The sequence below is a fragment of the Oncorhynchus mykiss genome, chromosome 21, assembly GCF_057628025.1.
Source record: "Oncorhynchus mykiss isolate SJ-2025 chromosome 21, ASM5762802v1, whole genome shotgun sequence".
NCBI classification, from domain to species: Eukaryota; Metazoa; Chordata; class Actinopteri; order Salmoniformes; family Salmonidae; genus Oncorhynchus; species Oncorhynchus mykiss.
This window is the reverse complement of record NC_143042.1, coordinates 9,623,810-9,755,000: the sequence shown is the minus strand read 5'-3', so window position 1 is coordinate 9,755,000 and position 131,191 is coordinate 9,623,810. Positions and strand designations below refer to the sequence as shown.

The 131,191-nt window shown below is 44.2% G+C and overlaps 6 protein-coding genes across 13 annotated transcripts; 1 reads left to right on the top strand and 5 right to left on the bottom strand.

The window, feature by feature from the left end:
• Positions 1-12,551: 12,551 nt before the first annotated feature.
• On the bottom strand, positions 12,552-75,126 carry LOC110499902 (apoptotic protease-activating factor 1). Of its 5 annotated transcripts, XM_090213680.1 has the most exons (28): positions 74,900-75,126; positions 73,520-73,741; positions 73,014-73,203; positions 69,627-69,824; positions 69,049-69,250; positions 68,745-68,857; positions 66,883-67,014; positions 60,695-60,933; positions 60,153-60,320; positions 59,299-59,430; positions 58,560-58,673; positions 57,897-58,081; positions 57,403-57,529; positions 57,165-57,290; positions 56,842-56,982; positions 56,576-56,701; positions 56,237-56,389; positions 54,124-54,252; positions 53,874-53,999; positions 53,594-53,713; positions 53,384-53,509; positions 51,005-51,121; positions 48,281-48,406; positions 47,335-47,469; positions 47,050-47,175; positions 38,834-38,959; positions 36,262-36,408; positions 12,552-14,438 (listed from the first exon to the last, which is right to left on the bottom strand). In XM_090213680.1, exons 2-28 carry the CDS (start codon positions 73,664-73,666, stop codon positions 14,292-14,294), a joined length of 3,918 nt encoding a protein of 1,305 aa, XP_090069806.1. In that variant the 5' UTR covers positions 73,667-73,741; positions 74,900-75,126; the 3' UTR covers positions 12,552-14,291. The 5 variants fall into 5 exon arrangements, with proteins under 5 accessions (XP_090069806.1, XP_036813053.2, XP_036813054.2 ...); XM_036957158.2 differs by lacking the exon at positions 51,005-51,121; XM_036957159.2 differs by lacking the exon at positions 51,005-51,121 and having other exon boundaries at positions 73,520-73,708; positions 74,900-75,082.
• Positions 61,407-65,611, top strand: LOC149972970 (putative C-type lectin domain family 20 member A). 2 transcript variants are annotated; one of them, XM_090213682.1, is made up of 5 exons: positions 61,407-61,495; positions 62,146-62,526; positions 62,796-63,125; positions 64,878-64,987; positions 65,381-65,611. In XM_090213682.1, the coding sequence occupies exons 1-5, from the start codon at positions 61,465-61,467 to the stop codon at positions 65,528-65,530; spliced, it is 1,002 nt and encodes a 333-aa protein (XP_090069808.1). In that variant the 5' UTR covers positions 61,407-61,464; the 3' UTR covers positions 65,531-65,611. The 2 variants fall into 2 exon arrangements, with proteins under 2 accessions (XP_090069808.1, XP_090069809.1); XM_090213683.1 differs by lacking the exon at positions 61,407-61,495 and having other exon boundaries at positions 62,017-62,526.
• A 383-nt stretch (positions 75,127-75,509) lies between the features above and the next one.
• ccdc87 (coiled-coil domain containing 87) lies at positions 75,510-89,891 on the bottom strand. The gene is given in 21 exon segments (XM_090213681.1): positions 75,510-75,613; positions 75,616-75,819; positions 76,514-76,656; positions 77,207-77,321; positions 78,285-78,470; positions 81,517-81,560; positions 81,786-81,901; positions 82,030-82,139; positions 84,519-84,648; positions 84,853-84,968; positions 85,115-85,231; positions 85,398-85,616; positions 85,763-85,889; positions 86,039-86,196; positions 86,337-86,419; positions 87,083-87,164; positions 87,498-87,735; positions 88,013-88,263; positions 88,417-88,571; positions 88,925-89,200; positions 89,793-89,891. Coding segments are annotated over 20 exon segments (2,925 nt in total). The 5' UTR covers positions 89,169-89,200; positions 89,793-89,891; the 3' UTR covers positions 75,510-75,526.
• A 469-nt stretch (positions 89,892-90,360) lies between these two features.
• LOC110499901 (T-complex protein 11-like protein 2) lies at positions 90,361-104,191 on the bottom strand. Of its 3 annotated transcripts, XM_090213677.1 has the most exons (11): positions 103,583-103,672; positions 97,849-98,044; positions 97,287-97,476; positions 96,876-97,008; positions 96,655-96,775; positions 96,110-96,333; positions 95,460-95,596; positions 94,949-95,136; positions 94,186-94,367; positions 93,826-93,998; positions 90,361-92,126 (listed from the first exon to the last, which is right to left on the bottom strand). In XM_090213677.1, exons 3-11 carry the CDS (start codon positions 97,462-97,464, stop codon positions 91,855-91,857), a joined length of 1,608 nt encoding a protein of 535 aa, XP_090069803.1. In that variant the 5' UTR covers positions 97,465-97,476; positions 97,849-98,044; positions 103,583-103,672; the 3' UTR covers positions 90,361-91,854. The 3 variants fall into 3 exon arrangements, with proteins under 3 accessions (XP_090069803.1, XP_090069802.1, XP_021432635.2); XM_090213676.1 differs by lacking the exons at positions 97,849-98,044; positions 103,583-103,672 and adding an exon at positions 103,940-104,191; XM_021576960.3 differs by lacking the exon at positions 97,849-98,044.
• Positions 104,192-111,121: 6,930 nt separating this feature from the next.
• Positions 111,122-113,390, bottom strand: LOC110499900 (4-galactosyl-N-acetylglucosaminide 3-alpha-L-fucosyltransferase 9). The gene has a single exon (XM_021576958.3). It carries the CDS (start codon positions 113,347-113,349, stop codon positions 112,201-112,203), a length of 1,149 nt encoding a protein of 382 aa, XP_021432633.3. The 5' UTR covers positions 113,350-113,390; the 3' UTR covers positions 111,122-112,200.
• Positions 113,391-123,492: 10,102 nt separating this feature from the next.
• fut9 (fucosyltransferase 9) lies at positions 123,493-124,768 on the bottom strand. Its single transcript, NM_001124400.1, is given in 4 exon segments — positions 123,493-123,583; positions 123,586-124,367; positions 124,369-124,577; positions 124,714-124,768. Coding segments are annotated over 4 exon segments (1,056 nt in total). The 5' UTR covers positions 124,720-124,768; the 3' UTR covers positions 123,493-123,524.
• Positions 124,769-131,191: the final 6,423 nt, after the last annotated feature.

The window sequence follows — 131,191 nt, the reverse complement described above, 5'->3', positions numbered from 1 at the left end:
GAGGAGGTTATATACAGTACCAGTACTCAGTACCAGCACAGAGTCAATGTGAGGAGGTTATATACAGTACCAGTACTCAGTACCAGTACAGAGTCAATGTGAGAAGGTTATATACAGTACCAGTACTCAGTACCAGTACAGAGTCAATGTGAGGAGGTTATATACAGTACCAGTACTCAGTACCAGCACAGAGTCAATGTGAGGAGGTTATATACAGTACCAGTACTCAGTACCAGCACAGAGTCAATGTGAGGAGGTTATATACAGTACCAGTACTCAGTACCAGCACAGAGTCAATGTGAGGAGGTTATATACAGGGGGTACCAGTACAGAGTCAATGTGAGGAGGCTATATACAGTACCAGTACTCAGTACCAGTACAGAGTCAATGTGAGGAGGTTATATACAGGGGGTACCAGTACAGAGTCAATGTGAGGAGGCTATATACAGTACCAGTACTCAGTACCAGTACAGAGTCAATGTGAGGAGGTTATATACAGTACCAGTACTCAGTACCAGCACAGAGTCAATGTGAGGAGGTTATATACAGTACCAGTACTCAGTACCAGCACAGAGTCAATGTGAGGAGGTTATATACAGGGGGTACCAGTACAGAGTCAATGTGAGGAGGCTATATACAGTACCAGTACTCAGTACCAGCACAGAGTCAATGTGAGGAGGCTATATACAGTACCAGTACTCAGTACCAGCACAGAGTCAATGTGAGGAGGCTATATACAGTACCAGTACTCAGTACCAGTACAGAGTCAATGTGAGGAGGCTATATACAGTACCAGTACTCAGTACCAGCACAGAGTCAATGTGAGGAGGCTATATACAGTACCAGTACTCAGTACCAGTACAGAGTCAATGTGAGGAGGTTATATACAGTACCAGTACTCAGTACCAGCACAGAGTCAATGTGAGGAGGCTATATACAGGGGGTACCAGTACAGAGTCAATGTGAGGAGGTTATATACAGGGGGTACCAGTACAGAGTCAATGTGAGGAGGTTATATACAGGGGGTACCAGTACAGAGTCAATGTGAGGAGGCCATATACAGGGGGTACCAGTACAGAGTCAGTGTGAGGAGGTTATATACAGTACCAGTACTCAGTACCAGCACAGAGTCAATGTGAGGAGGTTATATACAGTACCAGTACTCAGTACCAGTACCGAGTCAATGTGAGAAGGTTATATACAGTACCAGTACTCAGTACCAGTACAGAGTCAATGTGAGGAGGTTATATACAGTACCAGTACAGAGTCAATGTGAGGAGGTTATATACAGTACCAGTACTCAGTACCAGCACAGAGTCAATGTGAGGAGGTTATATACAGTACCAGTACTCAGTACCAGCACAGAGTCAATGTGAGGAGGTTATATACAGGGGGTACCAGTACAGAGTCAATGTGAGGAGGCTATATACAGTACCAGTACTCAGTACCAGTACAGAGTCAATGTGAGGAGGTTATATACAGGGGGTACCAGTACAGAGTCAATGTGAGGAGGCTATATACAGTACCAGTACTCAGTACCAGTACAGAGTCAATGTGAGGAGGTTATATACAGTACCAGTACTCAGTACCAGCACAGAGTCAATGTGAGGAGGTTATATACAGTACCAGTACTCAGTACCAGCACAGAGTCAATGTGAGGAGGTTATATACAGGGGGTACCAGTACAGAGTCAATGTGAGGAGGCTATATACAGTACCAGTACTCAGTACCAGCACAGAGTCAATGTGAGGAGGCTATATACAGTACCAGTACTCAGTACCAGCACAGAGTCAATGTGAGGAGGCTATATACAGTACCAGTACTCAGTACCAGTACAGAGTCAATGTGAGGAGGCTATATACAGTACCAGTACTCAGTACCAGCACAGAGTCAATGTGAGGAGGCTATATACAGTACCAGTACTCAGTACCAGTACAGAGTCAATGTGAGGAGGCTATATACAGTACCAGTACTCAGTACCAGCACAGAGTCAATGTGAGGAGGCTATATACAGTACCAGTACTCAGTACCAGCACAGAGTCAATGTGAGGAGGCTATATACAGTACCAGTACTCAGTACCAGTACAGAGTCAATGTGAGGAGGCTATATACAGGGGGTACCAGTACAGAGTCAATGTGAGGAGGCTATATACAGTACCAGTACTCAGTACCAGTACAGAGTCAATGTGAGGAGGTTATATACAGGGGGTACCAGTACAGAGTCAATGTGAGGAGGCTATATACAGTACCAGTACTCAGTACCAGTACAGAGTCAATGTGAGGAGGCTATATACAGGGGGTACCAGTACAGAGTCAATGTGAGGAGGCTATATACAGTACCAGTACTCAGTACCAGTACAGAGTCAATGTGAGGAGGCTATATACAGGGGGTACCAGTACAGAGTCAATGTGAGGAGGTTATATACAGGGGGTACCAGTACAGAGTCAATGTGAGGAGGTTATATACAGGGGGTACCAGTACAGAGTCAATGTGAGGAGGTTATATACAGGGGGTACCAGTACAGAGTCAATGTGAGGAGGTTATATACAGGGGGTACCAGCACAGAGTCAATATGAGGAGGTTATATACAGGGGGTACCAGTACAGAGTCAATGTGAGGAGGCTATATACAGTACCAGTACTCAGTACCAGCACAGAGTCAATGTGAGGAGGTTATATACAGGGGGTACCAGTACAGAGTCAATGTGAGGAGGCTATATACAGTACCAGTACTCAGTACCAGCACAGAGTCAATGTGAGGAGGTTATATACAGGGGGTACCAGTACAGAGTCAATGTGAGGAGGCTATATACAGTACCAGTACTCAGTACCAGTACAGAGTCAATGTGAGGAGGTTATATACAGGGGGTACCAGTACAGAGTCAATGTGAGGAGGCTATATACAGTACCAGTACTCAGTACCAGTACAGAGTCAATGTGAGGAGGTTATATACAGTACCAGTACTCAGTACCAGCACAGAGTCAATGTGAGGAGGCTATATACAGTACCAGTACTCAGTACCAGCACAGAGTCAATGTGAGGAGGTTATATACAGGGGGTACCAGTACAGAGTCAATGTGAGGAGGTTATATAAAGGGGGTACCAGTACAGAGTCAATGTGAGGAGGCTATATACAGTACCAGTACTCAGTACCAGCACAGAGTCAATGTGAGGAGGCTATATACAGTACCAGTACTCAGTACCAGTACAGAGTCAATGTGAGGAGGCTATATACAGTACCAGTACTCAGTACCAGTACAGAGTCAATGTGAGGAGGTTATATACAGTACCAGTACTCAGTACCAGTACAGAGTCAATGTGAGGAGGTTATATACAGTACCAGTACTCAGTACCAGCACAGAGTCAATGTGAGGAGGCTATATACAGTACCAGTACTCAGTACCAGCACAGAGTCAATGTGAGGAGGTTATATACAGGGGGTACCAGTACAGAGTCAAGGTGAGGAGGTTATATAAAGGGGGTACCAGTACAGAGTCAATGTGAGGAGGCTATATACAGTACCAGTACTCAGTACCAGCACAGAGTCAATGTGAGGAGGCTATATACAGTACCAGTACTCAGTACCAGTACAGAGTCAATGTGAGGAGGCTATATACAGGGGGTACCAGTACAGAGTCAATGTGAGGAGGCTATATACAGGGGGTACCAGTACAGAGTCAATGTGAGGAGGCTATATACAGTACCAGTACTCAGTACCAGTACAGAGTCAATGTGAGGAGGTTATATACAGGGGGTACCAGTACAGAGTCAATGTGAGGAGGCTATATACAGTACCAGTACTCAGTACCAGCACAGAGTCAATGTGAGGAGGTTATATACAGGGGGTACCAGTACAGAGTCAATGTGAGGAGGCTATATACAGTACCAGTACTCAGTACCAGCACAGAGTCAATGTGAGGAGGTTATATACAGGGGGTACCAGTACAGAGTCAATGTGAGGAGGTTATATAAAGGGGGTACCAGTACAGAGTCAATGTGAGGAGGCTATATAAAGGGGGTACCAGTACAGAGTCAATGTGAGGAGGTTATATACAGGGGGTACCAGTACAGAGTCAGTGTGAGGAGGCTATATACAGGGGGTACCAGTACAGAGTCAGTGTGAGGAGGTTATATACAGGGGGTACCAGTACAGAGTCAGTGTGAGGAGGTTATATACAGGGGGTACCAGTACAGAGTCAGTGTGAGGAGGTTATATACAGGGGGTACCAGTACAGAGTCAATGTGAGGAGGTTATATACAGGGGGTACCTGTACAGAGTCAATGTGAGGAGGTTATATACAGGGGGTACCAGTACAGAGTCAGTGTGAGGAGGCTATATACAGGGGGTACCAGTACAGAGTCAGTGTGAGGAGGCTATATACAGGGGGTACCAGTACAGAGTCAGTGTGAGGAGGCTATATACAGGGGGTACCAGTACAGAGTCAATGTGAGGAGGTTATGTACAGGGGGTACCAGTACAGAGTCAATGTGAGGAGGCTATATACAGGGGGTACCAGTACAGAGTCAATGTGAGAAGGCTATATACAGGGGGTACCAGTACAGAGTCAATGTGAGGAGGCTATATACAGGGGGTACCAGTATAGAGTCAATGTGAGGAGGTTATATACAGGGGGTACCAGTATAGAGTCAATGTGAGGAGGCTATATACAGGGGGTACCAGTATAGAGTCAATGTGAGGAGGCTATATACAGGGGGTACCAGTACAGAGTCAATGTGAGGAGGTTATATACAGGGGGTACCAGTACAGAGTCAATGTGAGGAGGTTATATACAGGGGGTACCAGTACAGAGTCAATGTGAGAAGGCTATATACAGGGGGTACCAGTATAGAGTCAATGTGAGGAGGCTATATACAGGGGGTACCAGTACAGAGTCAATGTGAGGAGGTTATATACAGGGGGTACCAGTACAGAGTCAATGTGAGAAGGCTATATACAGGGGGTACCAGTATAGAGTCAATGTGAGGAGGCTATATACAGGGGGTACCAGTACAGAGTCAATGTGAGGAGGTTATATACAGGGGGTACCAGTACAGAGTCAATGTGAGAAGGCTATATACAGGGGGTACCAGTATAGAGTCAATGTGAGGAGGCTATATACAGGGGGTACCAGTACAGAGTCAATGTGAGGAGGTTATATACAGGGGGTACCAGTACAGAGTCAATGTGAGGAGGTTATATACAGGGGGTACCAGTACAGAGTCAATGTGAGGAGGTTATATACAGGGGGTACCAGTACAGAGTCAATGTGAGGAGGCTATATACAGGGGGTACCAGTACAGAGTCAATATGAGGAGGTTATATACAGGGGGTACCAGTACAGAGTCAATGTGAGGAGGCTATATACAGGGGGTACCAGTACAGAGTCCATGTGAGGAGGCTATATACAGGGGGTACCAGTACAGAGTCAATGTGAGGAGGCTATATACAGGGGGTACCAGTACAAAGTCAATGTGAGGAGGCCATATACAGGGGGTACCAGTACAGAGTCAATGTGAGGAGGCTATATACAGGGGGTACCAGTACAGAGTCAATATGAGGAGGCTATATACAGGGGGTACCAGTACAGAGTCAGTGTGAGGAGGCTATATAAAGGGGGTACCAGTACAGAGTCAATGTGAGGAGGCTATATACAGGGGGTACCAGTACAGAGTCAATGTGAGGAGGCTATATACAGGGGGTACCAGTACAGAGTCAGTGTGAGGAGGCTATATACAGGGGGTACCAGTACAGAGTCAGTGTGAGGAGGCTATATACAGGGGGTACCAGTACAGAGTCAATGTGAGGAGGCTTTATACAGGGGGTACCAGTACAGAGTCAATGTGAGGAGGCTATATACAGGGGGTACCAGTACAGAGTCAATGTGAGGAGGCTATATACAGGGGGGTACTGCTACAGAGTCAATGTGAGGAGGCTATATACAGGGGGTACCAGTACATAGTCAATGTGAGGAGGCTATATACAGGGGATACCAGTACAGAGTCAATGTGAAGAGGCTATATACAGGGGGGTACTGCTACAGAGTCAATGTGAGGAGGCTATATACAGGGGGTACCAGTACAGAGTCAATGTGAGGAGGCTATATACAGGGGGTACCAGTACAGAGTCAATGTGAAGAGGCTATATACAGGGGGTACCAGTACAGAGTCAGTGTGAGGAGGCTATATACAGGGGGTACCAGTACAGAGTCAGTGTGAGGAGACTATATGCAGGGGGTACCAGTACAGAGTCAATGTTAGGAGGCTATATACAGGGGGTACCAGTACAGAGTCAATGTGAGGAGGTTATATACAGGGGGTACCAGTACAGAGTCAGTGTGAGGAGACTATATGCAGGGGGTACCAGTACAGAGTCAATGTTAGGAGGCTATATACAGGGGGTACCAGTACAGAGTCAATGTGAGGAGGTTATATACAGGGGGTACCAGTACAGAGTCAATGTGAGGAGGCTATATACAGGGGGTACCAGTACAGAGTCAGTGTGAGGAGGCTATATACAGGGGGTACCAGTACAGAGTCAATGCGAGGAGGTTATATACAGGGGGTACCAGTACAGAGTCAATGTGAGGAGGCTATATACAGGGGGTACCAGTACAGAGTCAGTGTGAGGAGGCTATATACAGGGGGTACCAGTACAGAATCAGTCAAGGTAATTGAGGTAATATGTACATGTAGGTAGAGTTATTAAGGTGACGATGCATAGATAATAGCAGAGAGTAGCAGCAACATAAAAGGGGGGGCAGGGGTAGCCATTTGATTAGATGTTCAGGAGTGTTATGTTTTGGGGGTAGAAGCTGTTTAGAAGCCTCTTGGACCTAGACTTGGCACTCCGGTACCGTTTGCCGTGCGGTAGCAGAGAGGACAGTCTATAACTGGGGTTTCTGTGGTGTCCTTTCACCCATATGAAAGCTGCAAGATAAGTGATCAATCACCAATTGATTGAGACCTGGACTGGCAGGTGTGTGCACTGGCCAATCAGTGGCATGGTGTCCAAATATTTAGGGGGTAAAGGCTGGGGGCTAGGGGTCCCTTTCCTCCACAGCCAGTTAGAACCCACTAGACTACAACCAGATTGGTGGAGGGGACAGACATATCAGCTTACCCCACCCCCTCTATAACCCTGATCTGTAGGTCCACTGTGTGTTATTGGCTCTGACATCATGCTGGGTTAGCTGTAACCAGGTGAGGCACGAGTGACTGGAGCATCTGCTCTCCCTGGGACCTTCCCATTTCAGTCTATACCCCCTTCGAAGTGTACAGATCTGAATGGACTGTGTAGGATGTGATAGCAAGATCTACTTAACTATATTGAGGCTATAATATCCCTGTTTTATATACACCTATCTGGTTACTTCAGATCGGCACAGAGTGAATGGTTAGGTGGCTAAGGGAAGGGGGTAGGGAGTGGAATGGAACTTGACCCATGCGATCGCGGTCTGGAGCCCGATCCCTCGCTCGACATGGGGGAGAAATAAAGGCGGAGGGCAGCAGCGTGGACAGCTGACAGGAACCAATGTTCGGCCAAGGTCAGGGGAGGGAGAAAGGGGACGCGCAGGGACTCAGAGGTCTGACAGGAAGCAGTGGTCAGCAGGTGGGAGAGGGTTAATGTGGCGACTGTGCTCCGATGTGGCAGGAACCACTTTCCTGGCAGGGTCAGTGGAGGGGGGAGTGTAAGTCAGGTAACACAGCCACAGTGCCAGACAGTGAGATCTACAACCCCTGGGCCATATACACATCACTGTTACACACACAAACTGACGCCATCATTGTTTTTCACCACACATACAGTATATAGATGCACTCACTGACACTTCCTATGCATGATAATTATGATTGAGACAGCTGCCCTGCTTGACCAGAGGTCTCAATGGTGGAGGAACCAATCAATATTACATAACCTACAGTTCACCGCCTGCCCGCCTGCCTGAAAGCCCGCCCGCCAGCCCGCCCGCCCGCCCGCCCGCCCGCCCGCCCGCCCGCCTGCCCGCCTGCCTGCCAATGAAAAGTGAAGAAAACAGAAAACACAATAAAAGTATTGAGCAGACAGACAGCAGACAGTAGAGGAGACAGCAGGCAGCAGGCAACAGAGAGGAGACAGCAGACAGCAGACAGCAGAGAGGAGACAGCAGACAGCAGAGAGGACACAGCAGACAACAGGCAACAGAGAGGAGACAGCAGACAGCAGAGAGGAGGCAGCAGACAGCAGAGAGGAGACAGCAGACAGCAGAGAGCAGACAGCAGAGAGGACACAGCAGGCAACAGGCAACAGAGAGGAGACAGCAGACAGCAGAGAGGAGACAGCAGACAGCAGAGAGGACACAGCAGACAGCAGAGAGGAGACAGCAGACAGCAGGCAACAGAGAGGAGACAGCAGGCAGCAGGGAGGACACAGCAGACAGCAGGCAACAGAGAGGAGACAGCAGGCAGCAGAGAGGACACAGCAGGCAGCAGAGAGGACACAGCAGGCAGCAGAGAGGAGACAGGAGACAGCGGGCAGCAGAGAGGACACAGCAGGCAGCAGAGAGGACACAGCAGGCAGCAGAGAGAAGACAGGAGACAGCGGGCAGCAGAGAGGAGACAGCAGGCAGCAGAGAGGAGACAGCAGGCAGCAGAGAGGAGACAGCAAAGAGGAGACAGAAGACTGAAATCTTCCAGCCCAGCTGGAAAAACAACTAGGGAGGTCTAAAAATGTGCCTGATGCATTAGCCAAGACCTAGATCCATCATAATTAAAGTATTGCACAGACAGAACCCAGGAGGTTTACATGTCTTGAATGAAATCTTCTAGCCCAGCCCTCCCAAAGGCTTCTGGGAAAACAAGTCTCCAGTTGGGGCCTTCCACTTTTACACTGGAACTAGGGAGGTCTAGAAATGTGCCTGACGCATTAGCCAAGACCTAGATCCATCATTGTGAATGCTAACTAAGCTAACTAGGCCAGTAAACAAGAAAAATAAATGACCTGTGTATGAGATGGGACGTATAGCTCTGGATCACATTCATTATAGCACATCGTAGCAAAACATTTTGTAACGGAAAAGGAAAATGAGCATTTCTATTGAAGTTCAGATAGTCCCTCCCTGTTTCAGTATGGCTTCTTGCTTGGGTGCCTAATGAGTAAGACCTTTGTCAAGTCTCTTAGCCCTTAAAGACCCAGCGTCAGTTTCCCTCTGTGAGCGAACGCAAAGCCTTTCAGCTGGTTTTAATTAACTCAACCAGAGACAATGATTAATTACAATGAGTGCAAAGACTTTTTACTGAGGATACTGACAAAGACTGGAGAACTTCACACTGGTCCCAGGACGAAGGGATTTTAATACAGACACAGAAGTAGGTCTAACACACACACACACACACACACACACACAGTGGTACAAACTCTCTCTCATGAGACCCTCTCTATTTTAACAATGTCCAAACAAACCAATTGAAAGTGGGCTTTGGATGTTCAATCCAGACGAAATATGTGTTCAGCACAGAGGTTTCAACCATCAGTATCCATCAACTTAGCACCGTGGTCCTGGAATTCTCTCCTGAACATTTTAAAACGTGATAATCTAGTTTCGTTGGTGGAGTTTAAACACTTGATCGATGTATATATCATAGAAGAGTGTAATTGTTTTTAGTCCAGCTGTTTTTAGTCAAGATGTTTGTGTTTTTAATGTAAAATGTTTGTTGTATTGTGTGTTTATAGTTTTGTTTAATGATGTGTTAGTGTATGCAAGTTGTTTTGTCTGAAACGTTGTTCCCTCTGCTGCTATTGGACCAGGTCTCTCTTGGAAAAGAGCTGTTATCTCAATGAGAAAAACCTGGATAAATAAAGGTCAAATAAAATAAAAAAATCAATCAACCATCATAATCATTCCCAGATCCACATCCTTTACCGGTTGGGCTTTGACACACAGAGGGATGCAGAGAGAGAGGAAACATGGTGACAGGCAGCGTGGTATAAGGAGACAGGCAGCGTGGTATAAGGAGACAGGCAGCGTGGGATAAGGAGACAGGCAGCGTGGGATAAGGAGGCAGGCAGCGTGGGATAAGGAGACAGGCAGCGTGGTATAAGGAGACAGGCAGCGTGGTATAAGGAGACAGGCAGCGTGGTATAAGGAGACAGGCAGCGTGGTATAAGGAGACACGCAGCGTGGTATAAGGAGACACGCAGCGTGGTATAAGGAGACAGGCAGCGTGGTATAAGGAGACAGGCAGCGTGGTATAAGGAGACAGGCAGCGTGGTATAAGGAGACAGGCAGCGTGGGATAAGGAGACAGGCAGCGTGGTATAAGGAGACAGGCAGCGTGGTATAAGGAGAGAGGCAGCGTGGTATAAGGAGACAGGCAGCGTGGTATAAGGAGACAGGCAGCGTGGTATAAGGAGAGAGGCAGCGTGGTATAAGGAGAGAGGCAGCGTGGTATAAGGAGACAGGCAGCGTGGTATAAGGAGACAGGCAGCGTGGTATAATGAGACAGGCAGCGTGGGATAAGGAGACAGGCAGCGTGGGATAAGGAGACAGGCAGCGTGGGATAAGGAGAAGGCAGCGTGGTATAAGGAGACAGGCAGCGTGGTATAATGAGACAGGCAGCGTGGGATAAGGAGAAGGCAGCGTGGGATAAGGAGGCAGGCAGCGTGGTATACGGAGGCAGGCAGCGTGGGATAAGGAGACAGGCAGCGTGGGATAAGGAGACAGGCAGCGTGGTATAAGGAGAGAGGCAGCGTGGTATAAGGAGAGAGGCAGCGTGGTATAAGGAGACAGGCAGCGTGGTATAAGGAGACAGGCAGCGTGGTATAATGAGACAGGCAGCGTGGGATAAGGAGACAGGCAGCGTGGTATAAGGAGACAGGCAGCGTGGTATAATGAGACAGGCAGCGTGGGATAAGGAGACAGGCAGCGTGGTATAAGGAGACAGGTATGTTGGGCTTGTCGACCCATCAGCGGTCTGTCAGAAGGATGTGTCAGGAGCAGACGGAGCGTGACCAACATTGTGTCAGCAGCTAGCTAACCCAGTACTCCCTCCCTGGAGGAGCTAACACTGACAGCCATGCAGCCTCTACAGTCAGCAGCATCTCCTCTCTGACATACACACACACACACACACACACACACAATATGGCTAGTCTACACATCATCATCGTAGTTGAACATCTTTTGCATTTTTCTTTCAAACTGCTTCAGATCTAACTTCTCTTATCCATTAAACACAAACATCAACGCAACATGCAACAATGCAACAACAAGATTTTACTGAGTTACAGTTTATGTAAGGAAATCAGTCAATTGAAATAAATTAATTAGACCCTATTCTATAGATTTCACATGACTGGGAATACAGATATGCATCTGTTGGTCATAGATCCCTTAAAAAAAACAGTAGTGGCGTGGATCAGAACACCAGTCAGAATCTGGTGTGTCCACCATTTGCCTCATGCAGCATGACACATCTCCTTCGCATAGAGTTGATCAGGGTGTTAATTGTGGCCTGTGGAATGTTGTCCCACTCCTCTTAATAGCTGTGCGAAGTTGCTGGATATTGGCGGGAACTGGAACATGCTGAGCCAGAGCATTCTAAAAATGCATCATGGGTGACAAGTCTGGTGAGTATGGAAGAACTGGGACATTTTCAGCTTCCAGTTATTGTGTACAGATCCTTGCGATGTGGGGCCGTGCATTATCATGCTGAAACATGAGGTGATGACGGGGGATGAATGGCACGACAATGGTCCTCAGGATCTCGTCACGGTATCTCTGTGTATTCAAATTTCCATTGATAAAATGCAATTGTGTTCATTATCCGTAGTTTATGCCTGCCCATACCATAACCCCACCACTACCATGGGGCACTCTGTTCACAATGTCAGCAAACCGCTCGGCCACACAACGCTATACACGCTGCCATCTGTCCGGTACAGTGGAAACTGGGATTCATCCATGAAGAGCACACTGGCCAGTGGCCATCGAAGGTGAGCATTTGCCCACTGAAGTCGGTTACGACGCTGAACTGCAGTCAGGTCAAGACCCTGGTGAGGACGACGAGCACGCAGATGAGCTTCTCTAAGACATTTGACAGTGCAGAAATTATTTGATTGTGCAAACCCACAGATTCATCATCTGTCCAGGTGGCTGATCTCAGATGATCCCGCAGGTGAAGAAGTCAGATGTGGAGGTCCTGGGTTGGTGTGGTTACACATGGTCTGCGGTTGTGATTCCGGTTGGACGTACTTCCAAATTCTCTAAAACAAGGTTGGAGGCGGCTTATGGTTGAGAAATGAACATCCAATTCTCTGGCAACAGCTCTGATGGACATTCCTGTAGTCAGTACGCCAATGGCACGCTCCCTCAAAACTTGAGACATCTGTGGCATTGTGTTGTGTGTCAAAACAGCACATTTTAGAATGGCCTTATATGTAATGATTATGTTGTTTAATCAGCTTCTTGATATGCCACAGCTGTCAGGTGGATGGATCATCTCGGCAAAGGAGAAATGCTCACTAAAAAGGATGTAAACAAATTTGTTAAAGAAATAAGCTTTTTGTGCATATGGAAAATTTCAGGAATGTTTTATTTCAGCTCATGAAACCAACACTTGACATGTGTTTTTTTTGTTCAGTGCAGATCAAATACTACCCTATGCTCTGGACAGTGAACATCAAATGATTTAATGACAAATTTAGAGGAGTATGTAAGCCACCTTCTGTCTTATAATACCTTAGAGAATTAAACATTATACATTACAGACCACACAAGCACTTTACCATAACAGTATTCATGTCCTGAGATCACCTTGTGACTTCACAGATTTGATTGACAGGGAGAGACCTCCTCTGATGATTTACTTGCACTGAGTTTAAAGCACCAATAGGTAAGAGCACATGTTCTGACATAAAAAAACAAGGCCCAGATTGAATAATTTGAAAACGCATCCTTTCCTTTCAAAAATTCACAGATTTGAAATGACTCTGGATTGTCAACCATGAAGTGGAAGCAATCGGTCAGCTATTCAATAGCGTCAGATCAGAGATGACGACAAGCAACGATGGAAGGAAGGAAGCAAGGAAGGAAGGACGCATTGTCAAAGTATTGGAACAAGGCCATGTTCTTGATACAGACCACAAGAGATAAATCATAGTGCCTTCCTACAAAGCTCACTAGAGCGAGGATCAGTAGTAATAAGAAAACAAAATGTATGAAAGCAAGATATATACAATAAAAAAGGACTTGTACAAACAAACAAAAAACAGGCTCTATTGATATAATTAGTGTATAAAATGTCCTAAACAGTATTGAACTTGATAGTAAACATAGTCGACAGATGCTATTCTGACAAATGCCTTAGGTCAAGGTTTGATTTTTTTTTTTAAGTGGTGGGTAGGCTTCCCCATACTGCGGAATCCATCTTTAAGGCTTTAGTTAGTCCAAATACACAGGTTTAGACCTTTAGATTTTAGTCAACAGACACTCTTATCCAGAGCGACTTACAAGAGCAAATTAGGGTTAAGTGTGTTGCTGAAGGGCATAGAGAGATTTTTCATCCAGTCGGCTCAGATTGACACAGCAGCCTTTAGGTTACTGGCACAACGCTCTTAATCGCTAGGCTCCCTGCCACCCAAACTTCACAGGGAAAAATACATGCACTTTGTTTAAGACGACGGAACACAATCATGACCATTTGCAGAGTGCCACGACATCAGCAAAGCCAAAGACTAATTGGGCACTTAGAAATACAAAACCAATTCACTGTGTTTGACAACATCCCTGTAGAATCACAACAGATAATGCTGGTGCATTTCATTATAGCATAGATTTTCCTAGTTAAAAAGAGCATAGAAAAATCTCTCCATATTGCATGCAATTTACCCCAGTGCAGTAAGAATCAAATGCTTTTTGTCTATGGTCCCCTGATACAATAAGAAAAGCAGAATAGTTCATTTTGGCAGGATATCAATTTTGCGGTGATTGTTTTGACTGTTATGGCATGCAGAAGGCAGAGCAGGAGAAATGATGTATTTTGTTGTGATTGTTTGACTGTTGTGGCATGCAGAAGGCAGAGCAGGAGAAATGATTGTCCTTTAGCAGATCTCCTGTTCTTCACCTACTCTGATCTGAGAACGCAGGCTAAAGCAACATGGCAGATGACTAACATACATTGGCTCTCACCTGTCTGGCTCTTTCAGATCAATGCAAGGAGAGGAGACGAGAACTATTTCCATTATTGAGCTACGCCCCCTTTAGACTAATGAGCTATAAGGAAACCACTTTAGACTAATGAGCTATGCCTCCCTCTCATTCCACCTTCTTAAGGATGTAGAGGATTCCGATATTGTCGATGGTGACGAAGGTGGAGAAGTCAGGTGACACGTGGATCCTTTTCAGATTGGCTCCTGTCGGGTAGAAGGTCTGGAGGGCCTCTCCTTTCTCCACGTTCCACCACTATGAGGGAGAGCAAGAGAGAGAGCAGGGGCAAGAGAGACAGAGTGAGAGAATTATCAGTTTAAGTGTGTCTCTAAGCTCCTACCACTGCTGTACAGTACCCTGTAAGAGCCCGTCTGATAATAGATCAGTGATGCAGTTTGGTCTTGTCACACACACACACACACACACACACACACACACATACGTTTGCTAACCGATTCTGTTTAATGCGACCTGCTAAGCTGTCATTTTTTCATTGAAGTTCCACCTCTCAGGAATCCACTATCAAAATGCACCAAGTCAATCATATCAAGTGTGCGCGCAGGAGGTGTCTCAAACGAAGACATGCCAATCTTCCACATTTCCCAGAATAATATTCATATTCACTCTTTTATCAAGCCAATGAAAACAGACAGCATCATCACACCACTTATCTCCCTGCAGAACATATTTCCACTTCCTCAACTCCATTGTGGGTCTGATGAAAAACCAAGCCAAGTCTGACTGTAAGACTCAGCTGTTATTGTGGGTCGGAGGAAAAACCAGGACAGGTCTGACTGTAAGACCGAGCTGTTATTGTGGGTCAGAGGAAAAACCTGTTCAAGTCTGACTAAGACCCAGCTGTTATTGTGGGTCTGAGGAAAAACCAGTTCAAGTCTGACTGTAAGACCCAGCTGTTATTGTGGGTCTGAGGAAAAACCAGGACAAGTCTGACTGTAAGACCCAGCTGTTATTGTGGGTCTGAGGAAAAACCAGGACAAGTCTGACTGTAAGACCCAGCTGTTATTGTGGGTCTGAGGAAAAACCAGGACAAGTCTGACTGTAAGACCCAGCTGTTATTGTGGGTCTGAGGAAAAACCAGGACAAGTCTGACTGTAAGACCCAGCTGTTATTGTGGGTCTGAGGAAAAACCAGGACAAGTCTGACTGTAAGACCCAGCTGTTATTGTGGGTCTGAGGAAAAACCAGGACAAGTCTGACTGTAAGACCCAGCTGTTATTGTGGGTCTGAGGAAAAACCAGGACAAGTCTGACTGTAAGACCCAGCTGTTATTGTGGGTCTGAGGAAAAACCAGGACAAGTCTGACTGTAAGACCCAGCTGTTATTGTGGGTCTGAGGAAAAACCAGGACAAGTCTGACTGTAAGACCCAGCTGTTATTGTGGGTCTGAGGAAAAACCAGGACAAGTCTGACTGTAAGACCCAGCTGTTATTGTGGGTCTGAGGAAAAACCAGGACAAGTCTGACTGTAAGACCCAGCTGTTATTGTGGGTCTGAGGAAAAACCAGGACAAGTCTGACTGTAAGACCCAGCTGTTATTGTGGGTCTGAGGAAAAACCAGGACAAGTCTGACTGTAAGACCCAGCTGTTATTGTGGGTCTGAGGAAAAACCAGGACAAGTCTGACTGTAAGACCCAGCTGTTATTGTGGGTCTGAGGAAAAACCAGGACAAGTCTGACTGTAAGACCCAGCTGTTATTGTGGGTCTGAGGAAAAACCAGGACAAGTCTGACTGTAAGACCCAGCTGTTATTGTGGGTCTGAGGAAAAACCAGGACAAGTCTGACTGTAAGACCCAGCTGTTATTGTGGGTCTGAGGAAAAACCAGGACAAGTCTGACTGTAAGACCCAGCTGTTATTGTGGGTCTGAGGAAAAACCAGGACAAGTCTGACTGTAAGACCCAGCTGTTATTGTGGGTCTGAGGAAAAACCAGGACAAGTCTGACTGTAAGACCCAGCTGTTATTGTGGGTCTGAGGAAAAACCAGGACAAGTCTGACTGTAAGACCCAGCTGTTATTGTGGGTCTGAGGAAAAACCAGGACAAGTCTGACTGTAAGACCCAGCTGTTATTGTGGGTCTGAGGAAAAACCAGGACAAGTCTGACTGTAAGACCCAGCTGTTATTGTGGGTTAGAGGAAAAAGTCTGTCTCCGAGAATGTGTGTGCAGCGTCAACTGTTGCAGTATTAGTAGTAGTACCCTTGTACCATTGTACTCAAGTACACACATACGCAAATGAGACTCCTTTTGTGTGTTTGAGGAGTTTGTATGATTCATTAATATTTCTGTGTATTTTTGTGTGTGGTGTGCCTGACTGTCTGCCACTCTGTACCCCCCTATCTCTAGTCTATGAGTGTGAGGCCCACGCTGTGTAATGGCTCGGTCTGTACACTACAAACCTCTGCAGGGGTTTCGGCCACGGTCTGTGGAATACCAACACCACTGTGTGAGCAGCGTATGGAGCAGGCTGCAGTGAAGTGGGGTGACTGAGCTCCATAAGGCCTCAAGCTGACTATTCTAGATCTATGAAGACTGAGGAATGGAGAGTCTCATTAAAACAAATAGGAGGAACAACAGGATGTCTGTTTTGAATTAATGAGGTATGCTTCTGTGGAGAAGAGAAGGAGAGATGGAGGGAAGGAGAGATGGAGGGAAGGAGAGAAGGAGAGATGGAGAAGGTCCGGTAGGTGATTCCCTTTCAGATCACTTACATAACCATGCAACACAACAAGACAAAAGTCTTCAATATTTAACACCACTAAGATGTCTCTAAATTCATCTCTTTCTCTCCATCTCTCATTTTATTCTCTCCCCCTCCTTTTCCATATAAATATTTGGAGAGAGAGGAGAGCTAGACAGTGAGGCGAGTTAATAATAAATAAACCCTGTACTGTAGCTGTAAGACTGCTGATTCTAATCCCAGACTGGGCAACACAGATATGGACCCATGGATATAGATAGTTACTGCTTTCAGCAATGCTTTTAACCCTAGATAACTCTAGGTAGTGCTGCACTTGGAGTGTTGTGTGTGTATCTATGTGCGTGTGTGCCTGTGGCCTGCCTGTTGACAACAGAGGAGAAGGTTTTTGTAGTAACGGATGGATATAAAACTAGTACTGTTCTTCCTATTTGACAGCTTCTCGTGATGGAGGAGGTGGTACCCCATACTGAGAGGAGAGGGGGAGCGAAGTGTGATTAAGTCTCAGAGGAAAGAAAAACAGCTCCCTCCACACACACACACTCATGTGCGCACAAAAACTCCTAGTCTCTCAAACACTCATCAATCTCTCTTCTAAATATCCTTTGATCAAAAGACAACCAGCAAGGGATGAGAATAAAGACAAGACAACCAGCAAGGGATGAGAATAAAGACAACCAGCAAGGGATGAGAATAAAGACAAGACAACCAGCAAGGGGTCAGAATAAAGACAGACAACCAGCAAGGGGTCAGAATAAAGACAAGACAACCAGCAAGGGATGAGAATAAAGACAAGACAACCAGCAAGGGATGAGAATAAAGACAACCAGCAAGGGATGAGAATAAAGACAAGACAACCAGCAAGGGGTCAGAATAAAGACAAGACAACCAGCAAGGGGTCAGAATAAAGACAAGACAACCAGCAAGGGGTCAGAATAAAGACAAGACAACCAGCAAGGGATGAGAATAAAGACAGACAACCAGCAAGGGATGAGAATAAAGACAACCAGCAAGGGATGAGAATAAAGACAACCAGCAAGGGATGAGAATAAAGACAAGACAACCAGCAAGGGATGAGAATAAAGACAAGACAACCAGCAAGGGGTCAGAATAAAGACAAGACAACCAGCAAGGGGTCAGAATAAAGACAAGACAACCAGCAAGGGATGAGAATAAAGACAGACAACCAGCAAGGGGTCAGAATAAAGACAAGACAACCAGCAAGGGATGATAATAAAGACAAGACAACCAGCAAGGGATGATAATAAAGACAAGACAACCAGCAAGGGATGAGAATAAAGACAAGACAACCAGCAAGGGATGAGAATAAAGACAAGACAACCAGCAAGGGATGAGAATAAAGACAACCAGCAAGGGGTCGGAATAAAGACAAGACAACCAGCAAGGGATGAGAATAAAGACAGACAACCAGCAAGGGATGAGAATAAAGACAAGACAACCAGCAAGGGATGAGAATAAAGACAACCAGCAAGGGATGAGAATAAAGACAACCAGCAAGGGATGAGAATAAAGACAACCAGCAAGGGATAAGAATAAAGACAACCAGCAAGGGATGAGAATAAAGACAAGACAACCAGCAAGGGGTCAGAATAAAGACAAGACAACCAGCAAGGGATGAAAATAAAGACAAGACAACCAGCAAGGGGTCGGAATAAAGACAAGACAACCAGCAAGAGATGAGAATAAAGACAGACAACCAGCAAGGGATGAGAATAAAGACAGACAACCAGCAAAAAAAAAGCAGAAATTGTACTTTGTCCATTTTGACATGCCGTAGCCAGGATATACTTCCTCAAAATAGTCTGAATTATTCCAAGAAATCTGTCACTAATTTTGACATTTTGCCGAAGAGATCTTAGTTGTGCAATTTTACATCTAAGATGTTTGGTGCAGTATCAATTGTACATCTAACTAAGCTGTTTGGTGCAGTATTTTTCAATGAAACAACGTGCTGGGGACAGTGTGTACATGTGGGGTACATGACACGGGGGAAGACAGGGGCAAGGGAGGGAACGAACATGACAGGGACATAGTCACTGTACTATAGGTACACACAGACACACACTACAAGAGGAGCCTTATTTGACAACGGTCTAATGACCACCAAGAGAATACTGCAGTATAAGTCATGATGGAATGTGTGTGTGTCCTCTATAGAACAGATGGTGCTGCTGATATGAACACTATTACTGTGCTGCCATTGATTTATGATGGTGTTAGCGAAGCAGAAAGATGCAATGTCCTGGTGTGTGTGTGTGTGCGCGCATACGTGTACTGTAAGCTCTGTTTTTCTTCATGTGTGTGTGTTTGTAACTTGTGTGTGTGTGTGCCATCTTGAGTTCTCATAAGTTAGAAAACTTTCCAATCCAACAGCACAGCTTGCTGCCCCCTCCTGCCAAGTCTTCTAAAATTAACACTGATGATGATATCTACGTGGATATACTAATATAGAATAACAACCCGTCTAACACACACACACACACTGACTAAATGTATTTGTATATGTACTGTGTGTGTCTATGTACTGTGTGTGTCTATATGTACTGTGTGTGCCTAGCTTATTAGCTTATGCTAGAGTGAATACAGTACACTAGAATGAGCCTGTGTGTGTCTGTATGTGAATATGCAGGCATGTACACTGAGCGTATGTGTGTGTGTCAGTATGTGAATATGCAGGCTTGTATACTGAGAGTATGTGTGTGTGTGTGTGTGTGTGTGTGTGTGTGTGAGTATGTGAATATGCAGGCTTGTATACGGAGTGTTTGTGTGTGTCAGTATGTGAATATGCAGGCTTGTATACTGAGAGTATGTGTGTGTGTGTGTGTGTGTGTGTGTGTGTGTGTGTGTGTGTGTGTGTGTATGTGAATATGCAGGCTTGTATACTGAGAGTATGTGTGTGTGTGTCAGTATGTTAATATGCAGGCTTGTATACTGAGAGTATGTGTGTGTGTGTGTGTGTGAGTATGTGAATATGCAGGCTTGTATACTGAGAGTATGTGTGTGTGTGTCAGTATGTTAATATGCAGGCTTGTATACTGAGCGTATGTGTGTGTGTGTCAGTATGTTAATATGCAGGCTTGTATACTGAGCGTATGTGTGTGTGTGAGTATGTTAATATGCAGGCTTGTACACTGAGAGTATGTGTGTCAGTATGTAGGCTTGTATACTGAGCGTATGTGTGTGTGTGAGTATGTTAATATGCAGGCTTGTATACTGAGAGTATGTGTGTCAGTATGTAGGCTTGTATACTGAGCGTATGTGTGTGTGTCAGTATGTTAATATGCAGGATTGTATACTGAGCGTATGTGTGTGTGTCAGTATGTGTAGAAACAACCATAACCCAGCCCACTGGAATAAACTGGCTGTGACAGGTGCTTCCAGCTTTTGCAGAGCTGAGCAGGTCTGTCTATTGAAGCTGCCCAGGGAAAAACTCAGACTTACATGATAGAAACACAGCCTGCCTGGCCCAGTCACAACACAACAGTGTGTGTGTGTGTGTGTGTGTGTGTGTGTGTGTGTGTGTGTGTGTGTGTGAGTGAGTGAGTGAGAGAGAGAGATAGTTGGATGGGAGGAGAGAGAGAAATAGGAAAGGAGAGAGAGAGATGGAGAGGCAGGTGTTTATATGTGGGTGAGCAATCTCTCTTAAGAGAGCACACTCAGACGAAGTGCCCAGGGATAATGCGTACAGTTCCCTTGCTCTTGTTCAACTCCTACAGGCTCTGGGACAAGGTAGCCACAGGAAAGGAGATGGAGGGAGAGAGATGATCAAATAAAAGGTGAGAGAACTGTGGGTGAACTAGGTGAATACCAGTACACTGTAGGCCTATATTACAACTGTACACTGATGTACCAAATATGAACACCACCTCCCTCAATGTTGTCCTCAGAACAGCCTCAATTCATCAGGACATGGACTCTACAAGGTGCTGAAAGAGTTCCACAGGGATGCTGGCCCATGTTGACTCCAATGCTTCCCACAGTTGTGTCAAGTTGGCTGGATGTTCTTTCTGTGGTGGACCATTCTTGACACACACGGGAAACTGTGGAGCGTGAAAAACCCAGCAGCGTTGCAGTTCTTGACTCAAACTGGTACGCCTGGCACCTACTACCATAACCCGTTTAAGGGCACTTAAATATCCACCCTCTGAATGGAACACACACACAATCCATGTCTCAATTGTTTCAAGGCTTGAAAATCCTTCTTTAACCTGCCTCCTCCCCTTCACCTACATTGATTGAAGTGGATTTAACAAGAGACATCAATACGCTTTTACCTGGAATCACCTGGTCAGTCTATGTCATGGAAAGAGCATGTTCTTAATGTTTTGTACACTCAGTGTATGTATGTCAATGCCCGTGTGTGTGTGTGTGTGTGTGTGTGTGTGTGTGTGTGTGTGTGTGTGTGTGTGTGTGTGTGTGTGTGTGTGTGAGGAGAAAGGGAAACACTGTCTGACGCAACGGCTGCATTATTCAACAAAGGCTCCCACTGAAATATTGATGCACAGTTAATCCTTTAACTCCTCCATCTCTCTCTCCCCTCCCTCTATTATTCTCTCAGTCTTCCTCGATCTTCCCATCTCATTCTTTCTTGCCCTCTGTCAGTCCTTTTTTTTACCTCCCTTTCTCCATCCCTTCCTCTCTCCACCTCTTTCTCAGAAAGGATGGCATTGTCTCAATTTCTATATGAATATGTACTCTGTCCTGGCAAGACCGTGTGTGTTTCTCTCCTGTCTCCACCTACCTTTCCCACTCTTCCCTAACCCTCTACCTTTCCCACTCTTCCCTAACCCTCTACCTTTCCCACTCTTCCCTAACCCTCTACCTTTCCCACTCTTCCCTAACCCTCTACCTTTCCCACTCTTCCCTAACCCTCTACCTTTCCCACTCTTCCCTAACCCTCTACCTTTCCCACTCTTCCCTAACCCTCTACCTTTGTGTCTGTCTGTCTTCGTGTCTGTCTGTCTTCGTGTCTGTCTGTCTTCGTGTCTGTCTGTCTTCGTGTCTGTCTGTCTTCGTGTCTGTCTGTCTTCGTGTCTGTCTGTGTCTGCCGGTCCGCGTGTCTGCCGGTCCGCGTGTCTGCCGGTCCGCGTGTCTGCCGGTGCGCGTGTCTGCCGGTGCGCGTGTCTGCCGGTGCGCGTGTCTGCCGGTGCGCGTGTCTGCCGGTGCGCGTGTCTGCAGGTGCGCGTGTCTGCAGGTGCGCGTGTCTGCAGGTGCGCGTGTCTGCCGGTGCGCGTGTCTGCCGGTCTGTCTGCGTGTGTGTTTCTCTCCTGTCTCCACCTACCTTTCCCTCAATTCCCTAACCCTTTCCCGCTCTTCCCCAACCCCTTCCCTCTCTTCCCTAACTCTCTCCCACATCTTGCCTCTCTTTCTCTCCATCTCGTCCCGGGATGTAAGGTATAAGGTATAACCCCTCTCTCTCCCACAGCCAAAGACAATTAACCCAGAGTTAACGAGAGGAGCATGGTAACAACAGGCTTTGGGGGGATAAATATGTCACTACATCATGTTGTGTTTACGCCATGAGCCTGAGAAGACATATACTGTAGCTAGGCCAAACTCAGGGCTGCCAACCAAATGGCACTCTATTCCCTTTATAGTGCACTGCTTAGATAGGGCTCTGGTCAAAAGTAGTGTACTCTCAACGGAATAGGGTACCTTCTGGGACATAGCAAAGGCTGAACAAGGCTAGATCACGGCTCTAGCTGAAGAAGAAGAAGAATACTTTATTAGTTCAACCGAGACAGAAATTAGTCTTCTGCTTTTACCAAACCCCACGAGATCTGTCTGTCTGTTAGAGACCGGCTGTCTGCACTCCTAAACTACGTCATTTTGTACCTAACATATTATGCTTTATACATTAGAATGTGTGTGTACACGCAAACACACATTAAGTTGGAGAAGCTGGAGCAGAGAGCAGTCAATGAGCAGTTTGGGTGGTCCTTACTCAAGGGAACGGTGACAATAGCTGGCTTTTTCAAAGACCGAGATGTAGCTTTTGATCTTGGAATCAGAAAAATATGAACACACAAATATAATAACTGTACTGTGTCTGATCGTAATTCTATCCGAAATACACATTTAATTTATACAAAAACACAAGCCTAAAAACAAAACCTCAAACAAAATCAAAAAACACCCACCCCAAACCCACATACACACAAAGCCACCACATAGCACAGAACTGTGATTTAAAGTATGTGATGTGACAGGTAGTGTGTGTGTATTTTTAGAGGCATGTCTCTGCTCTGCGTGGAGTGTGGCATGGCTCTCATGCAGCTTCTCTGTTGGGAACTATCAGTACGTGGTGTTATGGCTGGGGAGGAACAACAGATCTACACTGACAAGGTTCTCTCCTACTGACTCCCTCCACCATGTCTTATCAGATGACTTCATCCAATCTATTTACCGACATAGATTGTGGTGTAAGAATGCTGTATCTACAAGCATTAGAAAATGCACCGTTGTCATGGGAAGGCAACTGAGAGCCTTTTTATTACTAAACTAGGTGTTTGTGACGTTACATCAGGAGACTTGAACGGACCAATCAATATAATATACATTTCTCGTCCAATATTGTTAGCCGACTGACTATTAAACATTATTAACAGGGTTTCAGCAACTGAACAAGATATTTACAGATGGATTATTTAGCTTTATGGGGGACACCAATCACACAACTTACCTATCTCTCGCTAACTCCCACCCTTCCTCCTCTATGATTCTCTCACTCACGAATGTACTCTTTCTTTTCTCCCTTTCCAGGGGAAGGTCATATTAACCTCGGCTCCTCTCTCCCTCCCCCTCACTGGCCACCTGGGTCTTGTTAGCATACACTTAACGACCATAACACAGAGCGAGAGAGCGAGAGAGAGAGAGCGAGAGAGAGCGACAGAGAGAGAGAAGCAGAAAGCTCACATGTTTTACCCAATTCTTACCCCTGATACACAGCTTATGATGGAATGAGAGAGAGATTGAGAGAGGGGTTTCAATGGGGAGATGAAAAGTGAAAGAAAGAGAATGAACACCTGAGAGAAAGGGAGAGGGAGAAACAGACAGAGAGAGAGAGAGAGACACAAAGTGAGCGAGTAAAAGAGTGAGCGAAAGAGACAGAGGCAGAGAGTGAGAGAGGAGAGATGCCATTAGTAGGCATGGGGAACAGAGAGATGGAGAGCAACAACAGCAAGTGTGAAAAGGTGAGATAAGGTTGGATGTCTTCTCTTGGTCTTCAATCACCTAGAGAAGAGAAGTGAGGTCTGACAACACTACCGACAGGCAACTGCCTTTATCTAAACTCCTCACATCCATCTACAGTACTGTGTGTGTGTGTCTACGTATGTGTGTGTTTGAAGGTGTGTGTGGTGTGTGTGTGTTTGAAAGTGTGTGTGTGTGTGTCTGTATTTCGAGACGTATGTGTGCGTGTGTGTGTGTATACATGACTGTACACGTGTGTGTCGGTGCATGATTAATGTGAGAGTACCTAGGGAAATGAATGAAGGTTAAATGAGGATGGTATGAGATCTGGGGATATGTTTGATAAATGTGGGTATATTGAGAAAACAGAACATAGTGTCTTCAGAAAGTAGTCATACCTGTTAACTTATTCCACATTTTGTTGTGTTACAGCCGGAATTCAAAATTGATCAAAAATAATCATTCTCACCCATGTACACACAATTATCCATAATGACAAAGTGAAAACATGTTTTAAGAAATGTTAGCAAATTTATTGAAAATGAAATACAGACATTTCTAATTTACATAAGTATTCACACCCCTGAGTCAATACTTTGTAGAAGCACCTTAGTCAGCGATTACAGCTGTGTGTCTTTTTGGGTAAGTCTCTAAGAGCTTTCCACACCTGGATTGTGCAACATTTGCCCATTATTCTTTAAAAGATTATTCAAGCTCTGTCAAATTGGTTGTTGATCAATGCTAGACAACCATTTTTCAGGGCTTGCTATAGATTTAAGTCAAAGCTGTAACTCGCCATTCAGGAACATTCCCTGTCTTCTTGGGAAGCAACTCCAGTGTATATTTGGCCTTGTGTTTTATTGTCCTGCTGAAAGGTGAATTAAATCTCTGGTGGAAAGCAGACTGAACCAGGTTTTCCTCTAGGATTTTGCTTAAGCAGTCATCGACCATGAACCACATCGACAATCTACTGGAAAATCATTTTCCATCCTTGCAATATGAAGATAAATTATAGATAAAACGGTATCGGTGTCCATCGGCCATAAACATTACACAACAAGTCAGAAATCGCAAATTCAACAATGAGTGGTTTGGAAGGAATCAGTAGCTAACTGCAAGCGTTGCAAAGCAATCACCATTTTGCTTCGCCTGCCTGCTATTTGGTGGAGAGGATGTGTGGTCCAAGTCTGGGTTTAAGGATTTAAATAATCTGTCTGAAATGGTCTCTTTTCCAAGCTTAAAAAGATAAACATTCACTTGCAACACCATGGACCAGAAAAGGTTGAATACATTAGCCATGCTGTCCATCCAGAATGACTTCTTCCGTGTTTAAGACAACTGGTACCTCTGGGGGAAAATACTAGCTCCAACTTGGAAATGACATTTTGAACGGTCATCCAACATAGAATTCCACACCGGGAACTCGGGCCTCTTTCTAGCGCTCCGACCTGAAGATCACGGACATCATGATTCAACCTGTTTTTTTAATATATTTTTTAAGAGTTCCCAGTTATCTTGAAAGCACCTTTGATGACAAAATTTGCCCACAAGAAGGACCGCCACGCCACATTCCTGTTCAAGTAAGCACAACAACGGTCCAAAAATGTATGCTGCTGCATAAATTAGCTCATGTGCTTTTATCCATGAGGAGGGGATACTATATAATGTTGTTGGGTCTGTAACCATGAGGAGGGGATACTATATAATGTTGTTGGGTCTGTAACCATGAGGAGGGGATACTATATAATGTTGTTGGGTCTGTAACCATGAGGAAGGGATACTATATAATATTGCTGGGTCTGTAACCATGAGGAGGGGATACTATATAATGTTGTTGGGTCTGTAACCATGAGGAAGGGATACTATATAATGTTGTTGGGTCTGTAACCATGAGGAGGGGATACTATATAATGTTGTTGGGTCTGTAACCATGAGGAGGGGATACTATATAATGTTGTTGGGTCTGTAACCATGAGGAGGGGATACTATATAATATTGCTGGGTCTGTAACCATGAGGAGGGGATACTATATAATGTTGTTGGGTCTGTAACCATGAGGAGGGGATACTATATAATGTTGTTGGGTCTGTAACCATGAGGAAGGGATACTATATAATATTGCTGGGTCTGTAACCATGAGGAGGGGATACTATATAATGTTGTTGGGTCTGTAACCATGAGGAAGGGATACTATATAATGTTGTTGGGTCTGTAACCATTTTCTCAAAACAACACTATGTATTCAGGAATAAAAGTGAATGAATTGCTTTGCCACATTTTTTACAGTTTTACTTAAGTTTGATGCACGTTTTTGAATATGTTTTATTCTGCACAGGCGTCCTTTTTACACTGTAATTTATGTTAGTATTGTGGAGTAACTACAATGTTGTTGATCCATCCTCAGTTTTCTTCTATCACAACCATTAAACTCTGTAACGGTTTTAAAGTCACAATTGGCCTCATGGTGAAATCACTGAGCGGTTTCCTTCCTCTCCAGCAACTGAGTTAGGAAGGACGCCTGTATCTTTGTAGTGACTGGGTGTGCTGATACATCATCCAAAGCATAATTAATCACTTCACCATGCTGAAAGAGATATTCAATGCTATTTTCTTTTCACCCATCTACCAATAGGTGCCCTTCAAAAATCTCCCTGGTCTTTGTGGTTGAATCTGTATTTGAAATTCACTGCTCAACCTTACAGATAATTGTGTGTGGGGTACAGAGATGAGGTAGTCGTTAAAACAATATATGTTAAACACTATTATTGCAGACAGAGTGAGTCCATGCAACTTATTATGTGACTTGTTTAGCAGATTTTTAATCCTGAATTTATTTAGGTTTAACAAAAAGAGGTCATAAGTAAAAGAGGTTGAATACTTTGTCTCACTAGATTTCTGCGTTTCATTTTGAATAAATCTGTAAAAAAAAACACATACATACATACATACATACATACATATATATGTATATTTCCACTGACATTATGGGGTTTTGTGTGTAGGCCACTGACAAAACATCTACATGTAATCTATTTTTTATTCAGGCTGTAACACAGCAAAATGTGGAAAAAGTCGAGGGGTTTGAATACTTTATGAAGGCACACTATATGTGGGTCTGTTGAGAGAACGAACATATACACTGAGTGTACAACACATTACAAACACCTGGTCTTTCCATGATAGACTCACCAGGTGAAAGTTATGATCCCTTATTGATGCCACTTGTTAAATCCACTTCAAATCAGTGTAGGTGAAGGGGAGGAGACAGGTTCAAGTAGGATTTTTAAGCCTTGAGACATATATTGTGTGTGCCATTTAGATGGTGAATGGGCAAGACAAAAGATTTACAGTGGGGCAAAAAAGTATTTAGTCAACCACCAATTGTGCAAGTTCTCCCACTTAAAAAGATGAGAGAGGCCTGTAATTTTCATCATAGGTACACTTCAACTATGACAGACAAAATGAGAAAAAAATATCCAGTAAAATCACATTGTAGGATTTTTTATGAATTTATTTGCAAATTATGGTGGAAAATAAGTATTTGGTCACCTACAAACAAGCAAGATTTCTGGCTCTCACAGACCTGTAACTTCTTCTTTATGAGGCTCCTCTGTCCTTCACTCGTTACCTGTATTAATGGCACCTGTTTGAACTTGTTATCAGTATAAAAAGACACCTGTCCACAACCTCAAACAGTCACACTCCAAACTCCACTATGGCCAAGACCAAAGAGCTGTCAAAGGACACCAGAAACAAATTTGTAGACCTGCACCAGGCTGGGAAGACTGAATCTGCAATAGGTAAGCAGCTTGGTTTGAAGAAATCAACTGTGGGAGCAATTATTAGGAAATGGAAGACATACAAGACCACTGATAATCTCCCTTGATCTGGGGCTCCACGCAAGATCTCACCCCGTGGGGTCAAAATGATCACAAGAACGGTGAGCAAAAATCCCAGAACCACACAGGGAGACCTAGTGAATGACCTGCAGAGAGCTGGGACCAAAGTAACAAAGCCTACCATCAGTAACACACTACGCCGCCAGGGACTCAAATCCTGCAGTGCCAGACGTGTCCCCCTGCTTAAGCCAGTACATGTCCAGGCCCGTCTGAAGTTTGCTAGAGAGCATTTGGATGATCCAGAAGAAGATTGGGAGAATGTCATATGGTCAGAAGAAACCAAAATATAACTTTTTGGTAAAACTCAACTCGTCGTGTTTGGAGGACAAAGAATGCTGAGTTGCATCCAAAGAACGCCATACCTACTGTGAAGCATGGGGGTGGAAACATCATGCTTTGGGGCTGTTTTTCTGCAAAGGGACCAGGACGACTGATCCGTGTAAAGGAAAGAATGAATGGGGCCATGTATCGTGAGATTTTGAGTGAAAACCTCCTTCCATCAGCAAGGGCATGAAACGTGGCTGGGTCTTTCAGCATGACAATGATCCCAAACACTCCGCCCGGGCAACAAAGGAGTGGCTTCGCAAGAAGCATTTCAAGGTCCTGGAGTGGCCTAGCCAGTCTCCAGATCTCAACCCCATAGAAAATCTTTGGAGGGAGTTGAAAGTCTGTGTTGCCCAGCAACAGCCCCAAAACATCACTGCTCTAGAGGAGATCTGCATGGAGGAATGGGCCAAAATACCAGCAACAATGTGTGAAAACCTTGTGAAGACTTATATAAAACATTTGACCTCTGTCATTGCCAAAAAAGGGTATATAACAAAGTCTTGAGATAAACTTTTGTTATTGACCAAATACTTATTTTCCTCCATAATTTGCAAATAAATTCATAAAAAATCCTGATTTTCTGGATTTTTTTTCTCATTTTGTCTGTCATAGTTGAAGTGTACCTATGATGAAAATTACAGGCCTCTCGCATCTTTTTAAGTGGGAGAACTTGCACAATTGGTGGCTGACTAAAATACTTTTTTGCCCCAATGTAAGTGCCTTTGATCGGGGTATGGTAGTAGGTGCCAGGCACACTGGTTTGTGTCAAAAACTACAACGCTGCTGGGTTTATCACAGTTTTATCAAGAATGGTCCTCCAGCCAACTTGACATAACTGTGGGAAGCATTGGAGTCAACATGGACCAGCATCCCTGTGGAATGCTTGACACTTTCTAGAGTCCATGCACTGACGAAATGAGGCTGGTCTAAAGGTGCTCCTAATGTGTTGTATACTCAGTGTATGTAGGTATATTGAGAGAACAGAACATACAGTGTATACCCACATACATGTTCTGTTGACATAGAAACACCTAACATGCATGGAATCAGGAAGCTGAATACTTATGCAACTAATATTTTATTTATTTTTTATTAATCTTTAAAAAAGTATTCCACTTTGAAAGAGTGTTTTGCTTAGATTGTTGACAAGGTTTAAACAAAATTCCATCCATTTCAATCCTACTTTGCAACACAATAAAATGGGAAGAAATCCAAGGGGTCTGAATACTTTTGCAAAGCACTGTATTTTGGAATATTGAGAAAACTCAACATTCTATTCCTTGCACAAGTCTTTTATAGAAGAGTAATGTACTAATATAGAGCACTATGTTGAGTCATATAGTACTGTATAATATTGTATTGGAAAGCATCAAAAAGTAATATAATGATAAATTAAATACTGTGTGGTTATCAAGATTGGTGATTGCACCAGTCAAAAGACACACCTACTCAGTCTAGAGTTTCTTTATTTGTACTACATTCTACAATGATGAATAATAGTAAATAAATCAAAACAATTAAATAACACATATGGAATCATGTAGTAGCCCCCCCCCCCCAAAAAAGTGTTAAACAAATCCAAATATATTTTATATTTGAGATTCTTCAAAGCAGCCACCCTTTGCCTTGATGACAGCTTTGCACACTCTTGGCATCCTCTCAACCAGTTTCATGAGGTAGTCACCTGGATTACATTTCAATTAACAGGTGTTCCTTGTTAAAAGCTTGTGGAATGTCTTTCGTTCTTAATGCATTTGAGCCAATCAATTGTATTGTGACAAGGTAGGGGTGGTATACAGAAGAAAGACCAACAGATGAAGTCGGAGGTTTACATACACCTTAGCCAAATAAATGTAAACTCATTTTCACAATTCCTGACATTTAATCCTAGTAGAAATTCAGTCTTAGGTCAGTTAGGATCACCATTTTATTTTAAGAAAGTGAAATGTCCGAATAATAGTAGAGAGAATGATTTATTTCAGCTTTTATTTTTTTCATCACATTCCCAGTGGGTCAGAAGTTTACATACACTCAATGAGTATTTGGTACCTTTGCCTTTCAATTGTTTAACTTGGGTCAAACGTTTCAGGTAGCCTTCCACAAGCTTCCCACAGTAAGTTGGGTGAATTTTGGCCCATTCCTCTTGAGAGAGCTGGTGTAACTGATTCAGGTTTGTAGGCCTCCTTGCTCACATGCACTTTTTCAGCTCTACCCACAGGGTAGGGGCTTTGTGATGGGCCACTCCAATACCTTGAATTTGTTGTCCTTAAGCCATAACTTTGGAAGTATGCTTGGGGTCATTGTCCATTCGGAAGACTCATTTACGACCAAGATTTAACTTCCTGACTGATGTGAGATGTTGAGATGTTGCTTCAATATATCCATGGTCCCATGGTGTATATACTTGCGTACTTGCGTACTATTGTTTGTACAGATGAACGTGGTACCTTCAGCCGTTTGGAAATTGCTCCAACGGACGGACCAGACTTGGAGGTCTACAATTTATCATCTGAGGTCTTGGCTGATTTCTTTTGATTTACCTATGATGTCAAGCAAAGCGTCACTGAGTTTGAAGGTAGGCCTTGAAATACATCCACAGGTACACTTCCAATTGGCTCAAATGATGTCAATTAGCCTATCAGAAGCTTCTAAAGCCATGACATGATTTTCTGGAATTTTACAAGCTGTTTAAAGGCACAGTCAACTTAGTGTATGTAAACTTCTTACCCACTGGAATTGTGATAGTGAATTAAGTGAAATAAATCTGTATAAACAATTGTTGGAAAAATTACTTGTGTATGCACAAAGTAGATGTCCTAACCGACTTGCCAAAACTATAGTTTGTTAACAAGAAACGTGTGAAGTGGTTGAAAAACAAGTTTTAATGACTCCAACATAAGTGTATGTAAACTTCTGACTTCAACTGTATTTGGTAAAATAACAAGTCCATATAATGGCAAGAACAGCTCAAATAAGCAAAGAGAAAAGACAGTCCATGATTGCTTTAAGACAAGATCAGTCAATGCGGAAAATGTCAAGAACTTTGAAAGTTCCCTCAAGTGCAGTCGCAAAAACCATCAAGCGCTATTATGAAACTGGGACCATCACAGGAAAGGAAGACCCAGAGTTCTCTCTGCTGCAGACGATTAGTTCATTAGAGTTACCAGCCTCAAATTGCAGTCCAAATAAATGCTTCACAGACTTCAAGTAACAGAGACATCTCAACATCAACTGTTCAGAGGAGACCTCAGAGGAGGCCTTCATGGTTGAATTGCTACAAAGAAACCACTACTAAAGGACAACAATAAGAAGAGACTTGCTTGGGCCAAGAAAACGAGCAATGTACATTAGACCGGTGGAAATCTGTAATTTAGTCCAAATTTGCGATTTTTGGTACCAATCGCCGTGTCTTTGTGAGACGCAGAGCAGGTTAACGGATGATTTCCGCATGTGTGGTTCCCACCGTGAAGCATGGAGGAGGTGGTGTGATGGTGCTTTGCTGGTGACACAGTCAGTGATTTATTTAGAATTCAAGACACACTTAACCAGCATGGCTACCACAACATTCTGCAGCGATATGCCATCCCATCTGGTTTGTGCTTAGTGGGACTATCATTTGTTTTTCAACAGGACAATGACCCAACACACCTCGAGGCTTTGTAAGGGCTATTTGACCACGAAGGAGAGTGATTCTTGGAGAGTGATGGAGTGCTGCATCAGATGACCAGGCTTCTACCATCACCTGCCCACAACCCAAATGAGATGGTTGGGGATGAGTTGGACCACAGAGTGAAGGAAAAGCCTCGAGGCTTTCCAGGTGAAGCTGGTTGAGAGAATTCCAAGAGTGTGCAAAGCTGTCAATCAAAGCAAAGGGTGGCTATAAAATATATTTTGATTTGTTTAACATTTACATGATTCCATGTGTGTTATTTAATTGTTTTGATGTATTCACAATTATTCTACAAAGTAGAAAATAGTCAAAATAAAGAAAAACTCTGGAATGAGTAGGTGTGTTCTAACTTTTGACTGGTACTGTATTGACTGGTATTGGTCCGTGGTCGCATATCAAATGGTGCACTTTCCCCTATACAGTTGACCAGAGCGAGTTGGGCCCTGATCAAAAGTAGTGCACTAAATAGGGGAATAGGGTGCCATTTGGGATGTATACTATGGCTCCTCAATCCTAAGGACTAGTGTTGACTTAGCAACAGTGGAGGTGTAGGGGAGAGGAGGAAGATATGAAGCTTCTGTAAGTATGAGTGCTCTGTGTGAATTACTCGGGTTCTCCTGCTGTGTGTGTGTGTGTGTGTGCGTCAGGATGAGCCTCTTCACACATCCCACCTCTACTTGGATCATGGCACTATGACAGATTGTCTCACAGCAACTCATCCTGAATCTGTGAGGTCCCGCTGATTCGCTGAGTGTACCTATGTGCATACCTGTGTCTGCGCGTGTCTGCATGTTTGTGTATCTGTGTGTGTCAGACTGTGTGATGCATAGCTGTGCGTCGGGGGCTGTCTCCCAGGTGTAAGACAAGCTGTGTGAGGTATTATCAGGCAGAGAACAGAGGAGTGATGGGGGTCAGTGTGATATTACACCCTCACTCAGAGAGCTGCCCCAAAACACCTGATCACTCCCTGACACACACACACACACGATGTCCTATCCTGGTGTCTCAGAGGCTTTAAGGAAGCATTGGAACAGCTCCCAGAGGGTCACACACCATGCTGCTTTTAATTACACTACCTGATAATACCTGTTGTATGGACCAGACAGAGATAGACAGAGACAGAGACAGATAAAAGGAGAGTGCATGAAGAGAGAGAGAGAGACACAGAGAGAGCAAGACACAGAGAGCGAGAGAGAGAGCAAGACACAGAGAGCGAGAGAGAGAGCAAGACACAGAGAGCGAGAGAGAGAGCAAGACACAGAGAGCGAGAGAGAGAGCAAGACACAGAGAGCGAGAGAGAGAGCAAGACACAGAGAGCGAGAGAGAGAGCAAGACACAGAGAGAGCAAGACACAGAGAGCGCAAGACACAGAGAGCGCAAGACACAGAGAGCGCAAGACACAGAGAGCGCAAGACACAGAGAGCGCAAGACACAGAGAGCGCAAGACACAGAGAGAGCAAGACACAGAGAGCGCAAGACACAGAGAGCGCAAGACACAGAGAGCGCAAGACACAGAGAGCGCAAGACACAGAGAGCGCAAGACACAGAGAGCGCAAGACACAGAGAGCGCAAGACACAGAGAGAGCAAGACACAGAGAGAGCAAGACACAGAGAGAGCAAGACACAGAGAGAGCAAGACACAGAGAGAGCAAGACACAGAGAGAGCAAGACACAGAGAGCGAGACAGAGACAGAGAGAAACACAGAGAGAGAGAGAGAGAGAGACAGAGAGACAGAGAATCTCCTTTAAATATAGCAAGACAGAGATAGTGTGAGTGTTGTGGTGGGAAGTTACTCCAGGAAGCCATAAGGAGGAGACAGATAGGGGTTGACAGACATCAGGGAGACTAGCTTTATTGAATCAACATCACAGCACTACTGATCCCATCAGCACCACTTCTACTGAACACACATGTCTGTAATGATAAGTTCTGCTCACTGTTGGCTGCTTCCTCAAGTTAGTTTTCATACAGCGTGATACAAAATCAACATTTGGAAAGACATGGTCTTCTTCAGGCAGACAAGGCTACAGTACAAACTAGGCCTTAAATCAATCAAAACCCCAAATTGTCAGAGCAGAAGGAAGCAAGTTTTGTATGTGGCTTGATTCATGCATCCTCCACAAAGACAAATTTCACAGTGGGTGCAAGACACTGTGGCTTGTAGGCCTCACCAGGTCTCGCACCCACTGTGAAATTTGGTGGAGGATCGGTGATGATCTAGGGGTGCTTCAGCAAGGCTGGAATCGGGAAGATTTGTCTTTGTGAAGGACGCATGAATGTGGTTGTCCAGGAAGAAAACTTGCTTCCTTCTGCTCTGACAATGTTCCCCAACTCTGAGGATTGGTTTCTCCAGCAGGACAATGCTCCATGCCACACAGCCAGGTCAATCATGGTGTAGATGGAGGACCACCAGATCAAGACCCTGTCATGGCCAGCCCAATCTCCAGACCTGAACCGCATTGAAAACCTCTGGAACGTGATCAAGAGGAAGATGGATGGTCACAAGCCATCATATAAAGCCGAACTGCTTGAATTTGTGCGCCAGGAGTGACATAAAGTCACCCAACATCAATGTGAAAGACTGGTAGAGATCATGCCAAGACGCATGAAAGCAGGGATGGAAAAAATCTGGGTTATTCCACCAAATATTGATTTGTGAACTCTTCCTAAGTTAAAACATTAGTATTGTGTTGTTTAAACATGAATATGGACTTGTTTTCTTTGCATTATTCGAGGTTTGACACTGCATGTTTTTTTGTTATTTTGACCAGTTTCCATTTTCTGCAAATAAATGCTCTAAATGACAATATTTGTAGTTGGAATTTGGGAGAAATGTTGTCAGTAGTTTATAGAATAAAACAAAAATGTTCATTTTACCCAAACACATAAATAGTCAAACCAGAGAAACAGATCATTTTGCAGTGGTCTCTTATTTTGTTCCAGTGCTGTATATTTTGTAATCATTTCCAGCTGAAATCTGAATACAGGTTTGGATTGAATAAGGCCCACTGTTAATTTATACAGATGCAATTAGTCGTTTCATTTATTCTGTCCCCACATCTCCCCAGGCTAAATTAGCCATCGTTTAACTATGAATACACAGCTGCCACGGCAATTATTATGACTGACAGCTCACCTCTCACCCATGATAAATCAATCAACGCTCATTACAAGGGATTCGCCTCTTCAGCGCAGACAGGCTTAATAATCAATCACTGCTCGTTACATCCACACATGCTCAGATCCAGCAAGTCAAGGCGCCTCAGGAGAAAGGAGGGAAGTGTGGAAAGAGGAAGTGATAGAGTGATAGAGTGATGGAGGTATTCTGTCCTTCTACCACTCTGGATAAGAGCGAGTGTCATCAGGAGGTAATGATGGAATTGGTAGTTAAGTTCTCCATCAGTATCCATGGAGTTGACTCATTAACACATTTACTGATCACAATGGGCTTAATGACCAGGGGCTCATCAATAGAAACTAGAATCTTCCCAATGAAGACAAAAAACAAAAAAGGCTAGCTAACAACTGCGAGAGAAGTTTGAAATTGACATGCAGTCAATTTATTTTGTGTTTCTTAGATACGTGGCAACCAGTTTGATTCAAACAGACTCTTGAATATCACATAAAAAGAGCCAAGCATGAGAGTTGATGTGTTGAGAAGCATTAGAAATAAAACATCCATCACATTGATCCAATGTACGTTAAAATCACTGGCTTAATATACTTCATACATTTACTAGAGGCTTTTAGAATTCAGAGCGGAAGAGACAAGCGAGATAAGGAATGCGGCAGTTGAATTTTCCTGAAATCACTCAGGCAAGAAACTCCCTCTCGCTCCACTCACACGCCCGCCCGCCCATCCACGTATGCTAAATGTAATGCCCCCAAGCTTTCTTACACCACAGTAGGTTTATAGTACTCCCAAAGCAATAGTCACAGTGAGAGTGTGAGTGAGATTTCATATCTCATCCTCCTCCAAACTTGATTGGATTGCGGCATGTGTCTGTTACTCCTCTCTGATTACCTCCAGTTTTACAGAAGGATCACCTGGGGGTCAGCCTCAGCTGGGCTCTGATTGGCTTTTTAACCAGGCAGTGATGATGTAATCCCCGGGGGACAAGGGCTCTGGTCGATAGTGCTTCAAACTTCTGTTTGTTCCCATTAGTGTGTGTGTGTGTGTGTGTGCGCGCGCATCTATTTGTCTTTACATGCTTGTGTGTGTGTCTCTCCATGTGTATGTGTGTGTGTGTGTTTCCTACCTTAATGTATCCTCCTGTAGACAGCAACACAGTGTTGTCTGGGGAGAAGTGCAGGTCGGTCACCCAGCCTCCGTGCAGAGAGTCCATGGCGTCCTTGTTGTCACGGGAACAGATCTTAAGCAGAGTACCATCCTTCACGTTCCACAGCTGAGACAAACAAATAAAAAATGAGAGAAATGAATGAGACCTAGTAGTTATAAATGGTGGGGTGTATGACAGCTATGAACTTATTATCAACCTGGTATCTTAGGAACCTTTTGACGGGACGGCCATAAAATATCTAACCCCAACCAGAACTACAAACTAAAATAACATCAAATATCTCATGTACTGTTCGGGCTACTTTAGCACTTTCTAACATGGCCATCTAGTGACTACCAACCTTAGACATACAGTAGTCTACAGTTAGGTGTGCAATAATCCAGTCCTTGAATGCTACAGTATCTTGTGCTTTTCAACTTTACCTTTCAATCAATGACTACTTTCACTGATAAAGGCCCATAGAGACATAAAACTATAAAAAAATGTAATACTGGAGTTATGCAACTAACAACCATGAGCCATACTGTCCTGTCTATATAGGACACAGAACATGCTATATTTAACACCTTGCATGATTCACTGAGAATGACTCAAGTGTTTCCATAGAAACAAGAGGGGCATATATTCCACTCTATGTACTGCAATTCAATCTTGTGGTTTAAGTCAGTTTCCTTCTGTTTGGTGCCTAATGAACACAACCCTGGATGATTGACTAGACATGATTGACATGTCATGACATGATTTTAAAGTGACAGTTCACTCCAAAATATAAGTTTGTCAGTTGTTTTAGAACCTGGGAAGAGGCATGAGATGTGGACTCGTCGACATTAGATCACTTTTCAGGTTCTAAAACTTTGGAGTGTAGTCCAAATGTTCTAGTCAGACAGTCAGTTAGGGATAGTTTGTGGAAAGCAGCTGGTAGAAGAACAATGTGATTGTAGAGGAACAGACCGGTCCCTCTGTCACGCTCTCATTTCTTCAGGCCCTAGTCTGTCCCGCTCTTTCACTCTCCCTGTTCTTCTCTTTAATTGATCTTATTTTCCATCATCCCCTCTTGCCCACTCTCATTTCTTCTCTTACCCCATTTTCCCTTCATTTACATCATCCCTTCTCCCTCTCCTTCTCTAGGATCTATGCAGATGACAGAGCCTTAGGGATTCAATCTGACTGTCTTCTACTTCCTCCCCTCCTCCGCCTTCCTTCCTTCCTCTTCATCCCCCCTGCCGACCAGCACACCTGTTCCACATCTTCCTCTCCGTCTCTTTAGAGGTGCAGCACTTCGCTCTATTTTTCTAATGCTCCTTCACTCACTCATGTGCTCACTCCTTCACTTACCCCTCAACTTCCCTCCTTCACTTACCCCTCCCTAACCCTCAACTTCCCTCCTTCTAATGCTCCTTCACTCACTCATGTGCTCACTCCTTCACTTACCCCTCAACTTCCCTCCTTCACTTACCCCTCCCTAACCCTCAACTTCCCTCCTTCTAATGCTCCTTCACTCACTCATGTGCTCACTCCTTCACTTACCCCTCCCTAACCCTCAACTTCCCTCCTTCTAATGCTCCTTCACTTACCCCTCCCTAACCCTCAACTTCCCTCCTTCTAATGCTCCTTCACTTACCCTTCCCTAACCCTCAACTTCCCTCCTTCTAATGCTCCTTCACTTACCCCTCCCTAACCCTCAACTTCCCTCCTTCTAATGCTCCTTCACTTACCCCTCCCTAACCCTCAACTTCCCTCCTTCTAATGCTCCTTCACTTACCCCTCCCTAACCCTCAACTTCCCTCCTTCTAATGCTCCTTCACTTACCCCTCCCTAACCCTCAACTTCCCTCCTTCTAATGCTCCTTCACTTACCCCTCCCTAACCCTCAACTTCCCTCCTTCTAATGCTCCTTCACTTACCCCTCCCTAACCCTCAACTTCCCTCCTTCTAATGCTCCTTCACTTACCCCTCCCTAACCCTCAACTTCCCTCCTTCTAATGCTCCTTCACTTACCCCTCCCTAACCCTTAACTTCCCTCCTTCTAATGCTCCTTCACTTACCCCTCCCTAACCCTCAACTTCCCTCCTTCTAATGCTCCTTCACTCACTCATGTGCTCACTCCTTCACTTACCCCTCCCTAACCCTCAACTTCCCTCCTTCTAATGCTCCTTCACTTACCCCTCCCTAACCCTCAACTTCCCTCCTTCTAATGCTCCTTCACTTACCCTTCCCTAACCCTCAACTTCCCTCCTTCTAATGCTCCTTCACTTACCCCTCCCTAACCCTCAACTTCCCTCCTTCTAATGCTCCTTCACTTACCCCTCCCTAACCCTCAACTTCCCTCCTTCTAATGCTCCTTCACTTACCCCTCCCTAACCCTCAACTTCCCTCCTTCTAATGCTCCTTCACTCACTCATGTGCTCACTCCTTCACTTACCCCTCCCTAACCTTCAACTTCCCTCCTTCTAATGCTCCTTCACTCACTCACTCCTTCCTTCCTTCCTTCCCTCACTCACCCCCCCTTCCATCCCTCTATCCCTACCCACCCGTATCTCTCCGTTGTCGTCGCCGGTTGCTAGGCGCCGGCCGTCCCAAGAGAAGCGGCAGCTGCGGACACAGTCCTGGTGGCCGTTCAACAGGCGCACGCACTCCCACGATGCACTGCTCCACACCTGAGGGCCAATGAGAGGAGAAACAGGAGGTCAGAGGTTACAAAAGTTTGTCGAAAATAAAACATTTTCAAATATGTTCTTTTGAACATGCCATAGCAATTTTGGTTAGGCCACTTCTATATGCAGAGTGCCTTGGTTAATTCAATGTAATAATTTCCATTTCCCCTGAAGGCCTAACTGTCTAATGTTTCTCTATGCTGCTAGTCTGGTAGCTCAACTCACTGATAATGAAGCCTGGCATCAATTAAAGCCTCCCGGCTGCTCTTTGATAGATGATACTGCCCATAGCATAATGCTATTTTTACATTTTATTAACCCATCCACCACCGCCCCTCTTCGGAGGACACATTTATATATATATATATATATATATATTTATTTTTTTTACAGCTTTTCTGCTACATATACATACATGGTACTTTTATATAAAGAAATCACATAACAATAATACATTACCAAACAACGCAAACAACGTATTATTACCAATTATTACCAATATTATTACCATAGACCTCAGCTACTTAATCCCACCCCTCAGCCACTCTCAGCCCATCCCACCTATCACCATAGACCACCCCTCAGCCACTCTCAGCCCATCCCACCTATCACCATAGACCACCCCTCAGCCACTCTCAGCCCATCCCACCTATCACCATAGACCACCCCTCAGCCACTCTCAGCCCATCCCACCTATCACCATAGACCACCCCTCAGCCCATCCCACCTATCACCATAGACCACCCTCGTTTGGTTTCCATCTACCAGATATTTTTCAATTTTACTGTGATGTTTTACATCATTTTTTTACCTTTCTAAATCGTAAAGTATCCACAGATTGTGAGCTAAAGATGAAAACCTTTCCTACTAGTATTATATTATTTAATGACTGACTATGGCTTTCTAAATAGCCCAACACTGCTATTTGCAAGGTTAATGTTGTGATTTTTTAACCATTCCTGAACCTGTGACCAGAAACGAGCTACATAGGTGAAATACCAGAATAAATGATCTAGGGATTCTGTCTTTTCGCAGCAAAATCTACAGAGCTGAGGTTGTTGTATGCCCCATTTATATAGCATTCTGTCGGTGGCAAGAATGTATATAATTATTTAAATTGAAAAGCTCTAAGTGTTGTATCAAGTGTTGTTTTTTGTACCAGTTCATAAACCATGTGCCATGGAATCGGTACGTCAAAAATCTCTTCCCATTTTATTTACATCCTGTATGGCGCAGCTGTCAACATTTTTTGTCCTCAGATGAAACTGGTATATTTTGCTAATTTCGCCAATTCCTTTTCAGCCAATTTGTATCTTTAATATATGGCAGGCAAACAAGTTCCCTATCTTCTCCCTTTTCCACTTGCCTCCTCCATTGTGGTAGTGCTGCAATCAGTTGGTTGTAAATTAGGATTGAGCAGATATTCCTATATATTTATTTTCGATAGCTGCATGTGACATAACTCCATTTCTAGTCATAATATCGTTCATAAATATAATACCATTAAAAATAGTAATCCATAAAGAATGTGTTTTTTTATTAAATCAGTATATTTTAGTTTAACCATAACATTTGTTCTATCTTTTCTGGAGGATAAAACTGAAATTGTAACCAGCTTCGCATGTCTTGTTTAAGAAAGGGCGACACTTTAAACAAAATGTACTGTTCAATTAGTTGGAAATGAGAAATTGTAATCTGTATGAAGACGCTATTTTTTAACAAAGGATGAGCCTTTCTTAATAATCTATTGGAGAAACATTTGGGGTTTAAGTATAATTTATGCATGAGTGATGCAAAAAAAAATGTCATATTTAATCATTTTAGCCCCCCAAACTCATTATATAAATAGGCACGTTTAAATTCTGGCTTAGCATTCCAAATAAAATGAAATATTTTTTGCTCATATGATTTTAAAAAACAAGTCGTTTGGAGTAGGCAGTGCCATTAGTAAGTAAACTGTGATAGGACCAAAGTGTTAATGTGATTTTTCCATAAATAGTAATAACTTTCTATTGAAATGAATTGTGGTAATTTCATTTATATTTTTTGAGATGTGAATACGAAGTAGGTCTACTTCACCATCCGCCCATTTTATTGTTAAACTACAAGGTAGTGTAAACATATTTTAATTTAATCCCATCAGTATGTAAAGTACATCTAATTGTTGGGTTCCTGAAATATCCTTGTTCATGGTACTGAGGGAGAGAGGGGAACGTTTATGTTCTGTTAGGACGCGTTATTGTTAGACGTCATGGTATCCTATGGGAAGGAGAAGGGCCACAGTCTGGTGTCAGTTGTTGGGTTGTAATTTGAAATACATGCTACACCAGAAGTGAATGGTTATCTGTAGGAGGAATGTATATGGTGGGGTCAATTAAGGTTGGATATGTGCCAGGGGCTTGGACTGTTACTGAGTGAGGGAAAGGCAATCACATGGTTGTGGTCACTGATAAGGGTGGAGAGCTGTGGATTAGTGAGGAATCGGGGCCTAGGTCAGGGAGAAGGAACAATTTATTACCCACATCACTTACCTTCCTACCTACCATTAAATATGTAATGTTTAGAGAAAGGGAGGAGACCACCTAAAGTGGGATATAGAGATATATATATATATATATATCCACACACTTGTGCTGGTGGGAACATGTCTTTGTCTGTTCAGCTATCTGACCCATTTGGTGAATAAACTTGGTTTGAGCTTTTCCTAGTTGTCTGTTAGTTTTTACTCTGTTTATTTAGAACCTAACATAATAAAGAATACTCTGTTTATTACAAGAACACAATGTTCTTAGTAAGTTGTCTTTCTGTCTGTCCATCTCTCTCCCTCTTTCGCTCTCTCTTTCATGCTTGGAGAGAACATGGTAGATGATTAAAAAGTTAATTTGGCACGTCTCGTAGTCATCTGAAGGTCAATAGACAGAGGGAGGAAGGGAGAGAGAGAAAGGAACAGAGGAGAGAGACGAGTGGAACAAAAACCTTCAGTCTTTTATTCTATCAGACAAAGACGATCAGACTCAGGGTTCGGCTTTGACCTATGATAGCAGACAGAAAAAGACAGTGGGTGTATGTGTGTATATACAGTGGCTTATGAAAGTATTGGCATTTTTCCTATTTTGTTGCCTTACACCCTGGAATTAAAATAGATTTGGGGGGGGGGGTTGTATCATTTGATTTACACAACATGCTTACCACTTTGAAGATGCAAAATAGTTTTTATTGTGAAACAAACAAGAAATAAGACAAAAAAAAATAACTTGAGCGGGCATAACTATTCACCCCCCCCCCCCAAAAGTCAATACTTCGTAGAGCTACCTTTTGCAGCAATTACAGCTGCAAGTCTCTTGGGGTATGTAAGCTTGGCACATCTAGCCATTGAGATTTTCGCCCATTCTTCAAGGCAAAACAGCTCCAGCTCCTTCAAGTTAGATGGGTTCCGCTGGTGTACCTCCGTGAACCTCCGTCCCAGTCTCAAATCTCTGGAAGACAAACAGATTTCCCCTCAAGAATTTCCCTGTATTTAGCGCCATCCATCATTCCTTCAATTCTGACCAGTTTCCCAGTCCTTGCTGGTGACAAACATCCCCACAGCATGATGCTGCCACCACCATGCTTCACTGTGGGGATGGTGTCCTTGGGGTGGTGTGAGGTGTTGGGTTTGCGCCAGACATAACAGTTTCCTTGATGGCCAAAAAGCTCAATTTTAGTCTCATCTGACCAGAGTACCTTCTTCCATATGTTTGGGGAGTCTCCCACATGCCTTTTGGCGAACACCAAACGTTTGCTTATATTTTCTGGCCACTCTTCCGTAAAGCCCAGCTCTGTGGAGTGTACGGCTTAAAGTGGTCCTATGGACAAATACTCCAATCTCCGCTGTGGAGCTTTGCAGCTCCTTCAGAGTTATCTTTGGTTTCTTTGTTGCCTCTCTGATTAATGCCCTCCTTGCCTGGTCCGTGAGTTTTGGTGGGCGGCCCTCTCTTGGCAGGTTTGATGTGGTGCCATATTCTTTCCAATTTAAAAAAAAATTATGGTTTTAAATTGTGCTCCATGGGACGTTCAAAGTTTTTTATTTTTTATAACCGAACCCTGATCTGTACTTCACTACAACTTTGTCCCTGACCTGTTTGGAGAGCTCTTTGGTCTTCATAGTGCTGCTTGCTTGGTGGTACCCCTTGCTTAGTGGTGTTGCAGACTCTGGGGCCTTTCAGAACAGGTGTATATATACACTGAGATCATGTGACACTTAAATAAAGTCCACCTATGTGCAATCTAACTAATTATGTGACTTCTGAAGGTAATTGGTTGCACCATATCTTATTTAGGGGGTGAATACATATGCACACACCACTTTTCAGTTGTTTTTTGTTTGTTACTTCACCAATTTGGACTATTTTATGTATGTCCATTACATGAAATCCAAATAAAAATCCCCTTAAATTACAGGTTGTGATGCAACAAAATAGGAACACACACACACACACACACACACACACACACACGCGCAATCCTCCCATGTCAATTTGGATGCTGACAAATAGACATTCCCACAGTGAGTGACCAACTCAATGATCCTGTGACTGACAGAAGACAGAGGGGGAAACAAGGATAGAAAATAGAAGAAAGAGGGAACAACACACACTGATGGAGAGAACGAGGAAGGTCGATCGAGGGCAAAAACACAGTAAGGTGACAGAGTGAAAACCTAGTCAAGAGGAGAGATCCTCTACCAACCTACAGTGTCAAAGTCAACCGCAGAGCAGCAGCCTGCTCTCTCTCACAAACACGCACACACACAGGTAATGCTGGGTAGGAGGAGAGGAGAGGGCCTGCGGTACGGTCTGTAGGTTGCAGTCAGACTTAATGACCGCTGAAGAGACAGGGAGGCAAGTGGGCGGCTTGACCGCTGGAGGGACAGGGAAGCGAGTGGGCGGCTTGACCGCTGGAGGAACAGGGAGGCGAGTGGGCGGCTTGACCGCTGGATAGCCAGGGAGGCGAGTGGGCGGCTTGACCGCTGGAGGGCCAGGGAGGCGAGTGGGCGGCTTGACCACTGGAGGGCCAGGGAGGCGAGTGGGTGGCTTGACCACTGGAGGGCCAGGGAGGCGAGTGGGCGGCTTGACCGCTGGAGGGCGAGTGGGTGGCTTGACCGCTGGAGGGCCAGGGAGGCGAGTGGGTGGCTTGACCGCTGGAGGGCCAGGGAGGCGAGTGGGCGGCTTGACCGCTGGATAGCCAGGGAGGCGAGTGGGCGGCTTGACCGCTGGAGGGCCAGGGAGGCGAGTGGGCGGCTTGACCGCTGGAGGGCGAGTGGGTGGCTTGACCGCTGGAGGGCCAGGGAGGCGAGTGGGTGGCTTGACCGCTGGAGGGCCAGGGAGGCGAGTGGGCGGCTTAACCGCTGGAGGGCGAGTGGGTGGCTTGACTGCTGGAGGGCCAGGGAGGCGAGTGGGTGGCTTGACCACTGGAGGGCCAGGGAGGCGAGTGGGTGGCTTGACCGCTGGAGGGCCAGAGAGGCGAGTGGGCGGCTTGACCGCTGGAGGGCCAGGGAGGCGAGTGGGCGGCTTGACCGCTGGAGGGCCAGGGAGGCGAGTGGGCGGCTTGACCGCTGGAGGGCCAGGGAGGCGAGTGGGCGGCTTGACCGCTGGAGGGCGAGTGGGCGGCTTGACCGCTGGAGGGACAGGGAAGCGAGTGGGTGGCTTGACCGCTGGAGGATCAGGGAGGCGAGTGGGCGGCTTGACCGCTGGATAGCCAGGGAGGCGAGTGGGCGGCTTGACCGCTGGAGGGACAGGGAGGCGAGTGGGCGGCTTGACCGCTGGAGGGCCAGGGAGGCGAGTGGGCGGCTTGACCACTGGAGGGCCAGGGAGGCGAGTGGGCGGCTTGACCGCTGGAGGGCCAAGGAGGCGAGTGGGCGGCTTGACCGCTGGAGGGCCAGGGAGGCGAGTGGGCGGCTTGACCGCTGGAGGGCCAGGGAGGCGAGTGGGCGGCTTGACCGCTGGAGGGCCAGGGAGGCGAGTGGGCGGCTTGACCGCTGGAGGGCGAGTGGGTGGCTTGACCGCTGGAGGGCCAGGGAGGCGGGTGGGTGGCTTGACCGCTGGAGGGCCAGGGAGGCGAGTGGGCGGCTTGACCGCTGGAGGGCCAGGGAGGCGAGTGGGCGGCTTGACCGCTGGAGGGCCAGGGAGGCGAGTGGGCGGCTTGACCGCTGGAGGGCCAGGGAGGCGAGTGGGCGGCTTGACTGCTGGAGGGCCAGGGAGGCGAGTGGGCGGCTTGACCACTAGAGGTTCAGGGAGGCGAGTGGGCAGCTTGACCACTGGAGGGCCAGGGAGGCGAGTGGGCGGCTTGACCACTGGAGGGCCAGGGAGGCGAGTGGGCGGCTTGACCGCTGGAGGGCCAGGGAGGCGAGTGGGCGGCTTGACCGCTGGAGGGCCAGGGAGGCGAGTGGGCGGCTTGACCGCTGGAGGGCCAGGGAGGCGAGTGGGCGGCTTGACCGCTGGAGGGCGAGTGGGTGGCTTGACCGCTGGAGGGCCAGGGAGGCGGGTGGGTGGCTTGACCGCTGGAGGGCCAGGGAGGCGAGTGGGCGGCTTGACCGCTGGAGGGCCAGGGAGGCGAGTGGGCGGCTTGACCGCTGGAGGGCCAGGGAGGCGAGTGGGCGGCTTGACCGCTGGAGGGCGAGTGGGTGGCTTGACCGCTGGAGGGCCAGGGAGGCGGGTGGGTGGCTTGACCGCTGGAGGGCCAGGGAGGCGAGTGGGTGGCTTGACCGCTGGAGGGCCAGGGAGGCGAGTGGGCGGCTTGACTGCTGGAGGGCGAGTGGGTGGCTTGACCGCTGGAGGGCCAGGGAGGCGAATGGGTGGCTTGACCACTGGAGGGCCAGGGAGGCGAGTGGGCGGCTTGACCACTGGAGGGCCAGGGAGGCGAGTGGGCGGCTTGACCGCTGGAGGGCGAGTGGGTGGCTTGACCGCTGGAGGGCCTGGGAGGCGAGTGGGCGGCTTAAACCGCTGGAGGGCGAGTGGGTGGCTTGACTGCTGGAGGGCCAGGGAGGCGAGTGGGTGGCTTGACCACTGGAGGGCCAGAGAGGCGAGTGGGCGGCTTGACCGCTGGAGGGCCAGGGAGGCGAGTGGGCGGCTTGACCGCTGGAGGGCCAGGGAGGCGAGTGGGCGGCTTGACCGCTGGAGGGCCAGGGAGGCGAGTGGGCGGCTTGACCGCTGGAGGGCCAGGGAGGCGAGTGGGCGGCTTGACTGCTGGAGGGCGAGTGGGTGGCTTGACCGCTGGAGGGCCAGGGAGGCGAATGGGTGGCTTGACCACTGGAGGGCCAGGGAGGCGAGTGGGCGGCTTGACCACTGGAGGGCCAGGGAGGCGAGTGGGCGGCTTGACCGCTGGAGGGCGAGTGGGTGGCTTGACCGCTGGAGGGCGAGTGGGTGGCTTGACCGCTGGAGGGCCAGGGAGGCGAGTGGGTGGCTTGACCGCTGGAGGGCCTGGGAGGCGAGTGGGCGGCTTAAACCGCTGGAGGGCGAGTGGGTGGCTTGACTGCTGGAGGGCCAGGGAGGCGAGTGGGTGGCTTGACCACTGGAGGGCCAGAGAGGCGAGTGGGCGGCTTGACCGCTGGAGGGCCAGGGAGGCGAGTGGGCGGCTTGACCGCTGGAGGGCCAGGGAGGCGAGTGGGCGGCTTGACCGCTGGAGGGCCAGGGAGGCGAGTGGGCGGCTTGACCGCTGGAGGGCCAGGGAGGCGAGTGGGCGGCTTGACCGCTGGAGGGCCAGGGAGGCGAGTGGGCGGCTTGACTGCTGGAGGGCCAGGGAGGCGAGTGGGCGGCTTGACCACTAGAGGTTCAGGGAGGCGAGTGGGCAGCTTGACCACTGGAGGGCCAGGGAGGCGAGTGGGCGGCTTGACCACTGGAGGGCCAGGGAGGCGAGTGGGCGGCTTGACCGCTGGCTAAGTTAGCGACCGCTAACATGTCCACCCCAAGCTACCAATGACCTTTAGTTGACCGCATAATAATGTACACTATACACACGGTTCTGAAAGGATCATGATATAGACAACATGTCTGTCTCACACAGATCTAAGAATTTAGGCTAGGTTCTGCCACATACTGATGACACGTGTGTGTTACCTTGGCAGTCTTGTCAGCGGAGGTGGTGGCGAAGAGCTGTCCGTCAGGCGACACGTCACAGGCTAGCACCGCCCCCTGGTGACACACTAGATCCTGCAGCCGTTCACCACTAGACATGTCCCACACCTGGGGGAAGGGAGCGAGAGGGGGAGACGCTTTCGGTGTCACCTCCCTCTAGTAAATATCCTTCAGTTCATGTAAGTGCACGCTGATTGTAACTTGTTGCTTTTAACAGGTTTTGCATGCATGCGTGTGTTTCTAAGTCTTACTGTCTGTCTGTATTACCTTGATGGTGCCGTCAAAGGACCAGCTGAGGAGATGCGTCTCTGAGGAGGGTGTGGTGGTGAGCAGAGAGAAGCATCTGACCTGCTCCTTGTGGCCCTCCAGAACCACACACTCACCTGTCCTCCACCTCCACACCTACAGGGGGGGGGAGAGAGAGGGAGACAGAGAGAGAGCGAGATAAAGCGCGAGAAAGAGCACGAGAGCGAACACCTTCTGGTACTGGAGTGGGTAAAAGTTGCACCTCAACCAGGGATTTAGCACAACCACAGTTATGGAGGGTAAGCTGATCCTGGATCTGTGCCCAGAATGGGAGTATTCAGCTGCTAGGAGGGAATGGGCACTGGGCAGAATATTGGCCTCTATGCAAATATCTCAGACAATTGATTGACATATCAAACTCTCACCACTCCAGAAGTCAGTGGTCAGAGTAACAGCTATGTTGTCTGTATAGAGCTATTCACATTCCCTGTAGGTGAACATTTCCTCAAAGTGAATCTATCCACCAAATATTCCCTTTTCAGCGAAGCTACTCAAACATTATTCATATGAACAGGAGACGGTCCATGGACAGTAAGGGACTAAACAGGAGACTAAACAGGAGAATACAGAGTAAGATGAATACAAAGTGAGGCTGTGCTGTTCTGATTTGCAGCAATGTGGTGCTCTGGATAGTGTGTGTACTTCTGATAGGCAGATAGGTCTGGCAGTGGACAGGCAGTCCTAAAAACTGAAGAGAGGAAATGAGAGAGACAGAGGAGATGAGAGGATATGTTCAGTGAGCTGGAAATGTAGAGGAGAGCTGTTAGGGGTGACAGAGCGGAACAGTCCGAAAACATCAGACACACGCACAGACACACACACATACGCAGACACACAGGGAGGGAATAAACAAACCCCAGAAGAGAAGAGAAGAAAGAAGGATGAGGAAGAAAGAGAAGGGCCCCACCCGTATGGTGGTGTCCTCAGAGGAGGTGATGAGTGTGTGTCCCTCCGGGGTGAACTGGCAGTGGAGAACTGCCCTGGTGTGACCCTGAAGAGTGGCTAGAGAGGTCCCCGACGGCATCTCCAACACCTGGGGAGAGAGAGGGAGGGAGGAGAAGGGAGAGAGACAGATGATTCCATGTCAATCCTTTATTACTGTCAAAAGAGCAAAAACAATCTATTAAAATCACGAGTTGACACACATCCCAATAAGTTGGAGAGGGGTTGACTAACAGAATAGTAAACTTAGAAAAAATTAAATAAAGATATACACACTATATTTAGCTCCCAAACGTGTAAAAACAAGCAACTGCTCAAGTGAGATGGAAAACAGGAGACAGAAAGAAGAGGGAACACAGAGATATTTAGAGGGGAAAGCTGGGAGGATAAATTGATAACCTTCTGACTGTCTATGGGTAAGCCTAGACCAAAACTAGTAAAAGATAAAGATGTGGAGCAAAATAAAAATAATAAAATATATTAGAATAAAAAAGGAGACCAAAGTAATGCGTTTGGGTTGACAGTGATAAGCTCATCAAAAAGGACATGTTTTAAATATTACCGGGCTCTGCGTGCAATTGATCAGCCCATTAGCAGAGTGGATCTGCCCTGACTGCTTTGTGTGAGGGTCTGACAGACAACACTGCCACAGCAGGACAAAAAACAGCTCTGATGCCCAAAGAAATGGCTTCAAGTTACAAAACACCTTTAATCTTATAAAGGGAGACAACGGAAACTCTGACAACATAGAGCACATTATTGAGGTCCTAGAAGTCCGAACTGTCTTACAAACTTCCTGCGCAATCTTTGCTAACTTGACTAAGTAGTTGGACTAAAATATTAAGGCTGAATTCTGTTGACATTGAACTATTGTAAATTGCAAACTTAAGCTATTAAACTTAAGTTATTCATTAAGATGGTAAGATTTAGAAACAATAAGGGCCATACTTGAAGTCTATTAATATTATCGCAAATTAATTCAACCCAATTAACCCTCCTGGTACGATATCTGTAGTGTAAACCAATAAACCAAAAGGCAAAGAAACACACAAGCTCATAACTTTAGACAAAAAATGACTACACATGCATGCAAGCATGCACACACACACAGACACTCACTGCAAGGTGAAATCTCAATCTAGGATTCACCTTGTACTAAAATATTTAAACCTCTCAAATAAAACCCTACTTCAAACAAACGCGTGAGAAGGCTAGCCGCAGGGCATGCCAACCAGAGGACACTCTGCGATGCTACTGGGAAACAAACGTGTGAGAAGGCTAGCCGCAGGGCATGCCAACCAGAGGACGCTCTGCGATGCTACTGGGAAACAAACGTGTGAGAAGGCTAGCCGCAGGGCATGCCAACCAGAGGACGCTCTGCGATGCTACTGGGAAACAAACGTGTGAGAAGGCTAGCCGCAGGGCATGCCAACCAGAGGACGCTCTGCGATGCTACTGGGAAACAAACGCGTGAGAAGGCTAGCCGCAGGGCATGCCAACCAGAGGACGCTCTGCGATGCTACTGGGAAACAAACGTGTGAGAAGGCTAGCCGCAGGGCATGCCAACCAGAGGACGCTCTGCGATGCTACTGGGAAACGGGTTTCAAAAGGTTGCCAGCTCTCCTCAAGGTTTGGGAATGAGGCAGCATTGAGGGTGCTCAGGGCGATATGGGGGAAAGGTTGCCAGCTCACCTCAAGGTTTGGGAATGAGGCAGCATTGAGGGTGCTCAGGGCGATATGGGGGAAAGGTTGCCAGCTCACCTCAAGGTTTGGGAATGAGGCAGCATTGAGGGTGCTCAGGGCATTATGGGGGAAAGGTTGCCAGCTCACCTCAAGGTTTGGGAATGAGGCAGCATTGAGGGTGCTCAGGGCGATATGGGGGAAAGGTTGCCAGCTCACCTCAAGGTTTGGGAATGAGGCAGCATTGAGGGTGCTCAGGGCGATATGGGGGAAAGGTTGCCAGCTCACCTCAAGGTTTGGGAATGAGGCAGCATTGAGGGTGCTCAGGGCGATATGGGGGAAAGGTTGAGTAAAACATGTTAGCGGTAGGAATACTAGTTTGGCTTATGACGCTTAGGAATAAACAGATCAACGAAAGCAGCACAGATCTGATCTGAGAGCAGTGGTCATCGGAGCACCTTACGATGAGCAGGTTTACATGTACTGATCCCTGATCTGTTTTCATCCACTGCCTCCCTAGTGTAATACTGCATACAGAAAGATATGCTGTGACGTGCACCTTAAAACTCCATTTGAACAATAGATCACTCCACAGTACTGGAGCTATCCCTCACCCTAACACTGATCACAATCCCTTTGAGAAGGTCAAGGAACACACACACACACACACACACACACACACACACACCTTAAAATACTATTTGAAAAAGATCAGGACTTGATTGAGCCTGGTGCAATGGACAAATGGAATAGTCCCAACAGTGCACACCCTGACCATCTAGGCAGACTAAAGCAAAGTATTTGTAATATGATTTGAAATCAGATCCAAGCACACAGTGGAGGCTGCTGAGGGGAGGACGGCTCATAGTAATGGCTGGACTGGTATTAATCACATAGAAACCATGTGTTCGATACAATTCCATTGACTCCATTCCAGCCATTATTATGAGCCGTCCTCCCCTCAGCAGCCTCCACTGACGCGCACACATGCCATATCACGCTACCATACCTGCACATTGCCTGTTTCTAGCCCTAGCGCCAGCAACAAGCCCCTGTGAGGGGTCAGCCGCTGTAGAGTCCTCCATCCAATGGTCCTCAGTACCTGCCTAACTGTCTTCCCTCCTGCCTGGGGTAGAACACACTCTCTTCAACACTCCTGTCCCTCTCTTCTTTTCCTTCTTAATAGAAAAACAGCATGTCATTTCAGAGGAGAGAACCGAGGCAATCAAAGTGGCAATTACGGCCCAGAAAGAAGACTAGAAGGCATGCGTCAAACTGAGTCAATGACAACGAGGGCATTGCTTTGTGAGTTCATTAGAGTTCTGGTCAATTTTTACCTCTCTGCTCTAATAGCACAGTGGCTCTGATGTGGAGAGAGAGAGAGAGAGAGAAAAGAGAGAGAGCAAAGAGAGCAGAGAGAGCAGAGAGAGCTAGAGGGGGGAGAGAGAGAAAGAGAGAGAGAGCTAGAGGGGGAGAGAGAGAGCTAGAGGGAGAGAGAGTGAGTGCGAGAGAGCGCAAGAGCTAGAGGGGGAGAGAGAGCACAAGAGCTAGAGGGAGCAAGAGAGAGTGCGAGAGAGCGAGAGAGAGAGCAAGAGTTAGAGGGAGAGAGTGCGAGCGAGAGAGAGGGGGGCAGACTACTGCAGCAGCGGACCTGGAAGGACACAAAGCAGCAGCTCCCTCTGGTGGAAATGAGAGGAATTAGATGTAATGGAACATGTAAAGACCAACACAAGTATCCTCACAGTGAAACCAACATTTCCATGGTATGCCCACTTTTCACATGTTAAGTAACTGATATTACACAACCCTGCAGAGTCTTTCAGTTCCACTCATTTCAACCATTATCATCCCTTTATCCCTCAGCCCCTTCTTGTCTGAGAAGAGTAGACAGACACCCAGGTGTGTGTGTGTGTGAGAGAGAAGAGGCCCGAGTTATTATAATCCATTAACCCCTGTGTTGGTTAGAGCCCAGGCCCCCTTTATTAATTAAAGAGGTTCCTGAGGGGACACAGAGAGACAGAGAGCTGGGTATCGTACGGAGGGAGGGAGGGAGGGATGCAGGCAGAGAGAGAGAGAGAGAGTTGGGTACCGTACAGTAGGACTGAGACAGGGTTGACAGGTCAGACAGAGGTTTCCAGCCCAATGTCACCAGCCATTACTGGATGTGAGAAACACCTCCTCCAGCAAGGTGAACATGATTTTTACACACACACACACACACACACACACACACACACCACTTCGACCAAGCATAGGCAGACCACAGTAGTCACAATGCTACTAGAATAGCACCAGTGGAAAAACTGTCAAACTTAGTTTTGGTGCAACATTGTGTACAGCTTTACCTTCAAAAATGTCTCTTCCTGCCTTTCCTACAGCTCAGTTGGTCTTTATCAAGTTTGGCAGTGATACCGTCTTCTCCAGCCAAAAAGCCTTTTACATTTCTGGCACTTTTCCCTCATAGCACCTGCACTTTTGTCAAGTTAAGCATAAATTATACGTAAGCATTTTCCTACTTTTGTGTCCTTGAAGATTTTTGCTTTCTGGTATGTGTGTGAGGGTAAAAGTGTGTGTATATGTGAGCGTACCTGTGTGTGTGTGTGTGTACCTGTATCGTCCCATCCTCTCGTCCCAGCCCCACGGCTGAGGTCTGTGAGCAGATAGCAGTGTGTGTGTGTGTACCTGTATAGTCCCATCCTCTCGTCCCAGCCCCACGGCTGAGGTCTGTGAGCAGATAGCAGTGTGTGTGTGTGTACCTGTATCGTCCCATCCTCTCGTCCCAGCCCCACGGCTGAGGTCTGTGAGCAGATAGCAGTGTGTGTGTGTGTACCTGTATAGTCCCATCCTCTCGTCCCAGCCCCACGGCTGAGGTCTGTGAGCAGATAGCAGTGTGTGTGTGTGTGTGTGTGTACCTGTATCGTCCCATCCTCTCGTCCCAGCCCCACGGCTGAGGTCTGTGAGCAGATAGCAGTGTGTGTGTGTGTACCTGTATAGTCCCATCCTCTCGTCCCAGCCCCACGGCTGAGGTCTGTGAGCAGATTGCAGTGTGTGTGTGTGTACCTGTATAGTCCCATCCTCTCGTCCGAGCCCCACGGCTGAGGTCTGTGAGCAGATAGCAGTGTGTGTGTGTGTGTGTGTGTGTGTGTGTACCTGTATCGTCCCATCCTCTCGTCCCAGCCCCACGGCTGAGGTCTGTGAGCAGATAGCAGTGTGTGTGTGTGTACCTGTATAGTCCCATCCTCTCGTCCCAGCCCCACGGCTGAGGTCTGTGAGCAGATTGCAGTGTGTGTGTGTGTGTACCTGTATAGTCCCATCCTCTCGTCCGAGCCCCACGGCTGAGGTCTGTGAGCAGATAGCAGTGTGTGTGTGTGTGTGTGTGTGTGTGTACCTGTATCGTCCCATCCTCTCGTCCCAGCCCCACGGCTGAGGTCTGTGAGCAGATAGCAGTGCAGCGGATACGAGACTCCTGGTTCTCTGACTGGAACATCACCGCTCCGGTCCTCCCATTCCTCACCTGAAACACACGCCAGCCTGCTGGGTTAACACCTGTCACATCTGTAAGACGTCATTGTGTGTGTGTCCAGCCCAGCTCTCTCACCTGCAGTCTGTTGCGGTTGTCGGCAGCGACCACAGTAATGTCACCGTTGTTAAAGAGCACGTCAGAGTCCCTCTTCAGACAGACAGCCGAGGAGGTGTGGACTTTATTAGTCTCCCACACCTGACACACATATAACAAAGGCATTACATTTTTTTATGCTATTAAAAAGGTTAAATGATTAAGTACAATATGTCACAAGAAGGGTTAACTGATGAAGACAGATTGGACAAATTATTGACAGACAGCACACACACACACACACACACACACACACACTTACCCTGACGGTCTGGTCATCAGAACAGGAGAGCAGTAGAGATCCGTCAGGGGAGAACTGGACTCCGTGGACCCAGCTCAGATGACCACTACAGTCAGCCATCTTCTTACTGGTCTCTATGTCCCACAGCTGGAGGGAGGAGACGTATGATGTCATATCCTGCCGTATGATGGTGTAGTAGTTTGATAGGGCTATAGCCACCATGTGTGTACATGGCACAGTGTAATAGTCAACAGGCTGTGTGTGTGTGTACCTCCACAGCATAGTGTGACAGTGCGATGGCCACCAGGTTGCTGCTGGGGCAGGCGTGACAGTACTGCACCGTGCTCAGACGACTGGTCCGGATCTCTAACAACATGGCCGCCGTCTCTACATCAAACACCTGGGAACAGCAGGAGGGATCTGTCACTACACCATAGTTATCGCTCTCTAGTGCAACTGCCAATATGTGTGGCACAAAATGGCTGGCTTCCATGCATAAGCTAGTGATATTGTGATATCTAGACACTTCTTGATGGCCCCTTGAAGGGCACAGAGGTTGTTAGGTCAGACCATGTAGAGATCTAATTGTAAGTTGATCTGGAGTCTTTGCTAAATGACTCAAATGTAATGTGAACTGTAAAGGACATGACAGGATGGGATTAAATGGAAGCAATATGGTAATAGCCTGATAAGCTGCTAAGTGAAGTCTCAACTGCAGGTTTGGTTTTCATTCATTTTTCTGACTTTGCAGCTGTCCCATCTAGCGGGAACCGGCTCAGTTCTGCCTCCAGGGCAAGACTCATGACAATACATGTCAACCTGCATCTCAACCATGGATGATGATTTCCATATCTTCCAACTTGGCAAAGTGTGGGATTGTGAAGGGAAAAGCAGACCGAAGAAAAGAAAGGGAAAGAGACGGAGAGAAAACAGAGATTCAGGTGGAAAACAAAAGGGGTTCCAACTGCTGTTTCTACGAGCCATAATTGTTTTTAAAGTCCATCAAGCTATCTATTCTTCTATAAATACTAGCCTACAAACTGACAACTCTGACATTCAACGCCACTCTGACATTCAACGGCACTCTGATTCCTGGAGTGGAGAGAACAGACACAGAGACCTTTACATTTCCCAGGAGTGGGACGGCTTCATTCTCAGTCAGAACACACGCTTCTACCCTCTGATGGACAGACAGGCCCAAATACCAAAACATGAAAGACAAGTTGTCCAGGGCATTCTCATTGCTTCACGGACAGATTGCTCTAGGAGCAGTTTACTAGACAAGAACATACCGCTAAACACAAATATATTGACAGAATTTGACAGATAGGCTACGCAGTGCGTCGACACGGTGTACAACACATTAGGAACACCTGCTCTTTCCATTACAGACTGACCAGGTGAATCCAGGTGAAAGCTTATTGATGATCCACTTCAAATCAGTGTAGATGAAAGGGAGGAGACAGGTTAAAAATCCTTCTTTAAGCCTTGAGACAATTGAGAAATGGATTGTGTACGTGTGCCATTCAGAGGGTGAATGGGCAAGACGAAAGATTTAAGTGCCTTTGATCGGGGTATGGTAGTAGGTGCCAGACGCACTGGTTTGTGTCAAAAACTACAACGCTGCTGGGTTTATCACAGTTTTATCAAGAATGGTCCACCACCCAAAGGACATCCAGCCAACTTGACACAACTGTGGGACACAATGGAGTCAACATGCCAGCCCAGGACCTTCACATCCGGCTTCTTCACCTGCAGGATCGTCTGAGACCAGCCACCGGACAGCTGATGAAACTGTGGGTTTGCACAACTGAAGAATTTCTGCACAAACAGTCAGAAACCATCTCAGGGAAGCTCATCTGCATGCTAGTCGTCCACAGCCGCAACATTCCCCAGGCCAATATCAACAGCCTGATCAATTCTATGCAAAGGAGATTTCACACTGCATGAAGCAAATGGTGGTCACACCAAATACTGACTGGTTTTCTGATCCACGGCCCAACTTAAAAAAAATTTAAAACATTTTAAGGTATCTGTGACCAACAGATGCATATCTGTATCCCCAGTCATGTGAAATCCATAGATTGGGGCCTAATGAATTTATTTACATTGACAGATTTCCTTTTATGAACTGTAACTCAGTAAAATCTTAGAAATTGTTGCATGTTGGGTTTCTATTTTTGTTCAGTGTAGTGTTAGCCATAGCAAGTTACCGAAGTCCATTCAACATTCAGCCAGTTCCTACTCTGATGCAACATGCTAAACAAATCTGGTCCGAATCATGACATCATCCCTGTGCCCACGCCACGGCCCCATGCCAGCCTGACGGAGCAGAGCAGAGGCTTACTCACTCAGCAGGGGAGGGCTGGCTCTTCAACACTCACAAAGACTGCGTTCCTGGCAGCACAGATGATGGTCCTGCCGCCTGCTGACCAGGTGCTGCACTTCACCATGACCTCCGTCTGCTCTCTCTGCTCCGAGAACATGTCCGCCACGTCTATGGACTTCCACTCATTGGCCGAGGACACCTCCCACAGCTGAAACACACATGCAAGCACACAGGTAGGCACGCACACATGCATGCATACAGAAACACATACACAGGTACGTACAATTAATGTTGTTAAATACATAGTAGTAGTCTACACCTAAATTAAAAACCTTTATCTTTATTTGCTAATATGAACACACAAAGCCATAGGTGGTGACTATGCCCCGCCCACCTTCAGGGTTCCGTCACTGGAAGAGGTGGAGAGGTAGGCGTCATCAGGGGAGAAACAGCAGTGATTGACAGGCTCCAAATGACCAAACATGGTGTTCTGGGAGGAGGGTTTATTGATGTTCCACAGCTAGAGAGAGAGAGAGGGTGGGATATATATATATATATATATATCTTATAGCCAGAGTGCAAAAAATGTGGCCTACTTCATGGTTTTTAAAATCACACACACACACACACACACACACACACACACACACACACACACACCTTGGTGTTCATGAACTTGTCGTTGGAACAGGTAGCCAGTAGGAGGCGTCGGCGTGTGTTGGTGAACTGACAGTGGTTGACCTGCTCCTCGTGTTCGTCCTCAAACATCCTCATCAGAGTCCCACGCTCCACATTCCAAACCTGGCACACAACACAGATACTGTAGTTACATAGATATACAACTCTTTTATTTGCTTTCCAAACCTTTTACACTACACAGATTAGAGACAGACAAACGACTTCCGTCTGTCGAAGTCGGGTTGTCAGGCAAGTCTGTCTGAAGTCTGTCCAAAGTTTGAATGGCAGAGGCTTCCACACCATACCTTGACCTTCCTATCACTGGAGCAGGTTGCTAGGAGACGGTCATCCGGGGAGAAGGCGCAGCAGAGCACCTCATCGTCGTGGGCCTGGATCTCCAGCAGCTTCTCCCCAGACGTGCTCTTAAACACCTGGAGACGCACACAGGGCAGAGTTTATAGAGGACACCCACTCACACAAACAGGGAAGTGTGGGAGATACAGTGTGTAAAATATTTATTTCAAAAGAATGTGTGTGTCTTACTCGCAGTGTCTTGCTGGAGCCACAGGAGGCGATCTTGGTGCCGTCGTGGGAGAAGCAGGCAGAGTAGATGGATCCCTGGTGGGGCTGGACCACCAGACGAGACAGGCTCTTCAGACTACTTTTGTTCCTGGAACAAACCACAAACATAAATTACTTAGAGAACGTGAGCATGAGGGGATGTTAGAGGAAGTAGAACATCAGGGAATGAGACTAAAACGTAGAGTTATGGTCATAGAGTTGGATAGAGGGCACGTCTTTGCATGTATAAAGGCTTCTGTTTTAGCATGGGCAATGCCACTGACACTACGCTCAAACAGGCTTTGTGGTAATTGCGACTCAACCAACTCTATGGTTAGGGTATGGTTGACTGGGGAATGGAATGCATAAGGGCTAGGGAGTAAGAGGTAGGGGCTAGGGGTCAATACTGTACACCCCGATTAAGTAGTGAGTATACTTATAAGCACGTGAGTAGTGTGTACGGGCCTACTACTGACACCCAGTCAAGGTAGAGTCCCCCTCTGGTGGCCCTCTCCTGCGCCTGCAGCAGGGCCTGGCGGTACACCTCAGAGGAGTCTGGCTGGGACAGGGCCAGCTGCACTACGTCAGGGAACGGACGCTGCTCCAACTGGTGGCCGTTCAGAGACAGGAACTCCTGGAAGTGGCCCCGCACCTCGCTGTTCTGGGGGGGGACCATAAAGAGAGACTCACAGCGAGGATGTGACAAATGGTGTGCGTCCCAATAATATGTCCAGCTTCCTGAAGTGTGCATTTATTCACTACACACATAAAAGCATTGGATTGGAGAAGGCATAGGCTAGGGGGAGTTTATATACAACAGTCACTTCCTTTCAAAACCATGAGCGGAATTGAACAAGTACACACTGCAGGAGAAAGGAGAGATTATTGGAACAGAACAATTGTATTCACGGGCATGAAACGAGTAACTGTTTGCTCAAGGGCACAAGGACAAATTTTTCACCTAGTCGGCCCAGGAATTCAAACCAGCGACGTTCTGGTTACTGGCCCAATGCTCTTAACCGCTAGGCCACCATCGACTTACGAGTAATTGATACCAACCACAAGATCTGAAAACCATATCAAATGAGGATAAAACAAGGTACACTAAGTTCCTCAGTGAACTTGGGTGTTGATCAAACCTCTTTGTCCAGTATGGTGCTGTACTCCAAATAGTCATTGATGAGATGAGCCGGTCCCATAATCTGAGCTTTAGTTCTGACCCAGTCCAGAGAAAACATCAGAGAGTACAACTCCTAAAGGGAGAGAGGGGGGAGGAGAGGAGAGAAGGAAGGGAGGGGTGTAAGGGTAACAGAAATAGAGAGAGAGAATATACAGGGAGAGAGAAAGAGATGGAGATAGAAAGAAATAGAGAGAGAAAAAGACATTAGTGACTTGTGCTTGTCTGGCGAAGGCCTCCATCATACGGAGTGGTGCTTTTATCTCCATCAGACTGTGAACAGCCATCACACCATCTCCTGTAGCAAGACGCTAAGAGAGACTCGTTCACAAAACAGACACCAGCTCACACAATACACACACTCACACCAACTCCCTCACACACCAGCTCTCTCACACAAGCTCAAACTCACACACACAAGCTCAAACTCACAAGCTCAAACAAGCTCAAGCTCACACAAGCTCAAACTCACACAAGCTCACACAAGCTCAAACTCACACAAGCTCAAACTCACACAAGCTCAAACAAGCTCTGATAGTGTTATTTGGGTGGTTAATTGGATTTAGTTTTTGATTATTTGTGTCCCTGCTAGGAGCTAGTAACACAAGCATTTCCCAGCACCCGCTATAACATCTGCTAAACTGTGTACGCGACCCAAAAATGTTGATTTGATGTGTGTGTTTGTGTGCACGCGTGCGTACCTGTGTGAGGTTGGCCTTGGCCATGTGGTAGGTGAGGAATCTGAACCAGTAGAGGCACTCTTCATCTCCTGAGGTGGGGGGACCCTGGCTGTAGCGCTGCTGGTACTGACGCACCACCTTGGTGTGGAGGCTCTGGAACACACACACACACACACGCTTGTTCAAAAACATACCATATTAGAAACTGGGTGATTTTAGCCCTGAATGCTGATTGGCTGACAGCCGTAATATAACAGACCATATAGCACAGATATGACAAAACATTTATTTTAACTGCTTTAATCACATTGGTAACCAGTTTATAATAGCAATGAGGAACCTCTGGGGTTTGTGGTATATGGCCAATATACCACGGCGAAGGGCTGTTCTTAAGCAGGACGCAACATGGAGTGCCTGGACACAGTATATTGGCCATACACCACAAACCCCTCAGACCTTATTGCTTAATTATAGTAGATTGATGTCCCAATAATGCAGGGCATAGAAGACATGAGTCTAACTGATTCATTCTTTAAGCGACTGTCTAGTTCTCCAATTTATATGTACATTGATTCTCTAGAAGACAGTGTTTTCCTTATATTGGATTTCAGAAAATATGAATTAATTCAAACATATTTGACAAAAGTTAACAAACATCAAACTTTAGATACATTTCAAAATGGCCACCAGCATACAGAACAACCCTATGTAAATGAAGATAGAGGTGTGTATGTTGGAGTCAGAGGAGGCTGCTGAGGGGAGGACGGCTCATAATAATGGCTGGAATGGAGTATTTAATACCATTCCATTCCGGATATTATTATGAGTTGTCCTCCTCTCAGCAGCCTCCACTGGTTGGAGTGTATGAGACCCACCTCTAGGCCAGAGCGGTTCATCTCAGCCAGGAAGTCCAGCTGGAGGTCGTGGAGGTAGTAGAGGTAGGGCCGGTGGTGACAGTCACGGAACAGTAGGGACTTGTTCACAAAGTCCTGGAGAACGTCCTCCACCTCCTCCGGTTCTAGATCCCACAGAACTGACAGAACCTGCAGGCAGAGGAACATGGAGGACACCGGAGGTTGGTGGCACCTTAATTGGGGAGGACTGGCTCATAGTAATGGCTGGAACGCTATTCAAGACATTATAATGAGCCGTCCTCCCCTCAGCAGCCTCCTTTGATGGAAGAACAGGCTTCGATTTAGAGACAGATTTAGAGACAGAGAATGTCCTGTTTCCTTGTCTTTTATTATCTTATTCCCTCCTTCTTTCCACAAGGAAAGCTCACAATGTCTCCATGGGTTGTGAATACTTTCTGGCTGAAGGTGCTGGATAGCCTTACCCTAACCTACTGTAGCCCAGCTTAGTTTAGCCTAAACTTATCTACCCAAGCTTAACCATAATCCCCCCGGGCCAGTCTGACCTTGGCAGGTACTTTGACGTCCTTCTCCAGGACGGTGAGGTCAATGTACAGCTCCCTGTGTTCCTTGGACAGGACCTGGATGCTGGCAGCCATGGCCTGGTCAAGGGCATCGTAGTCATACGAAGACGACTTACGGATACGCTTGAACTTCTTCTGCTGGAGCGTGTGCAGGTAGTAGGCCCAGCGGTCTGGGAACTCCCGCAGCAGGGCCCCGATTAGGGACACCACCAAGGGAGAGCCTGGGGAAGAGAGGAGGGTAGAGGAGGGGTTTAGGTAGGCTGGTTGATTGTGCCAAGAGTTGAGATGTAACAGAAATGTAATTTGTATTTATTAGTTTTGATACATTTAATTAATTATTTAATGTATTGAATTTAACATTTCACTAATTGAAATTGAATTTCATGATTTAGAATGGAATTCTAAAAGTCGTTGAAGTTTAAGAGTTTTCAGTGGGCATTAAGGGCTCCTTTTCTCCAAAGTCTATGTTCAGACTAATTTGACTATCATTTTTTTGACTCAAACAAAAACAGGTTAACAGCCTCCTACTCATTTGACTGATGTCCTGCGGGTAAGAGAGAACTGAACATAACCACTATACAAAGCAAGCTATAAAAATACATGAATAGGTGTACTGTGTATTGTGAAACACATTGTTCTGAAATAGCGCCTGCCCTACAGAGAAAGGTGCAGCTGAATGCAGAGGATCCACAGTACACCGGGTCAAGACAGCTCGCTCAAAATATTGGTTTCTTTTTTATGAATCGTTTGTCATGGAGAAGAAAGTGATTGTGTTTTTCTCAGGTCAGTGGTTTTATTATGATATTTAAAATATATAAATTTTATTACAATGTATTTACAATTGCATATCTGCAGCCAGCACATTTGTGTTCCAACCCAACACCATCAAAGAATCAATGAACCATCAAGCCCTTGAGAAGTTGAATCTGCTAAAGTGCAATACTTTTAAATAGAGTTAAAATGTGAACATTAGTAGTTTAAGAAATAGTAATACTATGATTTTTTCTGCTTTGAACTTTTAGAACTGAACTTGACTATTGATATTGCAGCCTCTGGGTAGAAGGGTCTATATTAATTATGTTGCAGCCTCTGGGTAGAAGGGTAGAAGGGTAGACATTATTGATGTTGCAGCCTCTGGGTAGAAGGGTCTATATTAATGATGTTGCAGCCTCTGGGTAGAAGGGTCTATATTAATGATGTTGCAGCCTCTGGGTAGAAGGGTCTATATTAATGATGTTGCAGCCTCTGGGTAGAAGGGTCTATATTAATGATGTTGCAGCCTCTGGGTAGAAGGGTCTATATTAATGATGTTGCAGCCTCTGGGTAGAAGGGTCTATATTAATGATGTTGCAGTCTCTGGGTAGAAGAGTAGATATTATTGATGTTGCAGCCCTTGAGGCAGTTACCTGAGATGACAATGCACCTCTTCACAGGGCTCTTCACACTATCCTCCTGTCAGTATCACTATGTAAGGGACCCTAAAAACTGGACTGAAGCACAGAGGTACTGCAGAGAGAAGTACACGGACCTGGCCACCGTAAGCAACATGGAGGATATGAACAGACTGAACCACTTGACTATAGACAGCGGTTATGTTGGCGCAGTGTGGATAGGACTGAAGAAGGGACAGTATTCCAGGTGGCAGTGGTCTCTGGCAGACATAGACTACTATAGTGAGGGACAGACTCAGTTTAGTGAATTTTGGGACCAAAACCAGCCAGACAATTTGAATGAAGATTGTGGTGTCATGGAGAATTCTGGAAAATGGCACGACTATTTTTGTACTACTCAACACTTTCCAGTGTGCTACGACGGTGAGTGACATACTACGTGTATTCTAGTTAAAAACACACTAACCTGGTAACACAAGAGGACACCAGCAGCACATACAAGTTCGCAGATTACTGTGGGGTTATCAAGGTCGCAACAGATTACTGTGGAGTTAAAGGTCACAACGTTTATCTTTCAAATTTCTTGTCAATTCCAAGCTTATGATTTCCAAAGGTTTATGAATTGACAACAGTTCAAACGGCATCGATCCAAACTCTGATCCAAACTCTGATGGTTGCATTTGTCCCCATAGGGACTAAGCCTCCAGCTGGTCGTTTCCTAATGGTTCAACAGCTAATGACCTGGAGGGAGGCTCAGCTCTACTGCAGGAAGCACCACACAGACCTGGCCAGTGTGAGGAACCAGATTGAGAACAAAGAAATCTGTAACGTGGCCGGGAGAAGCAACGTTTGGATCGGCCTGTTCAAAGACACCTGGACTTGGTCGGACCAGAGTAACTCCTCGTTCAGATACTGGGTCGACAGAGAACTGAACGAGTCCTGCGCTGCTTGGAATCGCAGTACCTCAGGCCAATGGATAGACAGAGAATGTCTGAAGGAATGTCCCTTTGTTTGCTACGGCAGTAAGTTAAGATCCCTTATGCACAATAAGGGATCAAACTCATCTCATCACCAAACTCATCTCCTTAAATGGGCTGTTGATTTGGAATAACTGTCCACACAGATTTAAATATGTGACATTCTTGTATGCAATAGTGAATGTTCATCTTAACTGTAAGTGTGTATCTAGATGAAGTCGGAAGTTTACATACACTTAGGTTGGAGTCATTAAAACTAGTTTTTCAACCATATTTCTTGTTAACAAACTATAGTTTTGTGCATGACAAATCATTTTTTGAACAATTGTTTTCAGACAGATTATTTCACTTATAATTCACTGCATTACAATTCCAGTGGGTCAGAAGTTTACATACACTAAGTTGAATGTGCCTTTAAACAGCTTGGAAAATTCCAGAAAATTATGTCATGGCTTTAGAAGAATCTGATAGGCTAATTGACATAATTTGAGTCAATTGGAAGGGAACATGTGGATGTATTTCAAGGCCTACCTTCAAACTCAGTGCCTCTTTGCTTGACATCATCGGTAAATCTAAAGAAATCAGCCAAGACCTCCACAAGTCTGGTTCATCCTTGGGAGCAATTTCCAATCGCCTGAAGGTACCACGTTCATCTGTACAAACAATTGTACGCAAGTATAAACACCATGGACCACGCAGCCGTCATACCGCTCAGGAAAGAAACAACTTCTGTCTCCTAGAGATTAACGTACTTTGGTGCGAAACGTGCAAATCAATCCCAGAACAACAGAAAAGGACCCGGTGAAGATGCTGGAGGAATCAGGTACAAAAGTATCTATGTCCACAGTAAAACGAGTCCTATATCGACATAACCTGAAAGGCCACTCGGCAAGGAAGAAGCCACTGCTCCAAAACCGCCATAAAGCCAGACTACGGTTTGCAACTGTACATTGGGACAAAGATCATACTTTTTGGAGAAATGTCCTCTGGTCTGATGAAACAAAAATATAACTGTTTGGTCATAATGACCATCGTTATGTTTGGAGGAAAAGGGGGGACGATTGCAAGCTGAAGAACACTTTCCCAACAGTGAAGCACGGGAGTGGCAGCATCATGTTGTGGGGGTGCTTTGCTGCAGGAGGGACTGGTGAACTTCACAAAATAGATGGAATCATAAAGAGGGAAAATGATGTAGATATATTGAAGCAACATCTCAAGACATCAGTCAGGAAGTTAAAGCTTGGCTGCAAAATGGGTCTTCCAAATGGACAATGAACCCAAGCATACTTCCAAAGTTGTGGCAAAATGGCTTAAGGACAACAATGTCAAGGTATTGGAGTGGCCATCACAAAGCCCTGACCTCAATCCCATAGAAAATTTGTGGCCAGAACTGAAAAAGCTTGTGCGAGCAAGGAGGCCTACAAACCTGACTCCGTTACACCAGCTGTCAGGAGGAATGGGTCAAAATTCACCCAAATTATTGTGGGAAGGTTGTCGAAGGCTACCCAAAACATTTTACCCAAGTTAAACAAATTTAAGGCAATGCTACCAAATACTTGTTGAGTGCATGTAAACTTCTGACCCACTGGGAATGTGATGAAAGAAATAAAAGCTGAAATGAATAATTCTCTCTACTACTATTCTGACATTTCACATTCTTAAAATAAAGTGGTGATCCTAACTGACCTAAAACAGGGAATTTTTACTAGGATTTAATGTCAGGAATTGTGAAAAACTGAGTTTAAATGTATTTGGTTAAGTTGGATGTAAACTTCCGACTTCAACTGTATGTGTTAGACCCAAGACCCCCAACAGTCAAGAAGATACAGGTAGTGAGAGTGCGGATGACCCCAGACCCAAACATGGACCTGAATGATGCTAAGAAGAGGGAGGCCATTTTACAGCAGGTGAGTCTCACCCTCTTCATTTCTAGACTTTTACCTTCATTTAACCATGCATGTCAGTTAACTCTTTACGGGTTCAAAGTGGCAGATTTTATGCCCACCTGACCCAGATTGCGATTTATAATGGGCCGTTTTTGGATTGTGTAAACAACAGTAATTGTGTGATGGTGGGATGCAGGGTTGTGTTCAAAACAAAACAACAAGTGTGCTTGCTCTAGTTCCTCAACAGCACTGCTAGGGGAGCTAAAAATGTTTAAAAAAAACCTAATATTTGAACACTCTTCTTTGAGTCAAAGTACATGGAAAGGAGTGAATAGTTAATCCTACAATGTATTAATAAATACATATTCAGTAAAATTAGGTGTTCAGGGCATAAAGCCTGGTTCTGTTCCTCAGATAAAGGAGAAAATGAAGGCCAATGGGATGACTTGGAACTTCGAACTGAGATGGAAAGAGCAGCCAGATGAAAAGGTCTTCCACAAGGAAGAGAAGAAAGAGAACGACAGAGAGAAAAAAAGGGAGCCGAAAAATAAGGAAGAGCTTTGAATAGAAGCACATGGAGTTAGTGTGTGGATCGGTTGCCGTGTTAGTGTGTGGATCGGTTGCCATGTTAGTGTGTGGATCGGTTGCCACCTATAATTAATGATTCCCTTCTCATCTCGCATTGTATTAATTTATCATGAACCATTATTAACTATGAGAATTCCCGAGAAGCAGGTGTTTAGAGGATATATTTGCATCGTCTCAGGCAGCAAACCAATATATCCTTCAAACACCGGCTTCTCGGGCATTATCACTTTTATACAACGGATTACCAACATATTCAAATAATAATTTATTGATGAAGTCATTCAGTCTTTTTGTTATGCATCTATGGACACGACCCAGTCGTTCCTTCTAAATGTTCCATAGCCATACTGGCTGGCAACGTTCTTATCCTTTGCTTGCTAGCTAGCCAACTATGGTTAACTTAGTCACGTCAAACAGTGCAGCCAGAACAACAACAGTAGCTGCATTTGTTTAAGCTGTTTTCTAGTGACATTTACTTAGGGACATCTATAACAATGAGCTAATGATGCACGATTTCTCCTGGCATAGAAAATGTGCTCTCTTGTCAGGACATTGTCGTTCAGAGGAGACAACAACACAACTAACACAATCACTAAAAACTGAAGCTGGAAAGACTGCAAACTAGCTGCACTTCGTTTTGTTTGACCTTTTTTCAATGTACATTTCTGTGTATATATATATATATCCACAAAAATTATGCCAGCTGATTCATGATTTGTATGTATGGGACAGCTGGAGATTGAATTTGAATATTGAAACAATGTTGCAAATGTTGGAGACAGACAGAAAGGTTTATACAAATATCTGCTGTTAAACTAAATAATAGTCTAAAAAAAAAGTGAGATAATGTCTAGATACTTTTTTATAGTGGAGAACAAGTTTATAAATTGCCTGGCTGGGCTGATGATACAGTGGAATGCGCAGTCAGATGCAACAGAGTAAATAGGCATTTTAACGTCATTGATTTAGCCGGTGGTAACTTGTGGAATAGACACCAGCTGGAATGCGGTTTAAACCAATCAGCATTCAGGATTAGACCCACCCTCTGTATAAGGTACTATATTCTATCCATACTATTACAGTATGCCACGTTGCTGTTTTATTTGATGTTTAATTAGCTTGTTCTCTTCATGATCTGTTCATTATTTCTATCAATGTTTTTGGTCACACTACATAATGCCAACCAAATCATTCATAAGAAAATGTAATACTTATTTCTCTTGAATATGTGAAATAAATTGACATTTTATTGTAAACCTGAATGGAATTTTCATTTCATTCAATACAATTTCTTTTGACACTATAGATACGTGTGCGTGAGCATGTACCTTTGCACTCTCTGACAATGCTGCGGGCCTGTTCTGGGAGTCTCTGGGGTTTCCTGTTGACATACAGGGCGAGGATCTCCAAGGCCTGACCCTCCTCCAGACCACTCTCCACTGCCACCTCAGACTTAGGACCTGGACACACACACACACACACATATGCACAGTTTGATGAGCAGGTGCATTGAGCGTAATGTTTGAGCAGTGTTCTATAAATGAAGTCATCATTATCAGTAGTACTGATCATTATACTTCCGGCGCCGACAGAGATGGCCGCCTCGCTTCGCGTTCCTAGGAAACTATGCAGTTTTTTGTTTTTTTACGTGTCATTTCTTACATTGGTACCCCAGGTCATCTTAGGTTTCATTACATACAGTCGAGAAGAACTACTGAACATAAGAGCAGCGTCAACTCACCATCAGTACGACCAAGAATATGACTTTCGCGAAGCGGATCCTGTGTTCTGGACTTCCTGACGGGCCGCCCCCAGGTGGTGAGGGTAGGCAACAACATTTCCACCCCGCTGATCCTCAACATTGGGGCCCCACAAGGGTGCGTTCTGAGCCCTCTCCTGTACTCCCTGTTCACCCACAACTGCGTGGCCACGCACGCCTCCAACTCAATCATCAAGTTTGCGGACGACACAACAGTGGTAGCCTTGATTACCAACAACGACGAGACGGCCTACAGGGAGGAGGTGAGGGCCCTCGGAGTGTGGTGTCAGGAAAATAACCTCACACTCAACGTCAACAAAACTAAGCAGATGATTGTGGACTTCAGGAAACAGCAGAGGGAACACCCCCCTATCGACATCGATGGAACAGTAGTGGAGAGGGTAGTAAGTTTTAAGTTCCTCGGCGTACACATCACAGACAAACTGAATTGGTCCACCCACACAGACAGCATCGTGAAGAAGGCGCAGCAGCGCCTCTTCAACCTCAGGAGGCTGAAGAAATTTGGCTCGTCACCAAAAGCACTCACAAACTTCTACAGATGCACAATCGAGAGCATCCTGTCGGGCTGTATCACCGCCTGGTACGGCAACTGCTCCGCCCACACCCGTAAGGCTCTCCAGAGGGTAGTGAGGTCTGCACAACGCATCACCGGGGGCAAACTACCTGCCCTCCAGGACACCTACACCACCCGATGTCACAGGAAGGCCATAAAGATCATCAAGGACAACAACCACCCGAGCCACTGCCTGTTCACCCCGCTATCATCCAGAAGGCGAGGTCAGTACAGGTGCATCAAAGAGAGACTGAAAAACAGCTTCTATCTCAAGTCCATCAGACTGTTAAACAGCCACCACTAACATTGAGTGGCTGCTGCCAACACACTGACTCAACTCCAGCCACTTTAATAATGGGAATTGATGGGAAATTATGTAAAATATATCACTAGCCACTTTAAACAATGCTACCTAATATAATGTTTACATACCCTACATTATTCATCTCATACGTATATGTATATACTGTACTCTATATCATCTACTGCATCTTTATGTAATACATGTATCACTAGCCACTTTAACTATGCCACTTTGTTTACATACTCATCTCATATGTATATACTGCACTCAATACCATCTACTGTATCTTGCCTATGCCGCTCTGTACCATCACTCATTCATATATCTTTATGTACATATTCTTTATCCCCTTACACTTGTGTCTATAAGGTAGTAGTTTTGGAATTGTTAGCTAGATTACTTGTTGGTTATTACTGCATTGTCGGAACTAGAAACACAAGCATTTCGCTACACTCGCATTAACATCTGCTAACCATGTGTATGTGACATAAAATTTGATTTGATTTACTGTAGTAATGTTAGTATTAATATCACTGCTATTACTCATACACACCGCTGACACATTCGGCTAGGCTTCTGTCTCGGGTGGTGAGCAGTACTCGACACTGTATGTCAAAGGCCTTGAGCACCGAGCTGTCCCAGATGTCATCCAGTATCAGCAACGACCTGCACACACACACATCTAATTCAATTGACAGGAATTATAATGGAGTTAATAGCATACAATAATTCACTCCATAGCTAAAACTTCTGAGGTCCAACTGAACGTTCTACTCATCATTAACAGCCACCATTTAGAAGAAATGGACCAAGTTGAAAGGTTTGCTACCAGTCCACATCAACCCTGGGGGACTGACCTGGGGTAACGACGGAGCATGAGGAAGCGTAGTCGCTCCTTGGCCTCCTCCAGAGAGCCAGGAGGCCGGTGGAGGGAGGACGAGGGGTCTTTCTCCTGGCTCTGCTGCTCCAGGCGGAAACACAGTGACTGGATCCTAACCAGCAGGTCAGACCGGTCCAGCTGGCCTATGGACAGCCAGTGGACTCCTCCTGGAAAACACTCTGGGGGGGGTCAGAAGGACCGGTGTGGGTGTGGGTGTCAGAGAGAGAGAGAGAGAAAGACAGATGGAGAGAGACAGTACAGTCAAGAGACCAATGCGATAACGAACAAGGAAACGGAGAGAAAGATGGAGAGAGAGAGAGACACAGACAGAAGAACAGAACAGTCAAGAGACCAATGCGATAAAGAACAGAGAGAAAACATAAAGTGAATGCAGACAAAGAGAAAACAGAGAGAAAGTGAATGAAGAGAGAAAAAGAGCCTCCTCTACATGTATTAACCCCCCTCCAGAAATGCATCTTGGGTCAGTTTGACATTTTACCCATTATTGGGCTTGGTTAGGATTGTGGAAGGAAACTTCACCACGGAGCCACCTACCTGTGATGAGTGCGTGGTCACGGACTGCCTCCGCAGCCAAGACAGACTTGCCGGAGCCGGCCATGCCGAACACAGTGACCCAGCCGGGCTCCTTCTGCAAGCGGTAGAGCTTCTCCCTGACCCGGTTCATCAGGGCTGGCCGGCTCACAAACACCACGGGTCTCTGGGGCACGCCGCCCTCACTCAGCACCGCCTGGACTGGAACAGGGTAATACAGCATTATATATATATATAAATACAGTATGTTGCCAATGGAATAAACAGAGGGGTCAAACATGGCAGAGACAGAGAGGTGCGCTACCATACACACACATATAGTTGAAGTCGGAAGTTCAAACACTTAGGTTGGTTTTTCGTCCAAACTAACCTCTGCTCTTACCCCAATTCTTAATAACCCAGATTTCAGTCCAGGATTGCTGGATGCTGGCTTTAACTTTTGGCTTAATAAAGGCATACGCAGGCTAAATGACTTATTTGCTGATAAGATGTTATTGTCATTTGAGCAGATGGTCGAGAAATATCGACTCCCAAAGCAGGACTTCTTCCGCTTCCTACAAGTAAGACATTATATTCTGAAGAACACCACCTTAATTGGTAACCCTGATGTGTCTGTCATTGAAAGAATGCTTTTTTTCCCCACAAAGGAAAATGTCTGTAAGTCTGTTTTATGATACTTTAAGGTCCTTTTCTGCTGTCAACACACAGAGGGTGAAACAAGTGTGGGAGAAAGAATTGTCTGTTACTATTGACGAATAGATGTGGGAGGACATTTGGAGATATGCAAAAACAATATCTATATGTAATCGTACTAGAGCAATCCAATTAAGAATAATACACAGATTGCATGTATCCCCAAATCGCAGACATGCTTTTAGCCCCACTTCCTCTTCCCCTCAGTGTCTTAAATGCAAAACTGATACAGGCACCCTAACACATTGTTTATGGTCATGTACCAAAATACAAAGATACTGGTCTGGTGTTCTGCAATAAAAGATCCTAGGGGATGATCTAGAATTGGACCCAGTTTCTTTACTGTTAGGTCTCCCTAGTAGGCAGGTTACTTCTGTGGGTAAAAGGAGGCTTTACAACATCCTTACCTTCACAGCGAGGAAAAACATCCTTTTACAGTGGATTAGTGATAAGGTTCCTTCTATTAAAGATTGGCATAAGATACTATTTGAATGGGTGCCTCTGGAATATCTGACATGTACATTGCATTCTAAAACAGACCAGTTCTACAAAGTATGGGAACCTTATCTAAAATACCTAGAACCTGAGGTATCAGCTATTATGCTGCAAGGATTCTCTTAGAATGGCGGGGATCTGTGTATTTTAGAACTACACTGTACGTTCCATGTGTGGAACCTAACTTCTTGGTTTAAACTGAGCTTTTTTGTTTAATTTCTGTTTGTAAGTTTGTTTAAAATGTATGTATGTATTGAGAGACGCAATGATGGGGATGGGGTGAGAGAAGTACCGAGCGGGAAGAGGAAAATGGTGTACGTATGTATGGGTGTGTGTGGTATGTATGTACGCATGTGTGTGTGTGTATATATATATATATATATATAAGAAATTTGTGGAGTGGTTCAATTTTTTTTTTTTTTTTTTTGGTAACAGTATTTTTATTGGAATTTCACAATTTTCACCCATATTAAGAGATACAACAACAGAGACAAAGCAACAAAAAAGTGAGTGCTGTTTTTTTTGTTGCTTTGTCTCTGTTGTTGTATCTCTTAATATGGGTGAAAATTGTGAAATTCCAATAAAAATACTGTTACCAAAAAAAAAATAAAAAATTCAACCACTCCACAAATTTCTTGTTAACAAACTATTGTTTTGGCAAGTTGGTTAGGATATCTACTTTGTGCATGACACGTCATTTTTCCAACAATTGTTTACAGACAGATTATTTCACTGTATCACAATTCCAGTGGGTCAGAAGTTTACATACACTAAGTTGACTGTGCCTTTAAACAGCTTGGAAAATTCCAGAAAATGATGTCATGGATTTAGAAGATTCTGATAGGCTAATTGACATCATTTGAGTCAATTTTGAGGTGTACCTGTGGATGTATTTCAAGGCCTACCTTCAAACTCAGCACCTCTTTGCTTGACATCATGGGAAAATCAAAAGAAATCAGCCAAAAACTCAGATTCTTTTTTTTTGTAGACCTCCACACGTCTGGTTCATCCTTAGGAGCAATTTCCAATCGCCTGAAGGTACCACGTTCATCTGTACAAACAATAGTACGCAAGTATAAACACCATGGGACCACGCAGCCGTCATACCGCTCAGGAAGGAGACGCGTTCTGTCTCCTAGAGATGAATGTACTTTGGTGCGAAACGCAATCCCAGAACAACAGCAAAGGACCTTGTGAAGATGCTGGAGGAAACAGGTGCAAAAGTATCTACGTCCACAGTAAAACGAGTCGTATCTCGACATAAAGGCCACTCAGCAAGGCCACTCAGCAAGGAAGAAGCCACTGCTCCAAAAACACCATAAAAAAGCCAGACTACGGTTTGCAACTGCACATGGGGACAAAGATTGCACTTTTTGGAGAAATGTCCTCTGGTCTGATGAAACAAAAATATAACTGTTTGGCCTCCCGGGTGGCGCAGTGGTTAGGGGCGCTGTACCAGCTGCACCAGCTGTGCATCAGAGACTCTGGGTTCGCGCCCAGGCTCTGGCGTAACTGGCCGCGACCGGGAGGTCCGTGGGGCGATGCACCATTAGGCTTGGCCGGTAGGGATGTCCTTGTCTCATCGCGCACTCCTGTGGCGGGCCGGGCGCAGTGCGCGCTAACCAATGTTGCCAGTGTTTCCTCCGACACATTGGTGCGGCTGGCTTCCGGGTTGGATGCGCGCTGTGTTAAGAAGCAGTGCGGCTTGTTGAAGCAACATCTCAAGACATCAGTCAGGAAGTTGAAGCTTGGTCCCAAATGGACAATGAGCATACTTCCAAAGTTATGGCAAAATGGCTTAAGGACAACAAAGTCAAGGTATTGGAGTGGCCATCGCAAAGCCCTGGCCTCAAGAAAATTTGTGGGCAGAACTGAAATTCTACCAAATACTAATTATGTAAACTTCTGACCCAACTAGGAATGTGATGAAAGAAATAAAAGCTCAAATAAATCATTCTCTCTACTATTATTCTGACACATTCTTAAAATAAAGTGGTCCTAACTGACAGGGAATCTTTACTAGGATTAAATGTCAGAAATTCTGAAAAACTGAGTTTAAATGTATTTAAACTTCCAACTTCAACTGTACATATACATAGAGCGCCCCTGCATATTATGTCCCTGTATCAGAAAAGGAGGGCACATCTCAGACTGCCCTAGTCTCCTGGTATTCTCCATCCTCCACCCTTTGGGGCAACTCACCATAGCGGGTGCCACCGTCTGAGAAGCTCTTCTCAGCCTCAGGGGAGACTAGGGGCAGGCTGTTGTGGAGCAGGCTGGCCAGGTCTCCGTAGCTCTCGCGGACCAGGGCGTTGTAGAAGGAGATGTAGGCCTGGTTATCCTTCCTCAGGAGCAGCTCCAGCAGGGCCGCCGCCTGCTCTCTCCTGGTGGGCTAATCGATGGACAATTTGAATTTTGAAACCACTTTATTGCTTTTCTTACACCGATGCAGTTCTTTCAGATGTCCGTAGTGTTAAGTGTTTAAAAAGCCCTGCAATCTCTCTGACTTACCTCTCTCTCCCCTTCCTCTTATGAGGGTGTTTGTTTGGAATCAGGAACCCAACCGTTTTCCCAGCACAGTGCACTCGGTTATGGGCCAAATTCAAAACAAACAGTTTTATACACTTAATCATCACTACACACTTACCACTATGGACATAGGAAAGTGTATGAAAAGGGTGCTACTGTACTTCCCCACCTCACCCCACCTTGCTCCTGATCCTGTCCTCCTCGTCCCCCGTCAGCACACCGTCACTGATCATGTGATCCATCAGGTAGGAAGCCCTGATGTCCTGCTCCAGGCTGGAGCGTGACTGAAGCAGGCAGCTCCGCGCCCCTTCCTCCATCATCGCCATGCCAACGGGCCAGACCTGGTCCAACCACACAAGTGGGCTGGGCTGGAATGGTGATTAATTGGCAGGTGATGGGAGCTACGGGGAAAGGAAGTTGCATGGATGGATGTAGTATGGGCAGTACTAGTTCTGGTCCAGGGTGCTATGTGTGGCTTGAGCTTTCTTGAACAATAATAGGTTGAAGGAGGCTCAAGCTGCACGTAACACCCTGGACCAGAGCTAGGACAGTACTACTACTTGCACTGCTGCCTCTTAGTGACTCCTGTGCCCCACCTAAAATACAACTGGACACTGATAAGAGCTCTGATTGGTAGATGTACAGTATGATGAAGATCCTTGTAATACTACAGTGCCAGAAAATATTTGAAAATGCTGCCCTTACAAAAAAAGATTGCAGTCGACTGTGGTATTTTGGAGGCAGTATTTGCAGCATACTGCAGTTATACAGCACTCTGACTGAATATATTTCGTAAGGACAGGTGACTTCTCCATGAATGTGGTTGAGAATGGAATAAGTCTGAATGACTTGACCATCTAACGTTAATTTGTAGCAGAAAAACAACAATTGAGACTACTTTCGTTATCCATCTCCTCCATTCAGTCTGCGTGCACTGACTTGCCCAGATATTGCTGATTCAACGTCAGGAAGTTACCAAATTTCCTCTTTAGAGTGAACATTGATTGTGGGCTTTTGTCATTTAGTCAGGTTACAAGTTTATACACACACACACACACACACACACACACACACACACACACACACACACACACACACACACACACACACACACACACACATACATACATACATACATACATACATACATACATACATACATACATACATACATACATACATACATACATACATACATACACATACATACATACATACATACATACTTTATACTACTATATATATAAAGTAGCTGACTGGCGTATAACTAGCTAACTGTGCACTTAGACCGTAACGTTATAGTTAACTACCAAGGTTAATTTGACAGCTGTGGGACACAGCAGTGTAGCTAGCCGACATTCCCAAAACTACACAGCAGCTGTCTGTAGTAGGCTATATAGTATGCATAACAAACGCTATTTATACGTTTATTATTTCCACAGGCAGACAAACATTGTTTGTTTATAAAAACAAGATAGGAACAACACTTTTTAACTGAAGGTGGCACATACTTCACTCGTAATAAGTTGTAAGGAAACAAATGAAACACAATTACTCACATGTATCTATTTGCTCGACACAGGAGCTCGCTATCCACACTCGATAAGTACTCAAGTTTATAATAATTTCCTTTCAAAATAATGTAATTCTGACAAAAATCCCCACCTATTTTTGAAATGAGTAGGGTTCTTCCTGAATTGTAACAAAAACAACTTCCGCCGGTCTGAAATGACCAATGCGGTGGCGTTTCGCGCACACGTGAGAGGGTGAGATAAAGCATGCGCTTAACTGTAACTAGGCAGATGGGAGCAGGCTGCCTGGTGATGCGTGACAGCTTGTTGTTCATTGTAAACTTGTAGGCCTGCAGTGCTAGCTCAGTATCTTTGGTATTGCACTTGGCAATACTGATAAGACACTTAACAGTGACCCGAAATAGACTCATAGTGCAAACAGCGTTCCTTTTGTCATGTAATGTAAATGATTAATGACAAAATATTCTCCATATCAAATGTTGACAATGTCATATGAACCTACTAGTAGTGCATATATACTATCCAATCACGTTCATACATTTACTTGACAAGGGATAATGATCATGGATTATACATAATATGAATACATACAAATGATCAAATATAATATATCCTTCCAAGCAGTGCATACAAACAATTTTCCAAGCATTTTATTTATTTGCTTACAACGTTCAAACTTATACTGGATACACTGAGCTCGGCTGGGTTGGATTGGAGGGGCTGTGTGTGTGAGGGTGGGGTCTCTGGCTGAGGGTCGGGGTGTGTCCTTGGGGGGTGGGGTGGGTGCCCGGGTACAGCTGAAGGTTGGGGTTGAGGGGGGGCAGTCTGGTGGGGAGAGAGCCCCTCCCCTCCACCACCCTCTCCAGAGCCTGGACCCGGCGCTCCTGCTGCAGCCAGTAGAGCATCTCGATGCGGTCCCAGCGCATCTTCTCCCTGTACGGCCTCCCCTGGAGAGAGTGAGAGAGTGACCGTTGAAAACACAGCTGTGAGGAAACTGCTTCGTCTGGCTACACCAGAGTTTTGGGGCTTTTGTTCTAGCCCAATACACCTGATTAAACCAATGAAGGACTTGATGATGAGTTGACAAGTTCTGGTTATTGGGGATAATCAGATAAGGGGGATGGCGCAGAGCTCTTCATAGCGTTTTCTCAGTATGTATGAGCCTAGTATGTCAATATTTGTAACTTACTGCATACATTTTTTTCTAACTTGTATGTTCTAGATAGGATATACGACTATTACACATTGTGCAGTTTTAGTAAGTAGTAGGCAAGACAGGACCGATTTTGGACATGGCCAGAGGAAGAAACAGAGAATGTGAGGGAGAGAGAAATAGAGAAGGTGAGGGAACGGCAAAGCTCTTTCAATGAGGGTAAATCACCAACCTAAAAACTCTGCTTTCTCTCTGTCTCTCTCTATCCCCCATAGCATACTGCATGTGCTGTATGTCAGAGAGCACAGTGACACTAGTGGGTCATATTCACTAGGAAATCAACGGAAGCAAACAAGCAAAAATGAGGAGGGACTTTGCTCAATTTGTCTAATAAGAAACACAGGTTTTTGTTTTCCGTTGCAAAACATTTTGCTACGCTGTACACTAATTAATAGACCCATGATGTATGGCCCATTGGCCTGACTCACCTTGTAGGTGACAGTGTCATGGAAGCTGTCTGTAATGTGGTGGAGAATCTTAGACAAAACCTTCTCCAGAGAACAGATCTGGGAGTTGAGTTTTCTCCGGTGCTTGGACTCATCCATCCTGGCTAGAGAGGTGCCTCGGTAGCCTGAGAAAGAAAAAAATGAGTGTGCAAGTGAGAAAGAGAGAGAGGGGCAGGAATGAATAAATAGAAAGAAAAGAGAGTGGAAGGAAAGAAAGATAGAAAAATAAAGTGAGAGGAAGGAAGGAAAGATGGAAGGAAAGAAAGAGACAAAGATAGAGCGAGAGACATTCCCTTTGTATAGTGTACGAAGATATGCTCCTTCACTTACGACCATACTAGCCTCTCAGAAGCTATGCAGGGTTGGGCCTAGTTAGTACTTGGCTGGGAGACTGCCTGGGAATACCAGGTGCTTTAAATGTTTTTGTCCAGTAAGGTGTACTCTGGCATTAGATATTTCATCAACTGCCTTTTATTTATAACAATAATAATATGATGATATATTTAGCAACTTACAATATATCATCCAATACAATATGCTGTAAAAGCAATATGTTATAATATTGTAAGGAGCACAGGAGGCTGGTGTCATCTTAATTAGGGAGGACGGGCTCGTGGGATTATATCTGCACCGAGGGGAAACTTTACCCCAGAGCAGATATATATTATGCAGTACCTTGCAGGAAGAAGCGGTTGGGGTCAGAAGCGTCCCTCTCAAACAGCTCCAGACGAGCCAGCAGAGACTCCCTCTGCTGGATGAGACGGGCAGCGCGCTCCCATGCTGCTGTGGCCTGGGAGGAAACGTACGCACACACACACACGGATGTATACAAAATACACACACACGGACACACACACACACACATACACAAATGTATGCATGAACACAAAATTCTGTTCAAGGTATAGAAAAGATTTTGGAAGTATATGGTGATCTCTGTCTCTATGGTGATATGGTGATCTCTGTCTCCATGGTGATATGGTGAGCTCGGTCTCCATAGTGATATGGTAAACTCTGTGTCTATGGTGATATGGTGATCTCTGTCTCTATGGTGATATGGTGATCTCTGTCTCTATGGTGATCTGTCTCCATGGGGATATAGTGAGCTCTGTCTCTTTGGTGATATGGTGACAGAGCGTCTCTTCGGTGATATGGTGAGCTCTGTGTCTATGGTGATATGGTGAGCTCTGTCTATATGGTGATACAGTGAGCTCTGTGTCTATGGTGATATGGTGAGCTCTGTCTATATGGTGATACAGTGATCTCTGTCTCTATGGTGATCTGTCTCCATGGGGATATGGTGAGCTCTGTCTCTTTGGTGATATGGTGACAGAGCGTCTCTTCGGTGATATGGTGAGCTTTGTGTTTTTGGTGATATGGTGAGCTATGTCTCTATGGTGATATGGTGAGCTCTGTGTCTATGGTGATATGGTGAGGTAATATGAACACAGCATCAAGTATCATGCTACCATCTCTGCTAACCTCTATCAGGGCTGTCCAATGTCAGTCCTGGAGGGCCCAAAAACTTCTGGGTTTCATTCTCTCCTTCTGATCAGGGGCTAATTCAGACCTGGGACACCAGGTGAGTACAATTAACTACCAGGTAGAAACAAAAAATAGAAGTATTTAGGCCCTCCAGGACCAGAATTAGACAGCCCTGCTATAGATGGTGGCATGATACTTGTACAGTAAGTGTGCATTCACCTGTATGTATTTGTTATCGTATGCATGTGTGTCTGTGTACTGTGCACACCTCCTCCAGCTGGTCCCTGCGTGCGTGGGAGCTGTACTTAATGGCCATGTCCAGTCTGTAGGTGTCGGGCAGGCAGAGGAGTGTCCAGATCCTCTCCAGCCTGCTCTGGACCTGGTCCCCCTCTCCCATCACCCCCCCTCGACTGGCCTCCTTGCTCCCCACACTCACTGTCCTCTTATAGGCCTTCTGACAGGGAGAAAGGACATTTAGTAAAAACAATTTTTAAAGGGAGTATCCATATTGCTAAGGCCTATTCAATTCAAGTCTACAGAAAGTCCCTAGGGGTAGAAGCTAGAGTTTGATTTGGAACAGAACCCAATCAGTCCCAAACTGTTATGCGTAGATCTGAAGGAATTGGAGAGATGATGGAATGGGACAGAGAAAGAAAGATGATGTAATGGGACAGAGAAAGAGAGATGATGGAATGGGACAGAGAAAGAGAGATGATGGAATGGGACAGAGAAAGAAAGATGATGGAATGGGACAAGGAAGGAGAGATGATGGAATGGGACAGAGAAAGAGAGATGATGGAATGGGACAAGGAAGGATAGATGATGGAATGGGACAGAGAAAGGAGAGATGATGGAATGGGACAAGGAAGGAGAGATGATGGAATGGGACAAGGAAGGAGAGATGATGGAATGGGACAAGGAAGGAGAGATGATGGAATGGGACAAGGAAGGAGAGATGATAGAATGGGACAAGGAAGGAGAGATGATGGAATGGGACAGAGAAAGAGAGATGATGGAATGGGACAAGGAAGGAGAGATGATGGAATGGGACAGAGGAAGAGAGTGTCACGTCTGCTCCCGCTCTTCTCTTCCTCTGGCGCTTGAGGGCGCCAGATTACCCTGCATCACACGCTCCTGCCATCAATCATGCACATCAGCCCTCCCTCGTCACTTGCATCAGCATTATTGGACTCACTTATCTCCTGTTTATTTCCTCCCCTATAATTGCCAGTTCCTCAGCTCTGTTCCCTGCTGCTTCATTGATTGTCTTTTGTCTTTGTATTTAGTTCTTGACGCTGTTCCTGTCTCGTCTATGTCCGTTGTTTATTAAATGTTTACTCCCCGTACCTGCTTCGTCCCTCCAGTGTCATTCCGCGTGACAGAGATGATGGAATGGGACAGGGAAAGAGAGATGATGGAATGGGACAGAGAAAGAGAGATGATGGAATGGGACAGGGAAAGAGAGATGATGGAATGGGACAGGGAGAGAGAGATGATGGAATGGGACAAAGAGAGAGAGATGATGGAATGGGACAAGGAGAGATGATGGAATGGGACAGGGAAAGAGAGATGATGGAATGGGACAAGGGAGGAGAGATGATGGAATGGGACAGAGAAAGGAGAGATGATGGAATGGGACAAGGAAGGATAGATGATGGAATGGGACAGGGAAAGAGAGATGATGGAATGAGACAGGGAAAGAGAGATGATGGAATGGGACAGGGAAAGAGAGATGATGGAATGGGACAGAGAAAGAGAGATGATGGAATGGGACAGAGAAAGGAGAGATGATGGAATGGGACAGAGAAAGGAGAGATGATGGAATGGGACAGAGAAAGAGAGATGATGGAATGGGACAGGGAAAGAGAGATGATAGAATGGGACAGAGAAAGGAGAGATGATAGAATGGGACAAGGAAGGAGAGATGATGGAATGAGACAGGGAAAGAGAGATGATAGAATGGGACAGAGAAAGGAGAGATGATGGAATGGGACAAGGAAGGAGAGATGATGGAATGGGACAGAGAAAGGAGAGATGATGGAATGGGACAGGGAAGGAGAGATGATGGAATGGGACAGAGAAAGAGAGATGATGGAATGGGACAGGGAAAGAGAGATGATGGAATGGGACAGGGAAAGAGAGATGATAGAATGGGACAGAGAAAGGAGAGATGATGGAATGGGACAAGGAAGGAGAGATGATGGAATGGGACAGAGAAAGGAGAGATGATGGAATGGGACAGAGAAAGAGAGATGATGGAATGGGACAGGGAAAGAGAGATGATAGAATGGGACAGAGAAAGGAGAGATGATGGAATGGGACAAGGAAGGAGAGATGATGGAATGGGACAGAGAAAGAGAGCTGATGGAATGGGACAGGGGAAGAGAGATGATAGAATGGGACAGAGAAAGGAGAGATGATGGAATGGGACAAAGAAGGAGAGATGATGGAATGGGACAAGGAAGGAGAGATGATGGAATGGGACAGGGAAAGAGAGATGATAGAATGGGACAGAGAAAGAGAGATGATGGAATGGGACAGAGAAAGGAGAGATGATGGAATGGGACAGAGAAAGGAGAGATGATGGAATGGGACAGAGAAAGAGAGATGATGGAATGGGACAGAGAAAGAGAGATGATGGAATGGGACAGGGAAAGAGAGATGATAGAATGGGACAGAGAAAGGAGAGATGATAGAATGGGACAAGGAAGGAGAGATGATGGAATGAGACAGGGAAAGAGAGATGATAGAATGGGACAGAGAAAGGAGAGATGATGGAATGGGACAAGGAAGGAGAGATGATGGAATGGGACAGAGAAAGGAGAGATGATGGAATGGGACAAGGAAGGAGAGATGATGGAATGGGACAGAGAAAGAGAGATGATGGAATGGGACAGGGAAAGAGAGATGATGGAATGGGACAGGGAAAGAGAGATGATAGAATGGGACAGAGAAAGGAGAGATGATGGAATGGGACAAGGAAGGAGAGATGATGGAATGGGACAGAGAAAGGAGAGATGATGGAATGGGACAGAGAAAGAGAGATGATGGAATGGGACAGGGAAAGAGAGATGATAGAATGGGACAGAGAAAGGAGAGATGATGGAATGGGACAAGGAAGGAGAGATGATGGAATGGGACAGAGAAAGAGAGCTGATGGAATGGGACAGGGGAAGAGAGATGATAGAATGGGACAGAGAAAGGAGAGATGATGGAATGGGACAAGGAAGGAGAGATGATGGAATGGGACAAGGAAGGAGAGATGATGGAATGGGACAGGGAAAGAGAGATGATAGAATGGGACAGAGAAAGGAGAGATGATGGAATGGGACAAGGAAGGAGAGATGATGGAATGGGACAAGGAAGGAGAGAACTACCCAGATCGAAGGCTCCCAGTCTTAATGACACATAAAACCTGACTGTATTACAATGGCTGTAAATCCATTTATGGTACATTTACTGCATCATCTGTGTACTAAGACATGCACACACACACATACCTGTTTAGAGCTGGTTATTTCTTCATCTGGGCTCTCTTCCTCCTCTGTAAAAAACCCAACAGACAATAAGTTACCTATGAGTCTATAAACAATAGGCTATGAAACAGGTTTAGTACCAATAAGCCAGAAATCCAATGAGTCATGACATTACCTACTAAACCAGAACTGTTTGACTTCCTTTTATTTCACAATCCTTGACTGGAACATCCTGCGTTTGAATGACTCACTGAATTACTATGGTTAAAAGTCACAGTGTGCGTGTGTGTTACCCTCCAGATCGGGTTCCTTCCACAGCCCTCCCAGCAGCACCGTGTTGACGTTCCACACCCCTGTCACGTACTCCTGCTTCTGACCCTTTAGAGCCTCCATCTTCTGCCTCCGCCTCCTATCCACACACACGGGTTTGTTAGCTGCTCGCAGTCCTCATAATGTAAGAAACATGATTACAACAAAAAAGAATGGAGAAAAAAAGAATGAAAATAGTGGGGCAGACAGACAGACAGACAGACAGACTTCTTCCTCTCGTCTCCTCGTAGCTGGAGCAGTCTTCTTCTCTCGTCCTCCTCATCGTCACTATCGCCACTATCGTACAGGTGGAACGCCGCCCACAGGTAGTCATTGTCCTACATGGACACAGAGACAGAGAGAGTCCTAGTCAATCACTCTCTGATACCACAACAATAACTGGACATGGAAATTATTGGACATGTATCTAGTGCTTGAATTGGGCCTGGAAAAACACTGGTATTCTGATATTACACAGGTACTTAAAGAGTGGGAGAAGGGGTTTGCCAGTTTGTTCTCAGGTAACGAAAATGTGGCATATTTTGAGGACATTTTTTATAAAGACATATGTTCCCTGAAAACTAAACTGGAAAATACAATGTTAGAACCCTCTGATATATGTAACCCGTATTTAAATGAGGAGCTGTCTGTGGCAGAAGTTAAGAAGGTGATTGATGCTGCAAAAAATGGGAAAGCGTTTGGCATTGATGAACTGCCTAATGAGGTTTTAAAATCCCCTAAATTAATTCACGTCCTATTTGATTTGCTCCAAATGTGTTTTGAGTACAGTATACTGCCGTCCACTTGGTATAAGTCTATAGTGAATCCCATTACCAAATCTTCAAAAAATTACCCAAGAGTGCAACTGAACTATAGAGGCATAAGTTTATTAAGTACAGTTTATAAATTATATTTTCATCCATCCTCAACAATAGGCTAATTACATTTTTGGAGAATCAAAACATTCTGGTGGAAGAACAAAATGGTTTTCGTAAATCCAGAGCCTGTACAGGTCATATATTCTCGGTCTGTACAATAATCAGAAATAGATTACACAAAGAGAAGCCTACTTTGGCATGTTTCATTGATTTCCAGAAAGCTTTTGATTTTGAAAATAGGGATATTTTAGCCTATAGTTTGTTAAAAACAAGGGTTGATGGGAAATTTTATCACGCAATCCAGTCTCTTTACAAAGTATCAATTGCTTGTGTGCAGGTTAATGAATATGGTACAGACTGGTTTCCCGGGTGTAAAACAAGGAGACACCTTATCACCGACTTTGTTTGCTTTGCTTATAAATGATTTGGCAAAAGAAATTCCACAGTAAAATATTGGAGTAAGATATGATGATGAAATGTTAAGAATCCTTTTATATGCTGATGATACTATTTAGATGGAAGAAACTGAACAAGACCTGCAGAACATGTTATTATGTGCAGTCAATTGGTGTAGAATATGGAGTCTCATGATCAACCAGACAAAAACACAGATAATGACTTTTAGAAATCCAGGTACTAAGAGAAGTGTTTTTCAGTTTTGTTTTGGTGAAGACATTCTTGAGTTTACTAGCAATTATACATATTTGGGTATTTTTATTCTTTCTTTTTTTCTGTATGTATTTATCTGGTTATGTTATGTTATGTTATGTTATGTTATGTTATGTTATATTATGTTATGTTATGTTATATTATGTTATGTTATGTTATATTATGTTATGTTATGTTATATTATGTTATGTTATATTATGTTATGTTATGTTATGTTATATTATGTTATGTTATGTTATGTTATATTATGTTATGTTATGTTATATTATGTTATGTTATGTTATGTTATGTTATGTTATATTATGTTATGTTATGTTATATTATGTTATGTTATGTTATATTATGTTATGTTATGTTATATTATGTTATGTTATGTTATGTTATATTATGTTATGTTATGTTATATTATGTTATGTTATGTTATGTTATGTTATATTATGTTATGTTATGTTATGTTATATTATGTTATGTTATGTTATATTATGTTATGTTATGTATGTATGTAAATTATTTTACTGCTCTAGGGATGTAATTTACTATTATGTATTGATTTTTACCTTACTTATTCTTTCTTTCTTTCTTTATTGAATTATTGTAATGTTTGTTTATGTGTCAATTAATCCCATAAGGGATGGGTTGCCAATTGGCGATTTGACACGAAAATAAAATGTCATTCATTCATTCAAAAAAGTATTCATTACATTCGGTACTGAGTACCGGCACCTTGACTTTTCTACTGCTTGAGGTCCAGCACCTCTTATAGAATAATGACTGAAAAGTTCTGGCACCTAAATATAAACAGTACTCAAGCCCAAAATGAGTACCAGCACCTATTTTCAATTTGTTTTATTTGTCACATGCACAATTATAGTGAAACGCTTAACTTTCAAGCCCTACCCAACAGGGCACAGTATTCAATATAAAAAAAGTAGAACTACTAAAATACAACAACATCAAAACACAAAAAATAAATCAAGCCATGTCTATAATGTACATGCATAACCTATGGTCCAATTCATAAGTTTATTGTTTATTGAGATTTATTTGTAAACAAAACCGGTTGATTTTCTTCTAGTTACTCAATCGATTTTTATGCATTTACTGCCTTCTATTAATTAGAAAGTCTTCTTCTATTTGCTTCCTGTAACTACAGAATGTGTGACCTCTGACCTGATTGGTGATGTATCGGAGGTAGTCCTCGACTGAGAGGTCAGTCTTCCACCACTGCAGCCAGGCCGTGAAGGCCCGGGAATTCTGGTCTTCCGGTTTCTTATGGTCCGCTGGGATCTCGGTCCTTTTCCTGGACACACACACACACACACACACACACACACACACACACACACACACACACACACACACACACACACACACGCACACACACTCACTTTGAGTTACATTGGGAGACCTGCAGCTCTCTGTGAGAAAATGTGTTGTATTATGAGAGAGAGCGTGTTAAAGTGGTGTTCGGGTATTGAGTCAAGTGGGATACAGGGTACAGTACCTGTGGGACATGGCGTTGGTGTTCTGTCTCTTCAGCTGTGGGTTGATGAACCTCTGGTGGTTCTTCTTCTTCATACTCCATCTGATGTTGGTCAGGGCTGGCTCTATCATGGCGTCCTATAGGGGAAAGGAACAGATCAACAGGGAGTCAATTCTATTGATATTCAAGAGATTAATTGAAATTCTGGATCAACAATTGCCAATTTAAGAATGGATTTTTCCTGAATTAAATTCAACAGGCAATGTAAAAGAGTATATCTCACCTCATCGAAGTTGAGATACTGTGTAGATTTGCTTTTGGATAACTCCTTATAGACTTCCTTTATTTCTTCCCCGGCAAACAGGTTACGATCCAGCCATTGCACTGAAGAGAGCTCAAGCTGTTTAGAGAAAAAGAGAGAGAAAAGAAGAGAGAGAGAGAGAGGGAGAGAGAGGGGTCAGACCACCATGATGAGGTCATAGTGATAGTAACAGTATAACAGTACCATCATCACACACTAAGTAGTAATAATAACATGTCTATCCTCCGCCTCCTCTGTGACCCACCTCTTTGGTGAGGTAGTTGTAGACGGGTGGGTATGTGTGGATGTTAATGGTGTCGCGGAGAACCCTGTCTGAGACGCGGGCGGCGGCTGTGCGGGCTAGAGAGACGTGGGACAGGGCCACGTTCACCACAGCTCCCTGGGGGTGCATCGGTTCCTCCACTGGCACCCTGTACCTTCCTCCACTGGCACCCTCCCTCTTCTCCCCCTCCTCTTCCTGTTTCTAGGATTGGACAAGAATAGATGGGGGGGGGGGGGGGTATAGGAAGTATACTATGGTGAAAGAATGTGTGTGCATGTGTGTGTGTGTGTGTGTGTGTGTTCCCTACCTGCAGAGTGTGTTCCCTACCTACAGAGTGTGTTCCCTACCTGCAGAGTGTGTGTGAGCTGTTGTAGTTTGGTGGAACCTCTCCACGCCAGGGCCTTGATCAGAGGAGGGAGGTCTGTGTCAGAGTCTGTCACAGCCTGATCCACAATCACTCTGTCCTGTAGCAACCTAGATACATACACACACATAAGAACAAACGTACACACACACAAACACACACACACTCACACATATACACACACACACACAAGCACAAAATACACACACTCAAGCACAAAAATACACACACACACACACACACACTCTACCGCACACACCTCCTGAGGTCGTGGGCAGGGTCAATGGGCTTCTCGATGTTGGAGCAGGGCCCAGTGGCCAGCAGCACCAGAGGCGACTGGGGTCTGGTAGGCAGGGCCTCCAGCTCCAGCTCCTCCAGGAGAGTCTCTCTCTGCAGGTCTGGCATGGAACTACACCCCTGGGTGCTCACAAAAATAACTGCATAAAATATAACTCATACTAATAATAAATAATAAATAAATAATAACCGTCCTGTATGTATGTCTTCAGGGACCAGTTGGAGTGGGTGTGAATAGTACAGTGCAACTATACCAATACCTTTAGTCTGGTGTAGCCATGGTAATACATGCTGGGTTCCTCATCTGACGGTGAAACATTGGCCAAGCTGGCCCGCGCTGCATCTAAACACACACACACATATCACTACTACTAGTACTAACAAACAATTGTTTATTTTTGTCACAAGTGTACTTGACTATATGTGTGTGTGGCTGTCTGTGTGAGAGAAAGAGAGATAGAGAAAGAGAGAGACAGAGAAAGAGAGATACAGAAAGAGAGAGAGAGACAGAGAGAGAAAAAGAGAGAGACAGAGAAAAAGAGAGAGAGAAAGAGAGAGAGAGACAGAGAACGAGAGAGACAGAGAAAGAGAGATAGAGAAAGAGAGAGACAGAGAGAGAGAAAGAGAGAGACAGAGAGAGAGAGACAGAGAAAGAGAGATAGAGAAAGAGAGAGACAGAGAACGAGAGAGACAGAGAAAGAGAGATAGAGAAAGAGAGAGACAGAGAGAGAGAAAGAGAGAGACAGAGAGAGAGACAGAGAGAGAGAGACAGAGAGAGAGACAGAGAGAGAAAGAGAGATAGAGAAAGAGAGAGAGAGACAGAAAGAGAGAAAGAGAGAGAGAGACAGAGAACGAGAGAGACAGAGAAAGAGAGATAGAGAAAGAGAGAGACAGAGAGAGAGAAAGAGAGAGACAGAGAGAGAGACAGAGAGAGAGAGAGAGAGACAGATAGAGAAAGAGAGAGAGAGAGCAATAGAGAGAAAAGAGCGAGAGAGAGATAGCAAGCCTTTGTTAGTGATCAGTTCCAGGTGGCAGGGCATCAGGTCATAGACCTGCTCCAGGTCCATGTCTCCCATCTTCTCAGTCATCTGACAGACAGACAGACAGACAGACAGACAGGGAGAGAGAAGGGAACATCTCAGCTCCCTGTAGCTTTACCACAGACACACACACACACACCAAAACAGCAGAGAAGCAAGTGTACACACACATTCACACGCATGGAGACACACACACCCACACAGAAAGATGTAGGTACCGCACACACACACACACACACACACACACACACACACACACACACACACACACACACACAGAGACAGACAGACAGACAGACAGACAGACAGACAGACAGACAGACCCACACTCACTCAAACACACACACACTCTCTCTCCCTCTCTTTTTCTCTGTCTCTCACCTCTCGGAGGTCCCTCTCGATAGGGTTTTTGCCCTGTCTGATGGCACCGCTCTTCTTGCAGCCAGCCTTGGTCTGCAGAGTCAGACCAAAGTCCAGTTTGCATGGCAGCGCTGTGTGTGTCTCCATCGCCCCCTTCAGGTCGCGTCCGGCAGCTCTGGGTCTCTCAGCACTCAGCCGGGCTCTCCGCGTAGCCTTGATCCCTGCCGCTACGCTGCGTCTGATCGAGTGGACGTTTAAACTGCAGAGAAAGAATAACCGTTAGCAATAAGGCGAACAATAACAACAACCAATTGTATTTACAGCTGCTTGGTGAGTTTGCACTTATCGACAAAAGGTGGATGATCGATAATTCAAGTAACGAGCTTAGCATGCATTTTCGACTATAAGAATTTGGCTACAATTGGTTTCAATTGTAAATCTTGGTTTAAAGAAGCTAGAGATGTTGATTTGAGGACCTTAGATCCTCATCTAGGAAATAATGGAGCTCGGGAAAACCCTGCTCGCCAGTCACTCACAGGCTGGTGCAGTCTATGGCCATCTGTGCCCCCAGGCGGCTGCGGTTGGCCTGGTCGCTGAAGACGGCGCGGCGCCTCAGCCTGTCCAGCAGGTGGAGATAGTTGAGGTAGAGCTCCTGGCAGATGCGGAGCACCTCCTGGCACGTCTCCGCCTGCAGCTGCCTGTTCTCCTCCTGGTTCAGCGTGGGCTCGTCCATCAGCCCCTTCAGGTCCTGCCAGATCAGGCCCAGCTCTGACGTCATTACCGCCGCCTTGGGGGAGGGGGGGGAGTCGCAGAGTGTTTTGGGTGGATGGGGGCTGTGTGTGTGTGACACTGTTCCATCCATCTATCTATCCAACCATCCATCCATTTAGTAGATGCTTAGGAGAGAGAGTGTATAGTGTATCCTAATGGAGTGGCTCACCAGAGCTTGCTGATCCTCCACAGGGGTGGAGTGGAGCACGGAATGCTCCTGGATCCGGTACTGCAGCTGTTGACGCATGTCGGCCAGGGAGGTGGGGTTGGTCTTCACCCCCTCTGACACCGACGGGGACACTGTTCTCTCCTCCTGGACCCTGTCTGGGAGGAACAACACACCCGGGACATGTGTACATACGGTACCTTTCATTCTCCTGTATCACCTCCATTCATAAAAACAATAAACATATTTTGTTTTGGCATCATAAGAGATGTGTGGGGCATGTGGATAGAGAAAATAGACTGTGTAGATCGACACCCTGTGTGTGTTTTCAGGTCAGCCCTGTAAATGAATAGGCCTAGACTTTAGAATTTAGGTGGGTAAAACTGTCTACACATCCTTTTGTTGATTCAAATAACTCAAAGGCCTCATGCATACAATCACAGATCAACAATAGCACCTCACACAAGGCACCAGGCTGTCTTCCCTCAAACAGCTTTAGATCGCCACACACCTGCCCTCTTCTCTCCCTCGGGGTTGGACTGGAAGAAGAGGGACAGTGGCCCCAGGATGCTGCGGTATCTCTGCTGGATGTCCTGGGTGCAGGCCACCATCTGTGTCATGGAGGTCAGCATGTCCTGGCCATCTGCCATCCGTCGTTTGGCCTCCGCCGCTCGGGAGAGGCGGCCCACCACTTTAATTTTGCCACTGCTCATCCCCTCTCTGGTTTCAGGATATGACATGGCACTTTTGGGCATGCATGGTCACCTGGGTCCATGTTCAGACCTCTCTTGGTTCATACACATTCAGTAGCGACATGATGCACAGCGCACACAAAGACATGAATTTCTGTACCAGCTGCCTGTTATGATTCACATTCACAGGCTGTCATTTTTCATTGATAGGCTGTCATTTTTCATTTATGGTAACTTTGTGAACCAAATATCTAGCCACCCACATGGGCACAGACGTCAGTTCAACGTCTGGTTTTGATTTACATTTGGTTGAGTTGTCAACTAACGTTAACATGAATGGAACGTGAAATCAACATTACATGTAACTGGATTTAGGTTAATTCAACGGCATCACATAAAAAATTTTTTTAAAAGACGTGGAAACAACGTTTATTCAACCAGATTTTACCCAGTGGGTAGCTCCCCCCTTGAAAGGTAATGCGCAATCTTTACAGCAATGCTCTGTACTAACTAGCTAGCTAACATTAGCTTGCCAGCAAGCAATGGAAGTTGGAACTTTGTTTGACAAGTGAGCTCTAAAAATTATATACAATTAAACGAAAATACTACTTGAATTTGTCATAATTTGGAGAATACCTAAATAATTGTTGATTCATATTAATAGATAAGAAACATAACTTGCTTTACCTTTAGCTACCATTATTTCCTCATAGCCTGTTTCAGGAGGGACGCGTTGCTTGGAAACGCAAGTTCCCCTCAGTGATGTATACAAACCCTGGACTGCATTATGTGAATTGGCCACCGAGTGACTTTGAAGCCACAGGTCAGTCATATTGGCACTCCCCAGAAGGAGCAGTCCTCCATAGGATAGGAATGAATGGAATTCTACATCATTTTTTGTTGTTGTAGACAGTAACATTAGAACTTTAAAAACAAAACAAAAAATACACTTTAAGGAAATGTTTTTTATATTTAGCTCACATGTAATTTAAAACGTATGCATTAAGTAGAGATGGCTTCAAAACAGTGCCCTCAGTCACTGCAGCAGAGAGTGTACAGGACTTGTCAGGTCACTGGAGTTCTTCTGTAATCTAACAGCAAGGAATGTTCCTTCTAGTTACATTCCTTGTCTGATTGTAATCTATACAATCTATGCCCTGTGCAGATAAAAACCAACGGTCTTTGATTGATGGGTCTGTATGTAGACAACTATTTTCAATAAGCACACACACACAGGTCACTGCTAGACAAATAATAAGGTACTGCATGAGAGTTTATTGTATTATAGCTGCATTACATGAGAAGATATATTTATTCAAGTGAATTTTAAAAGCTAAAAACATTCAATGTTTATTCTGCATCAAAAAGTTCCATTGTGGGAAGTTTTAGACATTTCAAAACATCTTCAGCACCTCTAATGACTTGAGTTCTAAACCAAAAGATAGATATTACATAAAATGTCCAGAGATATACAGCGTGTTGGATATCTTTTAGGGAAATATAGGTATAGAAGGACAACTAATACTGGTACCTAGAAGATATAAAGCAAGCGACTTAATAAATGCACTGACACAAATAACAAAACAAAAATCAGTCACATTCAAACAACCCAACAAAATGACTGAATACTATGCAAGGGCTAACATACAACAAAACATTTTCCAACGAATGTTCACACAAAATAAAACATGCATTATATTTATCTCCAAAAGGTCAAAGGTCAGAATCCATCAGGATTAGTGATTCCATAACCATATCAATTAATCAGTCCCCCCCCTAAAAAAGTTAAATATTAATTAAGTCTACTAATTTAGCTCAAGTGATTTAAACATGTCTTCGACATGTTGGAAAGCAACAATTAAAACAAGTCTCTTGTTTTCATTCAAGATGACATTTCCCGAGCCCTAACCAGTTTAATGGCGAGTTATCACAAGCCGACATAAGTTAAAAACAAACTATTTATATTTATATTCAAATGGTGGCACGTCAATGAATAAGCTAATAGAATGAATAATATAGCATTTTGTGTTCTGGATTTGTCAACGTGTAACAAACAGTTATAGATCAACTTTATTTAACCTACAGCATAAAGCATACGAAATGTGATGTTATAAAAATGGTCGACATGATTCTAAATATATAGGCCTTTCCCTTTTGTCATAAAGTCTATGAAACGTGTATAAATGTTCCTTGTAACAGTAGCATTTCATGAACATTCTACCCTTTTCCGACGACACCCTCCAAAATAACAACAGGAGAATGGATGTCGAGCACTCACTTCCATGCCAACGCAGATTCACAACGTACCCTAATCTAATTAAAAAGGACATTGGGAAAGATTCCTCACACAAAACACTAGGGTCAGTTTTTAGGTATGAATCTACACAAAATCTAACAGATTAGGTCAGGTGTCACAAAGCGGATGTCGCAATACACGACAGTGGGAGGTGGATTAGTCAAAGCTTGTACGTGCACCACAATTGCTCATTGTCATTTTCCTGACGCACCTCTAATACACATACCCCGATGTTCTAGGCAAAACGTAGCTGTGATACTACTTCATCTAAAGCCTAAGGGAAGGAGGGTTAGGGATAGGGGAGCGATTGCAGCCTCAAGGAATCAGAACGACCACTGGGGGGGGTGGATTTAGGTAGCTGCTAAGTCATTCCTTTCTTTGCCCCTTTTTCAAATAAGGTGTTGTCAGCTCCAGCTTTGTATTGCTCCTGGCTCGGTAGGTAGGTTGGCGGTCCTAGTTGGAGTTCACAGGGTTCTGTATGCTGGGGTCCTGAGGTGCGGTGGCTGCCGGTGGAGGAGCCGCGTTACTGAAGAGCAGGGTCTTGAGGATCATCATGTAGAAGGGGCTGTAGACCTGCTTGTTGAAGTTGACCAGGCTTACAAAGGTGACCGCCAAGGAGGTGAGCTCCGGTTGGATCAGGGCCAGGCCTCCGGGCGTCGGGGGCGGATTCACGTGAGAGTTGGGCGTGGTGAGGAGCACCCGGAAGTACTGCTGGACCCTTCCCTCTGGAAAAGGAACAGAGAAGATGCACAGAACAAACAGAGTGATCAGAAAAACAGGCATGAGACTATTGTGAGCTATTCAATAAACGGGAGCACAATTTCCCACAGTGTACAATTGCACAGTCCATTCGGAAAGTATTCAGACCCCTTCTTCCACATTTTGTTATGTTACAGCCTCATTCAAAAATGTATAACATTTTATATTAAATCCTCATTGATCTACACACATACCCCATAATGACTGAGCGAAAAAACAGGTTCAGAAACTTGCAAATGTATTAAAAATAAAACAGAAATATCTGATTTGAATATTCAGACCCTTTGCTATGAAACTTGAAATTGAGCACAAGTGCACCCTGTTTCCATTGATCATCCTTGAGATGTTTCTATAACTTGAGGAGTCCACCTGTGGTAAAGTCAATCGATTTGATTTGGAGAGGCACACACCTGTCTATATAAAGGTCCCACAGTTGACAGGGCATGTCAGAGCAAAAAACCAAGCCATGACGTTGAAGGAATTGACAGAAGAGCTCCGAGACAGGATTGTGTCAAGGCACAGATCTGGAGAAGGGTACCAAAACATTTCTGCAGCATTGAAGGTCCCCAAGAACACAGGGGGCTCCATCATTCTTAAATGGAAGAAGTTTGGAACCACCAAGACTCTTCCTAGAGCTGGCTGCCCAAGCCAAACTGAACAATCGGGGGAGAAGGGCCTTGGTCAGGGAGGTGACCAAGAACCAGATGGTCACTCTGACAGAGCTCCTCTGTGGAGATGGGAGAACCTTCTGTAGCACTCCACCAATCAGGACTTTATGTTAGAGTGGCCAGACGGAAGCCACTCCTCAGTAAAAGGCACATAACGGCCCACTTGGAATTTGCCAACTGGCACCTAAAGGACTCTCAGATCATGAGAAACAAGATTCTCTGGTCTGATGAAATCAAGATTGAACTCTTTGGCCTGAATGCCAAGCGTCACGTCAGGAGGAAACCTGGCACCATCCCTACTGTGAAGCATGGTGGTGGCAGCATCATGCTGTGGGGATGTTTTTCAGTAGCAGGGACTGTGAGACTAGTCAGGAAAAGACCAAGATGAACGGCAAAAAGTTCCTTAGAGATCCTTGATTGAAAACCTGCTCCAGAATGTTCAGGACCTCAGACTGGGGTGAAGTCTCTGAATGTCCTTGAGTGGCCCAGCCAGAGCCCGGACTTGAACCCAAACAAACCCAGCTAGAGACCTGAAAATAGCTGTGCAGCGACGCTCCCCATCCAACCTGACAGAGCTTGAGAGGATCTGCAGAGAAGAATGGGAGAAACTCCCCAAATACAGGTGTTCCAATCTTGTAACATCATACCCAAGAAGACTCTAGGCTGTAATCGCTGCCAAAGGTGCTTCAACAGAGTACTGAGTAAAGGGTCTGAATACTTATGTAAATGTAATATTTTCATTTTTTTATTTGTTATAAATTTACAAAATAAAAAATGTAATTGTCTTGTCATTAAAGGGTATAGTGTATAGATTGATGAAAAAAAAAAATATTTAATACATTTTAGAGTAATGCTGTAACGTAACAAAATGTGGAAAAAGTCAAGGGGTCTGAATACTTTCCGAATGCAATGTAGCTTGGCTGAGAACATTGCAGTAAATATATCAAATTAAATAGTTAGTGAGCCATGTCAGGCCCTCAGGTGTTGTTTTGCTTACCCACAAGACTGCGGATAGGGTTGTTTTCCTGGGTGATGCTGGTGATCTGGCCCTTGAGTGTGACCTGGAGTTCTGGGGGCAAGGCTGGGTAGTTCCTCTCAGTCAGGGACTTGTTGAGCTCACAGCAGATCTGACCACTGACGTTCCCCAGAGCCTCTGACAGGTTAAAGTCCCTGCAGAGTGGAGCAAGACAGTCTCAATTTTCACATTGAAATGTATGTTGCTTCTACACCTGCATTGCTTGCTGTTTGGGGTTTTAGGCTGTGTTTCTGTACAGCACTTTGAGATATCAGCTGATGTACGAAGGGCTATATAAATCAATTTGATTTGATATGTTTGTGTGTGTTATGTAGAACCTACGGTCTGTGCATGCCCTCCAGGAGCACGCTGGCCATCCTCTTGAGACGCTCGGCCAGTGCGGGCAGCCCCGAGATGGGCCCTCCGATGGCGCTGTAGACAATGAGCAGTACGGAGGCCACGGCCTTTAGCAGCTGGAGCCTCCGCTGGAGCTCCCGCAGACGCACCTCGTCTGTCATCAGGGTCTGAGTGTGTTACACACACACAAAAATGGCTTTCATATATAGGGACACATCATCAACTTAAGCGACATTTTTACTTAGTCTCCCATTGACATCAATGCATGACTAAATGAACATTTGACATTAGTGGACGTTAGGATTCACCCCATGGAGACTAGATTTTAGACAATGGTCATTTGATAGACTTGTGGTTGTAAGTTGGTTGAGAGAGAGATGGTACCTTCTTTCAGACACTTGTATTCATATGGAATTCACACACATTTAAGACACACAAACAAACCCTCTAGGTAATAGCCTATATGCAAATAAACACCACAAATTCATTAGACCAAGAAGTATAATACACAGAAACAAACACCTGTCAACATCCTTGTCACCTCTATTTACACTCACACCCACACACATTTCCCCTGTGAACATTGAGCAACACCCTCATCACTTGACAAACACACTGAATGTCACCTTTTCTTAATAACAAAATACAAGTAATCCAATCCAATGGCAATCATGATATGTCTTGAATAAGCAAATAATTATTTTGAAACCATCTGTCTACTAACACACACACACACATTTCAACCAACCTCAGGCAGTGGGCTCTTGTGGTAGTCCCAGGTGAGGATGCGGATGAATCCACTGTTGAAGACCAGGAGGGGACTTGGCAGGGCTTTCCCCGCCTTCCCATGGCCGTTGGGCTGCTCCACGGTTGGCATGGAGAAAAGCACTTCCTCCAGAGAGGACTTGATCCACTCAGTGGTATGGTCCAACGCACCTGAGGAAGTTAGGACAGTCATTTGTGTGCATTTAATAGTGATTGACATCTTTCATTTAATGATGTAGAGAAATCAAACCCACGCTTCACATGCTGTACATCCCACAACTCAAACATCCCCTAATACCATAAAGCAGTACAGGCTCATAATTTAGGTCCCAGGAGCACACCAAGTTAAAAAAATGAATGAATACTATGCTGACCTTTAGGCAGTCAACGGTCAAATGTATTTGTAAAGGAACAGGGAAATGATCCAAACGCCAGTCCAATGCCAATAAAATGTTCCTCATAATAATTAAAGGTTAATAACAACGCAGACTCACTGGGAGTCTTCTCCACGATGCTCTGGAACTTGGCCCTCTCATACTCCACTGACTGCCTCTGCAGATCGGGCCGCAGGCTCTGGATGGTAAAGTTCACCATGTCCATCTTCATCAGGTCCAGCACCCGGAAGATCTCCCTGCTCAATGTAATAACACTCTCAAAACGAATGCTTCTGATTTGGCTCCAGAAGAAATACCTAGTGACTTGCCTCAACATCTGTTCTTCTAGCTTTGGAGTTTTAAAAGGATCCATTGAATTTACCAAAGGTGGACTTCAATTAAGTTGTAGAAACATCTCAAGGATGATCAATGGAAACAGAATACATCTGAGCTTAATTTTGATTCTCATAGCAAAATAAGGTATTTTTTTATATATTTATTTTAAAATTTAGCAAAAATGTCTGAAACCTGCTTTCGCTTTGTCATTGTGGTATTGTGTGTCTATGGTTACATTTTTTTTAATCCATTTTAGAATAAGGATGTAAAGTAACAAAATGTGGAAAAAGTCAAGAGGTCTGAACACTTTCCAAATGCACGGTGGCTTTAGAGAGCTAAAAGGATCAAATGGATGCCGGCCATATATGGGGATGGCTACAATTATCCAAATAAATATTCACAAGGGTTGGAAACAAAACTTTGCCCAAACGTACTTGAACATTGATACAACGTTGTCGGGGTTCTCGCAGAGCTTCTTGACCTCGTCGTCACGAACCGGGGCGCACAGCTTGCCCATGATGGTGACAATGTAAGAGGCCAGGCCCTGTATGTCCACCGCTTCCTTGTCCGCCTGCTGGCGAATCAGATCCATGTCCAGCACCTCCAGGATCTGAGTCCGCAGCCGATTGGCTCCCGGGCTCAGGAACGACAGCAGGATCTGTTCATAGTAAATGGTTTTAAAAAATGAAGAAAAGAAACAATATATAGCTAGAAGATATCAATCTTCAAAGCTATTAGCCCATTTTAAATACATCCTTATTGCGTACATTCACAATACACACACAATTGGACAGGTGAAAGAATGGATTCCACTACATAACTGTTGCTTATCCACTTGTGTCAGATCAGTGATTACTGCTCAGGGAGTTAGAAATGATACGTTTTCAAAGTCTTCCAACAGGGTCATCTTCCTGATAAGATAAGCTTTCCAACCATGGATTCATCAAGATTGAGAGAGGGGAAAAGGGCCAAAGCTCACCTCTCTGATCTCCTCCAGCAGTTTGATGGCGTGCTCATACTCTGGTGGGTCATCATTCAGCTCAGACTCCAGGCTATCCCAGAACGCCTTGTGAACTATATCTTTGACTTGCTTCTCCAAACTGAAAAGGAGATTTGAATATCATCAGTTGTCAATTGGCATTTGTGTAGCCCAAGTGATGGCCATGTTTACTGGGCGTCCATTTTGAAGTGGTTCTGAACCTGTTCTGAGGTAGGTGGGGCTGCTCCACATGAAAGTCACGGTTGACGATGATCTCGTGGGCCAGGGTCAGGTTGGACAGGTCCCGGGCAGAAGACATGACATCATCCAGTGTTATAGTTTTGGGAGGGCTAGCTGTAAATAGGGGGCATAAAAATAAAAACAAAAACAAAAGTGTTGAGAGTAGCCATTTTGGCATTTGAAAGCTCAACCAAAGTGGGGAGAGGGCACACAGTGTTGTATTCCGATTCTCTATACTCCTCCAAAGGTGATGACGACACCAATCCAATGCTTTTAAATCAATGGTGGGAAGTGTGCAAGTGCACACTTTCTGGAAATGCAATTTTTAGGGTGACATTTTGACAAGCCTAAGAAGCAGTCCTACTAGACAGGGAGGAAGGAGATCTACTCACAGGAGGGCGAGCTGTGCTTGCTGCTGGAGCAGTCACTGGTGAAGCTTTGGCGGGAGCAGTCAAAGTCGCTGGCAGACGTGATGCTGTTACAGCGGTCCGACGACGACTCGGCGTCGCTGCTGGCGTCCTCACTGCCAGTGGTGGACATGGAGGTGGGCCGCTCGTCAGTCCCAGGCATGGCGGGCTAGCGCTGCAGACAGGCACAGCAGTCATGCATGTATGTATGCATAAATGGAACATTGTTTAAGCCTACATGAGTACTGTAACATGTGGTTGAATGCACTCTCTCTCAAGTTGTTCTCTTATGGAAAAATAAGGGGTTTCTAAGTCTTGTGCAGTGGGGGTCAGGCAGTTGTAGCAAGAGCCTTGAGTTTGAGCTTACATTCATTATCTAGCTATGTAGCCTATAAAAGGCACTGGACTGGCCATGAGCTTGTTAAACCTAGTTTAACCTCCCTTTCCAAAGTCTGAGGTCCCCCAATAAAAACATTTGCACTACTTTACTGAAGACACTACTCCAATCTTTCAACTGCCCCTTTTTGGTTTGGTGTGTTACCATTACCATGTGTGTTTTTTCCTGTGTTCCTGTTGCTAGGAGAGGCAGGGTGTATAACACAGGACAGTATAACAGCTGTTAGGCCAGAGTGGCCATGGAAACCGGAGGAGGGCAATCCACTTGTGCCCCAGTTAAGATAAAAGGATCAACACACGCACAGTTTCCAAAACGATTCAGACATTAGTTGACTTTAAAGATGGTGCTGCAAAAAAAAAAGAGGGATATTATCACCATAGTTCAGCCAGTACAGCCTACTTCCACAATAACAAAACAAAGGGACAGTGTTATGAAGGGGATCGCATGAGTCTCCAGGGTAACATGATAACAGCCGGATTCTCAGCCAACCGTCCACAGATCCAGTTACACTTCACTGCTTAGATGAACAGGGTAATCATTCTCGTGTACCGCACATCGTTCCAAGCAACATAAAGGCACACTTCCAGCCATCCCGTCAATGAGATCACGTAAACAACTTGGCCTACACTTTTTAGAACAACACGTGTTGTTGAGGCAAATCACTCGAATTTAGGCCAATAGTTTAAAAATGGACCTTAAAACATTCCAATACACTATGTCGAACTACTAGGCCAACGTGCCATATACAGAAGACACAGTATCAGACGTGTGTTGCCCTGTTGGTGTTTTCTTTGCCAGATAGCCCAACAACTCCAGTCCAGAGAGCTAGGTGGTGCTTTCTTCTTATGGAGGAAGGCTGTGACTTTATAGTCTATGCCTGTGTGTAGTCTCAGTCATGACCTTCATCGTCATTCTCCTGTCAGACATGGCAAGGTCATAACCCATATCTCAAAGGTCACAAGAGAAAGGGAACGCCTGAAGTTGTTTGATACAGTGCATCTGGAAAGCATTCAGACCCCTTCAGACCCCCCCCCCCCCCCCAATCTACAAAGCAAAATCAAGTTGTAGAAACACCTCAAGGATGATCAATGGAGACAGGATGCACCGGATCTTAATTTCAAATCTCATAGCAAAGTGTCTGAATACTTACGTAAATAAAGTTTTTTTTAGTTTTTTTAAATCAACTGTTTTCTCTTTGTCATTATGGGGTATTGTGTGTAGATTGAGGGGAAAAAAATATTTATTCAATTTTAGAACAAGGCTGTAATGTAACAAAATGTGGAAAAAGTCAAGGGTTCTGAATGCTTTCCGAATGCACTGTATTTGCTTGCTAGATCAGCCCATGTCTATTGTGATACCTGAAGTGATGTGCCCTGTCCTTCCAATGAAGGATAAACAGGCAGGTGATTCAGAGAGAATTCCTAAAGCAAATGCAAGTCAAAGCATTTAAAAATGACTGCATCCCATTAGCTTGCTTAGACACAGAGGCATTGATAAGGCAACCCAGCACAACGATCTACGCTGACCTTAATCATTATCATTTTTTCCCCTTCCAAGGAACATGTGTGCGCCCAAATAGAAAAATGTTGGCGCACACAAAGACATTTAGGAGCACAATGGAAAATAGTTAAGATAATAAAGCTAGAATCCTTTATATTTCTAGGCACACTTGTTCTCCTAAATTTAAATTCCAGGTAGCACAGTAACATATTTATGGGCGCATGTGTGAGTAAAATGGTTGCACTGTAGAGCCCTGACCCAGGAGGAAAAGGAACTTCACAAAGGGTTACAGAGCAGGGATTGAGATGAAGGTCTGAAAGGCATTCGCCCATCGGCCAAGTCAGGAGTATTTTGAATGCCCGAAGATTATGATCAAGTATGATCATTTCAAGCTATATTCCCCTAGACAGGAACCAGAGAAACTAGAAAGACCAGACAACTGAAATTCTTAGCATTTTGGTTGTTAACAGTAAAAAATATATATATATCACATGCCCATTGGGACAACCACAGAGCAGGCCCAACTTGCACGGCTGCTCTGGTCACTTGCCCTGGGAAATACGGTAACCGTTAATGTCAATCCCTGCAGAGCAACTGACACGTCACCACCACTTGACACTGCACAGTGGCTATAAATAGCCTAGGATATGTCTATTACTGTAGTTAGGCGAGTTAGTTCGATATGATCACATTACAATCACAAAGTGTCCCGTAGCCACATGAAGACAAAATAGCTACCCTTGTGTGTGCAGTGCACGGACTATATCAGTGAACAACTGTGGGGAAAATAGCTTTCCATGGCAACGCTGTCATTGGTTGATTCCCCATCGCTCTGTCTAAACAGACCGTTACCATGGTTATGCCATGGATTAGCAGTCTGACCGAAGTTGCCCTAAAAAAGACGCAGTAGGCTCTACAAGCCAGGATGTTGAATAAAATGATATTTACACTTACTTTACCAGTTGTACATGCTGTTGATCCTTTTGGAGGTAGGTGGTGGAGATAAGGTAAACAACCATTTCCTGTGGATACCCTACTTTTTGCGGTGTTGGTAGTTTCTGTAACTTGTATTTTCAATCGTTTCAGGCATTGCACGTGATGCACAATATGTCCATTTACTTTTATCAATAGTTAGCATTGAAACATTTTTTTAAAAGTTACCTTGCCCAAGAGAGATTTGCGTGGTTATCAAAATGTCAATTGCATCAGTATTTTTTTTCTTTGAATATACACAACCATATACAGACCATTGTACTAAAAGTTGGGCAAAGAACACTTCCCTGCAAATGCTTTGTTTCAGATCACCTAGTACATGAGGACAAAAATCAGCAGACAACTGGTAAAGTACAGTCGTGGTCAAAAGTTTTGAGAATGACACAGATATTAATCTTCAAAGTCTGCTGCCTCAGTTTGTATGATGGCAATTTGAATATACTCCAGAATGTTATGAAGAGTGATCAGATGAATTGCAAAGTCCCTCTTTGCACCTAAATCAACCATTTATCGGATCATCAAGAACTTCAAGGAGAGCGGTTCAATTGTTGTGAAGAAGGCTTCAGGGCGCCCAAGAAAGTCCAGCAAGCGCCAGGACCGTCTCCTAAAGTTGATTCCGCTGCGGGATCGGGGCACCACCAGTACAGAGCTTGCTCTGGAATGGCAGCAGGCAGGTGTGAGTGCATCTGCACGCACAGTGAGGCGAAGACTTTGAGGATGGCCTGGTGTCTAGAAGGGCAGCAAAGAAGCCCCTTCTCTCCAGGAAAAACATCAGGGACAGACTGATATTCTGCAAAGTGTACAGGGATTGGACTGCTTAGGACTAGGGCAAAGTCATTTTCCCTGATGAATCCCCTTTCCGATTGTTTGGGGCATCCGGAAAAAAAGCTTGTCCGGAGAAGACAAGGTGAGCGCTACCATCAGTCCTGTCATGCCAACACATCCTGAGACCATTCATGTGTGGGGTTGCTTCTCAGCCAAGGGAGTAGGATCACTCACAATTTTGCCTAAGAACACAGCCATGAATAAAGAATGGTACCAACACATCTTCCGAGAGCAACTTCTCCCAACCATCACAACTATGAAATAACACATATGGAATAATGTAGTAACCAAAACAAGTGCTAAACAATAATAAAAAAATATATATAGATTGATTATTCAAAGTAGGCACCCTTTGCCTTGACAGCTTTGCACACTCTTGGCATTCTCTCAAGCAGCTTCATGAGGTAGTCACTTGGAATGCAATTCAAATTAACAGGTGTGCCTTCTTAAAAGTTAATTTGTGGAATTTAGTTCCTTCTTAATGCATTTGAGCCAATCAGTTGTGTTGTGACAAGGTAGGGGTGGTATACAGAATATAGGGCTATTTGGTAAAAGACCAAGTCCATTTTATGGCATAGAACAGCTCAAATAAGCAAAGAAAAAAATGACAGTGCATCATTACTATTAAGACATGAAGGTCAGTCAATGTGGAAAATGTGCAGTTGCAAAAACCATCCAGTACTATGATGAAACTGGCTCTCGTGAGGATCACCACAAGAATGGAAGACCCAGAGTTACCTCTACTGCAGAGGATAAGTTCATTAGAGTTACCAGCCTCAAATTGCAGCCCAAATAAATGCTTCAGAGTTCAAGTAACAGACACATCAACATCAACTGTTCAGAGGAGACTGTGTGAATCAGCCCTTCATGGTTGAAACTAGAAGCACAAGCATTTCGCTACATTCGCATTAACATCTGCTAACCATGTGTATGTGACAATAAAAATTTGATTTGATGGAATTGCTGGAAAAAAACACTACTGAAGGACACCAATAAGAAGAGACTTGCTTGGGCCAAGAAACACAAGCAATGGATATTAGACTGGCGGAAATCTGTCCTTTGGTCTGATGAGTCCAAATGTGAGAATTTTGTGTCTTTGTGAGACGCAGAGTAGGTGAACAGATCTCTGCATGTGTGGTTCCCACCGCGAAGCATAGAGGAGGAGAAGACGTGATGGTGTGGGGGTGCTTTGCTGGTGACACTGTCAGTGATTTATTTAGAATTCAAGGCACACTTAACCAGCATGGCTACCAGAGCATTCTGCAGCAATAGGCCATCCTATCTGGTTTCCGCTTAGTGGGACTATCATTTATTTTTCAACAGGACAATGACCCAACACCCCTCCAGGCTGTGTAAGGGCTATTTGACCAAGAAGGAGAGTGATGGAGTGCTGCATCAGATGACTTGGCCTACACAATCACCCGACCTCAACCCAATTGAGATGGTTTGGGGTGAGTTGGACCGCAGAGTGAAGGAAAAGCAGCCAACAAGTGCTCAGCATATGTGGGAACTCCTTCAAGACTGCTGGAAAAGCATTCCAGGTGAAGCTGGTTGAGAGAATGCCAAGAGTGTGCAAAGCTGTCATCAAGGCAAAGGGTGGCTACTTTGAAGAATCTAAACTACAACATGTTTTTATTTGTTTAACACTTTTGGTTACTACATGATTCCATGTGTTATTCATAGTTTGTCTTCACTATTAAAAATAAATAAAACCCATTGAATGAGGTGTGTCCAAACTTTTGACTGGTACTGTACATTCAGATTAAGTATATTCAAACGTCTGACTTTTGATGGGAATGCTCACAAAAAGTGAGCCTGCATGTTAGAGACGAGTCTTTCACTCTCAGATTCGTATAGGCTATCCGTCGTTCAGCCCTACAAGGCTGGTTACAGCAAAGGGCATTTTCAGTTAAACTGCAGTACACTGTACAAGCTGCATGCACAAAACAATATATCCACACACGCGTCACTGATAAGTACACGTGATCCTGCAGCACCAAAACAAGAGCGCTGGACAAGACTGAGAAGAGATCTGCCTGTGCCAAAAGAAACGCAAGACAATAACTATGTCGCTGAAAAGGTTTTAATTGATTGCAACGGATGTTGATCCTCGCATCTAGTTACACAGGGAGAATTGTACTGAAGCTACCCACTCCAATTAAAATGTCGCTACAAGCAATAGTTGTTATTGTTACGGATGAAGTCACAAGCGCGATCGTGCAAGCGTAGCAAGCTAACGACGTTAGATTAATCTGACAAGGAGCTAAATTGCTTTTTAACAGCCAAAAGATATACAATGTTATTCATTTGTTTGTAAACAAGAATGCTAACGCTAAATCACCAATTTATAATGGGTTCAAGTTTGTAACTAACGTTACGATTACATACATCCAGCTCAATCACACCAACAAGGATAAACATGACCCAAACAATACATTGGTAACTAGCAACATCATAGCATAGGTAACTGTTGACATGCTCAAATGGTTTCGCTATCTAGCTAAGTTCCCACCTAGCATGTGCTAATGCTAACAAAAATATACGTCGAAATATAGCTATGTTTTACCTTTTTTACGTCTCCGCTGTGGGAGACTAGGTTATACACCAAATGAGTCGTTTGTAAAGGAGGTTGAGTCTAGTTAGCTGACGGCACTTTAGTATTTTTAAAGGTCCAAGACCACAGCTGGCTTGCGGTTCGATTTGGACTAAACCGTTCAGTAGCGGTGGGGAGTACTTTGTTGGGCAACGTTAATACAAACCTAAACCGTATATACAAACAGCAATTTATGGATAGATAGCTATCATTATATAACGAATATATGTTTCATTCATCTCAATATATGGTATTATCCCCGGATTGAGCTCACTGAAAGAAAATATCCACTTCGATATATGACACGTCCATTGTTTACAGTACAATTACCTCCCTTTCCTTCTCGATGAATGGTAGGCTCTGCTTCACATGGGACTTCTTTGTTTACGGATGTGACGTTAGTGAAAGATTAAATACATTTTTACAAAACATCCAACAATACATGATGCCACATACATTGTTTTTTATATTTCGTATCCAGTACATGACATCTCGAACGTGTTATCAGGAATCCTTGGGGCGTCCCTACCCCTAAAACACTATCCAAAGATTTACAACTAACCCCTAAGCATTTTACATTACAACTTCAATGGGGGAGGGGTTAGGGACGTCCCAGGGAACCGAGAGAGCAATAACCGTGTGGAAAATTCCTCTCACAACTTTATTTGTCACCTCCCCTTATCAAGGATACTCAAAGGGACAGTAAGGACACAACCAGTTTATTTATTTTTTACATTTGACCTTTATTTAACTAGGCAAGTCAGTTAAGAACAAATTATTATTTATAATGGCGGCCGAACCTGGACAAAACTGGACCAATTGTGCACCACCCTATGGGACTCCCAATCACGGCCGGATGTGATGCAGCCTGGATTCTGAACTGATCTGATGTGGCTCCTGTGAGGCTGTCAACATTAATTTTGTAAACTTGATTTTCAAATCCACTAAATACTTAAAATATATATTTTATTGTATTTACCCTATTTTTTTTCTCACCTCCATTCCAATTCTAACAATAGAGAACAGTGTCATCATGTTAATAGTCAGCATTTTACATTACGTATGTGGACGCATTTTAAATTAAATTATGTATGTGGACGCATTTTCAATTATGTGGACAGCATTTTAAATTAAGTATGTGGACGCATTTTAAATTATGTGGACAGCATTTTAAATTAAATGATGTATGTGGACGCATTTTAAATTACGTATGTGGACAGCATTTTAAATTAAGTATGTGGACGCATTTTAAATTATGTGGACAGCAGTTTAAATTAAATTATGTATGTGGACGCATTTTAAATTAAATTATGTATGTGGACGCATTTTAAATTAAATTATGTATGTGGACGCATTTTAAATTAAATTATGTATGTGGACGCATTTTAAATTAAATTATGTATGTGGACGCATTTTAAATTAAATTATGTATGTGGACGCATTTTAAATTAAATTATGTATGTGGACGCATTTTAAATTAAATTAAGTATGTGGACGCATTTTAAATTACGTATGTGGACAGCATTTTAAATGATGTATGTGGACGCATTTTAAATTAAATTATGTATGTGGACGCATTTTAAATTAAATTATGTATGTGGACGCATTTTAAATTAAATTATGTATGTGGACGCATTTTAAATTAAATTATGTATGTGGACGCATTTTAAATTAAATTATGTATGTGGACGCATTTTAAATTAAATTATGTATGTGGACGCATTTTAAATTAAATTATGTATGTGGACGCATTTTAAATTAAATTATGTATGTGGACGCATTTTAAATTAAATTATGTATGTGGACGCATTTTAAATTAAATTATGTATGTGGACGCATTTTAAATTAAATTATGTATGTGGACGCATTTTAAATTAAATTAAGTATGTGGACGCATTTTAAATTAAATTAAGTATGTGGACAGCATTTTAAATGATGTATGTGGACGCATTTTAAATTAAATGATGTATGTGGACGCATTTTAAATTACGTATGTGGACACATTTTAAATTACGTATGTGGACGCATTTTAAATTAAATTATGTATGTGGACGCATTTTACATTATGTATGTGGACGCATTTTACATTATGTATGTGGACGCATTTTACATTATGTATGTGGACACATTTTAAATTACGTATGTGGACGCATTTTAAATTAAATTATGTATGTGGACGCATTTTACATTATGTATGTGGACGCATTTTACATTATGTATGTGGACGCATTTTACATTACATGATGTATGTGGACAGCATTTTACATTACATGATGTTTGTGGACACTTAACATTACATGATGTTTGTGGACAGCATTTTACATTACGTATGTGGACAGCATTTTACATTACGTTGTAGGACACATTTGTTACGGGATTCTTCCGTCGAAAGAGAGGCGGACCAATACGCAGCGTGGTTGAAGTTCATGTTTTTTTAATAAGAAAAACTATACATGAACAAACTACAAAACAATAAATGTGAAAACCCGAAACCAGTCCCATGTGGTACAAACACTGACACAGGAGACAATCACCCACAAAACCCAACACAAAACAGGCTACCTAAATATGGCTCCCAATCAGAGACAATGACTAACACCTGCTTCTGATTGAGAACCATATCAGGCCCAAACACAGAAACAGACAAACAAGACATCCAACATAGAATGCCCACTCAGATCACAGCCTGACGAAACAAAACATAGAAACATACAAAGCAAACTATGGTCAGGGTGTGACAACATTTTACATTACATGAGCATGTTGAGAGCTTGGTGTCCACATTGGTGTTCACATCACCAACAAACTATCATTGTCCAAACACACCAAGACAGTCATGAAGAGGGCACAACAATGTGTTTTCCCCCTCAAGAGACTGAAAAGATTTGGCATGGGTCTTCAGATCAGCTACAACATCGAGAGCATCCTGAACGGTTGCATCACCTCCTGGTAAGGCAACTGATCGACCTCCGACCATAAGACACTACAGAGGGTGCGTACGGCCCAGTACATGACTGGGGCCAAGCTTCCTGCCATCCAGGACCTCTATACCAGGCGTGTCAGAGGAAGGCCCTAAAAATTGCCAAAGACTCCAGCCACCCCAGTCATAGACTGTTCTCTCTGCTACCGCACGGCAAGCGGTACAGTGCCGTGCGAAAGTATTCGGCCCCCTTGAACTTTGCGACCTTTTGCCACATTTCAGGCTTCAAACATAAAGATATAACACTGTATTTTTTATGAAGAATCAACAACAAGTGGGACACAATCATGAAGTGGAACGACATTTATTGGATATTTCAAACTTTTTTAACAAATCAAAAACTGAAAAATTGGGCGTGCAAAATTATTCAGCCCCCTTAAGTTAATACTTTGTAGCGCCACCTTTTGCTGCGATTACAGCTGTAAGTCGCTTGGGGTATGTCTCTATCAGTTTTGCACATCGAGAGACCGAAATGTTTTCCCATTCCTCCTTGCAAAACAGCTCGAGCTCAGTGAGGTTGGATGGAGAGCATTTGTGAACAGCAGTTTTCAGTTCTTTCCACAGATTCTCGATTGGATTCAGGTCTGGACTTTGACTTGGCCATTCTAACACCTGGATATGTTTATTTTTGAACCATTCCATTGTAGATTTTGCTTTATGTTTTGGATCATTGTCTTGTTGGAAGACAAATCTCTGTCCCAGTCTCAGGTCTTTTGCAGACTCCATCAGGTCTTTTACAGACTCCATCAGGTTTTCTTCCAGAATGGTCCTGTATTTGGCTACATCCATCTTCCCATCAATTTTAACCATCTTCCCTGTCCCTGCTGAAGAAAAGCAGGCCCAAACCATGATGCTGCCACCACCATGTTTGACAGTGGGGATGGTGTGTTCAGGGTGATGAGCTGTGTTGCTTTTACGCCAAACATAACGTTTTGCATTGTTGCCAAAAAGTTCAATTTTGGTTTCATCTGACCAGAGCACCTTCTTCCACATGTTTGGTGTGTCTCCCAGGTGGCTTGTGGCAAACTTTAAACGACACTTTTTATGGATATCTTTAAGAAATTGCTTTCTTCTTGCCACTCTTCCATAAAGGCCAGATTTGTGCAATATACAACTGATTGTTGTCCTATGGACAGAGTCTCCCACCTCAGCTGTAGATCTCTGCAGTTCATCCAGAGTGATCATGGGCCTCTTGGCTGCATCTCTGATCAGTCTTCTCCTTGTATGAGCTGAAAGTTTAGATGGACGGCCAGGTCTTGGTAGATTTGCCGTTGTCTGATACTCCTTCCATTTCAATATTATCGCTTGCACAGTGCTCCTTGGAATGTTTAAAGCTTGGGAAATCTTTTTGTATCCAAATCCGGCTTTAAACTTCTTCACAACAGTATCTCGGACCTGCCTGGTGTGTTCCTTGTTCTTCATGATGCTCTCTGCGCTTTTAACGGACCTCTGAGACTATCACAGTGCAGGTGCATTTATACGGAGACTTGATTACACACAGGTGGATTGTATTTATCATCATTAGTCATTTAGGTCAACATTGGATCATTCAGAGATCCTCACTGAACTTCTGGAGAGAGTTTGCTGCACTGAAAGTAAAGGGGCTGAATAATTTTGCACGCCCAATTTTTCTGTTTTTGATTTGTTAAAAAAGTTTGAAATATCCAATAAATGTCGTTCCACTTCTTGATTGTGTCCCACTTGTTGTTGATTCTTCATATCTTTATATCTTTATATCTTTATGTTTGAAGCATGAAATGTGGCAAAAGGTCGCAAAGTTCAAGGGGGCCGAATACTTTCGCAAGGCACTGTAAGTCTAGGTCCAAAATGCTTCTTAAGAGCTTCTACCCCCAAGCCATAAGACTCCTGAACAGCTAATTAAATGGCTACCTGTACTATTTGACCCCACCCCCCACCCCATTTTTACGCCCTAAAAATTGCCAAAGACTCCAGCCACCCCAGTCATAGACTGTTCTCTCTGCTACCGCACGGCAAGCGGTAAGTCTAGGTCCAAAATGACTCTTAAGAGCTTCTACCCCCAAGCCATAAGACTCCTGAACAGCTAATTAAATGGCTACCTGTACTATTTGACCCCACCCCCCACCCCATTTTTACGCTGCTGCTGCTACTCTCTGTTTATTATCTATGTATAGTCACTACCTCTACCTACATGTACATATTACCTCAATTACCTCAACTAACCTGTGCTCCCGCACATTGACTCTGTACCGGGACCCCGTGTACATAGGCTCTTTTCTGTTATTTTATTGTTGCTCTTTAATTATTTGTTATTTTTCTATTTTCTTATCTTTTTATAAGAATGTTTTAATGTTTACATTTTTTACTTCAGTTTATGTTATTAAATACTTTCTTAACACTTATTTTTCTTAACTGCATTGTTGGTTAAGGGCTTGTAATTAAGCATTTCACTGTAAGGTCTACTACACCTGTTGTATTTGGCACATGTGACAAATACAATTTGATTTGACATTACATTACATTATTTGCTAGTTATATTTTTCCAAACACTATTTGCTCAGAAACACCTTCAGCATTGTTTCATGGTAATACCACATTCTTTGTGCAAGAGGGTTAACAATACAAGAACACTATGGTAACAGAGTTCCTCTTTTCCATCCATCATTCTCAAACCCTGTTCAGTGCAATAAACCATTGCTCTTGTATTGTCAGTTTATTACCCTGAAACAATAACAGAATTACTGGAATCAGCAGATATCTGGGCAAATAATGATTTAAATGTGAGTAACTATAACTTGTTACCTTTTCTGTCATGACAAGACATTAGTGTGATAGACATTTACATGATATTTCACATTTGTAATCACAGTATATTCTGTCCAAACAATGAAATAACTATGCAAACAGTGTGCAAAAAAAGAACATTCAACAGTCAAGTTTGGAGGTGCGAAGGTTGAACATCAAGGCACTGGAGTGATTAACCACCCTTGCTGTCTCTGCCTGGCCGGCTCCCCTCTCTCTACTGGGATTCTCTTCCTCTGACCCTATTGCGGGGACTGAGTCACTGGCTTGCTTGAGCTCTCCCATCCTTCCTGTACTCTTTGTGGGCTATACTTGGCCTTGTCTCAGGGTAGTAAGTTAGTGGTTTGTTGTTATCCCTATGTTGGTGTGGGGGTTGTGTTTTGGAAAAGTGGGTGTGGTTTGCCCTGTCCAGGGGTAACTTTGGAAAGGGCCCAGTGTCTTCGGAAAGTATTCATTCCCCTTGACTTATATATATATATATACTATATATATATATATATATATTTTTTTTTTACATTTTATTATTTATTTATTTATTTATTTTAAACAAAAATAGTGTTACAGCGTAAGTTCAAAATGGATTAACTATATTTTTTCCCTCAATCTACAAAAAATACCCTATAATGACAAATATATTATTTTTGAATTGAAAATTAAATACAGAAATATCTCATTTACATAATTATTCACATCCCTGAGTCAATACTTTGTAGAAGCACCTTTGGCAGCGATATACAATGTTCACATTGGCGGTATGAAGATTCCCAAATCCTATTTATTTGCATATCCGATTTGAATCTGTTATTTTTCCCGCAGTCTGAACAGCCTTCGTAGGTGGTTTGAAGTCAGATATCTGAGCAGCTAACCAATCGCTGCAGCTGTACATAGTCCATCTGTAAATAGCCCACCCAATATACCTATCTCATCCCCATATTGTTTTTATTTACTTTCTGCTCTTTTGCACACCAGTATTTCTACTTGCACATCATCATCTGCTCATTTATCACTCCAGTGCTAATCTGCTAAATTGTAATTACTTCGCTACTATGGCCTATTTATTGCCTACCTCCTCTCGCCATTTGCACACACTGTATATAGACTTTCTTTTTTTCTATTGTGTTATTGACTGTACGCTTGTTTATTCCATGTGTAACTCTGTGTTGTTGTTTGTGTCGCACTGCTTTGCTTTATCTTGGCCAGGTAGCAGTTGCAAATGAGAACTTGTTCTCAACTAGCCTACCTGGTTAAATAAAGGTTAAATATATATATATTTCAAAAAAGATAAACATCGGATTTCTGGACATGTGACTTGTGATTTATATACCCTCAAGTGCTTTTTAGACTGTTATTTGGCATATCTTGTTGCTTGCTAGATACTCAGTTGACAGTTTGACAAGTTGGATCATCTTATCCTTTGAGGCTTTAAAAGTGTTCTTCCACTCTGATTTTAAACATTCAAATCAACTGGGAAACGTCCATGGCAGGCATTGTTGTCACTTTAGCTTGCTATGCAAATTCTGAGTGAACGGAAGCACTACTACCAATCAGCCTACACTACTGCTCTCACACACACACACCTGTCATTACTATGACAACTAGCATAGCCTTATAGGCAAATGACTGCTGTCTGAACACCCATAGATCTGATTTGGTCACTTGTAACTTGCTGTTTGGACAGTCAGTATTCCAAAACAGATTAGAGCATTAAGGCCTGCATTGTGAACAAGGCTTAAGAGCTTTCCACACCTGGATTGTGCAACATTTGCCATTTATTCTTTTAAACATTCTTCAAGCTCTGTCAAATTGGTTGTTGATTATTTCTAGACAACCATTTCCAGGGCTTGCCATAGATTTTCAAGTAGATTTAAGTAAAAAATGTAGCTTGGTCACTCAGGAACATTCACTGTTTTCTTGGTAATCTATATCCATTGGTAAGCAACTCCAATGGATATAGATTTGGTTTGGTGTTTTAAGTCAGTGTTTCCCGACCCTGGTCCCCGAGTACCCCCAACAGTACACATTGTTATTGTAACCCTGGACAAGCACACCTGATTCAAATTGTCAACTAATCATCAAGCCCTCAATGAGTTGAATGAGGTGTGTCCAGGGCTCCAATGAAAATGTGTACTGCTGGGGGTACTTGAGAACCAGGGTTGGGAAACACCTGGTTGTGCTGCTGATCCAGCTTCTGCTGTTTGCCTGCAGCTATGCAACCCTGACCTGTGCCTGCTGTTTGCCTGCAGCTATGCAACCCTGGCCTGTGCCTGCTGTTTGCCTGCAGCTATGCAACCCTGACCTGTGCCTGCTGTTTGCCTGCAGCTATTCAACCCTGACCTGTGCCTGCTGTTTGCCTGCAGCTATGCAACCCTGACCTGTGCACCGGACGGACTACCTTGGTGTGCTGCTCATCCACTTTCTGCTGTTCTGTCTGCGGCTATGGAACCCTGACCCTTTCACGCTACATTGTCCCGTACATCTATAACCACTATAATTAGAATTAGACCCTACTGGTCGCCTATATATGTTTGAAAATCTAGAAGAACGATCTGGCCTTAATGCCCATGTATTCGTATAATCTCCTCCCGCCACAACCAAAGCCAGGTTCCTCTCTAGGTTTCTTCCTAGGTTCCAGCCTTTCTAGGGAGTTTTTCCTAGCCAGCGTGCTTCTATATTGCTTGCTCTTTGGGGTTTTAGGCTCAGTTTCTGTAGAAGCATGTTGTGACAACTGCAGATGTAAAAAGGGCATTATAAAACATTGTATTGATTGAACTTCACAGGTTGGTGCTTATGGGTCCTGTTACATGGAAATGTCTCACTACAAATGTGTCACTTAGCCCCAAAACCATTTATTTAGATTCTGAAAAGTTTTGTATCCTTTATTTCTTCTAATGTAATCACATGAGCGACAGGCGTGCTCAAGTCCAAACCACCATCCCTGGACTTTAAAGTTCTTTCGCCAGGTGAAGTAACTCATGTATTCTTCCTCGTTCTGGTCGAGAAAGAGAAGCTTCTTTGCCAGCTCCTCTGTAGAGGAGAAGTCATCCACATGGATGAAAGAGTCCCTTGGGATAAATTGCTCGTAGTTGTCCCTGGATGGACCTAGAACAACGGGCACTGCTCCCAATTTCATAGCGTTGAACAGCTTCTCTGTAGCATAGTCTTTGTAGATGGAGTTTTCAAATGCCAGGTAGAATTTACAGCTGGACAGCGTCTTTGAGTAGTCTTCGTTTTCTAGGTATCTACTAAAATGTCTCCCATAGGCCTCTACTTTGACATGCCTACTGAGCTCGTTGAACACCTGTACCCTCTTGTAGTTTGGGTTCCAGTTGCTCACTACCCAGCAGACTAATTTGTCCTTCTTGGGCAGCTCAAAGATGTTATCCTCACTTCTTACCTCGACAAGCGACCCATATGGAACCTTGATGTCAGAATCCAGTCGATAACTGGCAGTCAAATTGAACAAGTGGTCAACACCAGGGATCCTGTTTGTGTTAGCCGGTGATTCTGCATTCCACCACACCCATTTCTGGAACCATGGACGTTGCTCTTGGGGCATGTTCTTCAGGTCTCCATGGATGTCTCTATGGTGGAATATGACACCGTGCGCCTTGCTGTAAAGGTTTTTATCCACTGTTAGGTGACAGCCTTTGATGTTAAAGTAGGCACAAGAGTCTATGTCAAAGGCATGACCAAATGGCCACATCCAGATCAAAATGATAGTGTCTGTGTCTCCGTCATCATCGGCCTGAATGGCTGTCTGTGCATGGTGTGTTTTTTGCCCTGTGTGGTTCCCTGCTATACTTACTTGAGGGCAAGGAGAACAACCAGCCTTCCCCTCGTGGGATGCCTGGTCAGTAGGGCATGAAAGGAACTTGATCTGGGGTTTGTAGTAAATTAAGAATATTCCCACGAAGCATGCCATAAAAAAACAGCCAATCAGAACAGGCCGTAGAACCCCCTGAGAAGCCGGAGTGGACATAGCTTGACCTTTGAAAGAGAAAAGAGACCAATCAAAACCACTCTAGAATATCAACAACAACTAAAATTATTTATGGATGTGAAATACATTATAATAATGGTAGTGATTGGTTATAGCTGAAAAAGTAGTTAGATAGAAAGATTGCTTGAATGTATTATATAGCCTGAGCATGTGAAAGTTGGGTTGGTGTGTCTATAAAGTTTTTAAAAAGTCACATTTGAAAAGTCTTCCATTGTGTTGTTATAGATATTTGGCATTAAATCAAGAAAGTTTTATGCAAATGCATGCTAATTCATATTGTTAAGGTTAAAATTGTAAAGGTTATAGACAGTTTGAAGTTAGGATAGCCTGATGTAGCATCTAGAATTTTAAATGTTTTACCATTGAAGTTTATGGCCATTTTAATGCATTGCGTTTTATGCAAATATGGCTGTAGTACAAAACGTATAAATAGTATAAAAAATATCTTCAAGTAACCTGCTGCGTATTCCAAAGATGAGTTAGTGTTGATAGCTCAAGCGGTTTAACACTAGGAGAGCCAATAGCGTCATGTTGAGTCAAAACAGAAGCCTTTTTAATGTCCCCCCGTCCTTAACTTTCCCTAAATTAATATTTTTAACACACTGTCGTTGTCAGAATCTTAATGTGACAAAAATAATTTGTGTTATAAATGAAAGCAGTTTTAAGAGGACGTCATTTTTTCCCCCTGCCCCTCAATCACTGCAGGTCATTCCTTGGCAGTCAGCCTGTGCAGCTGATGATTGCCCCCACTCCCCCTCTCTGAGCTTGAGGGTGTCAGGTGCCCATCATTACGTACACCTGTTACCATCATTACGCGCTTCATGGGACTCACCTGGACTCTATTACCTTATTGATTGCCTCCCCTATATCTGTCACTTCCTCATTTTCTTCACCATGTCTGCATTAATGTTGTTTTGTTCCCCGTCCAGACATTGATCCTGGTTTTTTTCATGTCCGTTTATCCATTATATCTTCACTCCCTGTACTTGCTTCTCATCTCCCAGCGTCTGTCCTCACACTAAACTATGTATATTAAAACTAGTTTCCCACATATATAATAAAGACAAGATTAAATTGACAATAGTCTGATGGGTGAGAATAGTATCAATTGTTAAATTGTATATGACAAATCCAATGAACAGCTGCAGCTTGGAATTGACACAGAGGCAGGTAAAAGATGGGCCAAAAAGTTACTTTTGTCAAATTCTCCTACAAATCACAAGCAGGTAAGATGTTTTGATGTCTATATAGTATCAGAAAGAGCAGATTATGCAGTTCCAAATCACTTATCCTTGCCACACAACTCTTAAAAATGACTTTTTGAGTTACTATATATTTGAAGATATAACTTTTTAGCAAAATTAAAGGGAAAGAGGGATACCTAGAACGGAATGACTCAACCAAAATGTGTGTTCTGCATTTAACCCAACAACTCTGAATAACAGTGATCCCATCCATGCCTCCTCCACGTGAACTCAACACTCAAAGAACAGTAATATATTTAAATAGAAAATATGCCATTCTGTTCTTTTGAAATGCTTTCCCTTAAATTAATGATGCTCCTTAAGACCTGTCTTTAACAAATGAATTATCTTTGTGACAGTGTTTATTTGAAATCAATTAACACTTGAATTGTGGGGTTTTAGTGTTTTTTCATTTGTTCATATAGCCTGCAGCGACAAACAAATTAACATGCTATGGTGTTCTTTCATATACATTTTCTTTCATATTCTAATGTTACCTAAGACCTCCATAAACTCAATAAAACGAAAGGATATATTAAATGTATTCATTAGACTGTTATAATGCTGGCTTTCAAAGGATGACCGAAGGGGGGTCCAAGGATCCCAGAATTTTCTAGCGTTCAGCGCTAGAGCTGGTGACATATTAATTAATTTCAGGAAGCACATTAACTATTTATATGACAATACACCAGGGAACAAAGAATGTAAAATGCATCACTAGTGAAACTAAGGTGTCGTTCAGTGCTGTTGATAAATTCAGCATTCATGAGGACAGTCTGACTATCCTGTATGACGATGTATACAGTATGTACAGAAAACCCAAACAAACGCGTTGAATAACAGATTCAGTGTGTGGAAGAGAGACTCCCAAAAAAACCAAAAGTGTTCTGAAGTATCTGAGCGATATAAGAAAGATTGGAAACATTTACATGTATTTAACCCTTTTTTCTTGGAACGAAACAGTCTCCATATACAGTGTCTTCGGAAATTATTCAAACCCCTTGACCTTTTCCACATTTTGTTACATTACGGCCTTATTCTAAAATTGATTAAAACATTCATCAATCTACACACAATATCCCACAATGACAAACCAAAAACAGCTCTTTAGAAATTGTTGCTAATTTATTTTAAAAAAACAATTGAAAAATCACATTTACATAAGTACCCTTTACATCAGTACTTTTTTGAAGCACATTTGGCAGCGACTACAGCATTGAGTCTTCTGGCGTACGACGCTACAAGCTTGGCACACCTGTATCTGGGTAGTTTCTCCCATTCTTCTCTGAAGATCTTTAGGCTCTGTCAGGTTGGATGGGGAACATTGCTGCCCAGCTATTTTCAGGTCTCTCCAGAGATGTTAGATCTGGTTCCTGAGCGCTCTAGAACAGGTTTTCTTCAAGGATCTCTCTATACTTTGCACTGTTCATCTTTCCCTCGATCCTGACTAGTCTCCCAGTCCCTGCCGCTGAAAAAACATCCCCACAGCATGATGTTGCCACCGCCACGCTTCACCATAGGGATGGTGCCAGGTTTCCTCCAGACGTGACGCTTGGCATTCAGGCCAAAGAGTTCAATCTTGTTTTCATCAGATCAGAGAATCTTGTTTCTCATGGTCTGAGAGTCTTTAGGTGCCTTTTGGCAAACTCCAAGCGGGCTATCAGGTGCATTTTACTGAGGAGGGGCTTCCATCTGGCCACTCTACTGTAAAGGCCGATTGGTGGATTGCTGCAGAGATGGTTGTCCTTCAGGAAGGTTCTCCCATCTCCACAGAGGAATTCTAGAGCTCTGTCAGAGTGACCATCAGGTTATTGGTCACCTCCCTTGATTGTTCAGTTTGGCCAGGCGGCCAGCTCTAGGAAAAGTCTTGGTGTTTCCAAACATTTTCAATTTAAGAATAATGGAGGCCACTGTGTTTTTGGGGACCTTCAATGCTGCAGAAATGTTTTGGTTCCCTTCCCCAGATCTGTGCCTCGACACAATCCTGTGTCGGAGTTCTACGGACAATTCCTTCAACCTCATGGCTTGGTTTTTGCTCTGACATGCACTGCCAACTGTGAGAACCAAGTACAGGGAGTGCAAAGGTAATAGTAAATAGTACAAAGCAAGAAACACGAAAAGCGCACAGACATGAAACAGATTCAATAACACCTGAGGAAAGAACCAAAGGAAGTGACCGATATAGTGGAGTTAATCAGGAAGGTGATGGAGTCCAGGTGAGTCTCATGAGGCGCAGGTGCGTGTAATGATGGTGACAGGTGTGCGTAATAATGTGTAAACTGGCGACAACGAGCGCCAGAGACTAGACGTGACAGTACCCCCTCCCTGACGCGCGGCTCTTGCCGCAGGACACCAACCAGAGGGATGATCCGCTCCTGGTCCTCAGGGACGATCGCTTCTGCTGAGCCACAGAAACTTGCAGAGCTAGCTGAGTCGCAGGAACTAGTCAAACCAGCTGAGGCATGAGAGTATTTTGAGATGGCATGGGATATTGTGTGTAGATTGTTGAGGAAAAACATTTATTTAATCCATTTTAGAATAAGGCTAAATGAATGTACTTTTGTTCATTTCTAGATTGGCTCTTGAGTGCTTTGTTGGGAGCTTCTGTGTGTGATCTGTCTGGAATGTTCCAGAAGAGTATTTTCCAGTTTAAAAAATGAATAAATTATAGCATCACCCATAGTTTTGAACAAATTACTCTTGTGCTACCCTGTGAATACGCCAAGTGCACTTTGAGCGATACGTCTCAAACAATGACCAACAATCCCTTGGACAAGACCAACCTGTACAACCATGTTTTCACATAAAACTCATATCAAAGTCCATAATCATACCAATCATTAACTAGGACCCATGCCTCATTAACTTCCTTTTCCTTAGCCTTGTCACAAAAATATCTCTGGTCACTTATTATACTATATCATAATATGACAAAGTCGTCTTTAATCAACAGATACTAAAGTAAAAAATAAAATAAAATATATATTTTTTTACAATTTGTTAATTAACAAATAGTTTATTAATGTGAAGTACAAGATTCCGTATGATTTTTGATTACCCACAATGCTCTTATTTAGAGTAACAGTTATACATAACCAGTCAAAACATTGTCATTACTTCTAATATAATGAATAGTTCCTCCTCCGAGCCAAGTTGTCAAACTTACCTTGGTATCCACAATGCCAGGAGAAGATGAAGTATTGTATCACACTGTCTACGTATACCATCCAGGTGTAGAGATCAGTGAGTTGACTGAGTGACGCAGCCAAACGCCTTGTGCCGAGCTACTCTCGGAGACAGGCAGGTTAGGTAAAAAGGTGTGGCTGATATTTACGTTTCCTCTTCACCTGGTTGTCTGATGCAGGCAGGAAGTTTATCAAAGTATGAGTCTACTTTTATCATAGTTATTTAGACCTAACTCCACATTCAAAAAAGTGAACTTGGAGCATAGTCTATTCTCTCTAATGATTTCTAATCATTTTTTATTATTGTTGAAAGCTGTCAGAGACACTGTATATAATACAAGAAGGAGCAATTAAATGGTTGGTCCACACCCCCTCGACAATGAGTAGCCTACAGTACGTAGTGTTTGCATCAACACCATCAACAGGTGATTTTACCTGACAAATAGAGCCCTCAACAGTTTTGTGCCTGCATCCATACAACTTTAACTTCTTTGGTCTTGTACAGTATCTTTCATGTAGTGTGTGAATTCTACTATTTGTTGTACTGTAAATTATTACCCTGTTGTACTCCAAGTTCATTGTTTTGAGTTGTATATCATTTCTATGCCAGTTGTATGGACACATCGAAGTAACTTTCTAGTTCACTTTCCATTTGAAGAACAACCTATGCTAATTTGACATTGGAGTGTGAACCTGACAAATGCTGGACACACCATCAACAGCACGGTCATACCCCTATGCTTAAAACTGGTTTGATGAGATCTTAACCTGATGTAACAAGAAGAAGAAAAGTATTTTATTATTTTTATTCCCAAGTGACCTTGCCTGTTTCAAATTGTCTGACTCATCCATGGTTATGCCCACTAAGAGAACCTGATTTTAGAAGATCAAAAATACAAAACAATACATGATAAGAATTAAGTATTTTAAATAACTTTGGATTTAAAAATATATATATTTTTAGATTATGTGTAACAAAAGAGCATTCCCACTGAGCACACTGGTTAAATCAACATTGTTTCTACGTCATTTCAATGATGTTGGTTCAACGTGGAATAGATGTTGAATTGACGTCTGTGCTCAGTGGGTTAGTCTCTTATTCTCTGTTATAAAACCAACACTGAAACTGAACATAACACCACCACCTCTATTGTAATTTACTACGTTTGATAGACAAATTATATTCAATATTGATTTATCGCCACAATGAAATTAGTCATTTTCTCTTCCTTAAATAAAACTTGAGTTCTTCAAATTACATGACAATGAGTGAGTGTTGAGGGAATGCGTGTTGGACAGTAGGTCGATAAGCATTAGGTCAACAAATGTCTCCCCCACGTTTTGGTAACATTCTGCTTCTGGTTTAGTCTAGTAGGAACCATGTCAGTTTGTGGGCTTGACTAGTGCAGCAATGCTGCAACAGGAACTATGTAGATGTGGTCAAGTGAATCATGTCTCATCACTGAAAGCAAAATGATTCGTGGACCTGTATTCAATTGCATTTCATTCTCCGATATGGGCAGTGGAGTGCATATTCTGAACTGTTCAAGCAGGTGGAAATGGTGTGGCTGCTGTGAGGTGGTCAACATTAATACAAATATCCACAAATCTTTAAACAATATTTAAAATTCATTGCATTCTCACATCAATTTCAATTCTCTCAAAAAATACAAAAACAGTATGATGTTCAGGAACAGCACTTGTACATTACGTGATGTTAATATGGGTCATACTTTACATTACATGACGTTAATGTGGGTAACATTTTACATTACATGACGTTAATGTGGGTCACATTTTACATTACATGACGTTAATGTGGGTAACATTTTACATTACATGATGTTAATGTGGGTAACATTTAATATGTTTTGGTAACGAGTCATATTACACGTTCCCCCCTCTTTTCTCTGTCATGTATTTATTATTTTATTTTACCTTTATTTAACTCGGCAAGACAGTTAAGAACAAATTCTTATTTTCAATGATGGCCTAGGAACAGTGGGTTAACTGCCTTGTTCAGGGGCAGAACAACAGATTTTTGCCTTGTCAGCTCGGGGATTCAATCTGGCAACTTTTTGGATTACAAGCACAACGCTCTAACCACTAGGCTACCTGCTACCCCAGATTCTCCTTTCAATAAATATTGAGGGTCTTATTTTGGTGACATGATGATCGAAGCTTGGCTGCCATTTGACAAATAAAATCATTCTCAAATGTTGGTCCATAATAATCTCATCATGTAGTAGACTGTCTACAAACGGTTGACTAGAGTGCACCTGCCAATATCAGAGTGGACACTATTGTTAAACCCACGGACCATTTTTGTGACAAAACCATCAGTTGGCCTAGAGTTGAAAATAGAAATGGAAACATGTTACGTGAATTAAATTCCTACATGTTTTAATACCAATTTAATTAAACACTTTGTTCACTCCTAAGAATTTGTGAGACTCTTATTTGCATAAAATGGACAGAGACCAGTCTCAAAACCAATCTGTAGCGTTTATTCTCGAGAGTACTGAACATGAAACAATTTACAACAGGTTATAAACTGAAAGTGACGTCATTAGTTTTCAACCTGTCCCGTCTCTTCTCCACCCGGTACAACGGCAGTATAGTTCTCCCACCACTTTAGATCATTTATGACCGAGCCAAGGTTTTCCTGTGTAGATAAGTATTCTAGCCAGTCTGACGATAAGTTCATTAATTTCTACCAAGGAACAGACAGTCATTGTTCTAATTCTTGATTATATTTACACACATTATATTCAGTACTAGGATTAAAAGAAAATTCATACATCTATACAGTAACATAATAGTATTCTGATTAGTCAGTCCTGATTGAAATGTATACATAATTAGTCATTATTGATAAAAAAATCCCTTAACAAAACCCCTTTAACTTGTATTTTTTCAGTATATGGGAATTTAACAGCTAAAGTTATTTGTATGTGCACTAAGTATTTACACGCAGACTTTTATCTGCAACATGTCAATTTGGTGGAAATAACTCTGATGGGAAAATGCCTATATTGGATTTATGCAGATTTTAGAATATTGGCATGGAAAACGGTCAATTGGTTGGAAACCTAGCTATAGAAACCCCAAATCAGTGGTCAACAACCTTTGAGTCACGATCACTTTCGCAGTCAAAAAGCAAGCAGATCTACCTCAGATGTTTTTTAACATGACTTAAACAATGTAACATTAACCTAATAGAAACAGTTCTGTAGGAATGATGTTTGGGCAGTAGGCCTAATGCATTATCACAGCATATTGGCTATATGTCCTGCCTGCCAATATTGCATTTCTCAGACCAATAGATCAGTCGAATATGAAAGTCAAAGGTAAAAAAACAAAAACATTATTACATCTGGCTGAGGCTGATGCCACGCAAGCACTCGATCGCAACACAAACACACACACAGACAGACAGGTTGTTACATATGTAAATAGAGACACACATGCACACAAACACACACAGTTGGCCTTGTGGTGTTGAATATTGTCCTGGATGTGTTTTGTTCTGCATTGTTGTCTTGTTGTTCTTTGTTTTTGTCTTTTTATTCTTCTTTTTGTTGGCAGTTGGCCCGTCGGTGGGTGGTTGTTTGAATTTGAAAACAATATAGATCAGTTGGTGTAGCACTGTGAGGCACTGAGGACCTTGCATTGAAATAGTTAGCTTTTTATTTTACTGGACTTTTGGTACCTGCATCTGATGGTCATGGTGCTTTCAAGACAACTGGGAACTGGGGAAAAAAACGAGGTCAAATCATAACGTCAGTGATCTTCAGGTCGGAAAGTCGGAGCTCTAGAAAGATACCCGAGGATTCCGAGTTAGATGACCATTCAAAATGATTTTCCCTAGTGGGGTCGAGTTCCTTGAACTCGTGTCTTGAACTCACTGAAGTCGGGAGTTTCCAGGTGTTTTGAACAAGGCATTGTCTCAGTGAAGGGAGAGAGCAGCAGAGGGTCAGCCTCTCAAGGTTCTTTGCTCTCAATGTTCAATTCAATTCAATTCAAGGGCTTTATTGGCATGATAAACATATGTTAACATTGCAAGTGAAGTAGATAAACAAGTGAAATAAACTAAATGTACAGTAAACATTATACTCACAAAGTTCCAAAAGAATAAAGACATTTCAAATCTCATATTATGTCTATACAGTGTTGTAAAGATGTGCAAATAGTTAAAGTACAAAAGGGTGAGACTGACCAGAGAGGGGACACCGTCGTCCGCCTGATGGCGAAAGTCGAGTCGCACCATGACCAGAGAACGTGAAATATTCCTCGATATTAAAGTTGACGCAACGACCTGCTAATAGTAATACAAATTCAGGGCTATCAAAACACTTGGCTACTCATTCATTTCAGCTGCAGTCAAGTGGAAGTAGGGAGAACCACATTTTGTGTTTTGTAATAGTGTTGAATAAAAACAGTGTTGACAGTGCGGAATAAAAACTTAAACATGAACTAACTCATAAAAACAGTGTTGACAGTGCGGAATAAAAACTTCAACATGAACTAACTCATAAAAACAGTGTTGACAGTGCGGAATAAAAACTTCAACATGAACTAACTCATAAAAACAGCAGCTCTTTGCTGTATTCGTTGACAGTCTCTCTGGGGTCATGGTTTTAAAAGTCCTTAATTCCTATAGTATCAAACTTTGCTGTGGAGGCGTTGGAGGTACTATGATTTGAGCTATCCGATTGGGCAGCGCAGTAGCCGCACTCGATTTAGCCACAGATCTTCCCGGTCCGCCAGGGAGGGGGAGTTTGTTTTCAGACAAATGGTTCAAAATGGGAACACTTTGCTTACCTGGTCCACAGGGCTTCTGAATCAAGTGCACCTACCAGCAACAGCCAACACGAATACAAAAAGGAGTGCAAGCCTTTATCGTTGGCTTTTCTACAGAAACTCCCCCCTCATACTCATCTGCAGGTCGAGCATTTGTTCGCCTATATCTCAGTGTGTATACAAAACAGTAGGAACCTGCTCTTTCCATGACATGGACTGACCAGGTTGAAGCTATGCTCCCCTTTTGTGTGCATCCCAGAAAGAGTGGCTGTTGCATTGAATTTTAAGACCCTGTTATATTAAATGAAGTGTCCATTTAATATAGGCCACAGAATTCAATAACAGATTTTTTTATATGAATAAAGACTTATCGTGCTAAAATATCCCTCCGTGCACTCTGATTTCTAGGAAGATTGGAACCCGCTTAACCCCAACATTTCTCCAAGTTTTCCCCATAATTTTAAAGCCTTAGTCATTTTGTTGCATTGACAGTCATTTCTGAAGTTACATTTGTGATTCAGTTCTCTAATTTTAAACCTCTACCTTATTACGTGAACTGAACTCTCATTTTAATATGGTGAAAAACCATTCCTTATCAAATATTTTTCTTAAAAAAAAAAGAAGCTTTGAACATTAACAGTCAAATCAGTGTAAAAGCTAGTGAGCTGATTCTACTCTTCTCTGAAATGTTCTAGTGTTTTGTGGTGAAAAACTGAGTATTATTTTTATTTTTTACCAAGTTACACTTCTCAAGAAAGTACCAAATTGGTGGAACGACCCTAAACCATTCCACACCTTTTCGTCCAGCATACAATACTCTTCACACAGCCACATTGTCGACCACTACAAATGGGTCACTTAATCTAAATAAATGGATTTGGGGCTATGAAAACTTTTGTATCCTTTATTTCTTTGAATGTAATCACGAGCGACAGTTGTGCTCAAGTCCAAAATACCCTTGTTGAACTTCAAAGTTATTTTGTACCGCAAGTACCGCATGCATTCTTCCTCGTTCTGGTCGAGAAAGAGAAGCTTCTTTGCCAGCTCCTCTGTAGAGGAGAAATCATCCACATGGATGAAAGAGTCCCTTGGGATAAATTGCTCGTAGTTGTCCCTGGATGGACCTAGAACAACGGGCACTGCTCCCAACTTCATAGCGTTGAACAGCTTCTCTGTAGCATAGTCTTTGTAGATGGAGTTTTCAAATGCCAGGTAGAATTTACAGCTGGACAGCGTCTTTGAGTAGTCTTCGTTTTCTAGGTATCTACTAAAATGTCTCCCATAGGCCTCTATTTTGACATGCCTACTGAGCTCGTTGAACACCTGTACCCTCTTGTAGTTTGGGTTCCAGTTGCTCACTACCCAGCAGACTAATTTGTCCTTCTTGGGCAGCTCAAAGATGTTATCCTCACTTCTTACCTCGACAAGCGACCCATATGGAACCTTGATGTCAGAATCCAGTCGATAACTCGCAGTCAAATTGAACAAGTGGTCAACACCAGGGATCCTGTTTGTGTTAGCCGGTGATTCTCCATTCCACCACACCCATTTCTGGAACCATGGACGTAGCTCTTGGGGCATGTTCTTCAGGTTTCCATGGATGTCTCTATGGTGGAATATGACACCGTGCGCCTTGCTGTAAAGGTTTTTATCCACTGTTAGGTGACAGCCTTTGATGTTAAAGTAGGCACAAGAGTCTATGTCAAAGGTGTGATCAATTGGCCAGATCAAAATGATAGTCATCCTGAATGGTTGTCTGGGCATGGTGTGTTTGGTTCACCATCTGGTTCCTTGCCCTACATACTTGAGGGCAAGGAGGACAGCGAGCCTTTCCCAAGTGGGATGCCTGGTTGATAAGGCATGAAAGGAACTTGATCTGGGGTTTGTAGTACATGAAGGATAAGCCCAGTAAGAATGTCATCATCAGAACAGGCCGTAGACCACTCTGGGAAGCCGGAGTGGACATACCTTGACCCTTTGAAAGAGAAAAGAGACCAATCAAATCCACTCTAGAATATCAACAAAAGCCATCTTATAAAATGACAATACACCATGGAATCCAGGGAAGAAAATGCACAAGGAATGCAAAATGCATCACTAGTGAAACATACCAACATTCAGTGCTGTTGATTAATTCAGCATTCATGTTGACCATGTGTCAAACCCATTCCACAGAAGATTGAGTGTCTGTAGGTTTTCGCTCCTCCCTTGTACTTCATCGATTTATTAAGGTCACTAATTAGTAAAGAATTCCCCTCACCTGGTTGTCTAGGTCTTAATCAACCCCAACCTGTTGCTGCTGCTGTTTCTTCAAGGTTTGTTGGCAGACTACACTCAAAAGGTGCATTGTCTCCACCTACTGTACAGGGTGGTGAGAGAAAAAAAACTAACCCAATGTGAGGATTTTACCTTTATTTAACCAGGTAGGGCAGTTGAGAAAAAGTTCTAATTTACAACTGTGACCTGGCCAAGATAAAGCAAAGCAGTTTGACAAAAACAACAGAGTTACACATAAACGTACAGTCAATAACACAAAATAAAATAAAAATAGAAAGATCTATGTACAATGTGTGCAAATGTAGAAGAGTAGGGAGGTAGGCAATAAATCATCCCTAGAGGTAAAAATAATTACAATGTAGCATTAATACTGGAGTGGTAGATGTGCAGATGATGATGTGCAAGTAGAGATACTGGGGTACAAAGGAGCAAGAGGTTAAGTAATAATATTGGGAGGAGGTAGTCAGGTGTGCTATTTACAGATTGACTGTGTACAGGTACAGTGATCGGTAAGCTGCTCAGACAGCTGATGCTCAAAGTTAGAGAGGGAGATATAAAACTCCAGCTTCAGAGATTTTTACAATTCGTTCCAGTCATTGGCAGCAGAGAACTGGAAGGAAAAGCGGCCAAATGAAGTGTTGGCTTTGGGGATGACCAGTGCAATATCCCTGCTGGAGCGTGTGCTACGGGTGGGTGTTGCTATGGTGACCAGTGAGCTGAGATAAGGCGGGGCTTTACCTAGCAGAGACTTATAGATGACCTGGAGCCAGTGGGTTTGGTGCTGAATATGTAGTGAGGGCCAACCAATGAAAGCATACAGGTCGCAGTGGTGGGTATTAAATGGGGCTTTGGTGATAAAACGGATGGCACTGTGATAGCAAACTGGATGTAGGGGGCTATTTTGTAAATGACATCGCCGAAGTCAAGGATCGGTAGGATAGTCAGTTTTACGAGGGTATGTTTGGCGGCATGAATGAAGGAGGCTTTGTTGCGAAATAGGAAGCCGATTCTAGATTTAATTTTGGATTGGAGGTGCTTAATGTGAGTCTGGAAGGAGAGTTTACAGTCTAACCAGACACCTAGGTATTTGTAGTTTTCCACATGCTCTAGGTCAGAACCGTCCAGAGTAGTGATGCTAGTCGGGCAGGAGGGTACGGGAAGCAATCGGTCGAAGAGCATGCAATTAGTTTTACTAGCGTTTAAGGGCAGTTGGAGGCCACGGAAAGAGTGTTGTATGGCCATGAAGATTGTTTGGAGGTTTGTTAACACAGTGTCCAAAGAAGGGCCAGATGTACACACAATGGTGTCGTCTGCGTAGAGGCGGATCAGAGAATCACCAGTAGCAAGAGCGACATAATTGAAATATACAGAAAAAAGAGTCAGCCTGAGAATTTAACTCTGTGGCACCCCCATAGAGACAGAGGTCCGGACAACAGGCGTTCCAATTTGACACACTGAACTCTATCTGAGAAGTAGTTGGTGAACCAGGCGAGAAAGTCATTTGAGAAGCCAAGGCTATTGAGTCTGCCGATAAGAATACTATGATTGACAGAGTCTGAAGCCTTGGCCAGGTCGATGAATACAGCTGCACAGTAATGTCTCTTATCGATGGTGGTTGTGATATCGTTTAGGACCTTGAGCGTGGCTGAGGTGCACCCATGACCAGCTCGGAAACCAGATTGCATAGTGGAGAATGTACAGTGGGATTCAAAATGGTTGGTGATCTGTTTATTAACTTGGCTTTCGAAGACTTTAGAGAGACAGGGCAGGATGGATATAGGTCTATAACAGTTTGAGTCTACAGTGTCTCCCCCTTTGAAGAGGGGGATGACCGCGGCAGCTTTCCAATCTTTGGGGATCTCAGACGATATGAAAGAGAGGTTGAATAGGCTAGTAATAGGGGTTGCAATGATTCCGGCGGATAATTTTAGAAAGAGAGGGTCCAAATTGTCTAGCCCAGATGATTTGTATGGGTCCCTATTTTGTAGCTCTTACAGAACATCAGCTATCTGGATATCTGGGGTGAACCAAGGGCTATATCTGTAGTTCTACATTTTGGGGCATGCTAATTTAAGATGGAGCACTTTTGAAGAGCAACCAGGCTTCCTCTACTGACGGGATGAGGTCAGTATCCTTCCAGGATACAAGGGCCAAGTTGATTAGAAAGGCCTGCTCGCTGAAGTGTTTTAGGGAGCGTTTGACAGTGATGAGGGGTGGTCATTTGACCGCGGACCCAGTGCGCACACAGGCAGTGATCGCTGAGATCCTTGTTGAGGTGTATTTAGAGGGCAGATTGGTCAGGATGATATCTAAGAGGGTGCCCATCGTTACGGATTTATGGTTGTACCTGGTAGGTTCCTTGATGATTTGTGTGAGATTGAGGGCATCTAGCTTAGATTGTAGGATGTAGGTCACCTAACAATACGAACTCTGAAGATAGATGGGGGGCGATCAATTCACATATGGTGTCCAGGACACAGCTGGGGGCCAAGGGGGGTCTATAACAACTTCTACCTTAGCTTCTAAATGCCACCCGTATTGATTAACCAATGAGAATGTACATTTAATTAGCTGAACTTTACTTTGTTAATTAGACCAGGTAATACTATGGAAAACATTATTTAAGTTACTTACATTTATTAGTTTAAATGGCCATATTTAGTCAAGTACACGTTAGTTTAAAAGACAGAGCAGCATCAAATAGAACATGATTAGAGTTTCTACTTATAGTAATTAGGGAGACTGAATGCATGGGTGAGCAGCAGGCCAATTATCTAACTCACCACACCTGGCTGCAACCTGAGCAATCAACTTGGTAGCAAACCATTAAGGTCAGGCTCATCTAAAATGGTAGAGGCCCCTCTATCTGCGCTATAACTTCACTACGGCAAGTAAAAAGGGTCAAGGGGTCAGAGGACCTAGATGACAGACGTGAGGGAGAGACTTGAAGCTGTGGCTAGCGATCAATCGTTGATCAACAAACAATCAAACTGTTCTCGGTGTGCCGGTGGTTCGGCACTGGATCAAATATGGTAGATAGTGATGGAGACGAAAGTGAAGCAAGTATGGAGTATAGTGGTACAAATAAATGTAGGAGTAAGAAAGAGAAATGAAGCGAGAGAGAAAGGGAGTAAAGGTTTGAAGGGGAGCGAAAGGTCTATGGAGGCAGAAAAGGATGTTTGAGGAGAGCAACATAGCTTCCAACGCTAGCAGCAGTTCAGAGGTAGAGCGTGCCCAGGAAGGGCAAGATAATTTGAGGGGAGCATGGAGGTGAGGAGGCGCATATCGTGATTCTGAACTTTAGGGAGGAAGGGGAAGTTGGGGCAATGAGTTGACGGCTGTGATAAAATAGTTGATTGGGGAAGTTGTCCATGCTAAAGTGTTAAGAGACGGGAGCTTGTTGGTGTTCTGTAAGGACATGGCACAGAGGGGAAAAGTATAAGGTGGTGTCAAGCAGCTGGACTCATCAAGCAGGGAAACAGTGGATTAAATGGGTGATACCAGGAGTGGGGGGTGATGGCCGAGGGGCCAGAATTGATTTAGCCACAGGGAAAGAGTCTGCCTTGGACCTCACTCTGGTATCTAGTGTGATGGTGGGAATCTGTGAGTGGGAGGTATGGGAGGAGTTGACAGTAGGGAGTGATCCTTACCCCATAGTGTTCCCAGTAGGGAGGAGGAGGTGTCAGTGGCTGGAGTAGGCAGGTGGGTGTTTGGAAGGGCAAGGTGGGCTCAGTTTCAGGAGCTGAGTGAGCAGGTGATGGCTCAGGTGGATATGAGAAGAAGTGGATAGTATGAATAACTGGGTGAGAAGTGTTAGTGGGGGCAGCTACTAAGGCTATACCTAAGAGTTCATGGAGGAGGAGGAAAGCAGTCCCATGGTGGATGGAGGAGTGTGGGGCAATGGTGAGGAGTTGGAACAGGGCATTTAGGGTACTGAAAAGGACTCATAACTTCCAACATCTGATTCAGTATAAGCAGGCCCTGGTGAGGAGAACTATCCTTCAGGTAAAGAGGTCATGTTGGCGTCGGTTCTGTGACACCATTGGAAGGGGCGACACCCGTGGGAGATGATTAAGAGGATGAGTGAGTGGGATTATCCAGTATTGACGAGTGGGAAGGATGTGGCAGTAATAGATGAGAAGGCAAAGATGATGGCCAAACTATTTGTCCAAGTGCATAGCTCCACAAATATGTCAGAGGAGGGGGAGAGAGAACGAGAGAGGAGCATCCTGGAGTGCTGGATAGGATGGAGGATGTAAATGATGCGTTGAATGCACCATTTACCATGACAGAGGTGAAAAGGGCAGTAGATAAGGCTGGGTTAACTTCACCTGGGAAAGATGAGGTGTGCCATGCTATGTTGGCCCATCTTTGTGATGAGGCACAGGATAAGGTGTCGGTGTTGTACAACAGAGTGTGGGAGGAGGGGAACTACCAGGCAGCTGGAAGGAGGCAGTAGTGTAAACAAGCCAGGGAAGGACCCAATGAGGTCAACAAGCTATCGGCCAATAGCTTTAACATCACATGAATGTAAGATTACGGAGAGGCTAACTTTCTTCCCAGAGTGCAGGGGGCTAGTATTGCCACATCAGAGTGGACATCAGAGTGGGTTCAGGAAGGGGAGCGGAACCATGGACCCAGTGCTCTTCTTAGAAGCAGAGGTCAGGAAGGCTCAGGTCAACAAGGAGGCAGTTGTAGCTGTCTTTGTTTGATGTGGAGAAGGCATATGATATGATTTGGAAGGAGGGGTTGTTAATCAAGCTTGGTATTATGGGGGTAGGAGGAAGAATGTACAACTGGATAGAAGATTTCCTGTTCCTGGTGAGGGTGGGGAAGTCGATCCGGCAGCTACCTGGTGGATAACGGTACACCACAGGGGAGCGTGATTAGTCCTCTGTTGTTCTCAATCATGAGCAATTATGTTTACTCTCAGGTAAGGATAGATATTGGGAGGTCGACTTTTGCAAATGATGGGACCTTATGGAAGAAATGTGCCATACATAGTCAGGAAGGTACAGGAAGCAAATGATGAGGTAGAGCGATAGCATTAATGTGGCGATTCAGGTTCTCTGTAGAGAACTCTGTGTTCTTTACCAGGTGAATGGTGGTAGATGAGGTATGCTTGAGGTTATATGGGAGAAACTTGGAGAGAGTGGGGGCCTTCAGGATCCTTCGAGTATACGTTGACTGACCTGGGCAGAACACGTTGAGAGAGTTGTGGGATAGTGTAAGAAGGTGCTAAATGTGATGTGCTGTCTGATGGGGAAGGAGTGGGGGGGCTGGGCGTTCCTCATTGAGGACCATGCATGTTGCATTGATCCGGTCTCACGGGGAAGGAGTGGGGGGCTGGGCGTTCCTCATTGAGGACCATGTATGTTGCATTGATCCGATCTCACGGGGAAGGAGTGGGGGGCTGGGCGTTCCTCATTGAGGACCATGCATGTTGCATTGATCCGGTCTCACGGGGAAGGAGTGGGGGGCTGGGCGTTCCTCATTGAGGACCATGTATGTTGCATTGATCCGATCTCACGGGGAAGGAGTGGGGGGCTGGGCGTTCCTCATTGAGGACCATGTATGTTGCATTGATCCGGTCTCACGGGGAAGGAGTGGGGGGCTGGGCGTTCCTCATTGAGGACCATGTATGTTGCATTGATCCGGTCTCACGGGGAAGGAGTGGGGGGCTGGGCGTTCCTCATTGAGGACCATGTATGTTGCATTGATCCGGTCTCACGGGGAAGGAGTGGGGGGCTGGGCGTTCCTCATTGAGGACCATGTATGTTGCATTGATCCGGTCTCACGGGGAAGGAGTGGGGGGCTGGGCGTTCCTCATTGAGGACCATGTATGTTGCATTGATCCGGTCTCACGGGGAAGGAGTGGGGGGCTGGGCGTTCCTCATTGAGGACCATGTATGTTGCATTGATCCGGTCTCACGGGGAAGGAGTGGGGGGCTGGGCGTTCCTCATTGAGGACCATGTATGTTGCATTGATCCGGTCTCACGGGGAAGGAGTGGGGGGCTGGGCGTTCCTCATTGAGGACCATGCATGTTGCATTGATCTGGTCTCACGGGGAAGGAGTGGGGGGCTGGGCGTTCCTCATTGAGGACCATGCATGTTGCATTGATCCGATCTGTAATAGACTATGGCAGTGTAGCGTATGGTTCAGCAGGCCGGACCTCATTGCAAAGGCTATATCGTACAGGGGCAAGGACTCTGTAGTGGTGTGTTTCGGACCACCTGTGTCTGAACTACAGGTGGAGCTGGGGGGGATATGCCATTGCAGATTAGGAGACAGCAGCTGGCAATTAATTATT

Bases quoted from the DNA above. Each gene is read 5' to 3' on its own strand.
- LOC149972970 (XM_090213683.1), top strand. From the start codon at position 62,094: ATGTTGCAGCCCTTGAGGCAGTTACCTGAGATGACAATGCACCTCTTC. The intron at 63,126-64,877 runs GTAAGTTAAGAT...TGTATGTGTTAG, and splicing joins TCCCTTTGTTTGCTACGGCA to ACCCAAGACCCCCAACAGTC. The intron at 64,988-65,380 runs GTGAGTCTCACC...TCTGTTCCTCAG, and splicing joins GGGAGGCCATTTTACAGCAG to ATAAAGGAGAAAATGAAGGC.
- LOC110499902 (XM_090213680.1), bottom strand. From the start codon at position 73,666: ATGGCGATGATGGAGGAAGGGGCGCGGAGCTGCCTGCTTCAGTCACGC. The intron at 73,204-73,519 runs GTGGGGTGAGGT...TCCATCGATTAG, and splicing joins AGGACAGGATCAGGAGCAAG to CCCACCAGGAGAGAGCAGGC. The intron at 54,253-56,236 runs GTGAGTGTTGAA...TGCTGTTCCCAG, and splicing joins CTGCCAGGAACGCAGTCTTT to GTGTTTGATGTAGAGACGGC.
- LOC110499901 (XM_090213676.1), bottom strand. From the start codon at position 97,464: ATGCCTGGGACTGACGAGCGGCCCACCTCCATGTCCACCACTGGCAGT. The intron at 96,334-96,654 runs GTGAGCTTTGGC...TACTATGAACAG, and splicing joins TGCTGGAGGAGATCAGAGAG to ATCCTGCTGTCGTTCCTGAG. The intron at 93,999-94,185 runs GTAGGTTCTACA...TCCACTCTGCAG, and splicing joins CTGGAGGGCATGCACAGACC to GGACTTTAACCTGTCAGAGG.
- LOC110499900 (XM_021576958.3), bottom strand. From the start codon at position 113,349: ATGTCCACTCCGGCTTCTCAGGGGGTTCTACGGCCTGTTCTGATTGGC.